A 144,179-nucleotide genomic window follows, 5' to 3' on the forward strand; every position below is an offset into this window, starting at 1 on the left:
GTGAGATTAGCTCAGCATGAGCACCATGCCTTTACAAACTTGCTAAGTAGTATAAATGGTGTTTATTGCAAAATTTGTTTGGAAAATTTATCTTAAAGATACTGGATTCGGTAAGTCAAGTCACTTTGGGTCATTCGCTTCAACTTTTACTTTAGCAGCCATTTCCACTAATTTCTATTGATAAATACATTGAAAGCTTTGGTTCAAAGCAGAATCAGTGTCTTTCCTAACCTATCCTGTGACTTAAAGCTCTGTGACTTTGTGATTTGTGATGCTGTGATACTGTTCTGATTTCATCAGTTCCTTCATCTTGATTTGATAGGATAGATGAAGTGACTGCTCAAAATGAGAGCTGTCCAAGTTATTCAGGTGTTCACAGTAAACCAGAATGATGTTCACAAAACATGACCTGAAATTCCAAAATAGTCACTTAACGGGAAATGACAAGAAATACATGCTGTCAAGAGTAGACATCTTTTTAGCCAGATTTGCAAATTCTGTGGGATTTAAGCAGCTGAGAAAACTATAAAGCAAATTGAATTTTGTATTTTTTCTTGTCCTCAGTGTTTTTTTAAATTCTTTCTGCATTGGTGCCATGATATTTTGTTACTTCCGTATTAATATATGAAACACCTTTTTTTTTTTTTTTGGTATTTCTGAACAAAATCTACTTGGTTTGAAATCAACTGATTGGAACACTGTTTTGACATTTTAAGCATGTTGTTGAATGTTTCATTGAAGAAGCATTCAGTCAATCTGGAATCAGTTTGCGATTCTCTAAGTAGCATAGCACCTAATGTTTTTGTGCTCTGATTTCTCAAGAACCAATACTTAAAGTGGATTTTGCTCTTAAACAGTATCCTAGCAGATTTGATGACATTTTTGACTTGAGGTCTGATTTTGTCTTGTTTTGTTTTGCTTTGTTTAAGTAGAGTTCTACCTAATGTTGTTAAAGTCTACAAATCTGTATGGAGAAAAGCATAAGAAAATGAAAATTGTAGATTGGACAGTAATCTAAATCTTAATGTGGTATGATGGAGAAGGGGAAGTTCTAGTGCCATAAATTCTCCCTTCATGGTGTTGAACTTAAATTAGTTGAAGTGTATTTCTGTACCACAATTTTTGTTTAATTAATTGGAAAAAAAATCAAAGCATTACATTTATTTATAATAGAAAATAAATAATAAAAATATTTACCCTCAGGGAGTTTTTAATAACATAGCTTTTAAATCTGAGCTTACATATTTGTTAATTTAGATGCTTTCAATCATTCCACAACACCAGGAATGTCAGCCTTCAAAATAACAAGAATTTTCATACTGATTAGTAAAAATATGGTTAAAAAGAGTATATTTCATAAATCTCAATTCTATCTATTTTTAAATTGTATTGTGTAACATATATGCAACACAAAATTTCCCACATTAACTACTTTCTTGTGATATTAATTACATTCCCAGTTTTGTGTTACCATCACCAGCATCCATTATCAAAACTTCCTCATCACCCCAAACAAAAACTCTGCACCCACCATCTTTTTATTTTTAACCAGCTCTAGTTTGTCAATTATGAGAGTACAGAATTTCCTTCCTGATCCTAGATTTTTAATGTATTGACTTTTTAAAAATTAAACCTTCCCTCTTTTGTCAGATATTGGCTGACACTCCATCTTGAGAACAAGTTGCTAAAAGAACTACTACAGTGAGTGGTATAATGCTTACCCCAGTTTTTAAACAAAAGGGAGGCCATATTTATGAAACAATGGATTTTTTTAAAAAGTAATAAATATTGCTTTCTAAAACAAACAAAACCCACTTGTTATTTTCTATTATTATCCATTGTCCTCAATGAAAAAGAATCTTCTTGGCAGTCCATTTATACACAGCTCTAATCAATAATTTACTTTACTATAGAAACAGCATTCTAAAGAAATATTTACATGCCTATAAAGATTATTAGCAAAAGTAAACACTTTTTTTCTGATTTTTCAATATTGAAAAAATATAATAAATATTTGGAGTTCATTAGTCATGAGTTTTATTTCCAGATTCCAAATAAGTTCACATTCTAAGTGCAAATGCATTTCCTTTCTGGGTATCAGGTACTTGTCCATATATAGAAATCTTCCTTTTTGAGTAGAAGAGACTAAAACAGAATCATCACAGCCCTAGATCTGTGTATCTGTTGCATTTAAACTGGTACCCTTTCTTTTTTTTTTTTTAAAGACTTATTTTTTATTTATTTCTCTCCCCTCCCCCCACCCCAGTTGTCTGCTCTCTGTGTCCATTCGCTGTGCGTTCTTCTGTGACCACTTCTATCCTTATCAGTGGCACAGGAATCTGTAATCTGTGTCTCTTTTTGTTGCGTCATCTTGCTGTGTCAGCTCCCCATGTGTGCAGCACCATTCCTGGGCAGGCTGCACTGTCTTTCGCGCTGGGTGGTTCTCCTTACAGGGCACACTCCTTCTGCGTGGCGCTCCCCTATGTGGCGGACAACCCTGCGTGGCATGGCACTCCTTGCTTGCATCAGCACTGCACATGGGCCAGTTCCACATGGGTCAAGGAGGACCGGGGTTTGAACCGCGGAGCTCCCATGTAGTAGGCGGACACCCTATACATTGGGCCAAGTCAGTTTCCCCTGGTACCCTTTCTAATACCTGGTTCTTTAATAAGCAATTAAGAAGACTATACAAGATAATTCTGCATCTCCAAAATGTCTAAGATGTAGCTGTTACTACACCAAAAAGTAATTGAATTGAAGTGGTTCCTTATTCAAGGACAAGGGGTCAAGTCCATTCTGGCAATGAACAAACAATTGTGACTAAATTCAATAGTTATAGTTCATGTTATTTTCTTATTTAAAGAGTTGATTTTCTTTTCTTTTCTTTTTTTTAAAGATTTATTTCTCTCCCTTTCCCCCCGCCCCCAGTTGTCTGCTCTCTTTGTCTATTTGCTATGTGTTCTTCTGTGACTGCTTCTATCCTTATCAGCAGCACTGGGAATCTGTGTTTTCTTTTTGTTGCATCATCTTGCTGTGTCAACTCTCAGTGTGTGTGGGCAGGCTGCACTTTCTTTTGTGCTGGGCAGCTTTCCTTACGGGGCACACTCCTTGCACGTGGGGCTCCCATACACGGGGGACACCCCTGCGTGGCAGGGCACTCCCTGCGTGCATCAGCACTATGCATGGGCCAGCTCTACACGGGTCAAGGAGGCCCGGGGTTTGAACTGCGGACCTCCCATGTGGTAGACAAATGCCCTTATCCATTGGGCCAAGTTCACTTCCCAAGAGTTGATTTTCTTTCAAACCAATTGAGTCTTTTTTTCAAACCATTCATGTAGGTAGACATAACTTTCAACACAAAAGCCAGCAAGAAATAAACAAACAAGTTCTGTTCAATGACAATCAGTATCAAACAAAGTTAACAGATTTTTCATTTAGATAAAATTTCTGGATTTCTGTAAAGGCATATTATTCACTCTAACTTTCCTTTAAGAATAGGGACAGATTTATGCACTGATTTACATTAGGAAAAAAAATTTTTGAAAGTATATAAATACTTTTGAAAAGTAAGTGGTATTACATGAGGCCGCTACAGAAATAAAAGTTGGTAAAATCATGACACCATTCAGCATTAATCAAAGAGCAGAAGAGAAGTTATTATGAGAAATCTTACCCAGCAAATAAAAACAGATCAAATTCCACTGTCAAAGTGTAATTTTTAAATAGTTGAAAACATGACTCATACAAATATAGCATGAATATATGTTAAGTCATATTTAACTCATTGATGAGGAAGCCAGCAGGATGGTAAAGTTGGTTCTAAAGGCATTTGGGGACCTGGTTATTCATGGAAATTTGAAAAAAAGAATGTGTGGCTAAGATTGCTGGTTAAATACAAAACTGATTAATGTCCTAAGAACAATAAAACCATAATCTTTGGGGTTATCTTTCCTACCAGATAGAAATCTAAAAGTTAACATGTTAAGCGCATAGTCTGGACCCTGTCAGTGGAAAACAGCATGTCAAACAAAAGATACATTTCCCTGGATAATTATATACTCCTTTGTAGCCTTTTAAACTTTTTCCATTGCGGCCTTGATAGAATATATTGTCCTCTCTTTCCAAGTTTTAGATTATTTTTACATAACACCTCAGAAATTGCACTTAAATAAAAATGAGATTCTAGGACTACATATTAGATGAAAAATTGTTGAAAAGTAATTCCTAAATCTAGGCATATGGAAGCAATCTGTGGTAATGAACTTTTTTTTAAAGATTTATTTTATTTATTTATTTCTCCCCACCCCCTTGTTTTTCACTTGTGTCTGTTTGTCTTCTTTGTTTCTTTAGGGGGCACCAGGAACTGAACCCAGGACCTCTGATGTGGGAGGGAGGTGCCTAATCACTTGAGCCACCTCCATTCCCTGCTTTGTTGTGCCTCTCCTTATGTTCCTCCCCATGTCTCTTGTTGTGTCAGCTCTCTGCACCTGTCCGTCATGTCAGTTCACTGTCTTCTTTAGGAGGCACTGGGAACCTCTGCTCCCTGCTTTGTTGTATCTCTCATTTTGTTTTTTCTTCTTGTGTCTCTTGTTGTGTCAGCTTGCCATGCCTGCCCATCTTACCAGCTCACTAGCTTCTCTAGGAGGCACTGGGATCCAAACCAGTGATCTCCCATGATTTAGGTGGGAGCCCAGTTGTCTGAGCCACATCTGCTTCCTCTGTGGAAATGAACTTTAACTTGATTTTTTTCTCACCCCTGATTTGAAACAATGAGTCTCCATCTGATCAGCCACTTGGTTTGCCTCCCTTTGGTCTCTCTGTTCTAGCAGAGACCTGAAAGTTTAGGCAAAGTCATCTGGTTCTCTTCACTGTATACCAGCACAAGTTATATAAATTACTTACTTTTAAGAATATATAAATAAATACCATACCATGCCATACTAATGTCCAACAACTTTCACATGAGAAAAAAACGCTTCTTTTAAACAAGCATAATTCCTCACTTTTTTGTCCTTTCCATGGCATTAATGACCAGTCAAGTCTTTTTTAGTAATCACCCTTATTTCATTGGAAAGGTAATACACTTCTCCCAAGAAAATGATGACTAAAACTTTTAATATCCTCATAAGTCTTCTTTTCCAGTTCTAAATTCTCTTTTGGGTTCCATTTAAATTTTCCTTAAACTGTTAGATTAAAATGCCCTCCTAAAACTCCAACAAATATTGAACCTGGGACCAAGTGTTCCATAAATATTGAAAGAAATGAAGAGATGACCTTTCTTTTGCCTATTTATACCTCCTCTCAGGAAAAGATAAGACTTGAGTAGTAAACAAGTTGAGCAAAGGTGAAAGATGCAAAGACTCAAAAGAAAATTTTCAATTAAAAACAAGTAATGGCAGAGAGGCTTTGCGCTGGGGATTTTGCTGTCTGCTGGGTGTGTTGGATCTTCAGGTATGATTTGGACTGTTTTAATAATGTTCCTGCTCTGTTGCAGGACGTGTGGCACCAAGCAAGGAAGACCTGGTCTCTGCCTTCAGTGCACACACTCTGAATTTCTTCACACAGTTCCATAAAGACCAAAAGGAAAGGGAAGGCCTAGCAAGTAAATGTCCCATTAGCCTGGGCTGGGCTGGCTGCCGGGCTCTGACTGGGCTCCCAGTGACTTCTAGGCTTGGGGCCAGGACTTATTTTATGGTAGGTCTTGAAACAATTCATTCAGTTCCCACAAACCTCATGATTTTGTGAAAACTTCGGTTTTATCAGCAGCAGTCTATGAAAGAGTTGTGGGTAGAGGAATGACCAGAAGGGAAGAGAAAGACAAAACAACATAAAGACGTTTAATGAGGTATAAAGTGGTGCTTCTTTTGGTCAAAACAACTGTGTTTCAATCTACCAATTTCCAGAGCTAAATTCCCACACCAGCCCTTCAAATGACTAGCTGACCCAGCCTCAAAGTGGAAACTTCCAGTGTAGGCTGCAGTAAAGGGACAGAGAGCAGGGGACAGGGAAGTTCCACTTAAGGGTCACTAAACATGTTCTTAACCTTGCAGGAGGTGCTTTTGCTAATCTATTCTTCAAAACAACCCACTGAAGAACGACAAGAAGAAAGAAATCTGCCCCCATTGTCATCAACCACCCTCACCTTTAATTCAATGGGCAAACCCATGCAATTTGGGAGAACTACAATAGCAGAATTATGTGACTTGAATAGCAGATTTAATGCTTCCTTTGCGCTTGACTCCATCACCAGAAAAAAAAAGTAGAACTAGAATCATATTTTGTCTTCTAGCCAGTGGTCCGACTCACTAGATATGAGGAAAACCAAAAGGAAGATTAAATGGATCCTCAAGCCACCCTGCCCCCTGGGTTGTCATCCATGAGATAGTAAGTACAAAGTTTCCACAGATCCCAGCTGATGGCAGGGAGGTAGGTAGAAAGCCTCTTGATAGGCTGTACGTACCTTGGAGCCCTGGCTCATAGCCTGGGTTCATCTTGCCTAGACAAGGGAGGAACAGAATGTAGGCCTACGTTCAATCTATTGCACTTTAGCAAAGTAGCAAAACTTGAGATCTAACTCTTTAATTGATTTCAGAGAAGGCTCTTACCCAAATAAAGCTTCCTTACAAGGTGGATTTGTTCATGGAGCCCAGACCCCATATGAATGGAAATTATTCCAGGGGCCAAACCACAGCATCATCAGTAATGACTGTCTCTTTTTCCATTGCATCAGTGCACCAAAATTTAATTTATCAACCCTCTTTTATGGGAAAAAGCTTTTTTTAACTTCCACCTTTTTACAATATCAAACAGTTCTTCAGTGGATATCCTTGCTGTTAAATGTCTGTGCATCTGCTTTACTATGGCCTTAAAATAAATTCTTTCAAATAGTATTGTCAACTCAAAGGTATACACATTTTTTACTTTTGATTCAGATTGCCAAATTGTTCTCTTAAGAAAGTTTTATGTGTTTATTCCCATTGGTTTTCTGCAAAGGTATCTAATTCCCTCTAACTTTTGCTGCACTGAATATTACCATAAAGCAAAATGGCTAATTTGATAGTTAAAAACTAATTTCACTGTTTTCCTTTGTTACTAATGAAACTGAACATATTTGTATATGCTTATTTGCTATTTACTTTTTTCGTGAATTAGTTCATATACTCTGTAAGTGGTCTTTATATAATAAGGATATTAACCCTTTCCATGAATAAAATCTGATGTCAGAGAGGCCCTGGGAGATCTTGGAGAAAGACCTCAAGCTAGGGTAGGAGGGTTCTTGACACAGTCTTGAGAACTCAAGGACTATTAATATAGAGCAGGAGACTTTAATGTAAAGCGAAAGTATTATACACACTGAAAATAGGAGCGCAAGTGTACTCGTAGGAGTTGCACAAGTCAGCTTGCTGGGGCTGGGGTGCTGCTTCATTGAAGCTGGGCTCCTCCCCTCTTGCCCCTCCATGTAAATTAGGACTTGTAAGTCCCATGTTCTCATTGGTCTGCCTTAGGCAAAGAGGGATTGAAACAATTTTTACTGGCTCTACATTCCTCAGAGCGGGAACTGTCCAGGGGAAGGGTCGGAGAAGCTTGTGGTGATCAGAGGATGGGTGGACCTTTTGTCATTTGGGATCTTCCAGCATTAGGCCTTGGACCCTGAGCCTTGGGCAGGTGATTTTCGACTGCGGTTAAGTTTTATCTGATGGTGATTTTGCATTGGTCCAAGCTATCTCCCTTCTCCTTTCTTTTCCTACCTCAAATATACTTTGCAAAGAATGACATTTATAATGTATGTTCTAAGCCTAATACATTTTCTTCTCTTTGTCTTATAGGTCATTTAAAGGATTCTTTTCTTTCCAAATTAGCTGCATTTATGACTTTCCATTCAGATATCCAAAAGACTGTATTATTTTGAAAGAACTCAGTAAACAACCCACAATACATGGGAGTTGCAGGGTTGTATCAAGCAAGCATTTTCAATTAGTATGTAATTGTCTCATGCTTTTCAAACTTTTTTGACTGCATTTAAAATAAGGTATTTTACATTGTGATCCAGCATATCTTCTGTGATACATTTGTAAATAAATGTATGTATACAATTAAGCATATATAATGGACAACGTATAAATATACATATATAATAGAAATGTTTGTAAGACAATACTATTCTTAATACTTGCTTTGTGTACTGATAATTTCCCTCTCTTTTTAGGCTAGTTGAGACCCAATTAAATTGATTTTGTGAACCATTAAGAAGACCTAACCCACATTTGGAAAAACATTATCATAATTGAAGATGCAGTAGATCCAGGAAAGAGATATAAGCATGGGTCTTCCCCTGTGTTTTTGGAGTCTAATTACTTAACAAAGAGGATTATTATAAACATAACATTTTTGAGTGCTTACCACATGCTTATTGATTTCATTATATGCATTATCCCATCTAACTTTCATGACCTCTCTATAAGGTAGAAATTATTATTGTCTCTATTTGACAGATGGGGAAACAGAGGCAGAAAGATTAAGAAATTTGCTCAAATTCCCATAGTATATAGTGGAGTGAGGATTTCAACTAAACAGCCCCATTCTAGAAACCCTTGTTTCCTCTGGCTTTCCCTTACTCTGCTGCAGCCCAGCTGTGAGTTCAGTGGCACTGGCCCTCAAAGGGTGAAAAAAAAAGCTAATTGCAAAATTTGGCACCAAAGTCTACAAAAACTTTTGATGGTTCTAATAAACCACAAGGTACTCAGAGAAGAAGGAGATCAAGGAACAAAGATAAGGTTCCACCATTAGAGTAGTTGTAGGCAGTTTACAAAGAACCAAATGTGTTCCAAAATCTTTTCCCTCCCAGCCCAAGAAGAATTGAAGAGAAGAAACCAGAAGGCCATAAAATGGAGTATGGAAGGAATATTGGGACATCAGGTCTCATTTATCTGTCACCTCCAGACAGACATATGCAATGGAACTCCACCCTCAAAACGTGTATGCAGATATTTATTTCCCTATTTTAAAAGAGTCTATAAAAAAATCATCTTTTTGGAATGTGCAGGTAAGGATAAGCATAAAAGGGAGCTGAAGCCTGAATTCCCAGAGAGAACTGCTCTTAGAGGGTTACTTTAAGCCAAATTTGGCCCTTGTGTTGCTAACTGAGGCAGCAACACCTTTTTTTCTGCCCTGGGCTTAGCAAAGTCCAGAGTCTTAAAGGAGAATCTCCCAGAATTTGGGTTTTCCTAGGTCACCCACTCCAACCATTTTTCTTTCCTTTGGTACTTTATTATTTGTGTTTAAGGAGAAACCAAACCTGTTCTACTGGAAGAGGATGATGATTTGGTTTTGTGGTTAAAAAGGGCACCATCAAAGAGGCAGGAAGTCCTCTATGATGCAAGTCTTTAAAAACTGCTAGAGTAATTCAGGCCAGCATTTAATAACAGCACAACCAGGAAGTCCTTTTTTTAGATCTAATCTACATCCATCTTGCTTCAATTTATAAATAAACTTTGGCTTCCCACCCCAGCCCCAGATTGCAAGATGCCTATGGAAAATTTAACAGTAATTGAGTGCAAACAGCATAAGCCTTCAGGAGGGTTCATTAACTTGCATACAACAGCATTGTGATCCTCAGATAAAAGGTGCCACATTTGTACAAAGCATCATTTTTTTTGGTACAAATTAGTCCTGTAATTACACTCCTGCTAATATTAATTGCAAATACTTTCCTCATTACTAAATAATTCCCATTCAGAAAAGAAAAATCCAGCTTATTTGCTTATATTATTATTAGAATGATTTATACAATGGATCTTTATCTAAAGACACAGGGTCCTGAGCTCTTGCTGAGATAAATTAGGGAAACAATGCTTTCAAATTCTCTGAACCAGAGAAAAATGTGCTTCAGCTTCCCAGGTGTTAGTTGGAGGTGGGAGGTTTTATAGTTGTATATTAACTCTCTGACCTCCATGAGATAGCCAGGTGACAGCTGCAGGGAGGTTTCTTTGAAGTGTGACATTCCTGGGGCACTTCAAAGGGCCCTGGTCTCCGAGGCAGGTAATGTTTTCCGGGCACACCTGGTACCCGCCAACCATACCGCAGCATCTGGCTGACAGGAAGCTCCTAAGAACTGGCTCAAGATCTCTGTAATGAAGTACATCCAACTGACACTGTTCCAAGGGGAGAGAGTGGGGCCCTGAGATGAGTCAACAACTTCAGGACCTGTCCTTTGTGGACAGTATAACGTCTTCCTTGGCCCCAGGTCAGATTGTCACAGCTCAGAAAGCAGCAAGGATGAAATTTTGACTGGCAAGCGCTTGTTGTAGAAATCAACCCTGATTCTCACAGGCCAGATCTCACAACCTGATCCTCACAATCGAAGCAGGCTGTAACAGGGAGGCTCAGTTCAAAGTAAAATGTGAGCAGAATGCTGAGGTTGAAAACCCTCCCCGGAAAGGTAAATATGAAGCAACCATAACAAATGAAGCCAGCCCGCCAAAGGGAACACATTGAGGTCAGGTCTCGAAGAGGAAATGACGCTGGCACCAATCCAAGTCCGTTAAAACGTGCCTAGCACACACAGCGCACTCCACACCAGCACCAGTCACCTTGAAACGATCACCTTTTGGTGGTTCTCCTGAGTAACAAGTATTACAGAGTACCTACTACATGTATGGGTGTTTCAAAGGTGAATAGAACACTATACTCCTCAAAGAATTTTCAGTCAAGTTGAGACTAAAGCCTGCACACCCTCTTATCAGGCATTTGGCCCTGCAAAGCAGACATCGTTAGGTTCGAATTAAGCTTTCCACTTGCTACCTGTGAGACACTGGGCAAATGGACTTGATTTCTCTGTCTCAGCTTCCCCTAAGAGAATAAGTGTGAGGATTAAATTAGAGAATGCATGCCCGATGACTAGGGCAGTGGCCAATACTTAGCAACAGCTCAATAAACATTAGCTAATATGATTACTGCTATTGCAAGAAGGAAGGTAATCAGTGGCATACGGGCCCCACAGAAACCACTGCCCCACCCAGCTTAAGGATCACCTTGACTGTCAATGAAATATATCTGCACTCATAACTCATTGTTTCTGGAGGAAGATAGGTCCTACCCCAGCTGTTTGTGGTTCAGTGAAGAATGCTGTGACCTGAGTAACCAGAGTATCCGGTGACTTCCCTGCAGCGTCCTCCGTGGAAGCAAGTGCAATAATGGTCCTTGCCCCGGTGAGGCATGGGTAGTGAGTTGAAAAGGGACATGTACTAATCCACCCCACTGCCTCTCAACATCAGGCACATAGCTCACGGGCTTGCTGTGAGGATGAAATGAGATCAAGAATGTGAGGCTCATAGCATAGTGACTGGCACATTTTAAGGGCTCAATAAATGTTCACTCCTATTATTAAGAAACAGCAGTGTCCCTGGAACAGCAAATGACTCTTTCCCATCAACACACCCATGACAGTTTAGAGCTGTAGGTACCCCAGAGAAACATGTTCTTTACACTTAAGCAATCCTGAACTGATTGTAAATAGAACCTTTTGATGAGGAAACTTCCAGTTAAGGTGTGGCCTTGTATGGATGGAAACCCTATTACTGGAGTCTTTTATAAGCAGAATGAAATCAGACCAAAAGCAAGAAGAGGAGGTCAAAGGTACCCAGAAGAGAAGGAAGAGGCCAGGGGAGGCCACCATGTACCTTGCTATGTGACAGAAAAGCCCAGGACCAAGGATCTTTGGCAGGCAGCCCCAGAATGCCAGTCTTTGGAAAGAAAACATCACCTTGAAGATGCCTTGATTTGGACTTTCTCCTATCCTCAAAATCACGAGCTAATAAATTCCCATTTTATACCAACCCATTTCATGTATTTGCTTGAGCAGCCAAGGAACCTAAAACAACATTCATTCCCATTACTGAGTTAGCCCATCCACATGGTGCAAGATAACTGTAGAGGGAAGAAGACAAACGCAGAGAGTGAGGGCCTCATTTTGCTTTGGCTCCTCACATGCATTGCAAAGATTGGAAAAAGCATGGGTTTGAAATGCAGGACAACCTGGGTTTGAATCCTAACTTCACAGCTTACTAACCATGTCTTTAACTTCTCTAAGCCTCAGTTTTCCTATCTGTAAAATGGAGAGAAGGGTTGTAAATATTTGATATAATGTATGAAAAACACCCTTGAGTGTTCAATAAAAGACTAATAAGATACATTTGTGGCACCAACTTTCTCTTTGGTTTTTCCTTTCTGCATTTCATATATTCCTTTTTGGAAGGTGCTTTTTGTAAGTCATAAAGGCCATGAAAATTAGCATGAGATCACATGGCAACAAGCATCATTTTTCTTCAAAAAGAAAGAGCTAGAATTAGAGTTAGAAAACCTGGTTGTGTCAGCATATCAGCCATGCTTCCATAGGTAAAGCCACAGGTAAGGCTGTCCCTAGAGAGAATGAAAAAAATAGCAGAAGTTTATCTCCATTAGCATTCATCCCTCTCTTGCTCCCACAACACTTTATCTCTATCATCAACCAGGTAATGCCTTCTGAGCCTTTAACACACACACACAAGACACACACACACACCTGTGTTCTAGGCCTCTCTTTTCTTTATATAGGTAGGTATGTATGGCAGGGTGTGATAGAAATGGCATGAGCTTTGAGACCAATCTCCTGTCCAAAGTGACCTAATTTTGCCAAGACACCATCCCAACATTTCACCCTTTATTTGTCAAGGCCAAGGAATGGACAGGTTCTCACTTAACCTCTTAAAATATGCACTGTCTAGAATCTCCACTCCAGCACAAGCCTCCTCTGCCATCTTCTCAATGTATTTCACAAGGATCTCACCCAATATTTTACCCATTGTAAAACAACTCAATAAATGCCCTGTGAGTATGGGAGCTGCTAATGTTCACAGTTACTACCACTATAAAGATAGTTTACCTTTACTAAGGCATTTTGCTAAGAGCTATAGATGTATTAGATCATTTTATTTCTTCCAACAACTCTGTAAAGTACGTACTATTTTTTCTAATTTCACAAATAGGAAAACTGACTCTCAGAGAGCTGGTAATTTACCCAAGGCCACAAAGTGAGATTACAGCAGCTCTAATATTTCAAACAGGTTAGTTCATTCATTCATACATCCTTTATTAATTCTCTAAGGGTTTAACATATAGTTATTGAATATATACTCTGTGCCAGAAACAGAGCTAAACACTGGCACTGGTGTATAAAAAACCAAGATGGAAGTCATTCCTGCCTTAAGATCTTTGGTCTGACTTGGAATTCTGTTCCTTAACCACTACATGTATCTCTTCCCAAATTAGATAGCAAACAGCTGTACTAGTGTACTATATTATACCCTAACCTGGAAAAGGACCTGCAACCTGACTTCCTGGACACTCAATCATCACCCACCACAAGCAAAAGGAAGAGCTTCTAAATAGTTCTGGAAAATTCAGACTACATTCTGGAAGTGAAACATTAGAAAGCTTGGATTCTCTACAGTGAGGTTCTGCTCAATCCGAATACCACAGTAACACTGACAGTCTATAAGTATCTGTCACAAAGACCTGACCACACTTTTCCAGCACAGAGTTCCATCCTGCCTGAGGGAAGACATTTCTATCAGATACTTCCCTTCACTTCCTTGTCAGGCCAGCTTTGCCTCACTTCCAGGTTCATTTCCATATCTGTCTCTCCCAAACATAGTCAGGTCAGAGAGGTAGGCTCCTATTTAGTATTTCAGTGTGATTTCAGAAACACTGTGAAGCTACCTTCTCCAAGGCCTTCTTCTCCAGGGCTGCTGCACTGCACGTCTCCAGGAGGCATAGAGAATACCATGTGTCAGGTGCCCTCTGGAATCGGGGGGCCCTATCTCTTTCCCCCTACAAAATACCATTCATTCTCTACCTACACCAAACTGCCCCAAATCACCAGCCTTTCCTTCCAAACTTAGTGATAAAAATGAAAAGGCAAATACTCATCTCAAAGATCACGTTCATGCTAGTAATCAAATCTTCCTGGTGACATTTGGGGGTGGGAGTGGTAAGGAAGTGGAAGTAGGAATCCCTATGGCAGCCAGAATTTGCCTGTTGCATACCAGGCAGTGAAGAGACAGGGAGCCCTGAAAGAGAATTTGAAACAAAGAGAAAAAAATTACTGAGCACACCAGGGACAGACATTGCCACTCTTTGTTTGGGTTAATCCTGACTCCCTATACCAAATGATCCTGGTCTTCAAAATCACAAATCCTCAAACCAAGGGTAAAGTAAGTTGAAATATAGTACACTGCTTTTTCCCCCTACTCTTCACTAGCAACATGCCCACATAGATAAAAGCATGACACATTTCAGAAGAAAAAATATATAATTTCCATAGTACTAAACTATCATATATTTTCTAGTTTTCAGAAGATTTATTCTATTGCACTGACATGCATATCATTTTGAGGAAACAACTCAAGTTCCAGAAAATAGGCATAAGAAAATATTGCCTGTCTTCCACAAATATGATGGGTTTCATTTAATATTCATTGAAGTGTGGCTTACTTTCAGTTCATAAATCTTGAACAGATTTTGACCTCCAGTGTACTGTTTTCATTGGCTGAGCACTTTTTCTTTCCCTTGACATTTTATAGTTTGTGTTTAAATATGAGACACAGATGGTTTTGCCAGTGGGGGTTTCTGGTTTGGCTTTAAAAGAAAACACAGGACAAAATCCGAAAAGATTTACAACAGGTGTTCTATTTCCTCCTCACAGGGAAATGGTACATTGTGCAATAATGAAAAGGGAATTAAAAAGGTAAGACAATGAAATACCCAACCTTACAGGATAGAAAATATGAATCTTGGCTGATTGGTGGATTCAGAGCAGCAGATTCAGGTGTACTCAGTGACTGTCCCTTTTGAAGAAATCTCTGATGTCAATAACATAAAATTAAGAATAAATGTCCAATCTGGCAAATTGAAGAAATAGAGAGAGTGGGTGTTTGTGACAGAGTTTGGAGAACACAGAAATAGTGGTTAGGGAATGGTCATTCTTTGCAGATACGTTATTTTGAGGATTTTACCCCACATAGCCCTTTGTTCACATGGCATCTATGGACTACAATACTCTATGTGGAGGAAGCAGATGTGGCTCAAGCAATTGGGCTCCCGTCTACCATATGGGAGGTCCCAGGTTCAGTTCCTGGGGCCTCCTGGTGAAGGCGAGCTGGCCTGTGTGGCGAGCTGGCCCTACGGAGAGCTGATGCAACAAGATGATGCAACAAAAAAGAGACATAGAGGAAAAGACAATGAGAAACACAACAAACCAGGGAGCTGAGGTAGCTCAAGCAATTGAATGCCTCTCTCCCATGTCAGAAGGTCCCATGATCAATTCCCGGTGCCTCCTAAAGAGAAGACAAGAAGACAAGCAGACACAGAAGAATGTGCAGCAAATGGACATGGAGAGCAGACAGCAAGTGCAAGCAGCAAGGTTGGGGGGGGGGGTTGGAATAAATAAATAAAAATAAATCTTTAAAAAAAATACTCTATGTGGCCCAATAACCAACCAAATTAAGTTGCTATCAATCCAGAGAGACAGGACAGCCAAGGTGATGATTAGAACAAGCTTTGCATTACATGTGAATGATGCCCTATATGGAGCTTCATTTCCAAATGATGCTGATGATGATGCTGATGATGATGACAATAATAGCTAGGATTTACTGACCACTTACTATGGATCAAGCACAGTTCTAAGCACTGAATTCATTTATTAATAATCCTGACAACAACTTTATATGCAGGATTTCCTTATCTGGGAGTTAGGAGACTGGCTCAAGAGCACATAATTGCAAGGAATAAACCAGGATGAAAGAGCTAGGTGGGAGATAAGTCTTTGGATGGGCTCATGACTAGGTAACATAATAAATATTATCCATATACAATGTTCTCTGCAGTCAGATAGGAGGACAGACAGGAAATTTGGTAATCCAGGTAATTTCACAGGTCATCAGAAATGTTAAACCCATTACCAAGGTTTTCAGTTACTCTGCTCACAATAAGCACTAATTATAATAAGTGCTTAATAAACTTATCTATGTTCTTACTACTCTTCTCAGTGCTCTAAATGTAATCTTTGTATCAACCTCATAATGTGGATAGCATTATTCCCATCTGCAGATGTGGAAACTGTGGAATGGAGAGGCTAAATAACCTCACTAAGTATACACAGCTAGAACAAGATTTTTCCCAGGATTTTAACCAAGGCTCTTCTGGGTTCAGAACTCAGGGAAAGGACACATTTATTTTGTTCACCCTTTAATTCTCTACGTGAATGTACATGTATTGATTGTTAGAGAGTAATTGGTGTCCACTATGTTGAACTGAATTCATGTTATTGATATTATTATTGGACGTGAACCCTTCTATTTCTCTGATTACACATACATTTTTATCCCTTTTCGAAGACACTTTTTGGAGCTGTAATGACTGAAACAAAAAAATATAATTCCAAGGAGACAAATTCTATGTTCCTTCAACCTAGAAACCTCTTGCCTTCTTTTCTCTCTGCCTGTTGAAAGCTATCTTTTTTTTCACAAATAGGGTCCAGTGTTCCCTCCTTGGGAAGACTTCCCTGATCACTGCAGAGAACAGACTTAGTTGTTCCCTTCTGTATACTCTGCAATGGAGCTTTTCAAACCACCTGAGGAGCCTGTTATAACATTGATTCTAATTCACGGGTCTAGGATGGGGCGGGAGGGTCTATATATTTAAAAATCCTGCGGAGCAGGCATAGCTCAATTGTTCAGTTGCCTCCTTAAAATCCCTGGTACCTCCTTAAAAACAAACAAACAAACAAAAACTCTGTGATACCAATGTTGATCCAAGGGCCATGCTTTGAGTAGAGCAAAGCTCTGCACCACTTCACCTTATATGAGAGGCAGTTCTCTGTGGGCAGGGATTCTTTCATACTCTTCCCTGTGCCTGGCACAAAATTTTATATTAATTATTTCAAAGCGTTCTCACCCCTGTTGGCTCCTCACCATAATTCTATGGCATCTGAAGAACAGCTGTCATTATCCTGATGAGGACAACTAAGGCAGATTTCCAGGTTGATTCACTCAGGTCCTACACCTATGGGCCTACATTTTTAGCCATCAGTGCACTCCCAGAGGGTATTGGGAAATGAACATGAGGCAGGCATGTTGGGCGATCACTATGCTGGTGACCTGTGACTGCAACTGTACAGGACTGTCCAGTATAGTAAGAATCGTTTCAGCCAAAAAGACTGGGAAGGAAACTCACAGAAGCTATGTAGAGCTCATGTCACCACTAAGAACACACCCAAATTTGGGCTTGAACACTCCACCAGCAAGGAGGCAGCACAGCCAGGGCTTATGAGCCTGGACTGAGATCCAGGATCTGCCCCTGTTAACTCCATGACCATGGACAAGTTACTCCACCCCTTTCCTATTCCTTTCTCTGCCAAATGGAGATGCTAATGATAGTACCAATTTCACCAGGGAAAAATTAAATGAGAAATTACGTGTTGAGCTCTCAATAACTAAGAGTCATTTTATCATTACTACCACACATTTCATTCTGGATGTTGATCATTTCAAACTCAGTAATGGCTTGAAATGGTCACACTATTGGCCATATCCCATCTAACCTAGGGGAAAAGCCATTTTGTCAAAGCCAGAATGTCTTCAGAGACTATTTTGCATTTTGTGTCCTCCTGCCTCCCTTCCTCAAGTACTGATACCCACTGGCTATCCAGGACCCTTCACTTCAGCCTAACATGAGTTTAGAAGAGGAATGAACCTGATGTCCTGAGCTTGTTTTTTCTCTTCCCTTGACAAAACATACTTTGTATATCCTCTGAAACAGCTGCTAAAAGATTGCCATACCCTCCCCAGGTATCTGTATTTGGGCAGGAACTCTATAGAGATTCAATATCTGAACCAAAAGAAGAAGAAGAAAAAAAGAACTCAGAAAAGCAGGCGGGAGGAGAGCTCAATTCATTAATGCATGAGTCCTCTTTCTGGAAAGCTCTTTTTTTCTCATAAATTTAATGGGCTCTTATTTAGTTTTAGCAATTACCCCAGCCATCATGTACTCTATGACGTTTTTATGTCCCCGATGGCCACCCTCCCGCCATCAAAGTAAGACAGGTCCTCCTCTGTGATTAAATTACAGCCTGCACATTATATTGTAATTCTTTATGTCCATAGGCCCTAAAGCGTCCACGCAACCCATACAAGGTTCTTCTTCCTCCGACATATTTAGGGAAATTTGGAAGAGGTGCTTGCCCAAGTCAGCACAAGCTGCTTTTCCACTCCTGTTTGTTTCCAGTGGCTTTTGAGGCACCAGGTAACAGTCCCGGATTCATGTTACATTATTATGCAGAACATCAAGCTCTCTCCCACCTCCTTCCAGACCACAGCCCCTGGAAGAGGCAGCCCACCATTGTCAATGGAGTCCAAGTCCAATCTTTAAGCAAAAGAGCCATCACACTTGAGTAAATAAGGCCAGTCTTTTCATGTGTGAAAATGGTGACAGTTTTTTATAAAAGCAATTTTTCCCCCTTCCTTTTGCCTTTACTTGTCCAATCCCTAACTAACTCTGACCCATGAGTAAGTCCCTCACCCAGATGAGGCCAGGGGTCGCTTGCAGGCAGGGATTGTGCTATGCTGATTTTTATATCTCCAGGGACTAAGGTGGTGCTTTACACAAAAGTTATTACAGTAAGAGGAAGAGCACCTGGGCCAGGGCCTTTTTTTTTTTTTTTTTTTTTTTAAGATTTATTTATTTATTTAATTCCCCCGCCCTCCCCTGGTTGTCTGTTCTTGGTGTCTGTTTGCTGCGTCCTGTTTCCTTGTCCGCCTCTGTTGTCGTCAGCGGCACGGGAAGTGTGGGCGGCGCCATTCCTGGGCAGGCTGCTCTTTCTTTTCACGCTGGGCGGCTCTCCCTACGGGGCGCACCCCCCGCGCGTGGGGCTCCCCCACGCGGGGGACACCCCTGCGTGGCACGGCACTCCCCGCGCGCATCAGCACTGCGCATGAGGGCCAGGGCCTTTTGACCACTCTCTCGGCCACACCTCTTTGGCAACCAGTCCCCCCAGGTATGGGTAATTCCAGCCTGCTGGGAACTTCTTGCCAGACCCTGAAGCAAACTAAGGAATGGGCTGTGCCAAATATGAGAAAAGACATTTCAAACAGGCCTTAACTTTTTCCACACTTGGATAATTATAATAAAATTGGGTTTAGCTCTTTTTATTTAGTCCAGAATGTAGAAATCTTATTAAAGTCTTATGATTTGATGATACTTTACAACAGTGACATCTACAATTGCAGTTTTGTACTGCTCTCTATTAACAATGGCACACGCTTGGGTATTATAACAGTACTTTGGGGGTAATCATACTGTCTAAAACAAATGAAGATGAGTTGGGAATTACGGCCAGGAAGAAAGATTTAGTCTTATTCCTATTCAATCACTAAATTCACTTTTGCTCTATATTTTAAATAATGAGATATAAAAATATAATATTCTATACTTACCTGAAGGGTTTTTCTCTTAAATATTGCTATTTTTTAAAATCTGAATTTTCACTGAACTTCACATCTCCATTAGGCAGCCTGGTAGGGAAGAGCATTGGCTTTGGAATCAGGCAGACCTGGGTTCAAATACTGGCTCTGTTGCTTTTTAAATGCATGCCTTTTTATGGAGTTCTAGGTAACAGCAGCTTATAAAGTTCCCATCTAGCAAGTCTGAAACGGAGCCTGGCAATACTTTCTATTCTTCATATTTTGAAATAATTTTAGAATTACAGAAAAGTTGTAAACATTGTGCAGAGAGTTTCCAGCTTCCCTTAATATTAACATTAACAAAACGATACTACAATTATCAAAACTAAGAAATTAACATTGGTACCATGCTATACTTATTCAGCTTAATACTTATTTGGTTTTCACCAGTTTTGCCGCTAATATCCTTTTTTTCTTTACTAGAATCCCGCATTGCATTTAGTTGTCACATTTCCAAACTGCTAGCTCTTCACTCTTTCCTTGTTTGTCATAATCTGTTTTGTAGAACAGTTGCTCAATTTGTGTTTGCTTGATGCTTTCTTGTGATAAGATTGAGGTTATATGCTTTTAGCATAAATATCACAGAGGCATTCTCCTTTCACTGTGCCCCATATCAAGGGGTGGATGAGATCATTGTGCTATTGTTTGTGAAATTAACTTGATCACTTGGTTTAGATGGTGTCTACAGGGTTTCCCCACTGTATAGTTACTATTTTTTCCTTTGTAGTTAAAAATACCTTGAGAGAGATACTTTGGGCCTCTGCAAAACCTCCTCCTTCTCCACAAACTTTCATATATACTTACAGCTACAGCTATTATTACTATTGTATTCCAATGGTGATCTTCTATTTCCCTCATCCCTTCTATATTTTTAAATTGAAATCCTTCTGCAAGGAGAACTTGTCCCTTCTCCCAGTTTGTTTATTGATAGTATGGACCCATGGATATTTATTTTATTCTATGAGCTTTACTTCAATACTACCATTATTTATTTTGTTGTTTAAGATAATCTAATTTTTTAAAGCTTGTATGGGAACTGTTGACTTAGCCCCTCTAAGCCTGTCTCCTCAATTGTAAAATGAGAAGAATAACAATGCTGCGCTGGCTGGGCTGTTGTGGGGGATTGAGGTCACGCCTGCAAAGCCAGCAGCTCACTGAGTAGCATGCAGTAGACTCTCAATATGTTAACCATATTGCTGTATAGCCATTGCATAAATCCATGTGTCACACACAGTTTGGAGATAGAGGCTGAGTGAAACTTTGTCCGTGGAGCAGGTATCAGGAAAATAAATCAGGCAGGAATTTCATTTTGGAGTCAGAATAGGACTCACTCTGTTATTAACCAGCCAGTGACACTGGGCAAATCACCTCCCCATCTGGAACCCAACTTCTTCATGGGTAAACAACGAATGTCCTTTCCAGTTCTGATACTAATGTGTGATACTAATCTATCTCAGATATGTGGAAAGATTTACTTGTACAAAGTCAAGAAACACACCATGAAGACATGGAGAAGGGACTAATCCACAAGAACCTAATCCAAGAATTTTCTGCTGGTGTACAAACAGCAAGGAGAAGAGCAAAGGAAAAATAACACACATGGCTATTTTCTTGTCAGACACATGCTCTGTTTCCTGATAAAACCACATTATTAACCTGCCTCCAAGTTTTACATATGGCATTGTCTTTTTAACTCATTCCTAATAATTCTGAGAACAAATATAAGCAACTTTTTCTTCAGAGCACTTGTAACAAATGCTGTGTTCTAGAAGTTCATTGAAAAAAATGAAAAAATTTTCAATGAAGTAAAAAATGTTGTTCAGTCCCAGAGACATGTTGAAGTGGGAGCTGTTGCCACTGCTCTCCAACTTTCTCCACCAAAAAAAAAAGCTCTTTAGCACTGGGCACTTGAAACTCACATGGTGAAAGACAGCCATTAGCTCAAGGTCCTGGCCTCTGTAACAGGCTGTGATCCTCATTCAGGTTGGACATTAAGTATGAATCAGCTGTTCCTCCCTCCCAATGAAAAGGCCATAGTTTTAGACCATTCATAAGTACCTCTGAAAATAACATATGTTCCATTAATACTACTTCCAGACAAACTCCAAAATTAAATTCCTGCCTCATTTGTTGTCCAAAAACTTGTTCCTTGACTGACCAACTTTTTCACACAAACATTTAACCTGCTCATGGGGAAACGCTGGCTACAGGAACCACGCTAAGGAAGTGCCTGATGGGCAAGACCAACGTATAACAGAGTTTTTGTGGTGCCTCAGTAATGATGCATTGGGTAAGGTCCAAGACAGATGGGCATTTTACCAAATTGTAGTCTACTGTGAATAGCCTTATAGCACAGTGGATGTTTCCAGGGTAATCCCACTCCAGGTCGTCTTTGTGGTCTTCTAATTAGGTTTTCTCACATTAAGCTTATAATACCTACTACAGGCACCAGGTCACAGAGGTGGCCAGACCTGTGATGTCAGGAAGCACAGAAAGGGGCCTTAGATCAAGCATGTCCTTCAAAGACTGACTGTCTTCCTTCCAGCCTAATAGAACTCCAATAACCTGAAGTCTTTTATCCTGTAAGTTCCCAGGCCTAAACCAATGCTCTTAGGAAGAAAAATGTTTGGGACCTTGAACCCATTACTACTAACAAACCCAATAACACTTCATTCAGTCTAATAAAAATGGAAAGTCTTTAAAAAGTGGTTTCCAAGGAAACTCCAAGGTCATGAGGCAAAGGAAATGAGAGGCAGCTTGATAAAGAGGAAAGAGAATATTGGTTTGGAATCATGTTTCAGTTCCTGATGGTGCCAATTTCTTACTGTGTGATTCTGCATAGTTACTTAACTTCTCTGGAATTCAGTGGCCTCAATTAAAAAAAGAAGCCAATAAATAATTATCCCACAGTGTTGTTAGTATTTCCTAAGATAATGGATTCAATAGTGACTGGCATAGACTAGCGGTGCAAGAAATGTTAGTTTCCCTTCCCTTCATCTACAAATTTGCCTGAGCCAATAAAGGAAGTAAAGAAAGACAAATTGAAAATGGTTAAAAATCAGATTTTAAGTCTTATTCCCGTTTGTCTTCTTTGTCTAGCTCAGCAGTGACTATGTCAGACCAAAGAAGGTCAAAAGATTCTTAGTGTGAGTTATAACTGAGAGTCTGATGAAAAAATACGCTGAAATAGCACACATCTTCTCACAGTAGGAACAAAAGGAGAGAAAATTCCAAGAAGAGTAAATGGATCCAATTTCTACTGATTTTAGAATTTGCTGAGCTATTTACCAGAGATTTTTTTTTAAAAGCAAGCGTGGGAAGGAAGATTCTTATTTCACACCACAAAATTATTGACCTCAACTTTGCAGTTCAGGACCTGAGAGCACAGAAGAGAGACCGTCGAAAGTCTCGTTGTTCCACCTCTACACTGTCACTATTTTAAGCATGTGTCTTAGCAGTATTATTAGTTCATGACCCAGTACACATGGATAAGCAGTTCCGTGAGTCTTGGGGTGGGGAGAGGGAAAAGAAAGACACACAACCTGGCTCACTGTCATCCCGTGGTCATTTCTTAATACAAATGAATGACATTGTGCCATCGGCAAAATATAGAGGTGATATTGCTTCAGAAAATAATAACCTTGCATACAGAGGTGGTAAGAAAATCAAGGAAATGATTACCACCGAAGCCAGGGAGTGGTTTCCTCTAGAGGGAGGGAGGAGGTGTGGTCTAGAAGGTAAACAAAGGAGGGGCTTCAGGGCAGTGAGGTTCTATTTTTTTTTTTTTTTACCTGAGTGGTGGTTACAGGGGTGTTCACTTTGTAATTATTCAATTTACTATACACTAATATTTTCTGTTTGTGTATTATATTTCATAATTCTTGAAAGATTAAAAAAAGAAAGAAAGCAATAACCCTCCCTTCATTGGGAAAATAACAGTTTACTGCGGATCTTAACTATTATCTTCTTCAGGTGATGTCCATGTTCCTCACATCAACTGTTATTTCTGGAAAAAAGAGAAGAGGGTGGACTTTTGAGGAACCACAAGTAGACTGCTATTACTGTTCCAGTGTACATGATATTCCAAAGAATATTTTAATCCTGGAGTATGGGGGGTTTTTTAAACTTTTTTTTTCGTAATAATTCCAAATTTACAGGAAGTTGCAAAAATAAAACAAATTTCATACAAAGAATTCCAAAATGCATTCACTTCCTCAAAAACCCAGATCCACCAGTTTTAACATTTTGCCACCTCTGCTGTATCATTCTATCTATCATCTATTACTTTTCTGAACATTTGAGAACAGGTTGCACACATCATATTCCTTGAACACATAATACTTCCATGTACATTTCCCACAAACAAGGATATTCACTTTTATAATCACCTTAAGTGCAGTTATCAAGTTAAAGAAATTTGACATTGATATAATGCTGACATTCTATATTCCAATTTTTTTAATGTCTCAATAATATGTTCTTGAGTCTTTTCTCCTTCATTCTTGGATACCATCTAGTATCATGTATTGCATTTAACTGTCATTATCTCTTTAGTTTCCCTTTCTTCCTCTCTTTCTTCCTCTCTCTTTCTCTCTTTTTTTCTTTTTCATGTGGAAACATATATACAATACAAAACTTCCCATCCCAACCTTTCCCAAGCAAATCATTCAGTGGGATTAATCACATTCAGTGTAACCACATTCAGTGTTACAGGACCCTCACCACCATCCAATACCGTAACCACCTTTCACCCCAAACAGAAACCCCATAACCATTTTGCATTAACTCTCTGATGACCATGCCCTCCATCCTGGTAAACTGTACTCTACTTTCTGTCTCTATGTGTTTGCATATCCTCTGATATGTTTTTTGTGGTAATATGGCTTAAAATTAACATTCTAAATCTATAACAATCTTGTTTATTTTGACACCAACTTCAATAGTATACATAAACTATATTCCTATATTCCTCTGTCCACCCACCTTTATGTAGTTCTTGTCACAAATTATATATTTGTAAGTCTAAAATCATTGATTTATCATCACATTTTATGCATTGGCCTTTTAGATTCTGTAGGAAGTAATAAGTAGTATTGCAAACCAATGATAGAATAGTACTGGTATTTTTATTTACCCATGTAATTATCTTTGCTGGAGATCTTTATTTCTTCATGTGACTTCAGTCAATTGCTTATTGTTCTTTCCTTTCAACCTACAGAACTCTCTTCAGCATTTACTGTAGGGCCAGCCTAGTGGTAACAAACCTCCTCAGCTTTTGTTCATCTGGAAATGTCTTAATCACTCCCTCATTTTTGAAAGGCAGTTTTGCCAAATATAGAATTCTTGGTTGGCAATATTTTGCTCTAAGCACTTTAAATACGTCTTCCCACTGCCCACTTGCCTCCATCATTTCTGACAAGAAATGAGCACAATCTTACTGAGTTTCCTTTGTATGTAACATGTTGCTTTTTCTCTTGCAGCTTTCAGAATCTTCTCTTTATCTTTGGCACATAACAGTTTGATTATAACATTGCACAGTCTGGGTCTATTTGGGTTTATCCTACTTGGAGTTCATTGAACATCTCGGATGTGTATTCATTCATGCCTTTCATTAAATTTGGAAAGTTTTCAACCATTATTTCTTTAAATATTCTCTTTGCCCCTTTCTCTCTTTCTTCTCCTTCTGGGACTCGCACAATGCATATATTGGTATATTGGATGTTGTCCCATAGGTTCCTTAGGCTCTGTTCAATTTTCTTTTTTTCTTTCTTCTTTCTGCTCTTTAAGCTAAATGTTTACAATTATCTTATCTTCAACTTCTCTTATTCTTTTTTCTGCCCAATACAATCTAATATTGAAATTCTCTGGAGTATTCTTTGATGTTGCTGTTGTAGTTTCAAGATTTATTTTATTTATTTATTTTTCCCCACCCCCTCGTTGTTTGCACATGCTGTGTCTGTTTGTCATCCTTGTTTCTTTAGGAGGCACAGGGGAACCAAACCCAGGACACCTGATATGGAAGGGAGAAGCCCAGTCACTTGAACCACCTCTGTTCCCTGCTTTGTTGTGTCTCTCATTGTGTTTTTCTTCTTCTCTTTAATCTCTTTACTGTGGTCTTCAGCTCTGATTCTTTTTCATAACTTCCATCATCCTATTGATACTCTCTTTGTGTTCAGCTATCATTTTCCTGGCCTCTAGCTATTTGAGCATATTGAGGATAATTTTTAAAAGTCTTAGCTGGAATGTCCCAAGTCTAATCCTCCTCATTGATGGGTCTCTAAAGTTTAATCTTCTCCTTTGCTTGGACAATCATTTCCTGTTTCTTTGTATGTTTTGTAACCTTTTGTTGAAACTTGGACATTTTGAAATTTTAATGTGTTATCGCTGGTATTTAGACTCTGAGACATCTGTTCTTTAAGCTTGCGTCCTGGTAGTTAATGTTTTAACACAGCTTTCCTTGAATGCTGGGGGCTAACAATAAGGGGGAGGGGAGAGAGAAGGAGGGAAAACACTTTTCCTGGTCCTTGCAGATTGACCCAGCGTGTATGCTCTCCTTCAGGACTTACTGATAAAATAAGATTGGAGAATGCTCCAGGCCAAAGTGCGGGGTCCTCCCTGATCCTTTCTGTTCATGTCTCTTGTCTTGGGCATGTGTGTGTGACCCTTGGAATTTCCCCATTTACATGGATACAATGTCCCCTCTGCCCTAGGAAACAGTTTATGTGTGGGCACTGCACTGTATGTGCCTTGCCCATGACAGCACAACTTGACTGCTCTCCCACAGCACTCTGCAGGAGAGCTCGGTGACCCACCTTACATGCTTAGAACAAGTCCTGGGACAGCAAGCCCCTTAGGTCACCACCAGACACACTGGACCAGACCTACATGTTCCCAGTGTGTACAAAGGTACTCTGCTCCCTCTGGAACCAGGACCAGGGATCTACACTGGAAGCCCAGGCCACCTCTACGTCAAGCCCATGAGAGTTAGAGTTGGGACAGCCAGGGTGCCATAAGATTCTATAACTTCTAAGTGGCCTTTTTCCTGATTCAGCTCTCACTCTGCCACTGCAGTCTTTTAACTGTTTTTGGAGCTTTGAGGAAGAGGTTTCTGCCAGTTCTTGCTCATTGTTCAAAGCTCTTGTGGCGGGGTGGAGCCCTGAAGCATGACACTCTGCCGTCTTGACTGGGGTGGAGCTGGGGCATATTTTTAAGGTTCAAGTACACTAGAGTCAGAATCCTGATAGCAGAAATCCAGGATAGCAGAAAGTTCTTCAAGAGGAAAGTAGCACTCACAAATCAGCGTCAACAGGCACAAGCAAAGGGTATATAAATGGGTTTATGGAATTATCAGAAGGAATACAAAAGTTTTAAGGAAATAGTAACAACTCAGTTCTTCCAGTTCAGGGCATAGCGGAGCCTCGGGGCCTCTATGTGAAGAAAATCCCTCCTGTGTTTGGCATCTGAGTGACTCACCCAGAAAACTATCCACTGCGTGCAATAAAGAGGAAATGAATCATGGAAGCTTCTGACCTTTACCCTTGTCATCCCTACACAGGGAAACCACCCACAGACAATCTCAACAGAGCTGGAGACAAGGCAGTCAAACAAGGCACACACAAAAATGATGTAAATCCATTAACAAGGAAGAGCAAGATACTCAGGTCAGGAGAATGCAGCTCAGAGTTTGAGGATATAGGATAAACACTGATTTTATGATACAGAAAACTGAGTAGTTGAACTGGCACTGAAGGCAATTTGGCAGTGCCCACTGACCCAAAATCTTAAGCGGTAATCCAAGCTCCTCGTACCGTTAGCTGGGATGGGGGTGGGGATAGGATGGAGCGGCAGAGAGGAAAGCAGTGACCCCATGCCCCTTAGAATCTTCATCTTGTGTTTGGTATTTGGGGAATTTGCTTGGCTTGCTTGGAGGAAGTGGCCTAAACTAAAGCTAGTATTAAAAGTTAGAAGAATGAAATGGACAGAATTATTCATAGTTATGATGAATGTCCAATGACTGTACTCTGAAAGGATAGTGAGTTTACATGACAACTGGCAAAGGAGTACAAATGCAACGTGAAGAATTATCTATAGCCATAGTCCAATATTGTAGGTTACGATTTCAGTCTTACAATCAGAACGTCCTCAAAATGCTAATCTAAAAGCTAAATATAGTTCATCAAGAAATATGTAGAGTAGAAAACAAGCAACTTAGAGGACAAGAAGGAAAATCTCTAATTGCCTACCTTACTGAACACAAGTACATTTGGGCACAAAATATGGAGGTGAGGTGGCTCTCAGCTTCTCTGCTCACTCACCAATGGTCAGGAAAAAGGTAAATTACCATGGAGCTGCAAAGCTCAAAGGCATTTCCCTTTACTCCAAGGTAAGCTTTTTAGTGCATTTTTCTCCTGTATGTCTAGAAATGGTAGTAAAACCTTGTATAGTGTTTATTATAAATGAATATGCTATCCCTCAAAAAAACATCACCCAGTGCTGAAAAAGGTTTAGCAATGGAAGATAGTAATGGTAGTACAACATTGAAAGTAGCTAATGGGAAGACGGTGTGGCTCAAGCGATTGGGCTTCCGCCTACCACATGGGAGGTCCCTGGTTCAGTTCCTCGTGCCTCCTGGAGAAGGTGAACTGGTGCGATGGGCAGGTGTGACAAGCTAATGCAACAAGATGATGCAGCAAAGAGCCACAAAGAGGAAAGACAATGAGAGACAAAACAAACCAGGGAGCTGAGAGGCTCGAGAGATTGAGCACCTCTCTCCCACATAGGAGGTCCCAGGTTCAGTTCCCAGAGTCTCCTAAAGAGAAGACAAGCAGACACAAAGCATACAGCAAATAGACATAGAGAGCAGTCAGTGACTGCAAACAACGGGGGTGGGGGTGGGGTGTAAATAAATAAAAATAAATCTGTCTTCAAATTTTAAAAAAGTAACTAATGCCACTGAACTGTACACTAAAAATGGTTAAAATGGCAGAGCGGGTGTAGTTCAGTGGTTGAGAGCCTGCTTCGCACATATGAGATCCCAGATTAAATCCCCAGTACCTCCTAAAAAAAAAAAAAAAGGCTAAAATGGCCAAATTTATGTTATGTATAAATGTTATCACAATTTATTAGAAAGGACATAACCCAGGCCTTTTCTTGGGAGGTATTTGACTAGAAAACCTTACTCTTGTTGGTTAGCAAAGTGAGAACTAGGTATGCAAGTGCCACACAGCTTAATTCAGAGTTCTGATTTGCACTTGACATTGGATATCAGATATTGGAGCACATTGGATCTGGGATGATTTTTTGGTCATAGTCCAATAAGGAGCATACATGCCAATTTTTGAAACTTTCCTCTCTCTTCACCCCAACTTTCCACTCTGGTCACTTTCACATTCTCCCTTCTTACTCACTCCAACATCATTCTACTTTATAAAACTAGAAATTAGTCGTTTTCAGGTAGACAAGCAGGATTTACTGCTCCCATCAGCATTTACTAATAGAAATGAAAAGACTTGGTGTTCTTTCACAGAACAGAATTACAGTGTGATGCTTTGTATACTGTTAAATGATTTGGATACAGTTGGTATCAAGGAGTTATCTTTCCCCTCCCTTAACTATTTCTACCACTATCTTCAACTAATGTATTAATATCTTTTATGTAATAATTAATATTTTAAAAACAAATAACATATAAAATATTTACTATATGCCAGATACACTGCTAAAAGTTTTACAAATATAAATCCTTTGAATCATCATAGTAACCATAGCAATTTTTATCCCTACTTTATAAATGGGAAACTACGGATTAGAGAGATTGTGTAATTTACCCAAAATCAAGCTATTAAGTGAAAGAGCCAGGATTTAAGCCCAAAGCTGTCCAACTCCAGATTCTGAGCTCTTTACCACCATACTATGTGCTCTAGGATGCTGGGGGCAGGAAAAGAAGCGATCAAATTATATTTATTGCCACATTAGTTTTGGTCACCTTTTCCTTACATTCGAGTATGTAATCATAGTAGGCAGTGGAGGGGAAATATAATAATGTCCAATTTCTATTTGGATATCCCACCTGTCATTCATAAATTTTCTATATTTCTTCTCATGTGTGAGAAATTAGAAAGGAAGAAAGATGGCAGTTGAATTCCCAGCAATTTCTAGCTTGATTTTCCAATTCCTTGATAATAGGCAATTTGACCTTTCTGAAAAGATGATCTTTCAAGCTTGACCAGTAAAATCTCCATCAGAAACACCTCATCAAGTGCACATTGAAGGGGCCAATTGAGGTCAGCTTCTCATTTGGAATTCATTTTCTGACCTTCTGCTGGGAATAACAGCAAAGATAAGACAAAGTATTATCTCATCGTCTGCCTCCATTTTTTACTGGAGCCAACCTATCAGCAATTGATTGAGCATCTGCCATAGATGTCAAGACTTTAAAATCACTGCATAGCAATCATTGAAGAATCAATGTCCGTCTTTAAAGAGTACATGTTCCCCAAATCTTGGTGTTCTATAGCTATTTAGTCTCTTGCTGATATATGGTACAGTTGGTTTCTGATTCAGGGCCTCACAATGTTCAAAGCAAATTTTAAAAAAAGATCAGTCACTTAAAGATTCACAATTTCTTTTGGCTAATCAGTGTTCTGGCTCTGGGACTAGAAAAAGTATACTACAAAGTTAACTCAACATTTAGATTTCAAATAAGTATCACAATAGTTGAAAATTTGCTAAGGAAACTATGATTTTGGAAAATGAAAAAGAAAGCCTCTTGATTCTCTTCTGCTGATTTAGTTTTAAATCGCACATTTTGCCAGGATATATTGTCTTTAACAGCACAGATTTTAGAATCAGACATGGTTCAAATTCTAGTTCCCCATACTTACTGGCTCTAACTTGGGCAAGTTACTTAACCTCTCTGATAATCAATAGCCATCAAAAAAAATGGATCTTCTATGTAAAGGACTTAGCACAATACTAGACACATGGTAAGAGCTCAATACATGGCAGCTTACAAAAAAAAATATTAAGTTAAATCCTCATTATATTTTTTTAGTCAACCAACTTGAAAACTATAGATGCCTAAAGTAAGGCCTAGCAGGACATTGAAGGATTCCCCCTCAAAATATTGACTGTATAACTTTGGTATTGAGAAGGTCTATTTAGGACCCATAAAAGGGGGTTAGTGATTATTGAGGCACTTTTTTACAGAGAAGTTCACCCATATCACATTACACACAGATCCAAAATAGAGAACCTCGAGATGCCAGCAGATGAAGATTGAGAATTCTCTCTTAAATGAGCAGTAGGGTGGGAATTTGCTAAGATAATTAACAATAACTGGCATCAAAGAAAAAGGTTTTTGAATTCAAACCCAACTAATTGGCAAAAAGAGAGGGTCAGACAAAGGGAGCCTGTGAACTGTTTGGACAGAAGTCTGAGTTCAAGTTAACACAAAGTAATTAAACGACTTGAACCATGGGACTTGGACCTTGCAGATTTCCTACAACCAGATCTTTTCTGATCAAACAACTTCCTCCCAAAATAAAGGTGATGGGAAACTTTCAGGTGGAATTTGATAGTTTTGAAACAAAATATTAATGCTAAGTATTATATATCTTATTCCAGCTGCCCAACTTTCATTGTTAGTGATGGCTAATTGATTTCTGAATGAAACTGAGAAACCCAAAAGTAGCATAATGAAGGTTAAAAAAAAAATCAACACCATTCCAATTATGACCTTATCATAGGTTCAGATAGAATAAAAATGCGAAACCAATCTCTATATATAACAAGCAATAAGAATTAAAATCAGTAGGAGAGGGGGGAAAGGGCAGGGGAGGAATCAGCAAAATCAACCAAAGAGAAATTTGCCAAGTTCTCACAGAGTTTACTGAAAATGGGCAGAGAGAACATAGTCTGACAGGAAAACGTTCAAGAGAGAAACTGTGGGAAAATGTGAGTGCCTTAAGGAGGAGCCAAATTTTCGTGGGTGGGAGCAATGAAATGATAACATCTGCTGGCTGCCTAAACTCTGAAAGGACGAATCTGGAAACTGGAGTCTCATTAAGATCTTGAAGAAAGGAAAGGGTTCCTGGAGCATAGGAGGCTGTGCTGAATCAACTTCAGATAGGAATAGCCTCATTCACAAGTCAGTGATGAATTAATGAGTGTGGTTGTGAACAACAACAATAAACATAAGAATAAAGGTTTTCTTTCACCTCTCCATGGAAAGATTTTTTTTTTCTTCTGAGATAATTTGTAGGGAGAGCAACTCCCATGGATTTTTCTTACAGTGACTCTGTTATGAAGGGAAGTGCCAAGCATGGCTTAACCTTGCCACGCTACAGAAGACAGAGGGAGGGGAAGTGAGAGGCGGCGACATTGGTAAGTGACTCACCTGGGCTGTGGAGGCTTCAGCTCTTGCATCTGCCAGGCACATGCTCCCCGAGCGCTCTGGCTGCCAGTCCCCCTCCCCACCCCACCTGATTCAGGAGAGTCCCAAGCAGGGCAGCTGTAGTTATCTGCAATCTCAGTGGATCACAGGCCTCAATAAAGTCCCCAAGGGCAAGGCTAAGAGCATCGCCTTTTTCCTCACAGCCGTCACACCCATTCCTTACCCTGGCTTTCATTTTCTTTTCCCTTGGGTGAAAGGATGCAATACCAAAATTTTGTGATTTGAAAAGACATGTCTAATTGCCAACTCAACATTTCCATCTGGAGAGCTAACAGACCTCTCAGACTTAATACGTCAGAAATGAACTCACAATCTTCCCCTACTTCCCTGCCCACCAAAAAGCCCTGCTCTCCATGAAGTTTCCCCTCTCATTTAATGGCAACTTCATCCTTCCCTGAACGCTTCCATTGGGCTCACACCCAACATCCAGGCCAGCAGACACTCACCTCTTCTCATCGTCCCCATTATCTCAAACCTGGATGTTTGCCATAGCCTCCTAAGGCTACTGCTTCTGCCCTAAATCCCTGTACACAACACAGTAGGTCAAACGGTCCTTTTAAGTTTTAAGAAACTTAAATCTCTCTCCTCAAATCCTCCAGTGGTATCTAGTCTTAGCTGGAATAAAAGCTCAAGTTCTTACAGTGGCCTGAAAGGTCTTCCACCCTCTGGCCCCCAGTCCTTCTCTTACTCCATCTACTTCTACTCTCCCCCTTCCTCACAACTAGGGTTGCCAGATCTAGGAAATAAAAATACAGGACACCCTGTACTTTTTTAGTATAAGTATGTCCCAAATATTGTGGGGGACATACTAATATTAAAAATTTATTTGTTGTTTACCTCAAATTCAAATTTGACTGGGCATCCTGTATTTTATCTGGCACCCCAGGTACGCCCTTGCCTCATGCCTTTTGTGCTGCTTCTCCCTACCGCCCAGCATACCCTCCCCCTACATTTGCTGGCTCACTCCCTCATCTACTTCAACCCTTTGCTCAAATGTCACCTTCTCTGTGAAGCTGATCCTAGTCTAAGGAACAATGATATTCTCAACCTCCACTAGCACTTCCTGCTCCTTTCCCTACTTTATTTCCCCCTAAAACATAATTTACTTGTTCATTGTTGGTCTCCCCCGACCAGGGTGTAACTTCCATGAAGGCACGGTTGCTTTTGTTCTGCTTTGTTCATGGCTGTATCTCTAGCTCCTAGAACATTACCTGTCAATAACTGTTGAATAAATGGCTGAACAAATGAATGAGCACCTCTCAAAGCTGTTGATAAGAACAGTCAACAACAAATTACCACTGACTCAAAGACTGTTTTAATGTGATACTCTCCATCCAATCTGAGACTACAAAAACAGGTTGGTATACAAAAAACAATCTTTCATCATTTTCACTCTGCCTGACTCCCTAATAGAGCAGCCCCAGAATAAATGGTCTCTCTTGGCTATCCACAACAGGGACTATCTCATTTGATATCGATTGTAACTGTGAAAACTCCAAACTTCACACACACACACAAAAGCATATAGGGAAGTGGATGTGGCTCAAGCAACTGAGCCCCCCGGCTGCCACACAAGAGGTCCCTGGTTCGGTTCCCCATGCCTCCTAAAGAAGACAGCAAGCTGGCACAACAGGCAGGGGCAAGGGACAGAAGAAAAACATAATGAGAGACACAGCAAAGTAGGGACTGGAGGTCGCTCAAGAGATTGGGTGCCTCCCTCCCATATCAGAGGTCCTGGGTTCGGTTCCCAGTGCCTCCTAAAGAAACAAGAACGATGGTCAGACATGGCACATGCAAACAACAAAGGGGTGGGGAGAAATAAATGAAATAAATCTTAAAAAAAGAAAAACATGTAATAGCTTATTTTATTTAGTGTTTTACAGCTTTACAAAACACTTTCACCAAATGAACCCATTTCAAACATCTTAAATATAATAGATCCAGATTCAGGAGGACGAAATTCAAAAGGAAAAATTTGGCTGCCATGGTAATAAGTACATTTGTAAAGACAGTAATACCCAGACCAAAATAATTCAGCAAAATCCATACTTTACTCACCCTATTGAAAATATCCCCTTTAGAATCCAGTTAGAACTGTTAATAGTACAATAAATTAATTGTGAAAATTTATTAGCAGTGTTTACAACAACTTAATTTGTGTGTGTGGCTTTAAGAAACCAAAAGCCTGCATTCAACCAAAAGCCTGAATAATGTGAGCCCAATTAATTATTGAGTGTGTGTCAGTTTTATGACCATCAGAGTCATTTCAGTGTTTATATTAGAGCATGAGAAAAATATACATTGTTTTGTGCTTCGGGGTGAGTCATTATGCAGGGGTGAGTCTAAATTTTCAATGTGGGGGGGGAGTCACTTAGAAACTTTACTGGTTCACATAAAATCTGTCAGGTACTTTGAGTACTTCTGGAAAAATGTGGAGAACAAAGTTAGGCCTTGGATTGTTCCCGCAGGGGTTCTCCGCCTTGACTGAACTTTGGAACCACCTGGAACAATTGCAAATGGAACCCTATTTCCTAACCCCTAGTGCTAATATTGTTGACTTGGGGTGCAGCCTGGACCCTGGGAGTTTCAAAAAGTTCCGCAGGTGAGTCTGTTAAATAGTGAGGTTGAAAACTACTATTTTTGAGTCTCAAAAAAATGCACAAATGCCCTTTCCAGTTTTCAGTGAGGGGCCACACACCCTCATTTTATAAAACTCATCTCCAGAATAATGTGAAGTAGATAGTTTCAAGGAAAAAACATTTAAAAACCTCCCAGATTTTACTTTAAATCAATGTGTATTGTTTTGAAGAAAAAATAATCATCCAGGCTTTAATATAAACAAAGGAAATTTGAGTTCAACAGTCACGAGAAACTCCCCAATTTAACCTAGGCTTTCGATGACTCTCATGGGCCATAACTGTGGCAGCAGAAATAATAACCAACAATGTGCACTTTATTTGCACCAAATACACCAGTGGACTTCAAAAGAAAATCAACATTTACAGTTTAATTGCTGTTTATTCTCTGTATTCAAATCAGCTTTCTTTGGCTGAGCTCTTCTAAATGCTCAGAAGGGGATTTAATCATCTGATCTAATTTTTCCAAAGAATAGGAAGTTATCATTATGGCAGCAAACTGAAAAAAAATTAAGCGAGTGCAAAAGAATTTTATTAAGGATTGAATAAACTGTAACACAGAGCTCTGAAACTTAAGGCAGTTCATTTGTTAAGTCTGTAATTTAGGGAATAAAAAGCCTCGTGCCTATTTCTAAATTGACTTTCGAGTTATCGGTTACATTTATGTTCACAGAATGAATTGCAGCAGTGAAAAACATCAGTGCTAAAAGTCAATGGTACCATTTATACCAGCTCTGTTCAATAAAATTATAATGCAAGCCACTTGTATAATTGACATTTCACAATAGCTGCATTAAAAGTCAACAGAAACTGTGAAATTAATTTTAATTATTTAGTTTGTTTTTCACTCAACATATACAAAATATTATCATTTCAACATGAAATCCATATTTTAAAAGTCATCAATAAGGAAGCGGACTTGGCCCAGTGGATAGGGTATCTGCCTGCCTGTGTGGAGGTGGCCCACGCGCAGTGCTGATGCGCGCAAGGAGTGCCGTGCCACGCAGGGGTGTCCCCCGTGTAGGGGAGCCCCCCCCGCGCAAGGAGTACGCCTCATAAGGAGATCCGCCCTGCACGAAAGAAAGTGCAGCCTGCCCAAGAATGGTGCTGCACACACGGAGAGCTGACACAAGATGACAAAACAAAAGTGAGACACAGATTCCCCATGTCGCTGATAAGAATAGAAGTGGTCACAGAAGAACACACAGTGAATGGACACACAGAGAGACAACTGGGGGGGAGGGGAGAGAAATAAATTTTTAAAAAATAACTTAAAAAAAAAAGTCATCAATAAAATATTCTACATTCTTTTTTTCAAAAAAACGAAGTTTTCTAAAGGCAGTGTGTGTTTTACACTTCAGTAAATTTCAATGCAGACTAGCCACATTTCAAGTTTTCAGTAGCCACATGTGGGTAGTGGTTACCAGATTGAAGAATGCAGATCTCCAGCAACAGCAGTAGCTTGAACATGAAAGAGAATATTTTCTCTTCTGGCTCTTTCCTTTTTGAGAAAATACTTTCTGCTGCGCTAAACAGAAAGCTGGGCTGCATGACAAATGATGCGGCCTGAGCACTTTATGCCCTTTAAAATTTTTTTGCAGCTTTGCTGAAATTGGAAACTATGGTTTGGCCCTTTTCTGCACTGCCATAATTCATTAGCTGAAAAGAAAGCATCTGGTTGAGCATGGTTCACAATAACCCCTGAAAATCAATGGCAATTCTCTCCAAAATATTACCTCTTTGTGGAAAAGCAGTAATTTTAGCATCTTCTTTCCCTTTGTTGGTAATATTTGTTGATCACACTTGACTGAATCACTCTACCTTTATTAACTGCAGTATTTGAAAAATGCTCGCTCCTATTTCACAGTCATTTCAAAGAAATTTAAGTTCTTTACAGGATGCCAGGATGAATAGTCACAATCACATTACAAAAGGCTGACAACAGGGTCAGTCTTTTAAACAATGTGCAGGACTACCATTGTAGACTTAATGTTCTTACAACACCAGAGACACTTGAGTTTATTCTTAACTTTCAATGACCTATCCAACAGGATTTATTCAAATTTAATCTAAGTCAACTTTCCATAATATCTAGAAAAGATTCAGGTAATCTTTATCTAGGCCTCTCTCCACAAACTCTTTGAAGTTACATTATTTCTTAATCACCCTTCAGCCATTGTAAATACGCTGCCGGCTCCAAATCAAATAAAAAGTCTCCATGTTCTCCAGCTAGTGGATGATGTCAGAAGAAAAAAGTGAAGGAAACATTTATATTTATGCCACAAGTCAATACATTGTGACCTTCACCTCAGCCTTCAAGAAAAGAAAAGCAGATAACTAGAAATGGCATAGAGTTTGTCATGGGAATGGGATTTCGAGAACCCAGCTATCAGTTTTGTCATTTACTAAAATGGCTGGAGTGTAGTCAACTGCGCACAGTGCAAATATAATTTGCCTTCTTCGCAATGGCTTCATTTTTTCTGTGCATGAACACTTCCAGTTTAAAGAATCTTTGCACATAGCAGAGCCCTGATAAAAGAGATGAAGTCTGAAGCTGAAAGACTGATCTTTTCCTCCTTTCTGAAGAATGCAGTCTCACCATTAGAAAGGATTCCTATTTTGATATAGATATATAATGAGCAGAAAATCAGGCTAAGAGCTCCATGGATCACCATTGCTTATACCAAGACTGCACTCCCTCCATAGTCTGACACGATGCCATTCGCCAACATTTTGCCTCCCCTCCAATCAGGATGGTTTCTTTACTGCCCTCCCCTTCCCCATCCCCTACTCCCACACACAAATTTATTCCTGCAGGTAGGCACCCACCTGGAATGCTCTCAATCCAATAGTGAAACAATAAATAAATAAAAGTGAAGGCACTGTGCTTTATTCCTTATCACTTCTAGGTTTGGGGTTGTAAAACTAAAATTCCCAAGGCTCCCTCATCCCAATAGACAGTGACCTCTGAATTGCTTCCCATTGTAATCTAATTAGCTAGGATTCCCACAGGAAGGCTTGACTGAATCCCAGGCAACATGTTTTGATCTGAACTACGTCTTATAAGAAAAGAAGCTTTTTTATTAAAAGAAAAAAAATTGCATAGGCATATATTTACTTTTTTAATTTTTAATTTTTTTATATTTTATTTTTTTAATTTCTCTCCCCTATCCCCCCCCACCCAGTTGTGTGTTCTCTGTGTCTGTTTGCTACTGTTCTTTGTCTGCTTCTGTTGTTGTCAGCGGCATGGGAATCTGTGTTTCTTTTTGTGGCGTCATCTTGTGTCAGCTCTCCGTGTGTGCGGCGCCATTCCTGGGCAGCCTGCACTTCCTTTCGTGCTGGGCGGCTCTCCTTACGGGGCACACTCCTTGCACGTGGGGCTCCCCTACGCTGGGAACACCCCTGCGTGGCACGGCACTCCTTGTGTACATCAGCACTGCGCGTGGGCCAGCTCCACACGGGTCAAGGAGGCCCGGGGTTTTAACTGCGGCCCTCCCATGGGATAGACAGACGCCCTAACCACTGGGCAAAGTCCACTTCCCTGCATATATTTTAAATTGTAGCAAAATATAAATAGAAACATAGAACCTCACCCATTGACACTTATACTGTTTTTATCTCACTTTAATATTACCAAAAGATGGTGCAACACAATTTTGCCACTAACCCTAAACCTTTCTCAAATCTTTAGCTTTTTCACAGTATGTGGTACAATTTGGTGTTGAAGGGGCTCAGGGAGTGGAGTTAGCATCAAACACATTTGCAGACAATTTTCTTTGGTCTGTTATTTCTTTACAGCAAAGAACAACTTTATCTGAGACAAATGATAAAGAAAGGGACTCATTTGTCCTTTGAAGCTTCCTGTTAACAACCTCTGCTTCCTGTCTCCCTCATGGCAAAGTAGAATTCCCATAATTTATTAAAACAAAACAAAAAAATATCAGAAGTTTCCTTAACAACTTTCTACTAAATGTTCATATGAATGGGCCTTTTTAAAATTTGAAGATTATTCCATTTTCCGACCCCTCCCCCATCTCTCTTTTTGATCAGTCTTGCATCTGCTAACGGTTAATTGAATTTAGTTCAAAATACTAGCAAAATTGGCTGCTTCTTTCACAGCTTTGGTATAGGACTATTTAATTGCAGTTGGTGATCTGAAATTAACTTCTTAAACCACAGTTAGCAAAACACTACGATCAGGTAAAGGGATTTTAAAAATGCCTGACCTGATCACTTGTCATTTATATACATCTCTCCTTTCACTGACATTTTATATTACTTTTAAGACTATACCACAATGTGTAGCACTAAATTCTATTCTGTACTATTATTCCCTTCATTTACATTGTCATTTTGTTTTTCCAATTCCAGGGTAAACTCCTTCACAGCAGGTTCTGGGTCTTATGTTTCTTTTTATTCCCTATTTTTAGCTTAACCCAGCACTCATTTTTGGTCCAAAGAAAACATATGTCTGGCTGATCAATTGCCTGAGGTACACAGTGCTCAAGCTGTGGGTGCTCGATAAAATATTAAGCAATAATCTCTTTCTCCACAAGCTCAAATGAACCACATTTGAATTTCAAACTTTCTTCAAGTATCCTGACTCACTAACTCCAGCACCTAAGGCAGTGATCTGACTGCACTCAGAGTGACAAAGCCAGGGCACAGGTGAAGCATGCTTCTTGCTCTCTTACACAGTGGGTGTGCTGCATTCCTGAAATTATTTCAGTAGATTTCACCCTGTCTTGAAATCACCACACAAGCAACCAGTAAATGGATAGCCAGGGAGAGGAGACACTTGAAGTAGCTACCAATTATTCTGTAGGCAGGATCCAGTGTTAACTGAAGATAGAACTATTGTGACTAGTAATGGAAGAAACTGTAGCATTGATGTGGAGAAAGTGGCCATGGTAGTTGCTGAGGGCAGGGAGAGCGAAGAAGAGATGTGATGTGGGGGCATTTTTGGGACTTGGAGTTGTCCTAAATGATGTTGTAGTGACAGATACTGGGCATTATATATCCTGCCATAACTCACTGAAGGTATTGGGGGAGAGTGTAAACTACAATGTGAACTATAATCCATGTGGTGAAGCAGTGCTCCAAAATGTATTCACCAAATGCAATGAATGTGCCACGATGATGAAAGAAGTTGTTGATGTGGGAGGAGTGGGGGTGTGGGGTATATGGGAACCTCTTATATATATATATATATTTTTTTTTTTTTTAAGTTTTATTTATTTATTCATTTATTTCTCTCCCCTTCCCTCCCTCCACCCCGGTTGTCTGTTCTCTGTGACTATTTGCTACATGTTCTTTGTCCGCTTTCTGTTGTTGTCAGCGGCACCGGAATCTGTGTTTCCTTTTGTTGTGTCATCTTGTTGTGTCAGCTCTCCGTGTGTGCAGTGCCATTCCTGGGCAGGCTGCACTTTCTTACGCGCCGGGCGGCTCTCCTTACAGGGCTCATTCCTTGCGCGTGGGGCTCCCCTGCATGGGGACACCCCTGCGTGGCACAGCACTCCTTGCGCGCATCAGTACTGCACGTGGGCCAGCTCCACACAGGTAAGGAGGCCTGGGGTTTGAACCGCAGATCTCCCATGTGGTAGACGGACGCCCTAACCACTGGGTCAAGTCCGCTTCCCTTATATTTTTTAATGTAACATTTTTTGTGATCTATGTATCTTCAGAAAAATTTAAAAAATTTAAAAATTAAAAAATAAAAAAGAACAAGTCTCCCGTAAGCTCAAATAATTATGGTCAAGAAAAGTGGCAGCGAATGCCAGAGCTCATATGACATCATTATTATGAAAGTGAATGGAAACTGTGTACACGTCTCATGGAACAGACTCTGTGCCCTCAACCCATCATAAATGGAAAAGAGATTATTTTTACTTACAGTGGCAATGACAACAATGACAACGTTGATCATAGCAACTACTAAGCACTGAATTTGTACCAAGGAATTTGCTAAGTGACTCCCTTACAACACCCTGCAAGTCAGGTATTATAATATCTATTTTATAGGTGGGATTATTTAAATTAGATATCACACCTACCTACTTAGGAGCAGTCCTGGTATTTTTTATTTTTAAAGATTTATTTTTTATTTATTTCTCTCCCTTTTCCTGCCCACCCCCCCAGTTGTCTGCTCTCTGTGTCCATTCACTGTTTGTTCTTCTGTGTCCGCTTGTATTCTTGTCATTTTGTTACATCATCTTGCTACATCAGCTTTCTGTGTGTGCAGCACCATTCCTGGGCAGATTGCACTTTTTTCGCACTGGGCAGCTCTCCTTACGGGGCACACTCCTTGTGCATGGGGCTCCCCTACGTAAGGGACTACCCTGTGTGGCTCGGCACTCCTTGCGCACATCAGCACTGCGCATGGGCCAGCTCATCACACGGGTCAGGAGGCCCTGAGTTTGAACCTTTGACCTCCCATGTGGTAGGCGATGCCCTATTTGTTGAGCCAAATCCATTTCCCCAGTCCTGGTATTTAATCCTAAATCTATTGATCTCCAAATTCTGTTCTATGTATTTTATCAATCAGACTAAGATAAAGGGGCACTGAGGATGTTCTCTATCTTATAGTTTTCTTTGGAAAAGGAATAGCTCTGGACTAATACCTTTAAAAACTCTAAGGAGCCTGGTGTCTTGAGAGTTTGCCCAAAGAGTCATGAAAAGATCACCTACCTCTAACATGACCATAGAGTTTATCAATCAAACTGATTCTCTATTATCCAGGACAAATGTTAAACAGCAAACATTAACTGAGCCTGTCCAGGACAAACCAAGATTTATCTACACATTAGGTCGTTCTATTAATCCAGCTATTTCTGATAGCAACACAATAAATTAAGTGGCCAATTATCTGAAGTGCTAAATAGCTAAAGCATTTTATTTTTTAAAGCTAAGTCTCTTGAGTTATAATTTACATACAATAAAACATACCTTTACTTGCATGTATGTTCAGATGTGAGCAATCATAAAGAGTATATAAATCGCCAGTATCAAGATACAGAATATTTCTATCACCCCAAAACCTATCCTTTGTAGAAAATCTCCTCCCACCCCCCCATCCCTGGAAACCACTGATCTGATTTCTGTCTCTATAGTTTTACCTTTTCCAAAATGTCATAGCAAAGAAATCATTTAATATGCAAGTTTTGAATCTTGCTTCTTTCAGTTAGCATAATACACTTGAGATTCATCCATGTTGTTGCTTCTCTTAGTTATTCATCCTTCTTTCTGAGGAATCCTTATTGTACCCCTCCCTATGGATGTACCACAATTTGTTCATCTATTTTCCAGTTGACGGACATTTGGGTTGTCTCCAGTTTTGGGTGATTATGCATGAAAGCTGTAGTGAACATTCACAGACAGGTTTTTGTGTGCACTTATGTCATCATTTCTCTTGTGTAAATATCTAGAAGTGGGAATGCTGGATTATATGGTAAGGGTATGTTTAACTTAAAAGAAACTGCCAACCAGTTTTCCAAAGTGCCTGTCCCTTTTTGCATTCCTATCAGCAATGTATGAAAGAGTTACAGTTACTCCACAACTTTGCCATCACAGGGCTTAATGAAAAAGAGATTCCTGGGCCACTCACAAGACCCCCACTGAATCAGAATCTCTGCATGTGGGCCTAAGTATTTACATTTTAAACACTCTACACATTAAATAAATTAAACATTACAAATATAAGAAAATAGAGATCAGCTTAATCGAGATCAGCAATTTTTTTTCTGTAAAGGGCCAGATAGTATATATTTTAGGCTTTGAACATTCGGTCTTTCTCACCAAGATCAGCTCCATAATTTTCAAGGCAAAGTACAAAACGAAAATGCCCCTTGTTCAAAGATTAAGATTTCAAGATGACTATAGCAGAAACTTAAACTTGCACAGATCACACACCCATGTCACCCAAGTACTGGATTCTGCCATTGGAGAGCAGAAGCAGCCAAAAGACAATATGTAATAAATGGGCAAGTCGGGGGCAGGATTTTGCCCAGGTCTGTAGTTTTCTGGCCCCTGAGCTAAATTATCGTTTAACATGTCAGCATGTTCACTAACGTTCAGAAAGCTGAAGAAAAGCTAATTTTAAAAAAGGAAAGAAATACAAAATAAAATGAAATTGTCTATTTACTGAATGTAGAAATTTGATATTATTTATGAATCCCCACAAAGAAAAGGATTATGTTTGTAAACTGGTCTGTTCCTCTGGGTATAATAACCTTTGAATGTATTCGATTCAGCTGGCAAGTCTTGATTAAATTACCTGTTAAGATTAGGGCTTTGATTCAAACATGTCAATAGGGCTTGGCTCCGGGTCGAGTCCCTGCCCCCTTGGTGGGCTGTATAAATGGGCATTCACTCAAGAAGACACAAGCAGAAGAAGAGGAGAGAACATTCTCAGTTTTGATTCTGGAGCCCAGGGGAAAGATAAGCCTGATGGTTTGCAGCTGATATAGGAAGTCCTGAGAACCAAGCCCTATGATAGCCTACAGTTAATATCAGAAGAAGCTGGGCCCAGGGAGCCTTAAGAATAAGGAAGCAGAGACCAGGCAGAGATCACTGGCCATCTTGCTTCAACATGTGGCAACAGACTTTGGTAAGAAAGTACCTCTTGGAAAGCAAATGTGGCTCAACTGACAGAGCTTCTGCCTACCATACAGGAGGTCCAAGGTTTGATACTGAGGGCTTCCTGGCCCATTAGGTGAGCTGGCCCATGTGCAGTGCTGCCACGCACAAGGAGTGCCGTGCCACACAGGGGTGCCCCTGGCATAGGGGTGCCCCAAACGCAAGGAGTGCCCCCCTCAAGGAGAGCCACCCCGTGCGAAAGCTCAGCCTGCCCAGGAGTGGTGCTGCACACACACGGAGAGCTGACACAGCAAGATGACGCAGCAACAAAAAAAGAGACACAGATTCCTGGTGCTGCCTGTTGAGGATGCAAGCAGACAAAGAAGCATACAGAGCGAACAGACACAGAGAGCAGACAACGGGGAGAGGGGAGGGAATAAATAACTCTTAACAAAAAAAAAAAGAAAGTACCTCTTATGATACCTTGAGTTGGATTCTTTAGGGCCTTGTAACTGTAAGCTTTTACCCCAACTAAATACCCTTTATAAGAGCAAACAGATTTCTAGTACTTTGCATCAGCACTCCTTTGACTGACTAAACACACTGAACAAACACAATTTCTCACCAGGTGGATTTAATTAGGTAAATGTTCAAGTGAATTTTGTTTGTACTGATAGTCTTATGTAAGAGAATGAACAAGTTTCATTAAACAGACAAAGAAGAGGGGATGCTTCAACACCAAAAGAACATCCTATGGTTCTGGACTTCTCTGATGCAAGCTTTGTTCCTGGTTCATCTATCATCTGTACACCATAACTCAGTTAAAATTCACTTCAAAGGAATCTATAATTTTTTTAAATTCTTTAAGATTAATACAAAAAATGAAGACTGTTTTTGTTTGACCAGAAATCAGATTACCCTAAGGTAATATAGACTTTTCTAGCAAAGAAACCTAAGAACAATTTAGAATTCAATTGAAATTGGAAAAAGAAATAGCAACCTCCATCCAACAATATCTAAAAAGCTTTTCACCTGGTGTCCCTTTTCAGCTAAATTGTCATATATGTTATGGTGTGTTCGACATCATATTACTGTCTCCTAGCCTGAATGAAGCATTTTAGGTCTTAACCTCTTTCTCCACCAATAAAACTCGAACCATTTTGAGAAAACAAGATGGTATATCTAAATGAGATAACATTGACAAAAAGCAACTAGTTCAGACACAGCGTAGGTGCTCAAGTAGGTGCTCAAGAAATGTTCGCTTTACTCTTTCTAATGATAAAATCACACAAAACCGAGAATTACAAGAAAGACATTATCAGTTCATCAGAGAGTCGTCGGGGAAATGCTTCCCGGCATTTTTTCCAACCTTAATTGTTCGGTGCCCAGGGCCACGACTGTTTAGAAAAACATATGCTACACAGCTGCAAATGCAAACCTGATTACCTCTAAATTAATAACATGTAGAAGGCGACATTTGCTACTGTGCGAGAGTGAAAAAGTGCAAGAGCCCCAGTGCAATCCAATCCCCTAACATTTTTAAATATTTATTTTATTGCAAATGTCTTTTTAAAATCATAATAAAAATCCCTAAGGGGGAGGGGTACCTAACAAAACAATCAAACCCCCTGCTGCCACTTCATTGTTCTTTACCAGCCTCTTTGGGTAATCATCATCTGAAACCAAATTGCCTTTTTCCTCCGAGTCTCTGGCTCTGAGGACATGGACTCTTCCAGCAGCTAAAGGGATCACAAAGGAGAAACTGCACAGCACCTCTCAGCAGTCAAGGAGCTGCCATTTCCAGTTTATACACCTCACGTCAAACACGGGAAATTAGGGAAGAAAAATCACATCTGGGAATTTCTGCTTAAGGTTCATTTTTCAAGAGCAAAACTAATGTGTCATGCAATGGGGAAGGCAGGGAGGGAACATGTTGGGCAAAGCACACATACATTTCCTCAAGAGACAGCATTTCTTTCAACAGGTACCTCGAGGAAGAAGAAAAAGTTACAGATAACTTAGGGTCTAAACAGTCTTTGGTTTGGCTTGAACAAAGGCGTAAACTGAGATATGACAATCTTTTAGTAAACTCATCAAGCAGAGTTTTGTTAAGCTCAGTTTCAACTAATGCCATGTGAGCATCAATTGCTTCCCCTCACTGCGTAAGAAACCATCTATAGGTCCCATGCTTGAACTAGAAGATTTAACTCTATCGTTGTTGGGGATGCCAGCCATATTCTTCTGAAAACATGAAGGATAAAATAATAACTGACTTGGTAAAGCCCCTAAATGCTTTGGGATTTAAAGAAAAAAGAATTCAGTGGGCAAGATAAAACTGTAAATAAATTAACCTCTGGGAGTCTCAGATTCCTCTTCAATAAAGTGGGTATAATAATGTTCACCTTGTAGGGCTGTTGTGAAGATTAAATGAAATTGAAAAAGAGCCAGGCACATAGTAGGCCCACAAATACTAGTTAAATCAATCTGAAGCAAACGTTTGGAGAGTCCGGCAGGGAAGAACATGAGTATGTGAACATGGCACTGTATTTAGCAGCAAAGAGACTGTGCTCCTAGGAGCAAAGGATTTGGGTTGGGCTATACCACCAGGTTTTAGTGGAGGTTGGACAGCTGGGTAGTGGAGCATGTAGCTAATCCTGAAAGCAGAATTCTTTTGATATTTGAGCTGGTGAAGCTGAGGTTGGCAGCTGTTCACCAGACTTGATGTTCTCCATGCCTCCCTGGGCTGGGTCAGACCATATTCCCAGGCTCCCTTGCAGCTAGGTGTGACCATAGGATTGAGTACCAACCAACAAAACATAAGCAGAAGTAACGCATTCTAATTTAAGATTTAGCCCATAAAAACCTCTTATACATATTCTTCCTGGCTTTTTTCCTCTTCCAGCTGACTTGGATGGTAACCCCAAAGCTACCTTGAAAGTTATGTGTTGCAGAAACCAGAACCTCTACCTATGTCCCTGAATACTTTGTAAAGCAAAATCCCACCTCTAACCTGGAAGACATCTGGACTGTTACACAAGCTAGAAATAAACTTCATTGTGTCTTTCCCACATCTTGGAATAGTAATCTTAGCTAGTATTACTAGGCAACCACATGATGAAAGCAGTGTTTCAGCAAAATGGCATGCCAGGGCCTAGAGAGGGAATAATAAAATAATAACTACCATTTATGGAGTGCCTAGCAAGTGCTTTGTGTAATAGTAATAATAACTAACACTTATACAATTCTTATCATGTACCAGGAACTATTCTAAGCACATCTTAAATATTGACTCATTTTTTTTTAAATAGTTTTTTGTTTTTTTTTAAGATTTATTTTTTATTTATTTCTCTCCCCTTTCCTCCCTCCCACCCCAGTTGTCTGCTCTCTGTGTCTATTCGCTGCGTGTTCTTCCGTGTCCACTTCCATTGTTGTATTGTTGTCAGTGGCACCAGGAATCTGTGTCTATTCTTGTTGCATAATCTTGCTGTGTCAACTCTCCATGTGTGTGGCCACCAATCCTGGGCAGGCTGAACTTTCTTTTGTGCTGAGCGGCTCTCCTTACAGGGTGTGTGGGGCTCCCCTACGGGGGGGACACCCCTGCATGGCATGGCACTCCTTGCACAACATCAGCACTGTGCATGGGCCAGCTCCACACAGGTCAGGGAGGCCCGGGGTTTGAACCACAGACATCCCATGTGGTAGGCGGATGCCCTATCCATTGGGCCAAGTCCGCTTCCCTTGACTCATTTTTAATTCTCTAAGCTCTATTAGGTGGGTGCTCTCATAATCCCCATTTCACAGATGGATAAACTGAAGCATAGCATGGTTAAATAACTTGCCCAAGGTCAATTAACTGTATATATGATCTTATTTGATCCTTTCAACAACTAACTCTATGAGCTAAGTATTATCTTCCCCATTTTGCAGAGGAGAAAAACAAGACTAAGGCCCAAGTATAACTGAGGACACACTGCCGGAAAGTTGGAAACACTGTACTTGGCACATAGGAACTTCTAGGTCCTCTTTCTTTTCCAATCCAGATGCTGGAAGTCAAGAAATCAACCTGGGGGGAGTTGATGTGGCTTAGTGGTTATGTGCCAGCTTTGCACATGCAAGGTCCCGGATTCAAGTCCTGGTCCCATTTCCTCACACACACATACAAAAAATCAACCTGGAGGCCACTTGGAAACTGAAGAAGCAGGAGAGGGAATTTATTTATGCCTTATTGTCAAAGCAAACTATGGGTTAACCTACCTTGCCATCTTTTTTCAGACTTAATGCTGCTTTTCAGTAAAATCAATGAGAAGCTTGAATTTCACCAATCTGTGTGAATCCCATACATTTTACATTTCCTAAGGGACTCCAAGGCTGCTTTTAGTTTTCCCCTATGAGAATGGTTCACAGGGGACCTCCCAAGGCAATAAATTAATAGTGATGGGTTGATTAACACATCTTTGAGAAAGAAGCTGCTCTATAATGAGTTGCCCTTTTTATATATTTTCAAAGACACAAAAGGACATTGCAGCCCTGCAGGATAATATGTCCCCCAACAGCTGCCCTTGGTTGGAAATGAACTGAGCCAGTACAAGGCACAACTGGGAGGTTTGTCTTCTACTCTGACCTCCCTTCTATACCTGTGCCTCCTCTTCTTCAGTAGCTTCACTCTCCACCTCCACCTCACCCCTCTTCCTGTATCGAAATCAGGATGGATTCAAGTCCGTCATTTTCAGTCACACTAATGGCACAGTAACAAGACTCGAGTTTCAATCCATTACTTCAATGTCATTTGTATTTTAAGGCTTTTATCTATGCCCAATTTGGGGGAAATGTCTGTGTTTCCCTATGAACTGACTTTCATGTGATCCCCAGACAAGTGGAGAGATAATTATTTGAAAAGCTTCCCCCAGACTGGTCAAGTGTAGGCTGACCGTACCACCTCCCCGCCACCTGCTTTCGCAACACATGGTAATTTCTGCAGGGAGAGAACCTCTCATATTTATTGGTTTATTCATTGGTCAGTGAGTTCACTGGGAGCAGAGATTGTGTCTTGCTCAGGTTTTTGAGTAAGAACTTATCAAACAAAGTTCCTGGCAAGTAGGAAACGTTCATTGAATGTTTGTTGAATGAAATGAATAAATGAAAGGGGAGGGAATAGATGAACTAGACCCACACAGGAGAGCCTCCTGTCCCTCACATACACACACATGCACACACCACACATGCAAGTGCCTGCATGCACACATGTGCACCCATTCACATACCACGCACTCACACACACACACACCACACACGGGTTCTTAAGGATTGGCTTGGGAATGTCTGCACTTGGGGTGGGTGGTGACAGGAGACTCCAACCATTTCTCTAAATTCTTTGAGAACCTGACGTTCTCCCCACCAGAAGAGGAGCCCTCCCCTCCCCTTCCACTGACAGGTAGGTGGTGGGAGCAGGGCAGGACTCCTTCCTGCCTCTCCCTGAGCCTCCCACTGTGCAAGACTCTCAGGCACATTTCGTGTTTCCACCACATTTAAATCCCTTCCCCATAGTACTGAATGTTTTGCTAACTCTTACTTCTGCCATCCTAAATTAAGTACTGTTCCCTCCTGTCGTTCTCATTCTGGTAATGGAGTTTCTAACAAGATGTTGTAAAAAACCACTGTGTCATTAAGAGAGGTATTAGGATATCCTTCATAATGAAACTGATGGTGTCCCAAGTGAATAAAAATAGCAGTAGTAACAGGTGGGATGTTTTAAACCTTTACTATTATTATTGTCCTGTTTTTATAGATGATAAACTGAAACTGACAACAAAGTAAATGTTCTTATTACCAATATACTAATTATTCTCTTGTATAGCAGAGAGAGTATTGCTTGAGAGTCCAAGGACTATGGTTTGAATCCTGATATTGCTACTGCGTGTTTTGGGCAAGCTCCTTAACCTTTCTGTTTCCTCAACTGTAATAGATAACCATAATCAATATATAGGTTTATTGTGGGAATTAAAAGAGGTAAGCAGCATAAAGCATCTGACTATGGTGTCTGGTACCGAGAAAATGGTCAATAAATTACTGCTTCATTTTTCCCACCTCGCTGATTCTCATCCAATGACTAGATGTCAGAGAAAAATGCATTAAATTCTTTGTTTGCATCCCAAGAAAAATAGATCACTGCAACCCGCTGGCCAGATGGAACCATTTGAAAACAAAACAGATATTTCTATCCCAGGGAAAGCACAGGATAGATGATCTTTACTAGTCACAGTACAGAAAAACAGAAAGCATTATAGTGTTTGTCCTGCAAAGACACATCCCTCCATGCTGGTTAAGGACATCTAATGTAGAGATTTGTTTTCAACTGGTCACTCGTCCACATCTCACTTGGAGTTGAAACTCTGTGGAAGAATCATCAAAATTACTGATTCCTCTAACACATGGTGTGCCAAAACATCATCACAAATATTCAAAGCCAGCAATTCTAGACTCCTTACAGATATATTCTAGAACAGCACATGTTTCCTTTCTGCTTGTTAAAGAACACAGAAATGTTGGATAAATGTAAGATGACACAGAAAGGTTGTATCTATATAGAAGCAGAGTCAAGAAAGATTGTGTCAGATATTAAAATAATTTAAACAGTTGACACCAAATACCTAGGTTTCAATTACTTGACTGTTTACCTAAAAGCAGGTTTTTAACATGGTCTATAGAGTCAACTGTACCGATTCTTAATATCTATTTAGAAGTTTAGACAAAGTCAGGATTAACACCTGCTGAAATATGATACTGTTTCTTGGCCCAAAAATAGATGGCTTGTGAAATACAGTGAATGAGCTTCTTTAGGTAAATGGCAAACAGAAACGTCATTCCCCTCAAAGTTCCCTTCCCTGGCTGAACATCTTTTCAACTAAATGAATAGATAGCTCTGTACATTTGCTTGGAGCTGGAATGCCCTGGCATAAGAGGTGCTATGAGTTGCCAAAATCCAGGAAGGCATTTTCCTTTTGGCTGGGTGGCTGATATTCGTTTGCATAGATCACTACTCTTTGAAGCTGTTCAACTTTGTTTATAGTCATGCTCTAGTCATTAGCCAACGGGGACTTTGGGAGTAGAGTATTTTGGGACTACTTCCTGTCAGGTTTTTCCCAGCCTCTCTTTGGAATGCCTCTGCAATCCACTTTGTAACCCTGAGGGTGGTCCAGTGTGCCCAGAGGGACTCTGCCTTGTGTGCTCAGAAGGATTCCCAGCAGTCAACCTCAAAAATAGCTCAGGGCTTAATGAGATCTCCTTGAAATAAGGTCTGATTTTGCTTAAAAACACAAATCTGGCCTGGTGTCTACAAGTCATCCATAAATAATTATGATATTACTTCTTAATTATGTGTCACTATAGGATACTAATCTGTATGCATCTTTTGGAAACTCTGAGAACTGGGGCAAGTTAGTAGGATGCCTCTCAGTGGGTGAAAAACCCAAATAGAGGAGAAACAGCAAAGGGCTTTGGTGCTGAAGACAGACATCTGGGAGACTCGGATTAGCCCTTGTGAGCAAAGATGGGAGACAAATGCTGCCCTTACTTCTTAGAAGAGCAGAGGAGGAGGCAGGAAAGAACCTACAACTGGAATGAGAGGACCGCCACGAGGGGAAGGCAGCTAAGGTCAAGCCCTACAGGGACCCTCGCCTGCACAAGGATCCTCACACACTGGACTCCCAAATGACACCTGGCCTGGGCCCTGGGAGGCCTTACCATAAATTTAACAAGCCAGACTGTATGCCGGGGATCTTAAAAGGCTGTGGAAGTCACTGAGGGACAGACTGAGCCTATGATGGTGGACCCGGCAGCAGCCATGGCCGATAGTAGCTTTGCTGAAAGGGTCAAGTATCCGACCAGCTGGCTACCCGCTCTGAAAAGGAGTGTTGGGAGGCAATCCAAACACAACTGTCACTGTTGCCCAAACCCTGACTCTCTCCAAGGTCGGGGGAGACCTGGGGACGTCTGGATTTCTTCATGATAACTTTAATATTATGAGGGCTAGGTCAGCTCCTTCCCCCTCCTGCCCCTGCACTTCCTCCCACCTGCAGTTTCCCACAAGCCCTGTCTTTCTCGGCTTTCTTTGGTTCTGGTTCTTCACTAAACTCTATTTCCTTCTCCAAGTGCCTTCCTTGGCTGATGATACAATATCATGTATTCCAACTGTACGTGCTTCAAAGCAAATTAGAGCCGCTTGATTCCTGGAATCCAGACCCTCCCAAGCCCTAGGCCATTCTGTGAGAGAAGCCACCTTCAAGAAAGTCCACAACCGTCAAGTCACAACCCTGAGCACTCACGGGGATGGGCTGGAGACATGAGAGCCAGAGGAGGGGCAGTGGGCAGGCAGCAGGTGGGCACCACTTCTGCCATACCACAAAGACCCTCAAGCTACTTATTTTTGAACTGGTGGGGTAAGGGGATCAGGAGAGGTTTTGTTAAATTACAAATAAGTGAGCACAAATCAAGAGACTGTGAGAGCTGGGTGAAGACTGAACGGTAAAGGAGTCCCCATTCCTCTGCTGAGCCTTTTGTTCCTTCCTGCTGTTCCACACAGCTTATCCTCATCCCACTGGCAGGATAGTCCTCACCCAGCCTTCACGTTTATCGTGATTCATGGGTTTTGCCTCCAGTAAGGCCTAGGGTGAAGGCCAGGCAAAGCGGGGGGTGAGGGGGCTCTAAGCTGACGAAGTACTCTTGTTACTTTGCCAGGAAGTTGCAGTTGGAAGACGTGGCTTCCATTCCATTCCTTATAAAGGCATGTGTTCTTCTTGAATAAATGCTAAATGAAAATAGTCTTTATGTTTTGTTTTGGTTTTTTTCCCCCATTGATCCACAACCCATCGTTCCATAAATAAAAGGATGCCTTCAAAGCACACAGCCTGTTTTGCAGGGTGGTCTAGGGAGAACTGAAGCCTGTGTACCGACCTCTCTGACTCCACATTGTTCTCTGGCAAGTCCTACTGCCACGACGACGCCCTCTCCAAGGCTGCTCTTTCCTTCCCCAGATAAGAGGGGCAGGTGGTTCTTGGTCCCCCCATTCCTGCTTACACCAAAGGGCGGGGAGTCAGCCTCAGGTTATGGGAGGAGCAGGGGTTCTGGGTTCTCCCAGGTCTGCATTCCAGTCGCAGTTTACCCCATAACTGCCCTCTGATCTTGATCTTGGAAGCTTCTGTCTTCTTATCAGTAAAAAGGGAGATAACCAATTCCTGCCTTATCATTGTTATGATAAAGGTCTTATCATAAAGCAAAACTGTGAAAAAATAGAACCTATCATTGTTATTTTTATTACTATTCGCTCAATTGTTACTCTCTCCTGTTAGATTATTGAAATGAAATGTTGCTCATTACAGTGTTCAGGTATTCTGGTTAAATAATTTTTCTGCCTATACCTAGCCTTTCAGAAGCACCCTTTTTCATTTCAGGCCATGGTGTAAAAATAATTCTAGATTATATCAGGAGATATTCCAACCTTAGGGATTACTCAGGTCCTTTGATCCTTGAGTGTCTTTCCTTGCCCTGGTCATTAGTTCTCTTGGAGAGTTGGCCTTTCATTTGACAGCAGTCAGAGGAGGTTGAGTTGAAAGCATCTTGGGCTGCTAAAATAACAACGACGACAAAAAACCTAGAAAGTAGCATGTCTACATGTGGTTTCCTTCTTTTTCCTAAAGGAAGGAGGAAGAAAAGCATAGAATAAAAATGGATGGTTTTGAAAATTAATGGAGGGAAGCGGGCTTGGCCCGGGGGTTAGGGCATCCGTCTACCACATGGGAGGTCCACGGTTCAAACCCCGGGCCTCCTTGACCCATGTGGAGCTGGCCCATGTGCAGTGCTGATGCGCATGTGCCGTGCCACGCAGGAGTGTCCCCCGTGTAGGGTAGCCTCACGTTCAAGGAGTGCACCCCGTAAGGAGAGCCGCCCAGCATGAAAGAAAGTTCAGCCTGCCCAGGAATGGTGCCGCACACACAAAGAGCTGACACAACAAGATGATGCAACAAAAAGAAACACAGATTCCCATGCCGCTGACAACAGAAGTGGACAAAGAAGAAGATGCAGCAAATGGACACAGAGAACAGACAACCAGGGGGGAAGAGGAGAGAAATGAAAAAATAAATAAATCTTTAAAAAAAAAAAGGAAAATTAACGGAGATTTTTGCTGCCTGCGGTTCCAATGTATTAAAATGAAGAGGCTGCCTGAATAAAGTCAGGCTTCCCATCAGGGAAAGAGGTCTGTGGGGTTGTATCTAAACTAACTAGGTGAACTAAAGGGACTGTTTTTTCACCTATGGTTATAAACTGCTTTTGTAAATACTTTCCTTTCTGCTCTCTCCCAATGTGGAGGAAAATTACATAAGATCTCTCTCTCTCTCTCTCTCTCTCTCTCTCTCTCATTTGGGTGTAAAGCAGATATTAAGCATCAAGTAATAAAAAGGAAGGGCTATAATGGGTTAATAACATGCTTATTAGACACATTTATTGATCCACTGTGCAAAATACTTTCATGTATATTATTTATTTTAGTTCTCACAATTGTTCTGTGACAAAAGTTTTATTATTCCCATTTTACAGGTAAGGAAACTGAAGTTCAAAACTATTAAGTGACTTGTGCAAAGTCACAAAACTTATAAGAGGTGGAAGTTCAGATTCAAACTGAGGTCCTCCAAATTCAAAGTCTGTATTCTTTCCAAAGGCAACTGAATACAGAAATAACTAATAATCATATAATATCATAATTAAAAGGGGTCAATGGAAGACATACTTACTCTAAAGGCAAGAAAACTGAAATCCAAAGAAGTAACGTTGTTTGCCTAGGATTGCGCAACTTGTTCACAGCAAGGCCAAGCAGAGAATCTTTACACTATTTCCCCCTACTTTTTGCTGCTCCTAGAAGAATCTCTGTAAAGAATGAGAAGTTCCAGGATAGAATAGACACAAACACGCTCCTTTTGCTTAGCACAGATTGAAAACAAGCTTTTCTTCTCATATTACCTGCTGTGGATCTTGTGAAATATGTGAATGGCAGTGCGGTCTCCAGGAGGGGTGGCTGCTGTAAAAGCAACAAGCACTACTGGCAGAGGCTCTAGCCTTCAGTGTTCCAGATTCCTCTGAGACTCTTGGATCTTTCTTATATCTCTTCCACATCAATATGATTCTGATATAAAGGCATGGATAGCCCCATATTTTTCCAAATTTAGTTTTATTCCATTTACGTTATTCAAATGTAAAAAAAAAAAAAAAGACCAGTTGAAAATTCACTGTGGTTCCTCTTTTAGTTTCCCAGTGCTAAAAAAAAAAAAAAAAAAAAAATACCATAAAATGGACTGGCTTAAAAACAGGAATTTATTGACTCATGGTTTCAGAGGCTAGGCAGCTTCTTTCTTTCCAGAGTCAGTACCATCTGGCTAACCAGCTATCGTTGGTTTCTTGGTTTTTCCATCACATGGCAATGCACAGAGCAGCACCTTCTTCCTCTTCTGAGTTCTATTGACTTCTAGCTTCTGGCTTCTCCCTGTGGCTTTTCTCTTCTCCCCTTAACTGCTCTCCCCTTCTTCCTTGCTGTCAGAATACTGATTTTATTTCAGGTGGCAATTACATTTCTGTCCCTCCCTTGCAACTCTAGATAGCAAATAAGAGGTAAGTAGAAGTTATTATGTGGCAGTTTCAAGATTTCTTTACAAAGAATTATTTACCTAGAAGGTGCTCCCTTTTGTTCTTTCCCAAATTCTTCTTACTGCCCGCCTAGAACTCAGACATGGTAGCTGGAAGCCCAGGAGCAAGGTTGGATCATGAGGCTAGTAGCCCTATACCAAGGGTGGTAGAAGAAAGAAAATAGAAGGAACCTGAGTCTATGAAGACTAAAAAGTTGCCATACCACCCAACTCTGGACTTCTTTTACACACAAAAAAAGAAATGTCCTTATTTTAAGACAGTTGGATTTTTCTATATAGTCAAACCTAATGCTGATTCAAATAACTATTTCAAAGATTTTTATAATAAATAAATGAAAATCCATATAAAACACATGGTATGTGCCTGGCATTCAGTAAGTACCCAGTAAACATTTGTTGCTACTCCTGCTGTTGGATACTCTTTTAACTAGGGTGCTTAGTACTATATTACTATTATTATTATTTCTTATCGTCCTGTTGTAGAATTTGAGAGAAGTTCAATTATTTGAGTATAGAGAGGCCAGGACTCAGGAATGATTTTGAGAAGGAAAAATGGTTTATTGACGGCCGGCCGGACTCGGGAGACTTCTGTTTGAATCCCGAGCCCTGAACAAGATTTTCAAACGTCTTTTATACAGAGAGGAAAGGCCAAATGGTCCCTTTGTTTCAGTTCTCAATAGGCTTCAATTAGCATATATATCTTCCACATCTTAGGTAAGCTTTTAGCATGGACTCCAAATATTCTAGATAAGCTTTTAGCATATTTTGTTTTTGCATTTCCCCTAAATACTTAAAGTTTATAGCCCTTGCATTGTTAAACTGTTTCCTGGGACTGGAGCCTATTGCCATTGTCCGTAAGGGCAGGACTGCAGCCTCTTACCATTCCACACCCACAGCCTTCAGCTTAGGTTATCTCTGAAGAGACAAAGAGCCTTCCACCCATAGCCCACATCATTCCCCCCTTTTGCCAAAGTTTAACTTGCTAAGCTTTGGCATAATTATTGTTGGAGATATGAGGTGGATGGCTGTTTGTTGTTTTGATTGATTATTTATCAGTCTTTAGTACAGCATCCAGGACTGTTTTTAGAAGTTTAGAACTTTTCATTCTGGACAGCAAAATCTTGGGCAGGGGCCTCCTGCAGTTATTCTGCTGCCACTGGCACTCACGTGGATTTCCAGTCAGGTTCCAGATCCATCTATTACTGTCCCTATATTTCAACTGTAAGTTCCTTGAGAGCAAACTTTATATCTTAAGCCTGTTTGTATCCCCATAGGCCTGCCATTGTGCCCTGCGCATAGGTTTTTTTTAAAGCATCTTTTACTAAAAGAAAATATAATTTTAAGTTTATTTTTTAGTTAAAACCGTCGAGTGTCATAACTGGAATCAGGCTTATCAGTCTGTGACAATAATTGAAGATGAAGGGAAAATCATTCCAATTTTTATACACATCTTTGTACTTCCTTAATGTTTGTTTTAAGGTCTGTTGTTTTATTTATATATGAGTTCACAATCGTTTTTTTTACAGTGTGTTTCTTTTGCTGAAAAAGATAATGTGCAAAAAAGTAAATCTGTGGAAAACCAGGCTGCCTGGTGGTTTTGTTATTGCAGCTCTTCCTTACTGAGTTCTTACCATGAGCTCAGCACTAGGCTAAGCACTCAGTGTGTCTTGTCTCATTTAATACTATGGGAGAAATGATAGATTTCATCTCTCCTTTTAGGGTTAGGATCAAGGAGGAAATAGTATAATGAATATCAGCTTTCAAACTCAAGCAAATGTTTTCTGAAATATTTGAGCCTGTACATAATACACAGAAATTTGAACTTATTCTGTGTTATTTCCTTTATCAGAAACTCATTTAAGGGAGAAACAGTCTCAAAAGAGAGAAGAAACCTTCATTCTTCACCACTTTTCCTCTAAAACGATCTCTATTTAAAAACTATGATGTTCTTTTTTTTCATTCTTTTTTTTTTAAAGATACATAGATCACACAAAATGTTATATTGAAAAATATAAGAGGTTCCCATATACCTTACATCCCATCCCCCCACTCCTCCCACATCAACGACGTCTTTCATCATTGTGGCATATTCATTGCATTTGGTGAATACATTTTGGAGCACTGCTGCCCCACATGGATTATAGTTTACATTGTATTTACACTCTCCCCCAGTCCATTCAGTGCGTTATGGCAGGATATATAAAATCCAGCATCTGTCCCTGCAATATCACTTTGGACAACTCCAAGTCTGCAATTTTCTTAATCACCTATTAGAAACAACCCAATGTCTTAAAGGTTCAAAGGAACTTTACATCCTAAGGAAAGACTTTTCCCCATAAAAGTGAAATTTTCTTTTTTCTTTTTTACACTTATTTTATTTCTCTCTCCCACCCCCTTGTTGTTTGCACTTGCTGTGTCTGTTTGTCTTCTTTTTTTTTTTTTTAATTATTTATTTATTTTTTTAAATTACATTATGAAAAAATGAGGTCCCATTCAACCCCACCGCCCCCGCCCCCCACTCCCCCCACAGCAACACTCTCTCCCATCATCATGACACATCCATTGCACCTAGTTTGTCTTCTTGTTTGTTTATTTTCTATCTGGTTGGGTCATCATCTTTTTGGTGGGTCACTTCACACCATGCAGGTCTGGGACACATTTTGTCTTTTTTTTACCAGAAGGGCCCAGGGATCGAACCTGGTAAATGGGAGCTCAACTACTTGAGACACAGCTGTTTCCCTTCTTTATTTCTTTAGGAGGCACCAGGAACCATGCCCAGGACCTCCGATGCGGGAGGGAGAAGCCTAATCACTTAAGCCACCTCTGTTCCCTGCTTTGTAGTATCTCTCGTTTTTTCTCTTGTGTCTCTTATTGCATTATCTTGTCACTTCAGCTTGCTGTGCCTGCCCATCATGCCAGTTCGCTGTTCTGCTCTTCCTCTTTAGGAGGCACTGGGAATTTTGCTTACTTTATTGGGTCTCTCATTTTTTTCTTCTTCTTGTGTCTCTTGTTATGTCAGCTTGCCATTCCTGCCAATCATGCCAGCTCCCTGTCTTCTTTAGAAGGTACCAGGAAACAAACTGTGGACCTCCCATGTGATAGGCAGGAGCCCAATTACTTGAGCTACATCTTTTCCCATGAAATTTTCACTGGTGACTGGGAAAGCATGAATTGAGGTGGTCTTTGGAAAAATACTTTCCTTTCCCCTGCAGTTTTCTCCTGACATCCTTTCAGTACCTAGGCATGCTAAAAGCCCTCTTTGCTATGCCATCTTGCTTTGTAATCTTTTTGCCACCCTACAACTCAGATACTTCCATTTTACACCTAATTCTTTCCATATTTTAAATTCACTACCCCCCATCTCTCATCCTTGTTTTCTTTGTTAATTCTCGTGCAATAAATTTGAAGTAAGACTATTGATTTTATATGCCAAGTAAATATGTGCAGATAAGAGGGTACCTTGGAGGTGACACTGACGTAGCAAGAGTTTGTGAGGTTTAGGGGCACGGAGAAGCAGCTCACCCCATGAAAGCTGCTCAGTGGATCCATTTGACACAGCCATTTGGTTCATCTGGATATTGCTATGTGAAGCCACATTGAAATCAAAGTGTTTTCCCAGGCTCTCAGAGTGCCCGGGGTCAAGAATGCTGAAAATCTGCTGTCAGAGAGAGGCTGTCAGCATTACCCCCTATCAAGCCCTCCCAGTCATCACTTGCATAAGAACAAGCAGGCAACCCGCTGCCTTGTGACAAGTGCTGTGACTCCCAGAGGGAGCCAAATGCTATGAATGAAACCCTGTAAAAGGTCATTTTATGTAAGAGGAAACATTGGCGTCACCTGGGGCCCATACATGATTCTGAATTAAAAACTGGATCCTAACTAGACAAAGGGACAAATATTGTATTATTTCACTTACATGAAATACCTAGAAAAAGCAAATCCATAGAGACAGAAAGTAGATTACAAATTACCAGGGGGGTGAAGGAGAGGTGTCGTTGCTTAATGGGTGCAGAGATTCTGTTTGGGGTGATGAAAAGTGTTGGTAATGGATGGTGGTGATAGCAGCACAATATTGTGAATGTAACTAATACCACTGAATTATACACATGAAAGTGATTAAAGGGACGCGGATGTGGCTCAAGTGATTGGGCTCCCGTCTATCATACAGGAGGCCCAGGGTTTGACTTCTGGGGCCTCCTGGTGAAGGCAAGCTAAAGATAAATAAATCTTTAAATTAAAAAAAAAAAGAAAGTGGCTAAAGGGGAAATTTTGTGTTGTATTAATATATATATATATTACTCATCCCAAAACACACACACACATTTACACACCAACCAGATTAATGAGTGCTGAAGTACATAGACTTACTGGGAATTCTTCTCCTCTTTTTTTCTCCCTATTTTCTCTTTAGAAGATACAGCTTCTGAAATAGTCTCCAAGTTGAGCCCTTAAATCAAAGGAGTACATAGGAAAATATTGTCTGGCTTGGAACATTTAATGTCCTAGTGAGGCAGGTTAGTATAGGGAGAGGCAAGACTTGTGTCACAGCTCAAGACCCGGCAGAGGACACAGCCCGCAGACCACATGGCTATGAGACCCCTCCCCCCGCGAGACCCTGGCCATGAGGTCCCATTTGAAAGCCTTCCTGGGGTCAAGGAGGAGCCCGGGATGACCCCAAATGGCTTCCTCATTGGGCCCCTGAGAGCTAGCAGGCAGGGATGGTAAGGCAACCAGTCAGCACAGCAAGCAGCTGGGGTCCTCCCCAACATTATGAAGAGGGAGGAGTAAAAGTCTTAAAAAGGCTTAACTCCGGGCCCTTCCTGCTGGACTCATCCCGTAGCTCACCTGCAGTCCATGTTTAGGACTGTGTACCCTTTTTCCTGTTTCTTAATAAACTCTTTACTCCCTTGCCTACCCCATGGCATGTCTTTAAATCCTTTTATGCAACATAAGCCAAGAACCTAGAGGCCCAGAACCTAGAGCCTTCTGCTAACACTAGGTGGTTCACACATTTAGTGACGATTGAGTCGTGAACTGTGTGAATTACATTCTCCAAGTTCTCTGGGAAGGGTGGCCACAAGTTTCACCATCCCCCCCCGCCCCCCGCCTTGGGATCCCCTGATGTGCATTGGATCCATTACCCTCCACAAATGTTTTTGTGCCTGGATAGGTGTCTCTGACACAAAGAGTCTAAGAAAGCCAGTCACCTACCTCAAGTAATTGCATATACATTCAAATCCCGTCAATGTCTTTTCACCGCCACAGATAATTTCAAGACCCCAGCGGTGACTAGAAACACTGTAAACATTCCATGAATATTTTAGGAGTCATAAGGTGAAATAAATTCCGAATAGCTATCTAACCTAGTTGCTAAATAAATGATTTTCAATAAATTTTGGGGAAAGAATATATTTTAACCATCACATTTTAGAATACATCCTTTTCAAAATACATGTTTGGCTTCTCTTATGAATTTGCCTCTTACTTAAGGTTTCTGTTAACCCATTGGATTATATACTTGGAAGGTCTTACTCTAGCACTAGTGTTGAAACAGAGCAACAGGAAATTCCAAAGGGACCTGGCGCCTCCACAGACCACTTCTTTGTAATAGTGTTCAGGCAGGGTAGGACAAACACTCAAAGCAGGATGCTCAAAGCTCGGGAGAAGCCAGCTCTGCCCAGTGCTGTTTTAAAATCTTCAGATAAGCAGGCTCCACACTAAAAAGCTGACTAACCTGCCTAATGGACCATGAGAAAAAGTTTTCTCTCTCTCTCTCTCTCTATCTGGCTATGTGGAAGGAGCATTGATGGCAGATAAATGTTTATGTACTACAGCCAAGTTTTGTAGAAATGAATATTGCTTTAGCAGCTAAAAACTAGAAAGAGAATATGCCTAAAACTTGACTGTGATTAGTCACAAAGCTGGCTGCTCTTTTTGAAGTGATGAGTCAGCCGGACGGGGTAAGCCACACTACTCAGTAGAATTTTTTTACAGCAAAGCTCAAAATACTTGCAAAATAACGTAGGAACTGTTGGCTTCAGGAGAAAGCAAGTGGAGGACAGTTGTGACATAATTAAAACTTTGAAACTCCCGAAGAGTCATATCCTGTTCCTTTCTGTACAAAAGTTGAATACTCAGTTATCAGTGGCTTCGGAAGTGTAGGATGTCTGGTTTTAAAGGACTGTGGTACATGGTTGCTCACTCTATTACAAATGGCTTTGGCAGGGTTTGAGTGTATGCAATATAACCACATACAGTTTCTTCAAGTTTTCATTTCCGGAGTCTAACTAAACATTAGAGGCCCCAGGTGAGTGCCTTGGCGAGAGCAAGCCACTCCCACATCTTCCCTCTCTCACACGCAGTTTCATTCTGGCTCTGTGTCAAGGGGTACCAAAGTGAATCTCTTGGACTTCGGTGCTAACAAAGCTTTCAAGATCAAATCAGATTCAGAAACAACCCTCAAACCACTGAGACTACCTACATCAACAGTCCATGCAGACCATCTACATTTCCAGGTCCTCTGGTCCCCCCACCTGTCCCATCCCTGAATACCAGACCCGCTCTGCAGGCAAATAGGGCCAGGACTCTAGAGCACTCACACCACAACGTCTATTAAACTAGGGCCTTTCCACGTGGTGAGGGTTTGTTTCCAAAAGGGACTTTGAGAAAGAAACAAAGCAAGTAAGGACACCTAGCTCAGTAGATTCAAATGGTCAGTGAGTTCATTATTCAGGTTTTTTTCTATCAGCAATGCTGCATAATTGCAATGTTGTTTTCATTTGATTTCTTCCACATCAATACAAATATAAATCTGACTCCAATTTTACAAAAAAAACCCAAAACCCAGGAATTGCTTGATGCTACTTTTCTACTTGCAATAACATCCCTTTTCTTAATACAAATTATTTGGATTAGAATATATATACAGGTATGAAAATATAATATTGAACCCTCCCCCTTAAAATGATATCCGGGTAATAGTGTTGTTTTGTTTTGCTTTGTTTTTGACGTACTGGGGTCAGAGACTGAACCCCAGACTTTGTATTTGGGAAGCCAAAACTCAGCTGCTTGAGCCACATCCACTCCCCAATAAGCGTTTTCATTTGCGTAGTGCTTTTACTGGAAGCAAAGGTTAAGTGGTGGCCATGGAAATTGAACGCATATAGATTTCACAGCCACTTCGCAGGATGCCCATAAGAGCTCTGCAAGGGTAGGTCTATCATTCCCACTTACAAATGAGCAGACCAAGGCTCAGAGAGTTTAAGTAAGCTGCCTAAAGAAAGTTCTAAGACTAGGCCAGTCTGGACCAGAATCCAAATCAGAGCTCTTTTCAATATGATGCATGCATGAAGACATTTATTGCAGCATTATTGAAAACAGCATAAAGATAGAAACTCAGTGACAACAGTCAAATAAATGAGTAAATAATACATCACCTCCATGGTATATTGTCACAAAATTTGAGTTGAAACATAATAATGATGGCGATGGCTACGTTTAGTGAATGCTTGCTTTGTGACAGGAACAGTGGTAGCCCTTTATGCAAAATATCTCATTTTGATGTCACAACTCCATGAGACAGGTACTATTATCTGCATTTTACATATGAGAAAACTGAGGTTCAAATAAATTAAATCACTTGCCCAAGGTAATTCATCTAATAAAAACAAAACTTGGTATGTCTGGCTCTAAAACAGGGTTTCTCAATCTCAGCACTATAGACATTTTGGGCCAGGTAATTCTTTGCTGTAGGGTGCTCTCCTATAAACTGTAGGCTGTTTACTAGCATCCCTGGCCTCTACCCACCAGCTGTGAAAACCAAAAATGTCTCCAGACAAGGTCAAATGTCCCCTGGGGGATGAAATTTTTCCTGGTTGAAATCACTACCCTAAAGCCTAGCTCTAACCATTATTCTATCTACCCCCTTCCCAACACTACCAGACCTCCTACAGAAGCATGGAAGTGGAAATATACATATATTCAGACTACACAGATAGAAATGTTCATAGGAAGGACTCCCTGGGAAACAAATTCTGAGCCTCTGAGATCTGACTGCAGGAGGGTGGTGGTTTTAGGACTACACCTATGAGAGAGCAAGGAAAACAGGATTGGGCACAGGGAGAGCTGAACTGCTGTGACTGATTTGTGAGAAGCCTCAAGGAATTCTACAGGGACCTCTAGAGCTGGGATGGCCCTTAGAGTTGACCTAACTTAAGACAATGAGACCCCACCTTTATTCACATTTCATAGACCAAACATTGGATGTGGGTTGACCTCAAAGAAGTGATGGGTTATAAAACAGGGCAAGGCAAATTAGCTCTCACTGAGGGCAATTCCCAGGGAAGAATTGCTGAGAACATGAAGCCACAGACACTTCCCAAGCTGGGGGCTAAGTACCTCCTGTGTCCCAAAGGGGCAATCTGGGGGAGCATAAGAAAATCCACTCACTCACATACATGAGTATTTCAACTGTTTAGCTGTAATTAACTTAAAATGCATAAGCATGTGGACCAAGACTAGAAAGTAATAAAATAATAAGCAAAATGAAAATAGTTAATAAGATGGTGGGATTATGAATGGTTTTTGTTTCAAAGCTGAATTTAAGGTTGTCACCATCACACTGTTCATACCATTTAAGAAGTGCTAAGATCTTAGAAAAGACAACTAGACCTTCAAAATCGCATGTATTATATATTCATATGGTTATAATCATTTCCAAGCCCCTTTATCTGCCCTAAAATGCAAGGCGATTCTTTTCTTAGCAACATCAAAAAGATACTGTTCTAGGGAAACGGACTTGGCCCAGTGGTTAGGGCGTCCGTCTACCACATGGGAGGTCCGCGGTTCAAACCCCAGGCCTCCCTGACCTGTGTGGAGCAGGCCCATGCGCAGCGCTGATGCGTGCAAGGCGTGCCCCCCCACGCAGGGGTGTCCCCCGTGTGGGGGAGCCCCACGCGCAAGGAGTGTGCCCATAGACAGAGCCCCCCAGGGCGAAAGAAAGTGCAGCCTGCCCAGGAATGGCGCCGCCCACACTTCCCGTGCTGCTGAGGACAACAGAAGCGGACAAAGAAACAAGACGCAGCAAATAGACTCAGAGAACAGACAACCAGGGGAGGGGTGGGGAATTAAAAATAAATAAATAAATCTTTAAAAAAAAAAAAGATACTGTTCTAAGCACTTCTACTTGTACTTATTTAAATCTCCTCAATAGCCCTAAGGTTATTAATTCCATTTTATATAGGAGGAAACTGAGTTGTCAAGAGATTAAATCACTCAAGATCTACACAACTAGTAAGTGGTGGAACTGTGACTTAAGCCATAACACTAAAATCCTGACTCTGCCCCACCCTGCTTTACCACTCACTCACTGGATCCCTGTACTTCACAGTGCTCCTGGCCCTCACAACGGCAGTAATTTGTCTTCCCAGATTTTTTTTTTTAAAGGTAGAGTAATAAATCTGCCAACGTAAGACTCTCCCTAAGGATTTTAAAAGTGCCTTCAAATTCCCTATTTTAAAGAGTTTTGAGGGAAGCAGATTTGACTCAACTGATAGAACATCCACCTACCATATAGAAGGTCCAGGGTTCAAATCCAAGGCTTTCTGACCCGACTGGTGAGCTGGCCCACACATATTGCTGATGCACACAAGGAGTGCACGCAGAGGTGTCCCCCGTGTAGGGGAGCCCCACGCATAAGGATTGCGCCCCATAAAGAGAGAGACACCCTGTGCAAGAAAAGCGCAGCCTGCCCAGCAGTGGCACTGCACACACGGAAAGCTGAAGCAGCAAGATGATGCAACAAAAAAAGAGACAGATTCCTCGTGCTGCTGACAAGAATGCAAGCAGACACAGAAGAACACACAGCAAATGGACACACCGAGCAAACAACAAGGGGGCGTGGGGGAAGGGGAGAGAAATAAATAAAAAATAAATCTCTAAAAATTTTTTTAAAAATTAGAGTTTTGAGATTTAAAGGCTTTTAGATTTCAATGGGGACTACAAGATTAACATTATGCTCTTTTTTAAAGAATTAAGTCCCTCTTCTGTTTTCAACACAAAAGCCTACCTGTTTGAAGAACTATTCTTTCAGAGTTAGGTCTTCACTCTCCCAAGTTACTTAGAAGAACTAGAATCTCTCTCCCCAGACTTGAGGGAATTGCCTTCAAGCTAATTCACTAAGGACCGGCTTCTCACTGTCAGAGGCTTATGGAGAGTTCAACTCTAACCAAAAGATCAGAGGGAATTTTTATGTTCAAAATTCCCAGATAATTGAGGGGGAAAAAAGAATAATCTCAAAATGGTCTGTTTTCTTTCCAGAATGGTCTGACCTTTAAGATAGCCAAAACCTTTAGAACCTTTCTCCTGTAAGAATGCGTGGTGTGTAAGCGCAGGTGAACCAAGACTTCAAACGGTCCACAGATGTCATCTCAATAGATACTTTATTTGAAATGGAATGCATTTTGAAAATAGGAAAAATAAATCACATCTTTCCAAAATCATTTAAGAGGCATATTCACAAAAACTATGACCATATTATTTAGTTCACAAATGTGATAGTTCGTAAAGCATTTGGTATGCCATGGTGCTTGCTTTTTGTATTTGCACATTCTAAAACTTTAAGCAGAAGGCTGACAGCGGAATGTAACAGACAAAAGGTTTATCTTTCTTCTCAAAATAAACATTGTGATCTTAAAGGACCACCTCAGGTTAAAACTTGCTTTCCTCACTGTCTTGCCAGTCGCCACCAGCCAGCTTCAGAGCACTGAGTGCACTGAGCTTTGACAGCTCTTCAGCAGAAACTTCTAATGACCCAGAGCCAATCTGCTTCCTTCCTTGAGCAATAAAGTCCTCCCTTAGAAAATGCTGTTGGATCTTGCACTCCCTCCTTATGGTAAAGATCTGCCAAGAAAGTCACAGATCACTTTGTCACCCAATCTTATGTAAATTTGAATCGGTCTTCAATGTTGCAGATCAACTATCACCCTTCAAAATTCTGTCAAGAATTTTTAAAAATAGTTCTTAAAAACCCATCCAACACAATCCCACCATTAATACACTTAGGTTGCTTTAGATAAATAGGAGTAGCTCTTTTGAAAGAATCACTGATGGATTCAAAATCAAGCTCTATAACTTCTAATTTTAAATTTTATTCTACATTGGGTATTTTATTGGTAAAGCAAAAACCAACTAGTTTGACTATTACAAAAAAAGAACAAAATAGAACAACAAATGCTCATAGGCCTATCCTCATCCCACAAAGTTCTATGCTCTAGGGGATTGCTCCAGGCTCCACTCGTCTCAGAACCCTCTTATAAGCATGCTACTGAAGGTGATATTATAAACATGTGGGGACAGAAAGCAAGTGATAGTGTTTGAACTCACACCCTGGCAGCAATATTGTTTAGCATTAGATTTTAAATTAGGGATCTGTAAGAGAAATACAGTGTTTAATATATGATAGCAGAGAAGAGTTAAAAGTCCTTTCAACTTAAACCAGACTTCTAACAGTGGTTCACATGTAAGGGCAACTCCTTTAAGCAATGTGCAAGGTTTTTGTGTGTTTTCCACTGGAAAAAATATGTGAAGTAAAATTATAAAGTTGACTTGATTTCTAGAATGATAGAATCCTGGCTTGCTCTATGAGAAAAAAGTTCATTTTGAAAGGGCCCCTTATAACCATTTACTTGTTGACCTCAGTTTTCCCAATAAGATATATGCAGATCTATGTGGATTTCCTTTAAGAAAGAGTGAAGAAGCCTCCTCAGGATGCTCAGCCTATCCTGGTATTAGCTGTTCTCAGGGAACTACATGAAAAGGTAAAGGAAACTGTATGAGGCAAGAGAAACCACCTCCAGGGTGCTGGGAGTTAAATATTTTTTTCCTTCATTCATTCATTTGTCCAACAAACAGTTATTGAGCTCACTCCGTCTGAGGCTTGCTGCCAACAGAAGTTCAGCACAAAAGTTGTTTCCAGATGGTACATTTGCTTTGATTTTCTAATTTTTACATTTTATGTTTATTTCAGGGGTGGGTTTTCTCTTGAACCTGCTGCCTCCCTTTCATTCTTCTCCTTCTTGGGTTAAAAGAAATACCTCCATCTCCCTCCAAGCTGATTTGCCAGGCCCCATTATACTTTAGGGTATTGTCTTACAATGTAGAATAGAACCACTGGTTGTTTTGTTTTGTTAAATATGCTTGTTCCTTTGCTCTGGAAAAATTATCAAACCATCATAATTTTAAAATGTTAAAACAACAAAAAACATCCTATTCCTCTCCTTTCTAATTTCTGAGGTTTCACAGTTGAAGTGCTAAGGGGGGTTCAGACCTAGAGGGGATCACTCAATCTAAATATCACAACCCTCAAAGTAGCAGGTGCTGAGGAAAGACAAGAACAGGAACCAGAATTCTGGTGGCTTCATTAAGAGCTCAGGTTATTGGGGGGAAAAACATTCCAGCAGCCCAGGAGCCTGAGCATATTTTTTTCAACAATGAGACCACCTAGCCCTCTATGCAAGCTGACAACCTATAAATGCCTTTTTTTAAAGCCTACATGTATCTTAATTTTAAAAGTATTTGGAATGAATTTTACTTTTATATAGCACAGGAATTTGGGGGGAAAAATCAGGTTTAATCCAGATTATTATGATCTGTATGTATTACAACTATAGTACTCTGGGCATTTGCTACAAAGCACAGCAGTAATTCTAAGGCAGCCTTAGAAATCTCCTTTAGAGCTGGTTCTCTGGGCTGCTCATCATATATACCTAAATAATGAGGTTTTGAATATTTGTAGTATAATATTCTCAACCTAAAACCTAAATAACCACTGAAAGTGAGGGTCCTTTTAAGTTTTGTTTGCTATTTGCTTGAGTTTTGCTTTCCCCACAATTTTTTGGATGACTTATGATCTGAAAATTCCATCACTGAAATACTGTACTATATTGATTTCTAAGGGCACATTTATGATTAACCAGGTTTGTCTTCTGATTTTCATACATTGTACATGAAATACCACCTTTTCTTCCCATTTAATTTATTCTGCTCTTTTATTTTTGGTTGTACAGAAGTTATGTATTCAAACATAACCATTTTCTATTGCAAAAAAAAAATACTGCACTAAAAAATAATTGACCTTGAAACTCCTTTCTAGAAGGAGAATAAAGGCATATCTAACATGTGATTCTATTTTTACATCTTAACTGCATAACTTAGAAGTGGTCTGATAGTGACCATTCCACCTTGAAACTGGAAAAACACTAACCAAGACTTTGGTGAAAAAGACAATGGAGAACACAGGGACCTTTTAGCAAAGCCATGCAGATAGGAAGTGATTTTCAGCCCCAAGAGGGCTTGGTATCATCTTTGGCTCTTTCTAAACTTGAGTAGCATCTGCCCTTGTGGATTTTACCATCCTTTTGATTTAACACAGAAGAGGGTTTGTTCTACCTTTAAAAGCACATCCTCTCCCGCCACCCCCATGCCCTGACTCCTGAACAAGTGGCTGCTTAAACAAGACTGGGACTGTTTTCCTACTGAAAATTCAGTGTTTATCCAGTCCTTCCTTTTTCCGTTTCTGAGTTTTGCTAACCTAACAACAAAATATACAACCCCAAATTTCTCTCAGGGCTATAAAAGTAAAAACAATTGGCTTCTCTGGTCAACATTACTTTCAGTATGAAAACAAATTTATGTGGTTCAAGTCAAATGTGTGAAGAAGCTCTTGGAGAAATCTCTAGTCTGGATATGAGCTCAAGTTAAATATCCTCTTTTCCTCCACTACTCTTTTGAAATGAAATACTAATACATTAATACTTAAAAATCACAGTTACAAGGACTCTTCTCTTATTAAATCCTTTACATAGATGATATGGCAAGGCCTTTCCCACAGTAGACACAGCCCTACCATGTATTCAAAACCTGATCATCCTGCCATCAGTTGGGTTATTTTAATTTTTAATTTTAAATCAGATTTCATCACCACTGACTTCCTTTTAGAAAAGCAGTAGCTTGAGTATTAGATAGTCACAATTACAGAATTCTGAACTTTTAGTTTCTGTAAACTGCTACACAAAGTATATGGCTAAGGGAAAAAAACTTCAAAAAAAAATATGGCAGAATTTAATTTCAACCACCTGGCATAACGACGAAAGTATCAGACGTTCAGAAAATGCCCTAGGAATAATGAATGGATTGTTGTTAATGTTTCCCCCTCCACCACCCGCCCTTTTCCCTTATTCTTTTCCAACTACTAGGGAATAGGTTTTTAAACATAAAGTTTCTTTCTTGAGAAATGCCTACATTCAGAAATGTCTTAGAACAAGCACTTAAAAAAAAACTAATAAATAACCATAAATCAAAATACTTTAAAATAAAATTACAGTACAGCATTGCTTCTGGAAGGTCCACCATACTAGAAGATCCTTTCAAAGGTTCATAAATAAAGTTGTCTTGATCCGAAATCGTTTCTTGCATCGTGATGAAGTGTTCGCAAGTTTTAAGTCGGGTGATGTCCAAACTACTTATCTGGTGGTGCGCGGGGAGACTTTTGTTTTCGATCAAGCGAAGACAATAGAAATGTGTTTGTCCCACTTCCTCAACAGTCCTCAAAACCTGGAAAGAAAATGATACGGAATGAAGCCGGTGGCTCGGAATCTTCCCGGACCAGACCAGCGGACCAAGCGTTCTCAGAAAGACAACGGGGTCGCTCCCTCGAGTTGCCAAAACAGTCAAGTGGCGCCCGTGACTCCGAGAGGACCCGCAGCGTCGCGGGGAGCGGGGCGGCTGAGCGCCCGGAACAAGCGCGGGTCAGGGTAGGCTGGGGGGCCGTCCGCGCGACCTCCCTGCCCGCCCAGAGTCCCTCTCCTCCCCTCTGTGCCTGGTTTCTCAGGGCTCCAGTCCGCTTCCCTTCTTTCCACCTCCCCAGAAATAATTTCTCATTTCGCCACTCAAGGGCAAAAACTGTGAACAGTCCCCAGCAGCCCCGCGACCCTCGGAAGCCAGAGTTGCCGGGACCTTACCTTGTCTGGCCAGAGTGCTGCCCCCTTCAGGCAGAGTTGGAGGTGCTGCGGAGAAGCCGGTGGCCGTGAGGCTGTGAGTGCGGTGGTTGGTGCGGGTGAGGTGGTTGGTGCTGGTGCGGCTGTTGGTGAGGGTGCGGGTGTGGATGCGGATGCAGGTACGGGTGGAGCTGCTGAGGCTGGGGCTGGGGCTGAGGTTGGGGCTGGGGCTGAGGCTGAGGCTGGGGCTGGGGCTGTAGTTGCGGCTGAGGGGGCTGCTGCTGGACCAGGTGCTGCTGCTTCTGCCGCGTGGACTTGACCGCCAGGATGGCCTGGCGGTTCTTGTACTGCACCATCTGCAGTGTGATCTCGGCGTTCCAGCCCTGGTCCTGCGGGCACCGAAAGTCGATCTCCTTGCCCTCGGCCATCACAACAGTGAAGTACATGTACTTGCCCTTGCGCTCCACGCAGTCCACGGTCTTCATGTTGGAAAAGTGCAATTCCTTGAGCTTAACGGGCGGCTCTAGGCTGGCGACTGCGGGGCCACCGTGTTGGAACGGTTCGGCCAGCCCCTGTCCCTGTCCGGGTTGTTGCTGCTGCTGCTGCTGCTGCTGCTGCTGCTGCTGGTGCTGGTGCTGGTGTTGCAGCTGCTTGGGCGGGATGAGCAGCAGCCCCTCCTCAGTGAGGATGCAGCACTTTTTCTTCCAGAGCTGCAGCAACCCGTCGCTACGCTTCTCCAGCACGCCTTCCTTCAGCGCCTTGCAGCCGCTACTCTCCAGCATCTTCCCGGCATAGAGGGGGCCGCCGCTCGGCTCGGCCTCTCCACTTCCAGCCGCCGGGGTCGGGGGCAACAGTAGCAGTCGTGCGCCGTCCTCGCCCCAGCGGCTCCCGCGGCCGCCCGGCCTGAGCGCGTAGAGGAGGCGGACACGCAGGAGACAGAGGGGCGGCGGCGGCTCGGGGTCCCGGCCAAGGGGCAGCCGCGTCCTGATGCGCCACAAGGTCCCGCAACTGCGAGCCGCCGGGCCTCTGTCGTCCTCTTGCGAGCGCTCACTGAAGGGCACTGGCCAGGCCCCCGCGCGGCGCTTTTGAATGGGCCATCGTCCCCACCCCCGAGTGACACCCAGCGGAAAAGGCGGCTCTTGGCGTCGGCACTGCGGGGGAAAGCCCAGATCCGAGAGGCGCTCTGCCGTCGGCGGACGCCTCATTAACTTGGGCCCTTTCCAAAACCGGCCGCGTCCACGCCCCTCGCGTCCCTCGCCCCGCCTCCGGCCGCCCACTCGCTCGCGCGCTCCCTCGCCGGGAAGGCGGCCCGGACCCCAGTCCGCGGAAACTCCTCTGCTCCGCCCAGGGCGGCTGCCGAGGGCGCCCAACTGCCCGGCGACGAATCCCAACGCCCAGAGGGCGCTAAAGGGCCATTCCCACCGTCCCGCCACTCCCCAGCGCTCAGAAGCTTCTGCTAAGAGCCTCAGAAAGAGCGGCTGAGGCTGCGAAGACGGCAACAGCTACCAGGCAGTGTCTGGAAAGCGAAACTGCCGCTCTGTGGTCGGGAACCAGCCCCGGGATCGGCGCCGGGCTCCCGGAGCCCGCGCAGCCACTGCCCGGGTCTGGGCAAGCCGGGAGGCCGGGAAAGGGACTGGAGAGCCTCGAAGTCTTGCGGAATGCCTCCCCCCAGGACGCCAACGAAACTAAATGCACAAAGGCTGAGAGGACGCCGTGCCTTTACAGGAAAACTCGTCACGATCATTCACTAGCTCTTCTTGGAGCAGAGAGAGGGGATTGTTCAAAGCAATAGCGCTACCGTCTGTCCAGTTTGGAAGGGAGGAAGATAGACCCATTTTTCAGGTGGCCCTTTTTTCGACCGGGAAGGACAGACATCAGAGTACCTTCACCTCCCCGGACACAAACTCTTGAGTTGCCTTCTTGAACCATGCTGTCTGTAACTTCTCTTACAATAGTAACTCATCTCACTAATTACCAACTGGGAATCTCGGGTGTCGAGAGACTCCGAGACAGTTTAGCCTTCCAAACACGCCCATAATCTGCTTCAGCGGGTCTTTTTGCCAACTCCTTACCGGTCAGGTCTCCGCTTCAGCATCTCGTTTATTATTGACATGGGGTCAACCCCTAGCTCCCTCCTACCCCAACATTTAAACAATTTCTTTAAATGTTGCTTCCAGGAAAGTAAGGTCGGGGAAGAAAAAAAAACACAAACCGAGACCAAGCCTCTTGGGGTGGAGATATTCACCCTCTAAGTAAAGTAGCGAACACCAAATGTGTACAGATCCTGAGGCTGTGAAGATTCACAAGAAGCCAGGGCTGGACAAATCAGAATTAGCCAAGGCAAAACGAAAGCCTCCTGCTTGTGCAAAAGGAGGAAGGGGGAGTTTAGCTTATCAACTAGTTTTGTATGGCTGGCACAGAGAATCCAAGAGGGAAGAGGTAGGGAGAACTGAGCTTGGAGTGGTGAGCAATACTCTTACATGGAAGGGCTTTATATGTCACGCTAAGAAATTAGCTGGTTAGAACTTAATCCTGTATGTAATCTAGACACTAAACACAGAAGGGTCCGAATCTAAATCTAAGGAACAATGTCTTACCCAGTGGGACAAATCCACCACAAACCTGAGTCCCTGAATTGGACTTGGCTGGATGTTCAGGACTTTTTTTTGACGGGGTTTGCAGTCTCAGGAGAAAGATTATTTAAACTATGTAAAGATTCTTAGTAAAATTACAGTTAAAAATGATAATTCTGTATACTAATGATAATTACACCTAACATCTCAGTTAGTTTCTTTCCCTGCCTTTGTGGGACAAGTGAGCATTCCAGAGAACTTCTACATGACCAGCTGTTCATCCTTATGAAAGAATGCTATCCTTGCTCACTTGAAAAGGATACTTCCTTTAAATCTGGAATTCAGAGACTTTGAAGGCAGGTGTTGATGTAGAGCACATTTTATGTGAAAAAACACAACCTTGATTGGGTAAAAGATGAGGTGTTATCTGGAAGCCTAAGTCATTATTTCTTAAGAGAAACTCAAATGTTTGATGTTATCTAACCTTTTGCAGTTTATTAAGATGCGATAAATGCATTCTATGCTAAATTACTTCAAAATGGCTGAACAGCTTTTTTATTATAACTAGACTTTAAAACTCAATTTCCAATTGGGTATTTCACGATAATTGTATAATTTTGTTAGTAGCTCAGAAAAAGCCTGCCATGTGCCCTCTTTAACCACAGTGCATTGACTATTGGAAATCTTAGCAGTGTATAATAACAGCTTTGCTCTTCTCTGTTATTTCAAGTCACCAGCAACTACCAAAATGACCACATTGGCCAGTTTTTTTCAGACAATAAAATAAATTCACAGAAAATGCATAGAAGGAATAGCTGTTCCCAAAAAAGAACTTTGGCTCTAAGTATAACGAAACTCTACAAATGTCACTAAAAATCATTAAAGTTCAGAAAACTAGCTAAGACAATTGTTTTGGTGAGCAAATTTGAAATGGCTAAACAGAATTTTCTTTGGCAGCATCAAAGTCATACTTGCCCTGTCAGCAGTATCTAACACATTGATCATTTTCTCCTTTTTGATATACTGTTCACTTGGCTTCGGGCATCACTCTCTTAGTTTTCCATCTACCTCCCTGGTCAATTTCAGCCTCTACAGGATCCTCCTCCTCTTCTCTTTATCCTTTAATGTTGTGGTATCCCAGAGTTTATTCCTTGATCCTCTTCTTTACCTACTTACTCCTTTGGTGGTCTCATCCAGTCTCATGACTTTCGACACCATCTATACACCAAAGACTCCCAAAGTTATATTCCCAATTTGTATTCAACTGCTTATTGTTGAAGAATAAAGTTCAAAAACAAAATACACACCAAAAAAAAAAAAACAAAAAACAAACCACACACACACACAAAACAAAAATCTAACACACCCGGCAAGAGAACACATTAGTGAAGTCACTGAGTAGTTCACCAGAGGAAAAAGTCTGAGGGGTTTTAGGTCCTAAGAAGAGGGGTTCATAGAGTTTTTGCTAATAAAGAATTGAAAAACAGCACTCTGAATCAAATGCAGGAGTCTGTAGGTTTGCACATAACTGGTTAAAACAAGGTCCACTTGTTCACTAGCTGCAAATGGTTCAATAAAGGTCTGGAGTACTGCAATCACTTAAAAGTTCATGGTCCTTTTAAAAACTTTAGTTGGTTAGAATAGCTGTAGTGAAATCGCTTTCAGTTTGGGTATATCCCAGACCACTGCAACTCTAAGGTCAAAATTTTCTAAATACTTCATTACACTGCTACTTGGATGTATAATACCTAACCCAAATTTAAGGTCTCAAACTGAACTCATCTCTAGTCCTTATTCTGATCTGTTCTAGCTGCAGCCTCTCCCTTTCTCAGTTGATAGCAATTCCAGGCCAAAACCTGTAGAGCTGCTCTATCACCCTTAAGCCAGGCCTAGAATTGTCCTTATCCAGGGTAGGTCCTGAGCTTAAAAGGGACTGTATGCTTTAAGAGTCAAAATGACATGCCCACATGGAGCTCACACTCCTCATTCTATATACTCCAGGTCCTCAAGAAGTAAATCCCTTGTTAAAAATGGTCTCTTCCCTGAGGACTATGTCAGGGAATGTTCAACACTATCCTGTTGGTTAATAGTTGAGTTATCAAAAGGAGAAACACAGTAATGGAACTGGACTGTTTCTTTTACTTAGCAGTTCCAAATACTTGAAAGTCAAATCAATACTGGGCTTAAAATATTTAACAGATTTCTCCTCTATAACTGACTACAAGATTACAAAATCCTCTATAGATTTAATAATTTGCAATATACAGGAGTGACTCCTGACAATGATAACTATTAAAGATATGGATAAAACAAAGATCAAATAGCCTTCAAGATATTAGAAGCCAAATAAAATCCAAACCAGGTACCCTCCCGAGTATTAAGTTTAATTTTGATTTCTAAGTCATTCATCTTTAAAAATATTATTCAGTAGAAATATTTTAATATCTAAAATGCTTGGATTGAAAGGATTAAATATCTCTTCAAATAGAGAACCAAGACTCTTTTTAGGATGGTGCTTCAAGTTGATGAGCTGATGCCTCCTAGTGACCAATTTGTGTAACAGTTTAGAACAAAGAACATTAGAGAGTGCTTGGTGCTCAAAGTATTTTTAACACTATGTTGAAACCCATTTGTGGATCATGAAATCAATTTAGTGATGACCATCTGATAATATTCAAGCATTATGCACTAATGAATTGTTATATGGGAGATTAGAGTCAGCACGTAAAGTGTCTTACTGGGAATCATACCCTAAAACTCTGAGATCGCTGTGCCAGTAAATGCAAAAATGAAAACACTACCACTATCACCCAAGATATCAGATACCTAGTGAACTAGACTTCTATGTTAACTACTGATCAGAGCTGGAAGTGGAGGATGAAGGGACTCTGCTAGAGGAAATTTAAGGAGTGTAATTTGAATTGGGCTTTGAAGAATGAAAGGTAATGGAGAATAAGCAGAGGCAGATTTAGATTGCACATTAAGTACATACAGTATGACTAGCGTTCACTTAAGGTTGAATAAAAGGACTCATTCTGTGGAAGGCTTTCTGTGCCAGGTGAGGAGTTGGAATATTCTGCATAAAACAGGAGGCAAATTAAAGTTTTCTACCCTATTTTGCGAAAATTAGTATGCATAGGATAAAATGAATTTCAAGTGATTGGGATATTGCAAGAGCCTAGATGAGAAATGAGAACCCAGATTAGGCTACTGGCAAAAGCAGGCTGGAGACAGCTAATTGACAGAGGTTAGCACAAACTGAGGGAGATGACTAAATGTGTTTTCTGACTGGAAATATAGTGATACTTCGCAAAACAATGCAGGGAGGCTGAAAAGACATTTTACTGGAGATGATCACCAAGTACCTGAGTTCAAGAGTCTAAAAAACACTTACTAGGGTAACATTAGCTTTGAAGTAACAAAAGTAACTATGGGAATGGAGTAAGAGTTTAGCTCTCTTTTTGCCTAAATTCAGAACATAAGGTATTAGAGGAACAGAAAGAGGAGCCAATGAAAAAGCCTAAGAATCAATACTGTGGTGTCAAAGAACTGCAACCACTAAAATATGGACATTCTGACTTTTAGGTCTTCAGGGGTGGCAGCAGAGAAGCATCAGGCATTTCACAGCAAATGAGGGGAGAAGCACTGACACACTTGCGTTAATAGTCTTAACTGTATTTGAGGATTGTCTGGAATGAAGAGCATCCAAGCCTCTCCCCCACATTACGGGCCCACGAGCACCTAATAAACTTTCCTAAGTTTTTTTTTTTTTTTAAACTTAAACTAGGTAAAATGCTCCCATTTACAACTCATTTCTGATAGATACATGGACACACCCCTCCATTTAAGGGACTAGAATCCTAGGATGACTTCCTCTTTTAGTCTTATTTCCATTATACAATACCAGTCTGACAGGAAAAAAAGGACTAGTCAATTAGATCATAATTGTGAGAAAAGGTTCAGTAAATGCACAAAAATCTTTCATAGGCAATAGAGTAGAAGCATGGAGTATAGACAATTCTTCCCAAAAATGTGAGGGTAAAGGATAAAAGACTGGATGGTGGCTTGTTTGGGTGATGTTAAGTACCAAAACTGCTTTAGAAGGAGCTTGAGCTTGTGGCTATCACAATCAACAGGATTACTGTAGGGGCACCCAAGAGTGAAAGGGATGAAATAAATATTTTGGGGCAGCCCAGGCAAGGAGGATGGATGGAGACTCCTACCAAATACAGAACTCAGGAAATCTTTTTCTGTCAAACTTCCACATTGCAACTGAACCTACTAGGAAAAAGAAAGGCCCTATTTTAGTCACTTAGCATACCTAACAGGTCCAAAACTAGACATTTAGTTTTGTTCCTAATGAGATTTCACTCACACTTTGGTTTATGCTGCTGCCTCTGTCCGTTGTGTATGAATGGCTCTATGAAGCGGCATCAAGTGACAAAATGAACAGCAGCAAAATCCTGAAGACTAGGATTCTAGTCATGACTTGTATTTTGGACATTAATTATATTTCTAAGGCCTGTTTGCTTACTTATTTGGGAAATGTAGATTTTGCCTTACTCAAATAATCCTTTCCTAGGTCTGAAGTGCTTCCTGTGTGGCAAATGTTGCTGTCATCCCGTTTCCCAATTGTCATATTCTGTTCTAAATGGCATGTGTATGTCAACATTTCCCTGCCTCCTTTTATCTGTGAGGACAAATCATGGGCTCTCCCTTAGAAGCTGATGCCAGGATCCTTTTACCTCCTCCAGCCCTCCACGAGGCCCAAAACCCACACGTAATGGATTGAACCCCAGCCACTTGACCCACAATGCAGCAGTGAAGATGGAGGAGCAAAGCAAAAGATAGGGAGCCCAAGTACTGTGAAGCTCCCACACCAGTCCCAGTTCATGTCTACACCTAGGTTTCTATCATTTATGTCATTGAGCTTTTGGCCTGTTATACAAAGCCCATGTATACACACACACAAACTAGTAAGGGAGGAGGTAAGCCGAGGAAGGAGAGAATAAATAGTACCCTCAAAGCTCTACCTCAAGTACCTCCTAAAGAAAGAACCTATTTCCCAGTAGATGTGACAAGATAGTTCAAGAAATCTCTGAGCAGATAGCACATTTGGAGTAATTATTCTCAAGGAAGCATTAAGGTTACCCCTCACTGTACATTATGTCAAACATTAACCTTTGAACAAAAATCTACTTAATAACCACCTAATACTTATCAGTTAGTTTCTTATCAGGCTTGATGTTTTGAGAGTTAATTATACACACATTTGGGAATTGCAGTTACCCAGATTAACTGAGATTCCAATGAGGAAAAGTTTTCTCCCTAATGTGTAATTATGTATGTAGTTAAATTTCACTTTTCTTCATGTTTTTGATAGTCTTATAAAATTACTGTAGTTTTGCTCCACCAACACTACTGTAAACTATAATCCCCAATACAGTATGGACACTCTACCTGCCGTATGTGTAGATTTCTAAGGCCCAACTGAGTTCTCAGCATCCAACACCAAATGTGTGAGAACGAGGTCAATATTCTTGAGATGATTTTGGTCCCTAACCTTCAAATTGTCCCAGATGCTGCTGCCTAGAGAACTAACCAAACCCAAGTAGCAAAACAAATCTTATCACTGTTGAGTCATTTTTAGGGGTGGCCTTGTTATGTTGTGCTTTATAAATACTATTGATTGTACTACCACCCCACCCTGATATTCTCATAACACCCAAGTTTACAGAATATAGTCTAGTTTGCTTCACTGGTTTTCTGAACTCAGTACAACAAGAATGTGTATTGTACAGAGGACCCAAAAGTATACTGGTTAATTTGTAAATCAAACACCCACGTCTGAGTCCACCCCTAGAAAATATCTCCATTATCCAGGTATGTCAGAGATGGAGATGGGCCAGTTCACCTTTAAAATGACAACTTGGGAGCCATGAGAAATCCAAATACAATGTGATTTCATTTTAAATCATTTTTAAAGGCAGTACTGGGGTTTGAATCAAGGACTTTGTACATGGGAAGCAAGGACTCAACCACTGAGTTACATCTTTAGTTTTAAGATCATTTCTGTATTCAGTCAACACCCCCTCCCCCAAAATCAGCCACGAAAAGGAGTTAAGAAATGAAACTTTCTGCATCTAGCTGACAGCACATCAATTTGTAATTTAACACTGAAAACTCAAAATGGGGGAGGGGCACTAATTTAGATACTAAGTCTATTTATGTACATTGAATAAGGTGCCTCTTGGCAAGGAGATACTCTGCTTTAATACCTCCCCCCCCAGGCTAGTTCTGAACTGACAACTGTAAAAATAAATCTAAGGTAGTCCCAACCACAAATTTTAAGTTTTCTTGTTTAGGAAGCATGTTTACTAAATGCTCGTTTATGTATGTGTACTTTAGATTTAAACAGTGTTCTCATTAATGCTCACAACTCTCATAACGAAAAATGAAAACATTGAAGCTGAAGACAAATATACGTTGGCTCCAAAAGCCAATGTTTTGACCATACAACCCCCAATGTATGAATTACTTCATTCTCATACACCTCCGTTAAAAATTTGGTTTTGAGGCTGTATAAACTTAGATCTATTCAATTTTCATTCATTTTCTTTTAGAGCACTCTAACATACAATTCCCAGTGGGATGTTACTAACTTCACCTTTTTGCAAGCAAACATGACTGGGATACAGTAGCTTGAATTTTGAAGTACTCAGTGTAAACCCATGGTTATTATATAGATGTACTTTCTGTCTCCTGGAAGATCTAGAAAGGACATCACCCCAGGAAAAAGCAAACCTAACATCCATTCCCCACTAATAGGAACCAGCAATTCTTAGAATCCTTAGCAATTTCCGGGGCCAGGACAGAAAGAATATAAAATGAGCCAAGAAAAAATATTGAGTTGTAATTATTTAAGTGTTCCCCAAAAATGATGGAATGTATCAAAAGCACACAGGTTATCACTACCCCAGGGTTCTCAGAATGGAGGAATGAAACATGGATTAGAGCGGATTTACTGGTATTCTATTATAGTATTGTGACTCTAGCAAAGGGAGAAATTGTATTACTGATGTTGAGACAGTGGCCACAGGAGTTGCTGAGGGTAGGAAGAGGAGGTGTGATGTGGGGACATTTTCAGGACTTGGAGTTGTCCTGAATGATATTGCAGGGACAGACGCAGGACATTATATATCCTGCCATAACCCACTGAGTGGACTGGGAGTGTAAATTAGTAAAGTATAATCCATGCAGTATAGCATTGCTCCAAGGTGTACTCATCAAAGGCAATGAATACACTGCACTAATGAGAGAAGGTGAAGGTGTGGGAGGAGTGAGGAGTGGGGAATATGGGAACCTCTTGTATTTTTTAATGTAACATTTTGTGCAATTTATGTATCTTTAAAGACAGTAAAATAAAAAAATTGTTAGGAAAAAAAAAGCACACAGGAACCAATTCGAAAGGGACCCCACTGGCCAAATCTGGGAAAATTTAAGCACCAAAATAGTGATTGCATATTAAAATTTTATATGCCTCAGAACATTTTAGAACAAATTTTAAACCCTTTACACAGTATCAGAGCTGAAACAAGAGCATCACCTTCAAACTCGGCTGGAAATCTGCACGCAAGTTTTCTCCATGCTTGTCCACAATAGCTTCACGACCACCTGTATATATTCCTATGTATATTACCCTGGGGCCTTTACTGGTCAAATGTCATTTTTACTGAGATGTAAATTGCTGGCACTTACCACTCTTAGACATGTATTCCTTTTAGTGTTTTAAGTTTAAAACACACAGAACTAGGCAAGTGGAGTTGGCCCAGTGGTTAGGGCGTCCGTCTACCACATGGGAGGTCCGCAGTTCAAATCCCAGGCCTCCTTGACCCGTGTGCAGCTGGCCCATGCACAGTGCTGATGCACACAAGGAGTGCCCTGCCATGCAGGGGTGTCCCCCACATAGGGGAGCCCCACGCGCAAGGAGTGCGCCCGTGAGGAGAGCCGCCCAGCGCAAAAGAAAGTGCAGCCTGCCCAGGAATGGCGCCGCACACACGGAGAGCAGACACAAGATGACACAACAAAAAGAAACAGATTCCCATGCCGCTGACAACAAAAGAAGTGGACGAAGAAGAACACGCAGCAAATAGACACAGAGAACAGACAACTGGGGTGGGGGTGGGGTAGGGGAGAGAGATAAAATAAATAAATCTTAAAAAAAAAAAACCACACACACAGAACTAAAAGGTACTACTTTTATGTTACGCAACATTTTATATCTAGTTTTGGAATAATGCTCAAAGCAAGAAATATGCAAAAGCTACAAACAAGCCTTTGAAAATAGCATGACGACTTATTTCCAGCTGCTGGCAATTTCTTTTTTTTTGTTTTTTGAGGTACTGGGACCAGGGGTTGAACCCAGGACTTTCCACCATGTGGGAAGCAAGCACTAAACCTCTTGAGCCACATCCACTCCCTGCAATCTATTTCTAAACTCTCATGCTCCATTTCTCATTATTTTATACTGAAGAATTAGGAGAGGAGAATGACTGTGGCTTAAGTGATTGAACACCTGGCTTCCATGCATGAGGTCCTGGGTTCAAGCCCCAGTACCTCCTTAATCAAAATTTCTCATGGATAAAAAATCCTTAAACATAAAATAAGTCACACTCAAATATGGATGTTTTTATTCCCTTGAAGTCCCATTTGTCATCCTTAATCAGTCCAAGAATTTGGGTTTTTATCCAGGTTATATTTTAATGTCTGGATTTTTAAACCAGAATACAAAATCACCAGTAAACATCTATATAAGTTAACTTCAGTATTATTCCACTGTTATCATTAACATTTACTGTTCAGCTATTAGAGACTTAGTGCTTTTAAGTAGCAAATTACCTAAATTATGAACACATATTTTCAAAGAATATATACAATGCAGATTTAAAATTAGAAACCAGAATTAGCATATATATTTGTATTTTCTAAAGTTCTTACAAAGAATGTATGCTTCTTCTAAACGATCACTTCTTTCTATACATTTAAAATAATACTTGGCTTGATTTAAACAGTCAAAAATATAAATGTTAAAATTTTGTAAGGCTAACCTATAAAAATGGACTCGAATTTTAAACCAAGCCTGGAAACTAAAGCATTCTAAGAATATTTGAGTATTAAATAGTTTAGTATTTCTGCATGGTACAATAAGGTTTTCACAATACCTCAAGGTTTTATCCTTTTTTGATGATGGGAATGGCCTACAAATCAAATAAACCCACAAATTCAGTATCTTACAAGCAGTAGTAATATGAACTATCTTATGGACTTTGCCATACACCACTTCATCATTAAACTATTCACAGAATTAAAATATTTCTATTAAAAATAATGTTCCTTTTCATATTTATTAAATGAGCTAAAAAAAAGAGGTAGAATCCCATTTTTTAATGTACCACTCTGTAAAACAATTCTACATATTTTAATTCTGAGACATTACATAACTTTCAGACACCCATGTTAAACAAGCAACTAAATTTATGAAACTTTTCTGCTTACTATTCTTGAATGACTATAAAGTGATAATCAAAAATTTTTTTCCCAAAAGTACGTCACAGGTGATTATATAGAATTATACAATTTCTGAGAGAGAACTTGGTGGTCAGTGCCTAAGCTGATAAAAAACAAACTGAGAAGGAGAATGTAAAGGCAATTTTTGAGTGTCTCAAAAAATGTTTGTGATTATTTCAAGAGTAAAATCCTTCAGGAACTCTAGAATTCCTTTCCAATTTTCCAAACACAAATTTCACTTAGCAGGACTAAGGAGGTTATTCTTAAAATTATACAAATTTACAGGCTGCAATGGCCCAAGCACAGAAAAGCCTATATTTTGTATTTTCCACTTTCCTAAAAGAAGTGATATATATTAAAATAAAACAAAACAAACAAAAAAACACCCAAAATATCACCAGTACATTTTATACAATAAAATCCAAGTTTTATTAAGGATTTCAAATTACATTATATTGCAAACTTCTAGAATGAAATTGAGCCACTCTGAATCAGAGAAAGGGCATAGTTGAATACTGACATCCCCTGAAACTAACTTTATTAAGAAAACAATTCCTCGGCAAACCATCGGTCCCACATGTAACAACATGAAATATTATCTACTCCTTCACTTTGGCAATAGCTATTTCCTAAAGGAATGAAAGAGAAAAAAATCAAAAAGTAGTGGTTTTGCTACTTCTTAAGTTTATTAAAAATGGGATTCTATTCTTTAGATAAAAAATGTAAAAGTTAAGAAAAAGCTATGAAGATGAGACCTATGGGTACCAAAAGTCAGCACAGATGTCTAATCTAAGCGACCAAAATAATTCTGAAAATGAGTGGGAAAAGTGTTTTCATGGCATTTTTTCTTCTTACAAACTATTGCAATTGGTTAAGGATTTCCAGTAGTTAATTAAAATCTCAGGAGAAAAACAATGAAACAGAAAAACATGTTCACATTACAAGACTTCAATAATAAAATTTCAAAAAGGAAACCTCTAAGAATTAACCACTGTGATTTAAGATCAGGAATTCTTGGCCTTCCTGTTAGTCCACCTTCACTGTCAAAGCTTTATCACAAGAAATTAACATTAATTAGCCTGAGGTATTTAAACTGTGGCTCTACTCTCAAATTTAATGGCAATTTTTTTCAAAAAATGGTCTTATTCCCACTTTAGTACCATAACTAAAGTAGCATTTACTACAATATAGTGATGTAAAATACCCGAAAATTTTTAATAGTTGCTCGTTCATTTATTTCTATTAAAATAGGAGCCACACAAAGATGTGCAAGAGTGTTGCCTGCTCAGATCCAAACAGAGGTACTTAACCTTTGTTTTCCAGTTAAGAATTATCAAGCCCTGGTATAAATAAGATGTTGAACATCATATTTGTGGTACACTAAGTAGGTCCAAATTTTCGAGCTTTTAAAGAGACTAAACAAACATTTCACGAAATTTAACTTAATATGCCTCAACACATCTGTGAGGTAGTTAAGTAAACAGTACTACCCATTTTATTACATAGTGAACAAAAGAGTGAACAGAAGAATGGGTAAATGACATACCCATAATTTAAGCAATAAGAATAAATCAGAGGCTTGGGGCCTCCTCTCTGGATCTAACTTAAAGAAAATGAAATTTAACTTTTTAATCCTTCTTCTAAGAAAGTATTATGCGATTTAAGGTTTTGTCTTTTTCTTTTTACACTAGTTTATTAGATATAGTACCATCTTTCAAAGGTGGCACCCTTTTATTCAATAATATGGTAAACTTGTCACAACCATTCAAACTAGGCTCTGCCTCTACCTCAATCAATACAAAATTAAGACATTTTCTTCTGAGAACTAAAATTGTATTCGACATTTTTATTTTAGGCTGCAAAAACAAAAACAAGCAAACAAATAAACAACAACAAAATAAACTTGAAATAGGCTTGTCAAATGATGTAAATTCATCTTTTCCAGGGAAGCAGAAGGTAGACCCTACCACAAAGAAAAAATGCTTAGTTAATGGAGTTTAAATTTTAGAAGTGCAGTTAAATTATAAGATGCTTACTTATGAAATTAATTAGGTTTTATTCACCTCCCTATGATAGTCAACAATAATAACCTAAGAGATTTCCTCACAAAGCTGTCACCCAAATATAAAAATCTATAAATAATCTGATTAGTGGGTCTTACTGGAAATTCTTAACCATATACTTATCGTGCCATAAAAAAATCTCTTTAGTTTAAGTCACTGCATTCCTAAACAAAGTAATGAAAGGCACGGCTAATGCAAGCAGACTTGCATTTGCACAGCTAACGCAAACCCATTCAACTATAGGCTGAAAAAATACTTTGGTTCTTCAGGAAAAAATTTGCAAAGCAACAAATTTGTTTCATTTAACAGCTGTTAAATTTCATAGCTGTACTTTAATGGTTACATGACAAAAACACTCCACAAGAACCAAACTATGTAGATAATGAACATGCTTGAGAGTTTGTGCATTCAACATTATCTGGCAGTAAAATTATAGTTAAAAGGCTAGGTAGAACAAATTGGTCTTTAAAATATGAGTTCCTTTCCTCTAAAAAACAAAATTACCAAGTCTACCAAGAAAATACAAAACATAAGGCTGTAAGTAAATAATAGTTGTGTTTAGGCTATTACAAGTGCAGGTTATCCTCAAGGCCACATACATTCTGCTTCACTGCTGCTTGCACTCTGCTGGGTTTTGTTCCTTCTGTTAAAGGAAAACAACAAGTTATCTTCTTCTACCTGCTTCAGTGAATTTTTCAATAGTAATCAACTATCTTAATTATCATAGTGTCTCAATTCCATCAAAATTCTCCCAACTATTATATTAGCAAAAGCCACTGATATGCTGAAATAAGGCCCAAATTTTAAAATTGCTGAATGAACTCCATAAAATAAACAAACCATACTCTTAAATAAAGGTCATTTGTTTATCTTACCATTTTTGCCTTTTTTAAAGATTGCAATTATTCAGAATACTAATGATTCATATTTAGCAGTTAAGAACAATTCATTCCTATTAGAATATTTAACTTTAAACTGCCCTCTTTTGCTCATTAGGGTAAAACATCTTCTAGAGAGATAAAGGCCTTCACTAAACCTGACAGGACAAATTCCTGGGAATAATAAACAAGGACATGAGGGCCTAGGGAATAGAGGTGTCTGGGAGAAGCTAACAAACAGCACTACTTGTATGTTCCCAAGTACTCACACATTTAGATCCTTAAAAAAATAAAAAATTAAAAAAATTTAAAAATGGACCTTTCTTTATAAGCTTTCCTATGGAGGGAAAACACCCTAAAAAGAACAAGCAGTAACTTAAAACACAGGATGAAACCAAAAAAGAACAACACTGTGATTATATTAAAAGCCACTGACTGTACACTGTGGATAGAATGTATGGTATGTGAATATATTTCAGTAAGACTGCTTTAAAAAGCATATGGTGCCACTGAAATTATGTGCAAATGCCAGTGGGTATTAAAAAAAAATCAGTTATCCAGTTAATGAGTTATTAAGGAGTTTACTGGAAAAAATACTAGCTCTTGCTTTTACCTGCCTTTCACTAATACAAAGTAGCACTAATTTAGCTCACCTTGGGGTCATAGTCTGGATCATTTTCCTCATCTCCTTCTTCTTCCCCTTCCTATATTAAAGTTCAAAATGCATCCATGAAGTAGGTACAGTAGGAAGACATGTCTCATAATGTAGGGAGAATTTAATACAAGTTACTCTATAGGTCAACAGATTTTCATGATTACAGAGTTTGGTGATAATGCAATTTAATTTGAAAGCTTCTAATACGAAAATTTCCCAACACAACTCGAGACATCCAGACAGCTTTTATTGAAAAGATTTACTGCAGCCAACGTTGAAAAAGTTTACTGCAGCTTTTGACTTCTTCAAAGAGCTGATAACCCTGCAGCAGGAACAGAATTATTTGAAATAAAAAAAAAAATGTTGCTGAGTTTTGCAATTAATTTATTGAAACCTCATACATACATTGTTTGGCTGTAGAATTCTAAAATCACACTTTTTCCAAAAACATTCGTATCCCATATAACAGAATGATTATAGCAAAAGAATACATAAATCATTCAACTTGCTTCGTAATATGTTACACACAGAATTATTTGCTCATTTGGTAAACATTACCTCATCTGCTTCTTCACCTTCTTCATCATACTAAAAAAGGGAAAAAAGGACGGAGTTTGAGTGTAACATACCTTTGAGGCAGTATTAGTAACATTAATAGTTCTACCCATTATCTAAAAGGAGGAAAAATAGTTTTCCCTAAGGTGCAGGGACAAGGACATGTCAGGTAGCTCAGTGCCATTATCTAATTTTGACAGCTTAAAAACTTTTCAGAGAGGAGCTGGTGTAGCTCAGAGGTTGAGCATGTATGAGGGTCCTGGATTCAATTACCAGTACCTCCTAAAAAACTAAAATGAAATATTAAAATTTAAAAATGAAATGAAAAAAATATATATATAGATGAATACAGTACCATCATATAGAAAAAGTGTGATCAAACAACTATTACTGTAAATATTACATTCCTATAGCTATGTGTTGGAACATGTTGCACAAAAAGGACTTAAAGCCTAGCCTAATGATTGTTATTTAATTTAAAAAACTGAGAGGCCTAATTTTACCTTAATCGTTAATATTCCCTTTGATAAAAGTTGTATGTTTTCTAACAAATAATGCTATCCCAAGCACTGAAAAATTTACTAGGTCTGTTTTATGTGGTCAAAAGCAAAATCATACATTAACACTAACCATATATATTAAAGTTTCACCAATTTGGAAGACTTTTCCTATTAGCAGGAAAATAAAAACTAAGATTAATGAATCCAAAGATCCTCTAACCAATTCCGACTACGATACTGTTCACCAAAATTTCATTCAGATTCACTCACATCATCATCATCATCTTCAATAGCTTCTCCAGTAAAGTATAAAACTGATCTTGGGATTATACGCTCACGTAAAAAGTGACCAATCTCAAAGTCTGCAGCAAGGATAGCTTCAGCATCATCATCCTGTTTATTAGTGAAAACAGAAGCATAAAACGTAAGAATAGCTTTGCTATTTAATTTGGCATTTGTAAGACTCGTGGGTTTAAACCATATACTAAAGGGAAGAAACCTTCAACCTCACTTTTTACTTTATCATTTTTAAGTTAGTTTACATATATAGGATCAAGTAGTCATCCACATGCCCTAGGATTTACAGATTTTTTATTGAATAGTAAATTAGCATACCAGTACATATACTGTGAGTCAACTAAGTATAGCATTTCTTAAATATGGCAAACCATAGCACAGAAATGGTCCTGCCATCATTCAAAACTAAAATCTTATTTTAACTTCTAAGAAATTAAACAATGAGTAAACATTCTGTATATTTCATGAATGCTGATTTTGATTCATCGCAATATAATCCATTTTAATTTTTAAAAAGGGGGGTGGGGGTGGGGGGCTCTGAAGCAGAGATTCTTAACCAGAGGGTTCCATGGAAAGATTTCAGGGGATCCGTGAGCTTGAATTGAAAAAAGTCAACTTAATATCTTTATCTTCTCTGACCTCTGATGTTGTGTCATAAAACTATCTGCCACTACATTCTGAGAAGGGGTCCATGGTTTTCACCTAACTGGCAAAGGGGTCGGTGGAACAAAAAAAGGTTAAGAACCCCTGCTCTGAAGGAAAGAATTCTAAACACAGGTGAAGGTTTTCCATCTAGGACTACTCAAGGTTTTTTTAACAGCAATCTTGGTAAGAGAAAAACACACCCACCCCACCATTAACTGATTCGAAAATAGTGAAGTCTACCTTTATGCCCAGATATAGTTCTTTTATCCTAAAAATTAAATATACTGCTTTATCATTATTCCTACTTTTTATTCTACAAAGACATTTCAAATCAAGCCAGTTATTACTCTTTTCAGGCAGAAATACTCAACTTTTGCAGATCTAGCCTAAGCCTTACCTAAGACGTTTCTAATGCAAACAATCATGTATAATTCCATAAGTGCACAATCAGTTACTTTAAATTAAAAAAAAAAAATTTTTTTTAAAAACTTGACCTAGGACCAAATTCAAAACTTGACCTAAGGTCTACCTTTCTTTTGAGGTTGTTCCTCAGCCAAGGTAATATGCCAGGCAAATTTCTAATTCTTGGCTCTATGGCACCACGGGAAACCATTATTTCCATTGTAATAAAAATGAGAAAGTGGTCTAACTAGAATGTGGTTAGGAGTTTAGTAAATACTACAAATAACTCACTACATTCTGGTTTCAATAAGAAAAGTACAGTATTGAAAAATTAAATCATTCACAGAATACTTGTAAGACTCAAAAGAAAAGAAAATCCTTAGCCTTTACTTCAGTGTTCCTCAGAGGTGGCACTACCAGCATTTTTCACATCCATAATGGGCAACCCCAACGGCCTCAAAGAGCAAATGCTAGCAGCAATTACTCCATTCCTGACTTCTGAAACCCAGTGCTTCAATTTCAAATATAGTGAACAATACAATCACAGTAAGTATCAATTCAACTTACCAGATCTCCACTCTCAGGAACTGTAAAATTGAGAAAAAAAGTTCAAATGAATAAGAAATTAGAAAAAGCTTATTCTAAACTAACCACGAATACCCAAACTAAACATGATTTACCTTCAGGAGGAGCAAAAAAATTAAAGAAAGAGTCATTGGAAACGGTTTTAGTCACAGTACGAACTGTCCCACGTCCCTTGTGTTTCTGCTTCTTCTTAATGGTTTTCAAAGTGACATTCTTTCCTTTTTTCCAATCTATCTGACACCTTCCAAAACAAAGGGAAACAAGCTTATCATAATTAGCAAACTGATTTTAATTGTTAGGTGAGCTGAGAGTTAAAATTAAATGTTGTATTTATATACCAAAATTCAGGGGAGGGGAAAGAAATTGTTTCAAATGCTTCCTGTGTTAGTGTAAAGGGAAAAAAACTATTTCTAAACAAACTCTTTCAACGTACATTAACACAATCTCACAGTAAGACATATTTAATGTGCATGTCTTTCTAGAAATATGCATGTTCTACTCCAAGAGCCAAGGAGATTACAGGAAAACAGTCAAGCGCTTCTCCAAAAACATTTTACTGAAATGTTTGGAAATTATACTATGTATGTATGTGTGTATATATATATATGTAGCAAGCACATAACAAACTAGGAAATACTAAGTATCACAAATCATAAGTAAAAGAAAAACATTTAACAATCTGTGAAAGTAGTAAAATTAAACTCACCCTGTACATCCCATAATTTCTGGACCATCAAAAGAAAAGGGATCAGAATCATCTGGCTCTGACCTCATTCTATATGTCTTTGTCAACACTTCATTTGTGAAATACTCATTGGGTTCAAAGTGAAATTCTAAGACAAAACTCTAAAAAAGGAAGAAAAAAAAGGAAGAAAAAAAAGTACAGAAATTTTAAAGTTAAATTCCTACACCTCAAACTTCAAAGCTTTAATAAATATTACTTTGTTACTTGTAGAATTCTTAGGAAGAATGGTATTTCTACCCTGAAATATACACTTGAGAATGGGGGAAAAGGGTCAGGTAAACTCCAAATGTAAAAAGCATAACAAGGCACACAATATAAACTGAATAAAGTTCAGTTCAATATACAACTACATTAAATAACACATTTACACAATATGGTAGACACACCTAGATAGACTGACCAAGTTACCCCTCCCTGACCTGCAGAGAGTAGGCTTTTAAATATTAGACTACAGCCTAAGGTTAGAGGAAAAACCCAATCTTGCTGTGGGTAATACAAAAATCTACAGTCTACAGTAGCTTTATCCATAATTGATATAAGTGGGAGGAATAGGAGCTCTCTAACATAATTTCATGTAATTCCCAGAAATATGCCTTTTTAAGACCGAAAAAGTATTTACCTGTTCATGTTTTAATTCCTTCTTACCCTATCCCTATCCCCTGTCACCTCTTTTTGAAGAGTTTCATTAATCTACCTTTAAGTATCTAACATTACAAAATGAAAAATATTTCAAAGTTCTTTTACCATAGGCTGGCCAGCATCTGAGAACTTCACTTTAATATCCTTCAAGTGCTTCAGAATAGGTTCATCATGTTCCTTTCAAATTAAAAAAATGAGTTATTATGTTTTTGCTTAATAAGAACAATAAACAGTAGCTGATTAACTGAGACATATTTATAGTGAAGTTTTATATAGCAATTACAAACTTTAAAATTACTCACCAGGTCATGGCTTATGCTGAACCTAGTTTATATTTTGATTCCATTACCAATGGTAGAGAAAGTGACTAAATAGGGAACTGACAACTACATCATTACATCATTATACAGGCTGAATGAGCTGAAAACTGCAAAACCAAATCTAAATAAGGAATATCTCCTTTAAGAATGTTTCCTTGGGAGCAGATGTAGCTCAGTCGTTAAGTGCCTGCTTTGCATGTACGAGGTCCCAGGTTCAACCCCCAGTACATAAAATTAAATTTAAATTAAAACATAGTAAGTTTTCTGATTGTAATTGCTGCCTTTTCCCTCTGCTTCTTGAATAGGTGACAATACAGATGGTAGTAGCTCAAGGAACACTTCTGACTAGGAGAGAAATTTCCTGAAGAAGGTGTCATCTATGTTGGTTTCCCAGAGAAAATGACAGTTGTGAAAGATCTTTATAGTGTTCCCCTGGGATAGTCTTTTAGTTGTAGAATTAAAAGACCTTTTTGGGTAATACAAGTGAAACTCCAAGTTTCCCTCATCCTACCTCCATTCTAAACATATAAATTAAATGGCTGACAGAAAGCACCAGTTAGCAGTTCTCAATCGGACCATTTCATTACCTATTATTTAAAATGAATTTGATTTGATTACACGTTAATCAAAGCTGCAATTTTCCTTTTACAATAGCTTTTTCAAAAGCATCAAAGCAATCGTTCTTTAAAGGTCTACACCAAAAAAGCACTCATAACTACTGAAAGTTTGAAAGACTACCATTTGAGATAAACTTGTCTTTATGAGTAAAATTACCTGAACCATATCACTGAGCAAGTCAACATTCTTAAAAACAGTCAACCAAAATTCAGGAATTCCTTTGGGGTCTTCTTTTTCTTCATCCTTTTTCTCATCTTCAATCTTGGCCTTTTCTTTCAGCTCCTCCTTGATAATTAAAGAGTATACATTGTTGAATACCTAGCTCAGGCCTCTTGGTAAAAATACTGTATACATCTCCTTAAGTTACATAACATGCAGTGGCAAAAGTTCAGAAACCAACCAACCCACAATCTCTAGTTACAAATTTCAGTCAAAAAAGTTCTAGTCGCACTAAGTAAATATGGCTGTGCCTCTTATTAAAACCTTACTTCCATCAAAACTGCTGCTAAACTAGGACCTAGAGTAGTAGGAAAAACCATTTAGGAAAAGAATATGAAAACCTTTTGATAAAGTAAACAAGAAAAGTAAATGAAATATAGACCTTATCTAATGCCACACACACCTCTCTCAAAGTACTTAAAATATTCTCTTTACCAGGGAACATTAAATTAGTGGGATCATGTCTCTCAAAGAGCACTGGAATTGTGCCACAGATCTGTCATTTATTAGTTGTGGCAAGTCACTTAGTTTTAAGCCTCAACTTCTTAACCTAAAAAATGAGAACAATCTCCTGTGCCAATCACAAGGTTTAAAAGAAAAAGTTTGGGAAGCGGACTTGGCCCAGTGTTTAGGGTGTCCATCTACCACGTGGGAGGTCCGCAGTTCAAACCCCGGGCCTCCTTGACCCATGTGGAGCTGGCCCATGTGCAGTGCTGATGCGCTCAAGGAGTGCCCTGCCACGCAGGGATGTCCCCCGCGTAGGGGAGCCCCATGCGCAAGGAGTGCGCCCCGTAAGGAGAGCCGCCCAGCGCGAAAGAAAGTGCAGCCTGCCCAGGAATGGCACCGAACACATGGAGAGCTGGAGCAGCAAGATGACGCAACGAAAAGAGACACAGATTCCCATGCCACTGACAAGAGAAGGGGACAAAAGAACATGCAGCAAATGAAAACAGAGAACAGACAACTGGGGCAGGGTGGGGGGGAGGGGAGAGAAACAATAAATAAATAATTAAATCTTTAAAAATAAATAAATAAAAGAAAAAGTTCCTATGAATCCATAAACTATAAATACTAAAACACGGGTTCTTAACCAGGAGTCCAGGGAAAAATTCAATTCAACTGGATGTCCAACATGGTATGAGTGCTGTCTTGTCAAATACCACATCAGTTTAACGTTCTTATTCAAGATAAATAAGCCGGCACACATTGACATGTCTTTAAAAAATAAAATTTAACCTTAACTTTCCTATATTTTGATGTATTCAATTATTATTAGTGTTTTAAGAAAGAAGCATACATGTATAGTATTGGTTTATTTTAGTAACCGTACTTCAATATATGTAACTGCTTTTCTTTCTAATTTTATGCATATAAAAATAAAAACAAAAAAACTCACAAATGTTTGCCAAAAATCACCACTTGAATAGATGTTGAACTATGTTAGGTTATCAGTTATTGAAATTATGGAAAAGTTGTAAAACGTAATTTTGAATAATCCTAAAAATTTAAAGACAGAACTATGTTGAGTGCCATAAAGCTATCTGCCACTACATTCTAAGGAGTCCATAATTTTTACCTCACTGGCAAAGGGGTCTGTGGAACAAAAAAAGGTTAAGAACCTCTGTACTAAAACATACTATAGGGAAGCGGTTGTGGCTCAACTGACAGAGCATCTGCCTACCATATGGAGGGTCCAGGGTTGTACACCCAGGGCCTACTGACCTGTGGTGAGCTGGCCCATGAGCAGTGCTGCTGCGTGAAAGGAGTGCTGTGCCACACAGGGAATTGCCCCAAAATCAAGGAATTGCTCCATGCGAAAAAAGCACAGCCCTCCCAGAAGTGGCACTGTACACATGGAGAGCTGGCACAGCAAGATGATGCAACAAAAAAAGTGACAGTTTCCCGGTGCCGCGTGACAAGAATGCAAGCGGACACAGAGAGCAGACAACAGGAGGGAGGTGAAAGAAATAAATTGAATACATCTAAACAAAAAAAAATTCTATAGAAATGTAAAGAGGAGCAGATGTGGCTCAGGCAGTTGAGTGCCTGCTTCCCACATGCTCATGGGAGGTCCAGGGTTCAGTTCCGGTTGCTGCCTAAAAACAAAGAAACAAACAAGCAAACAAACGAAAAAAACAACCCAGGGGAGTTGATATGATTCAGTAGTTGAGCACTGGCCTCCCATACACAAGGTCCCAGGTTCAACCCCTGGTCCCAATACCTACAAAAAAAAAAAAAAAAAAAAAGAGGAAAATAAATTTTGGTACAGGTAGCACCAGGCTGAACAGTGGCTCACCAGCACTAACCACTTGTTGATAACATTTCCTAAGTATAAAAATAATACTGATTTTGTTAAATTACCCCATTACTTAATGTCAACATTTCTGACAATTCATAAGGTTTCACTGTCTAAAAACTCACTAAAATAAACAAGTTGGTACTTACCGAAATTTCATCTTCCTCATCTGGTTTCCATTCACATTCTTCTTCTGTAGGTTCATAAATTGCATTGATGATCTCAAATCGCTAGAATGATTAGAAAGCTTGCATGAAAACACTGACACCCAAGCTAAAAACTAGTGGTTTCTTATTATAGATTTAAAAATGCACACCACAACTTTGAGCACCACATTGACAATTTCTGTAAGTACTTCTAAAAACCTTTTCAATGAGATACCTAAAAATGAAAGGCTTTACTCTCTTCTAGAATTTTAGATAAACAAAACTAGGTAGTAGAGCACATTACCTTATCAAATAGAGGTTGATAGAGAACTGCATACTTTCTTTCAAGATCATGAACTTCCTCATAGAATTTGGCTTCTATCTGTGCACACTTAACTTGAAGGTTTTTGAGGGCATTCACTCGTCTTTTAACTACCCTTGGCAAGCTGAGAGGTTAGAAAGTACCAGTTACACAGCATCACAGTAAAATACAAGTTACATTTCTTTTATCATATTAAAACTGAAGCATAAAAGTGAATCATAAGTATTTGAAGCAATGAATATTAATTCACAAAAAGATTAAAATGAAGACATAAAATATATGAACCCCTTGACTACAAAACTGATAAGAAAATGTAAATCATATCAACAACCCTAAATAATTGCAATCAAGTTCCGTGTTGGCCTTTTCAGTGCTGGCATCTCAAATGCAAATGCTGTCTCTCTTATTAAGTTAAAAAGCCACAGACTGACACCTTTCTATCTATAAGAAAAACAATGATTATCTGAAATCTTTTAAAAACATATACAGCCATAATATATACAGTTATTATAGGGATAAGGAGGTGATCATGTTTACTGGGGAAAAGGACAGTATCTATCCTACACCATTATTTTCTATTTTAGTCTCTATATTTAATTTAGAATTTATTAAATAAGAAAGAGCAACATGGATTTTTTTTAAATTAACAGCTTTATCAAGATAAAATTCATAAACCATACAATTCACCTATGGGACATGGATTTTTAAAAGGTTATATACGTCTGGGTTATGAACCACTTGAAGAATAATTAAACTTAAGAACCCCTCTTCCACCCAGGAAAATGTTCACTCAAAATTCACCTAAACTTCACAGAATATGTGAAAGAGATCCAGATTACAGGTTACAACTTCCTGCCATAGATAGATTTATTTCTTACAATTGAAAGTAAAAAGTTGAATGCTCTGTCAAGGTGGTAAACTAGCATGGGGTTGGTACCTCCAACCACCCCTAAATCAACCCTAAAAAACTTTAGAGCCAAGAAGTAAATGAATAATCTCTGGCACATAAACACACATACCCACACCCACACACCATAAGCAACCTCTGTGTAAGAGTGAAGGTTGTCTGAAATTGGTACAGGGTGAACTGCAACCTAGGACAGGGAAAACAGTGAGAGAGCAAGTTGGAAGAAAGCTTTGTAAATCCTATTCTTGTCTTGTAAAAATCGCTGCCTGGTTCCCCTCACCCTTTGCAAGAGCCTAAGGCCAGTATTCCTAGGATAACACAAAGACATGATTTGGCTCAGAAGATCTCAAAACACTCAACTCCTTTACATTCTTCAATATGGGAAGAGAGTAGTACAACCAAGGGATAATGCATCCTGCCAAAGGTGACCAGAAAAAATTTCCGGTGGAAACTGCAACAAATGAGTGAGTCAGAGGTGAATGGAGCTCTCCATCTAAGGTTCATCAGTCTCCACTCCTTAGACTATACAGGACTGTCACAGACTAGAGTCTGATATTCATACCTCCTCTAATATTCATTCCCAGAATGACTGAGATCCCCCAGAGGGCATGAGTTCAAAGGTCAAAATATACACCATCTAAAGCAACATTAACAGAGAAAGAATTCAAAACAGATATGTAAATATATTTAGAGATGAGAGAAGATATTAACACTATGAAACAAGACCAAGAAATTAAAATCAAAGTGAGAATATTAAGTATGAAAAACACAGTAAGTACAAATACAACCAACAAACATCATAAAGAGCATTGGATTGAACAGAGGAGCAAGTTCATAAGGTTTAAAAGCTCTCTCAGAAGGCAGCAAGAAAGATAGAAAATATGAAAGAATAGCTAAGAGATAGGAATGACAAAAGTACCAACAGCAGAACACCAGAGGAAAGAAATGGAGGGGTGGGAAATAACTGGAGAAATGAGAATAAATTTTTCAGAGTTTAAATAAATAAATAAATTTAAGATACCTTTTCAGCGAAAGGGCAGAAAACCTTCATAGGAAAAAGAATCAAACTGATACCAGGCATCAAAACAAACACATACAAGAGGAAAATAAGTGAAATGTTGAAGAACTCCTGAATTTTTTTTAAGGAGGTACTGGGGATTGAATCCAGGACCTCATACATGGGAAACAGGCACCCAACCACGGAGCTACGTCTGCTCCCTCAATATTGTTAAGATACTTAAAACTTAGAACTTATAATTTTTATAAGCAGACAAATTATTCAGATACAAAAGCCTAATAAATATTGTATGGGATACATAAGACTTCACGAGATATGCCACAAATACTCACTAAACTCATTAAAAACAAATCCAGGAGATGCCATATAAAGTATGCGTGGTCAAATATCTTGGAAAATGTTACTGTTGTCTTAAGAGAAGGATTTTAAAAAAAAAGGACCAGAGGTCGGTGGGGCAAGATGGCATCTCAATTCCCAGAGGCTGGCCATTAATTTGGGAATGTTGAATTGAGACTACACATATGTTTTGAGTTATAATAATAAAGTATCTGAAATTAAAAAAAAAAAAAGGGACCAGAGAAAGTACACTTATAAGCTATATATATAGATAAAGTTTAAGAAATCAATAGAGGTAAATAAATGTTTTGTTAGGTATTACGTTATGAGCCACTACCATAATAGCAAAAATAGAATGCATTAATTTTAAAACCAGCAGAGAACAATTTGATCTATCCACTGGAAAGCAAAGCAGGAGAAAAAAGTACAGTGAATAATGAATAGGGAAAGTCCAAAAAGAGTATCACTTTTAAGAAATGAAAAGAGGTTAAATTTACTAGGTAAAGGAGCAAACATTCATACCTGTGGAGGATAGAAAAATACGTCAGTTAATGAGAACCCAAACAAATTTTTGCTTTTTAAAAAACCCTGGCAAGACTAAAATGGAAAATACAGAATATGAAAATAAAATCATTGGACAGATTTCTAAAACACATACATTTTAGAAGAATTTAAGATGCCAAAATAGGCAGAAGAGGGAGAATGAATAAGACGGTTTGTATTAACATATAAAAACACGGAAATGTTAGTTAAAACTTCCCAGGACCTTGAGTTCCCAACTCCAAAGGCTCAAATGAATTTAGAAGGAGAGTTCTTCTACCAACCATTCAAGAAAGAGTTAATTCCTAACACACAAGTTGTTTTCTGACCTCCCTCCCCACCCACCGAACAAAAAGTAAATAAAACCACCCCTGGTTCATTTCATGAGAGACAGTTAATACCCTAACTTCTAAAACCATTAAGTATAGTTAACACCCCCAAGAGTTTATCTGCAAGTACTGACACCTGTACACAAACACAGAGGAGCTCATTTCATCAATGAATGAGACTGAACTACCCAACTCAGCACTGTAACAATACATGATTAAGTGGGATATATGGAACCTCATATTTTTTAATGTAACATTTTGTGTGATCTGTGTATCTTAAAAAAAATAAAATTGAATTAAAAAAAAAAAAACAAAAAAAACCCACCAGGAACAACTAACCACAAAATACAATTAAAAATATCATTCAAAACAGTTAACACAATGAAAACAACTTAGCTGAGAACAGACACAATGAAGAAAATTTTTAAACTTAAAACACAGAATATGATCCAAATAAATGCAGAGATATAAGTGAGAATTTAATATTTAAAGACAGCGTTTCTCTACCATGTCATATATAAAATTCAATGTCATTCCTATCAAAACTTCTATTAGAATTTTTGAGAACCCTGATAAACTTACTGTCACAAGTGTATTTGGAATAAAAATCTACATATGGTATAAAATGAGATGTGTGGGATGAGGGTGGGGCACTATGGAAAGAAGAGATCTGTCCTGCTAAATATTAAGACAGGCTATAAAATCAGAGTATTAAGTGTGACACTGACAAAAGAAAAGACCAGTGAAAAAGAAGAGTGCTGCTCAAAAACAAACACAGTTGTTTATAAAAAACTTGATATACAATACATGTGGTACCACAAATAAATGGTTCAGTGAACAGTGTTATGAAAACTAGCTCATTGAAAAAAGAAATGGATGCTTACCTACACCAAATAAAGGTGGATTCTAGAGGGATTAAAAACCTAAACGTGAAAGGTATACTAGTCAATAGAAAATATAGAAGGACTTCTTAAACTTCAAAAGCCAGAGCAAAAAATTTAGATTACACACTAATCAAGGTTGCAGTCTAATGGAGGATGCCATGGATAAAAGTTCAGATTTGACAGATTATTTAAAATGTCTAAATCTGATAAGGGATTAACATCTAGAATACATAATAAGAATTGCACAATTGTAAAAGACAGTAATTGCAATAGAAATATGGGCAACTTAAATGGCAGACAAACATTATTAAGAGAAGCTCAAAAGTCATTACAAATCAGAAAATACAAATTAAAGATTTGTACTGGATTGATGATAAACTATAAAGTCAAATGTCTACTGTTGGCAGCAACAGGATAAACAACCTTCATGCACTGGGTACAGCCATTCTGGAGCTCAAGATGGAAATATTTATAGCTTCCATACCCTCTATTAACTAGCCATATCATTGCTCAGTACATGTCCCAAAGAAATTCTTACACAATTCCATAATAGGACATGCACAAGAATTTTGCACAAAGAAACTTATGGTAATGGAGGTTTGACATAATCTAGGTGTCTATCATAGGGAGAGTAGATAGAACATGGTGAACATAAACTACAGAGAACTATGCAGCAGGTATAAACTACAGACTAGAGATGCGTATAGACAGCAAGATGGATGGATCTTAATCATTCAGTTGAGTAAATTACAAGCAGAACAAGACATCTAAGCTGTTACTGTTATTACTGATGAGAAACAAAAGAAATCTTTATTTCCTCTAGTTCTGTGCATTTCTTCAATCAAACCTCTAAACAAATCTTTAAGATGAGTATACTTCCTGTGGACTAGAAACAAAATAAACTTTAGAAGATGAACTCTAAATTGGTAGTACTTAGCAAATTTTAAAACCCTCAATAATTCTACACTAGATACTAACAGATATTAAATTTCCACTATTTTTACATACCTAAATAAGCCCTAGATGGTCTTAAAAAAGACTGACCTGCAATGGTGAAGGATAAGTTAGAACTAAGGAAAAGGAGAACTTGTACCTTTCAATGTATCCTGTTGGTGTTTCTACCAGACCATCAAGTCTTTCTTGAAGGGCTGCAAGAATCTGAGGATTTTGCATCATTTGAACAGTCAGCTGACGTGCTTTAAAAAAAGGAGGAGGGGGCATCGAAAGAAGGATTTTATGAAATTATGCTATTTTAATAGGACAATCCAATCATGAAGTTTCCCTGATTTGCCCATAAATCACTCATATGAGTAGAAATGGGCAGCAAGCTAAAGATAATACACTCTAGGTAAATCCAATGTTAGGAAAAGTTCAGATTCCTAAAATCTCTAGTGCACACCATTTCTCATGGCCATTGTCACAACTACTATGAAAAATATTCTCTTTCTTTCTAGTATTTTGTTCATCCACCTTGAATTTTGGGTCAAAGCTTCACCCAGATGCCTATCTATGACTTTAAGGATCCTTTAAAGGCAAGCAACACATCAAAAAACTACAAGTACACTGAGTTTTAAGCCTGTGAGACAGAGGTAGAGTAGACCTAAGTGACTGTTCAATGCATGCATAGTGTAGCTGTGTGAATGTGAACAGAAAAAGTTAATAGTTGAGACAGTCAAACGCTGTAACTGAAGCCAAACAAAATTTGATGATTAATGGCTTCTAAAAATTACACACTATCCAAATATAAGCTAGATAAATATCTGCAAAACAAATTATGTTGTGTCTCCTCTTCTTCAACAATACAGAGAGCATCCAAAATTGCCATACATTTCCCGTTTTGGAGATCAATTCACTTCTAATATTAATTATTGGATGATACATGGGCTATGATAAGCAACATGAATTTAAAAACATTAGTATTGGCGACCGAGGATACAGTCCTCTATCTTTTATTGCAAGATGAAAGCTGAAGTTAGAAGTTTCAAAGTCCTTTCGTACCTATTAACCCTCCATCTGGCTTAAAACAAAGTTGAATTATCTGGTAACTATTGAACTTTGAATTATTCTGCCTACATTTAATAGATGCCTCACTTTTTTTTGAGAAGCAAATTAAAAGACATACATGTACATGTTTTCCATAATTACAGATTTAACATATTTTTCAATTAAATCTAAACCAGTCTTTTGTTTGTTTAGACAGATCACCAAAACACCCACCATTATCCGTAACATTTCAAAATTGAGAAAACTCACAAGCAGCTGTTTGACACAGCTATGCCATGTCACACCAGCAGGAGAGGGTATATGCTGTGATTTTCCATGGGTCATTATAACCATACCTTCCCTTACTACTTCTCCATCTCACATGCATTTCACACATAAACACACAAATTGTCACTGAACTGGAGTTTGGAACCCATGAGTAAACTGGAAAAGGGTCCAAGAGAATGGTGCTCATTACTACCCTCTAAAGCACATGTGCCAGCAATCATTGGCTCCTGAAGTAATTTAAAATAATACCTTTGATTTTTGATTCTTCACCAGTTTCTTCTTCTTCTACTTCTTCAACATCATCCAAATCTTGATCAAGTTCAGACTGTTCTTTGCTACAATATCATAGTATCACACACCAAGGTTCAAATATACCAATTATAAAATATATGGAAAAACAAATTCATTATCTAGATTGTCTCTTTCAAAGATACAAAATAGAAAATTTAAAAGGTAGTTCAATTTTCCTTTTTAACTTTGTATGTAAACAAGCACAAAATGGAAGTATTTATATTTTGCTTTGGACAGTAAGATAAAACAGTATTATAGAACTTTGTGGAAGTTTCCTTAAAGAGTGGTAGAAACTGGGAAGCATTTTTGAGCTTCCTCCCGCCCTTTCCCCTCCTACCTGGAATATGGAGCTCATGGCTAGTGCTCCAACAGTCACCTTGGATCATAAGGCATCCTAGAGCAGGGAACTCACCAATTAAGGATGAAGGAGAGTTTGACAGAACAAGGAGCCTGGATCCCTGATGGCTGAGGAGCACACCAACCTGTGCTCAGTTTACTTGAATTTTCCTCCTTTCTCTTTACTACATAGTGGGGAAAGCAGAAGAGTAGTAAAAATTAAAGAGAAGACCTCATAACAAAGTCAGATTTTCCAGTACCACTGAGAGGGAGGGTAAAAAGTAATAAAATTGCATCCTTTATATCTTAAAGTATCACAAAAAAATCTACTTTTTTGAAAATGAGATTATAAGTATTTAAAAAAAAGGGAGGAGGGGGAATAAGTAATTAGTATATCTAAATCAATATACAAGGCCATCAATTCCTTTCGTGATCTTACATTTTAAAGTTTGGACTAGAAATTTAGTTGCATTCATATATATATATATACACACATTATATACATATATAAAAACCGCAAAAATGTTTCATTTAGGGACAAATACCAACTGGCTAGTATATAAAAGGTCAATTGTATTCTGCCAGCAAAATTTAAAAGCCCCTAAAAACTAAGGGAGAAAAATTCGGCCTCTCCAACAGAAATGATACAGATTTCTGGAATATCTTTGATTTAGCTTAAGTGTATACATACTTAAGAGACTGCATAGCCCCAAAGTGCCTAAAATATTTACTTCCAGGCCCTTTACAGAAGGAAAGTTCACAGACTCCTGCTTTAAGCAACAAGAGAATACAGCTCTTGCCCTTAACAGACTCACAACCATATAAAACTAATCACTGGTTGGGAGGGAGGGTGGTAGGAAATCAAGCTGCCATAACCACTTTATCCTTTTTTTAAGGGTTGCAGATTAAAATGGCAGATTGTACATAATTATCTGATGTTAATAATCCCAAAATTCTTCCTAAAATTATGATAGTGGGTCTTTTAAACACAGAACAAAAAAAACTTGGAAGCTGGAAAACATACAAGCAGCAACCAACTTCAATGAGAGAACTAATTCAAAACTAGCAGTGGGGAAAGCTGAGAACCAACCCAATTTATAAACACAGTTTCTCTGAAAGGATAAGAACTGGCAGCACACTTCCAGAACTAGGGCAAGCTAAAATAAGAGAGGACCAAGTAAAAACTGATAAGCAGTTAAATCCTTAGATTCTCTCTCCCTCACCCTACCTGGCAGTTTCTTTGCTGGAGAGGGTAAAATTGAGGACTTAAGACTTGGGGACCACAGACACAGGTTAAGAATATCATCTAATGTAGAGGAATGGATGTATATATACCCGAATGCTGAATACAGAGACCCTTACCTTGCCATGTTCTCCCATTACGATTCTCAGGACACCCTGGAAGTGAGAACTTACCCCAGACAAAGACTTCACTGAAAACTGACCAGCCCAGAAAAAAATACCATTTTGACACTGGGGGTTCTCACAATAATTGCCCACCCTGATTAACTCTACACTAAAACCCAAAATTGACAAGCCCTCTTCCCAAAAATTCAAATTTTCGCTTCAACCTTTTTTTTAAAAAAATCCCTCAACTGCTCCCAAAAGGCTAATCATAATGAGCAGACAACCAAGTATTAGCTCATATCTGAGCAAAGCTTCATATATTGAGACCAAAACAAATGGGTAAAAGAAAATCTAAGAGCAAACAGACTATATAGAGGCAAGAAATATCACAAAAGATAATGAAACAAGAACAGGATGTTATAAAGGCAGGGACATTCTGAAAGCAAATGATCTCTTAGAAGCTAAAATATCATAGAAATTTAAAATCTCAGTACAAGAGTTGAAAAGGTAAATTCTTCAACTTTGCCCAGATTAAAAAGGGCAGAAAAGATGAACATGGAAAAGAGGACAAAAAATAATTAAAAGACTAGCACAACATATAACATTTGAAAACAGGAGCTCCAGAAAGAGAAAACAGAAACAAAGCAATCAACGAAACAAGTGAAGAATATTTCCCAGAAACTGAAAGCAGTGAGTTTGCCAGACTGAAAGGGTCCATCACTGAATGCCTTACAGATGGATTCAAACAGAAGCAAAGCAGATATTTCAGAATTCTGAAGTCAGAGGGGCTTCCAGAAATACCGGTATATATTTTTTAAAGTGTCATGTACAAATGATCAAGAATTAAAACAACTTTAGACTTCACAGCAACACTGGAAGCAAGGTGACAATGGAGCAATGCCTTCAAATTTCTGAAAGAAAATGACTTCCAAACTAGAATTCTAAACTCAGACTACCAAGCATGAGGGTAGAACAGACATTTTCAGTCATGCCACATCTCAAAAAAAATTTATTTCAGTTGTACCTTTCCAGGAAGGTACTAAAGAACCAAAAGAGAGGACAACGTGAAATACAGCAAACAGCAAATCCTAAAAAGGAGAAGCAAAAAGAAATCCCCAGAAGACAGTAAAAATAGATCCAACAGAGACATCTATGTAGGTAAGCAGTCTGGATTGCACCAAGCGTGACTCAGGAGACAATCACTTCAGAGTCGTCATCACCAAAACGCTTGCTGCCACTCTTTTTATGCTTCAGGCCCTCCCACATCCCCATGCCCTGCATGGGTATCCAATTGTGGATAATTCTATCACCTCTCTCACCCCCCGCCCCCACACATGTTCTGCTTTAACCTATTCCTCTGAGTTGGGAGAAAGCACCAGCAACAAACTTACTGCAGCTCATTGCATTTTCTGGCTAAAATTTTTTTTTACAAGACATCTACACTAGAACCTGCCAGATGCCAACACAGGAAACCTATGTTTCCTAGGTTACAAGACCTTGTAAATCCCAGGAAAGTTGAAGTCAAACTCAGATATTCTCTCTTGCCTTTTGTTTTCCTCCCCTGGCATTTTCAACTAATAGTGGTAATTTGCCTTTTTCCTTATAACTACATGTTTGTGATCTCTATTAAGGTTTTCAAAATTAAACACTGATTAAAAATTTAGCAAAGAAATGAGACAAAAGCCAGGGTAGTGGTTACACACCTGGAGATAAAAGGTCGAAGATGCAATTGAGAAGAGGCAAACAAGTCTTCTAAATAGCAATATTCTGCATACAAGTGTTTTATCTTTTTTTAAACTATACATTTTATACACTATCTTGAATGTGTATTACACTACATGTATATAATTTAAGTAGTAAAACTTACAGAAATAACATGATAAAAATGAATTCTTTTAAATATTTATAATCCATTCTCAGGCATGGCACTTTCCCAAGAATACTGACAAGTGATTTTCTACATTTACAACAGAGATTATATAAACTATCTTTTATCTTGGATAGACTATCCAACCTCTATTGTAGATACTAACCATTAGTCATTACGATACATTTCCATAATACATAATTAGTATTCAGGTTAACTAAGCACAGTACAAAATGATGCTAGGTTTCTAGCAAGAAAAAAAAGAACCAACTATCTGCCACTTACTTGTCAATGTCTGCCATGTTGTAAGAACTCCAAATATCTATGGAGAGAAATGTCAATGTTAAAAAAACGATACAATTTAGTTAAAGCCAATAAAAGCATTTGAAGCCCAAACCCTTTTAAACTTATGTTGAAAACTATCCCAAGAAATGTACTTTCTTTAAAAAGCATCAAGGTCCAGAAGAAAAATTCATGAACACAAAGACTATTTTACTAGTCACCAAAAATAACTTTTCACACAGGTTACTGCCTAAAACGAGCCAGTTACTATTAGGCTTTTAGAATCTATCACGTAAGAGGTGTTACTATAACACTATTGGTAAAGAATCCAATCTATGTTAAATCATAGCATAGGCAGGTCCACCATGAGTGGTCAGTTTCTGCTTCAGTGTTTAGCCTACTTAATTATGTCACAGGACAACCTTCATTTTGACAAAATTTTTATCGAACTCATGTTAATAAGCTAAAATCTGCCAGTACTGGTCTATTATCTCCGAGTTTTGTTTTTTTTTAAGGTCTAGTAATCTTATCAAATACCAATTCTTTCAACTACTTCATGACAGCTATCAAAAAACTCTGGGTCCCAACCTATTTCTGATAAACCTTTCCCATCTCTTCAAATGTACCTCATGTCTTATCTTATTCCTCAGCTTCCCCTGGATATGCTGCTGTTTGTTAACAATACTCTTGGTTACTAGACCAGAATAAATGTACTGTGAGGCTTGATCACAGCATTTCCTAAGTTCTTTTCCATTAAAAGATTAGTGTTACTAGAGAAACTGCATTTAGAAAAAATTTAAGGTAAAACATGTTATTTCAGGCTGAAAAAAGACTGAATGACATAGGTAATACCAAATTACTTGAAAATCTAAACCAAGTTAGAAATTTACATGAAAATCAAATCTTTATACTTTAAAATGCTGAAGCTTAGACTAATTCAGGCAGGACCCCAGTTTTTTATCTAAAATTTTAGCAAGAGTGTTCTTTTAATGTACAGGAAACTGTAGTGCACATACAGTTAGTAAGAGCAACTTGGCCATTGGAATAACCTTAAACATGCCCATTTCTGGCCCAGTTATTCACTTACAAGGACCTATCCTGAAAATAAAAATAAAAAAACTGTAAAGAACCCAAGGAGGGTGGCCTAGAAGATTTTCCTAAACTTTGCGCATCTTTTAGCTCTCAGCTTAAAATTTTACTTCTGCAAAGATCTATTTCTTTTCATCACAGCTGCCTCAAGTTTGTAATTATAAATTGATTGGTATGACTATCTGATTAAGGCCTGTCTCCACTGAGCAGATCCCAAGATTTATGACAGGTATACCTGCTTTTGCCTTATAGCCTCCTGGGTAGCAACATAAAGCTTAAATATAATGACCACAACAATCTATCTCATAAAAAATAAACTTATGTCCATGCAGTGTAGCAGTGCTCCAGAATGTATTCATCAAATGCAATGAATGGACCACACTAACGAAAGAAGTTGTTGATGTGGGAAAAGTGGGGGGATGTGGGGTGTATGGGAACCTCCTATATTTTTTAATGTAACACTTTGTGTATATTTAAAATATATTAAAATAAACTTATGGAACATTTATGTAGTGTACTCCTTTGCAGATCTCAAGTTGAAATGGAAAGAGCCACAAAGCAGGATACAAAATATATGGCAAAATCCTATTTGGATTTAATCTTTTCCTCATATATACATATACTTTCTTATGAATGAATCATTTCTGGAACGGTAGACCAGAAACTTAAACGTGGTTACCTATAAGAAAGATGAGAAAAGAAGAGAACTTACTTTTCATTCAGCATTATTTTTCCACATACATATTTTTAAAATTAAAAACTAGTAACATTCTAGAATTTTCTGGGTTGAATAAAGCATGTAGTAAACCCAGCAACTAACAAAAATATGAAAGAAAAAAAAATCCCAAAACTGATAAATTCAAATTTTTATAGTATTTTAAGATATTCACAGAATGGCTACACTGCTACCCTCAGTGTCCATTTTGTCAGATCACATCAAATTCAAATTCTTGCAATGAGATTTTTTTAAAAAAAGAAATCTCAGACAAAGCAAGATGCCATTACTCCAAGATATTGTTTTTTGTAAGTAAGCCTAGTTTTGTGGTCTAATCAATTTGGTTGACACCAGCTTTGCTGCAGACTGGCTCAGGCAAACAACTTCTCAGCTTTATTTTCATCTTCTACAAAAAGTAATTGTCCCTTCATTTGATTGCTCTTAACATTAAAGGAGCAAATCCATGAAAAAGACTTACCAGGATTTGATACCTACATAAGTATTCAATATTAATGGTTTTACCTATTCTGCCCATTTTCAATTATCATCCTTGGCACAGGCCAATAGTTCTGCAAATCAACTGGATGAGTGGTTAAAACGATTTCTTTAGTTTTTTTTGGCTTTAAATTTTTTTTATTGTGATAAATACACTAACATAAAATTTGTTATTTTAAAAATATTTTTAAATGTACAATTCAATGGCATTAAGTACCCTTGCAATTTTGTGCAATCATTACCACTATATTTCTACATTTCCACAATCCCAAACAGATATTCTGTACCCATCAAACTAATTTCCCATTCTACCTTTTCCTCAGCCCCCTGCAACTTCTAATCTATTTTCTATCTGTTTGAATTTGCCCTTTCTAAATATTCCACATACAGGTGGAATTATACAATATTTGTCCTTTTGTGTCTGGCTTATTTCACTCAACATTATGTCTTCTATATTGTAATATGTATCAGAAGTTCATTTTTTTTTAAAAAAAAGAGGTAGTGGGGATTGACCCCAGGACCTCATACATGAGAAGCAAGCACTCAATCACTTGAACTACATCCATTCTCATAGAACTTCATTTTTTACTGCTGAACAATATTTCTTTGTATGCATATACCGTTTTTGTTTATCCATTCATCTGCTAATGGACACGTAACTTGGGTTGTGCCCATTTTTTTTTGCAATTGTGAATTATGCTGCCATGAACATTGTTGTACAAGTTATCTGTTCAGGTCCTTGCTTTCCATTCTTTGGGAGACATACCTAGAAGTTAGACTGCGGGCTCATATGCCAATTGTATATTTAACTTTATGAGGAACTGCCAAACTGTTTGACAGCAGCTGCACCATGTTACATTTCCAATAGGAATACATTTTTCCAACTTTGATACCTGTGTCAACACTCCCCCCACACACCTTTTTTTTTTTTTTTTTGATAATAGTCATTCAGGGTGAGTGAAGTGGCATATCTTGGTAAGCACCTTTTCATGTGCTTACTGGCCATTTGTTTACCTTCTTTGAAAGATTCCTTTAGTTTTGACAAACATACTGTGCTATAATACTAAGATGTTAACACTGGGGGGAAACTGGGTGAGGGTGCTCAGAAACATTCTGATCTTTGCTAATTTTCTGTAACTTTTAAATCATATTTTAAAAGTTTATTTAAAAAAAGATTCCTTGGATCCCATGTTCAGATTCTGAGCCAATGCGTCTGAAGGGTGGGACCCAAAAATCTGCATTCTAAGAAAAATCACTAGCTTCTGAGGCAGGTGGTTCTCAGATAATCAGACCACACTGAGAAGCACAGGCTTAGAGTAACACCTGAATTAATTTTTACTGCACAGTTGACAATAACATCAATGACATTTTATTTGCCAGACATGAAATTGCAGTCCAAGATCTCTACGAAGAACTTGTTTCTGGTAATGATAACCTATATTAATATCAACTCTACCACTGAAAAATAAACAAAAGTACTGTATTAGTCAGCTAAAGGGGTGCTGATGCAAAATACCAGTTGGCTTTTATAAAGGGTATTTATTTGGGGTAGGAGCTTATAGATACCAGGCCATAAAGTATAATTTACTTCCTTCACCAAGGTCTATTTCCACATGTTGGAGCAAGATGGCTGCCAACATCTGCCAGGGTTCAGGCTTCCTGGGTTCCTCTCTTCCCAGGTCTTGCTTCTCTCTGGGGTCAGGGCCTCTAGTTTCTCCACAAGCTCAGCTGTAGACTATCAGGCAAATGGCTCTGTCTCTCCCTGAGGTTTCTGCCTCGACTAAGGAGCTGTCTCTATTCCTGTGTTCTTCTCCTGGCACAGGTCCTCTCTTCCCGGGGCTTTGCTTCTCTTTCCTCTGTGTGCTTACTTCCCAGGGATCCAGCTCAAGACTCCAGCATCAAACTCCAAACCAAAACTCCAACTTCAAAATCTTCAACTCTCTTCTTTTGCCATATTCCATATCTTTTATCTGTGAGTTCCCTTCCACCAAGGGGTGGGAAGTCAACACCCTACCAACGTGGTCCAAGCGAAGCCTAATCAATTTAATCACACCCAGATACAGACCAGTTTACAAACATAATCCAATATCTATTTTGGGAATTCATAAGTATATCAAACTGCTACAAGTACAGAATAAAATATTTGTTAAAATCTTAGAAGCATCAACATGCTTAACAAGACCAAAAGGAATTACTAACCCAACACTTAAGACAAAGCAGGAAACAGGAAGGTAAATGGGAAGAAAATGTTTGCCCTAAAGGCAAATGCCAATCTGTGCAAACTGAACTTTAGTTACAACCAGCTTGTGGTAAAATCAAAAGATCTGGGCCTGTCCACCGTGGGGAATATTAACAGCAACCCTCCCTCCTTCATTAAGCAGGGACCCTCCCAAATTGCTATGTCCTCAGAGACAGAAATCAGTCTTTCTCGATAAAGAGCCCAAATTCACCTCATATGTGTTTCCCCAAACCCCAACCTAAGGGATTAAAGTGGTCTCTAACAAGTAGTGTTCCTAAGCACCCACATATGAACTATAAGGAAAGGAACATACATCCTAGACCTCAAATAATTTTCAAGGGCAATAGGAGCAACAATAGAAAAGAATACAACAGAAATCAGTCTAATGAATAGTTAGACTAAACAAACTTAACACAGACCAAAAGACGACTCTATCTGCAAGGATCATTCATGAAAGGCAATACAGTTAAATTTGGACAATAACTAGGATCTCAAGAAATAAAAATAAAATTAAACAAAATGGGCAGGTTTAACAGATTAGACATAGCTGAAGAAAGAATGAGCTAAAGAAAGCACAGAAGAAATCTTTTAGAATACAGCAGAGACTAAAGGATGGAAAGTAATGAAATTCAAAAACATTTTAGGATACAATAAAATCTGACATTTAATACAAACTCTAGATGGAGAGGAGAGAATGGAGCAAAATATTTGAAGAAATAGCTAAAAATTTTCCAAAACTGATGAGACACTAGTCTGGATTGAGAAGCCCTACAAATCCCAGCAAAATAAAGAGAAACTCACTTATATTAGTGTAAATGCAGAACACAGAAGGCAGAAAAGCACTCAAAAGAAACATTATCTTCAAAGGTACAACAGAATGACAGTTGCCTTCTCTTCAAGGTTGCCCCCCACCCAAATCCTCAACATGCTAAAAATAATGGATAGAGAATCTGTTACCAAACCAAAACACTCTATAAAAATAAAGGTGAAAGATACTTCCAGGCAAAAATATCTGTAGCAGACCATAACTAAAAATTGCTAAAGTATGTTAATTCAGTTAGAAGGCTAGTGTTCCCAGATGGAAGGTCTAAGATGACAGAAGAAAAGAAAAATGGTAGGGGCAGAGGGTATTTGCATATATATAAATAAAATGTTAAAAAGAAATAGCATCACCACTCCATAGTTCAAAAATTAAAATATAAACAACCATATATTAATTGGGGGGGGTAAGGAGGAGAAAATGGATTAAGTATTCTAATTCCTTTATGTATGCATATTATAATTTCTAGGAGGAACTCCAAAGTATTAGAAATCATAGAACTTCCAAATTAGAAAAGCAATCATAACAAATTCCTAAGAAAAAGAATAGGTTGGATAAATAGTACAAAATAATCAGATTTAAATCCAAACATCATAGTAATTGCACAAAATGTAAATGAATTAAAGGCTCCATTAAAAAAGTCAGAAAATCAATTATATCCTATTTATGAGATATATCTATAAGAACATTGAGCATTTCAAAGTAAACTATAATTTTAATCAAAAGATGGTATCGTTGCGCTAATGACAGGGAGGGGGGAAAAAGCACTGTTAGAGAAAAAAGGGTCATTTTATAACAAAAGGTTCAATATACAGATATGTAACATTCAGAAGACATCATCGAGAAAGAAAAGCCACTGGCTCATAATAACATGACCTGAAGGCAAATTCTGACCTCAGAACTTGAATATGGGGAAGATGACAAGTGATTGAATCACACAAGTTGATTGTTTTGAGATGTCGAAACAGCTCAGACATACTCGTGACCATTCTATTTAACTTCATTCTGAACAAACTCCCCTTAATGTTCAACGAAAAGAAAACCGTATTTTGGAGTCTTCCATGTAAGGCCTTTCTCTTATTTGCAGATAAGACACTAATCACCTTGCCTCTTACATGCAGATAAAACATTAAGCACCTTGCTCCATGACACACAACAGATAAAGTAAAATATAAAATCTGACTTCTAAAACCAACGCCCTACTATTCCAAAAAGCAGACCGACTTTCCCAATCAGGCTACTGCTAGATTATACCGCCATAAACCGAGTATTTCTTTACAGAAAATGACTATTTCATGATAAAATAGCCACTTAAAAACTGCAAATGTTTCAAAGCTAAGTATTCAAGGTGACCAGTAATGGCCCAAGGATAGATTCCCCTTTATCGCAAACTTCATCCCATTCCAAATGCAATGTGCTTTCAATAAACCTATTTCAGACAATGCTGTTCTTTTCATATTTCAGCGGTCCAAGTGATTCACTTGGTTCCAGCACAACCTTCAAGTTAAAACAGTATATTCTTTAAACTCACTTTTTCATTTCAGGGATATCAAGTCAAAATGGACTCTTTCATTTGAAATTACCATGTCTTCTGTCCAAGGGATCTCAGTACCTATAGTGTTATCTGATCGAATAGCAGAGAAACATAGCTGGCTTGAAACTTCAGTCTCAAGTGCAATAAAAGAAGAGTACACCTTACCTAATCTGCATAGCGTTTTCTCTTATACTATATAGACAAGATAATCCTTAACAGATGCCCTAATGCTCTAACTCACATGGGCATCAATTCTGACTGGCATGTAGGGACTACATCTTTCCATAGGATCACCAAATATTGGCTGAAGTCAGGGTATTATAATGATAGAAGATACCCAAATCTACCTATCACTGTTTATTTCCCATCTGTTCCTCCAAAGGATGAGTTTTCTTACAGTGAAATTATAGTTTAGATTTGGGCCATTTATTTGAACTCAGACAAGCTTGGGACTAGACGTTAGTCCCTTATGAGCAATGTAAATCTCACGTACCTGTCAGTTTTTAAGTTATCCTGTATATAAGATTTTTTTCTTATTCAATCAAAGGCCATGTGTATTACTTCATTAATAAATAAGTACAGAGAATTAATTTAAGCTGACAAGAAATTAGGAATTAGGTACTAATTTGAAAAGATGTTTGGGTGCCACCTATGCTTCAAAAATAGCAAACTCCCTTTTACAGCACTCCTGAAATCGGGAAAGCAGTTTAAGTTTGTGAGACTAAATAAAGTCGTTTCAGGGATAACTGATAAGGCAGTGATAGTCTAAAACAGGAGTTCTTGGAATACACTTTCTTGTCCTGGCTCACCTTTTCTTTTTTTTTTTTTAAAACTCTGAAAGCCTTGCCCTCCCAAATAGGACCTCAATCGCCAGCCTCCCTTTACAGCCTCTCCAAGAGATTTTTGAGGAGAGCAGCAGACTACAAATTTAGCTCAATAAATTTATACCAATGCCTCATTCAACCGCATATTCCCCCGCCATTCTCTCCCTATTCACTTTAAAAAGCAAAATGAAGAGTTAAGTATCTCATTCTGGTAACTTCAATACAGAAACCAATTTCTAAAAAATTCAGGGAAGCCATAAAAGAATTTAAAAGGCATTACATGTCGTCTTTTATTTCTATCTTAAAACCCTTTGGGGGTTTAGGTTGATCGGGATCACCCTTTCCTTCCCAAATAAACCTTGGTCAAAACATCCATTCAGGTTCTAACTGTGCTTGAGGCTCACAAAACAACCTTTTGTTTACACGCGTCAATTCTTTAATATCCTAGAAGTCGAGGCCCTGCTCAGCATCGCTTGTCAGCTGTCAGCTAACTACACACTTTCCTCCGGTACCAATAGGAAGATAAGGCGAAAAAAAAAAGTAGGTAAGAGTTTGAACCCCAGGAGCCGAGCTATTTGTTCACTATTCATTTTCCTAGCCCACCACCTCTACAACTTTCATTGAAGGGCAGCCCAGGCAGGGGGCTCCAATCAGGCGCAGGCTAAAGCCACGCAGCCATCACCACGTGTCGAGGGAAGCCGCCGGGGTTTCCCCTCCCAGTGCAGCCACCGCCTCCAGTGGGCGGAGAGCCTGGGAGCCCCGCAGCCTCCCCCGCCCCCTCCCCGCCTCGGGGCCTCCTCCCTTCACTGCCCCTCCCTCCCGCCGGAATTTGCAGCCTCCGCCGTTCTTTCCATCCCCCCCGCAACCTCCCCTCGGGAATTATTTCTGAGGAAGAAGAGGGGGCGTCGGGGAGGCGGTGGGCTCCGAATATAGGCCCGGCCCGCAACAAGGGCGCCTCCCGCTCCCTCGAGGCGCTGCCCCTACTTCTCACGGAGTCCGGGCCCCCGCCGCGGCCTCGCTCCCGTCCGCGCGGAGAAGCCGGTGGGGCACCCGGGACCTCGGCACAGAGTAGCGCGGCCCCTGGCCGCCACAGGCCTCGCCGGTCGCCACAGGCCGCGCTGACCCCCGCGTCTCCTCAGCAGTCCCTGAGAGAAACGACGGCCGGTCTCGCGGCCGCCTCGCAGGCTGAGGGGTCGAAACTCCGCGGAAAGATCCGACCCCACAGAACAGCCAGGGAGAACCCGGCACCCGCGGTCCCCGCTATCAGTCCCCGGTCCTCCTCCCCCTCCCCTCCACATAGGCCGTTCGACCAACTCCACATTTCCCCCTATCCGTTACCGGTAGCTAGTATGGGGAGCCAGGCGGCCGGAGCTGCGCAGGCAGTGACTCAGGGCGGCAGCGGGAGGAGCAGGAGGCGGCGCCGCGAGCAGATGGCGCTAAAAAAGACCCGAGAGCCCGCCGCTCGCGCTCATATACAATTAGCGTCAGCACGTAGACCCGCTCCGCCGCCCTCCTCCCGGCCTCTTCGTCTCCTAGCAACGCGAGCGGGAGGCGGGCTCAGGCTCGGTTGCCTAGCAACAGAACCGTCCCTCTTCCCCCGCGCCCTCCACACTCTCACCGCCGACTCTTCCCGCCGTGCGGCCCCTTCCCCACGCTGGAGCTTCTCGGATTCCCGTTTGTGACTAACGCCCACCCGCTGCTACGCGTCGTGTAGTCTCTTTGCTCTGTGTTATGCTGAAAAGGAAATCTCAACCTCATGGTTCTAGGGAGGGCCCCTGCCCCCCCCTCGTCACCCCGCAGCATTGTCTGGGCTGAGGAAGGGAGGTGGGGAGGGCCCCGCCGTCCTCTTCCCGGCTCGCTGCTGGCCGCGGTGGTGCGCGCCTGAGTTCCTGTCCTGATCCCGGCTTTTATTCTTGCAACTCCCCAGTAACCATTTTCCCTGCTTGCGGTATTTTTCCCCTAAAACCATTTGCTTCCCTGTGACCACCTTCGTCGGCGCCTTCTTTGGGTTTTGCTTCGAACTCAGGGGGTCTCCGGGCCTTCCTGGGGTGCTCTTCATCCCTACTGCTTCCATCTTTCTAACCTGATTTAGTTCTTTTGATGGATTAAGGTGGCATGTTCTCTGGAGGTTTTTAAATGAAAACACTCAGCATATCTGCTGTTTTCATCTTTAAGAAATAGCAGGGCTATTTCTCAGTTGACGCTAGTTTGACTAATTTTCAACTCTTAAAACAGTGATTCTCCAAGTGTGGTCTGAGGGCTCTTGAGACCTTTGGAAAGGGAAGTCAAAACTATTTTCATAGTCATATTAGGACTTTTTTGCCTTTTGTACTCTCATTCTCACAGAAGTGTACAATGGAGTTTTCCAGAGGCTACCCAACAGCATGATTACATGGCAACAGATTGAAACAAGCAGATATGAGAAGCCAGCCATCTTCTGGTTAAAACACACATTATGGAGATTTGCAAAAATGTAAAACAATGCCACTCTTCTCACTCGAGTTTTTTTTTTTTAAGTAGTTATTTTTCATAAAACGTTTTATGTTACGTATAATTGGTTTATTATTGTTCTTTAAATGAATCGATGAATATTCTTAAAATTTCTCAGTTTTAATTTCTAATATGGTAAATATCAATATATATCACACCCATAAAGAACTCTTTAGGGTCCTAAATTTTTAAGAGTTACTGTGAAGGTCCTCAAACTACTTGGTCCTGAGGTCAAGTAGTTTGAGGACCTTTACACTAAATATTGCAGCCTTCAGACTATCTGTAGTCATCTACTATAATCCTCGTGTTTAACAACTGTCTCTTCCATTTTAAAGGATACAATTACTTTCTTGGCACTCGCAAAACTCATTGAAATTAGTTGCCTTTCCCATTCCACACTACAGATGCCTCCTTTTACCCTGTCATTTTGATTCTTTATATGTGAGACATTTGTTTTTATTTACCTTTTTTCTTCATATACACTCTTCTCAACCTTTTTTATTTTAAAGATTAATTTTTTTAAAGTTTATTACCGCCCCCCCCCCCCCCCCCCGTGTCCATTTGATGAGTGTTCTTTTTCCGCTTCTGTTGTCAGGCACGGGAATCTGTGTTTCTTTTTGTTGCGTCATCTTGTTCTGTCAGCTCTCCGTGTGTGCGGCACCATTCCTGAGCATGGCTGCACTTTCTTTCGTGCTGGGTGGCTCTCCTTATGGGGCGCACTCCTTGTGTGTGGGGCTCCCCTACGCGGGGACACCCCTGTGTGGCAGGGCACTCCTTGCGCGCATCAGCACTGCGCGTGGGCCAGCTGCACACGGGTCAAGGAGGCCCTGGATTTGAACCATGGACCTCCCATGTGGTAGATGGATGCCCTATCTGCTGGGCCAAGTCCGCTTCCCTCTTCTCATCCTTGATGTCAGGTTAACACACTAATTATAATAACCTCAATAGTGACTCCTCATGAAGAACCAGCTATACATAAACAAAGTAGAAAAGTGTGCAATATGTACATAAACTTGGCACTAATTTTAATGGAGCCTTCAAAAGTATTGTATTCTAATCTAAGCTATGCACAATCCGAGGTAATTTGTATATTAAAAATGAAGTAAATAATGTTCATCCCCTTTCCATAAACCTTTATGGTGGAAGAACTTTTGAAACAAAATTGAGAAGTTAGCCTTCATAATGGTTTCTATCTCACTCAAGGGAGCCCCACTAATTTCAGACACTCCACTGCCCTAGGAATCCTAATTTCTTAGGTTGTTCCCCTTCCCCCATATTTGAGGATTTATAATTACTAATTACCAGCTCTCTTACCCCCTTCTCCCACCCTTTGCTCCACATCCTTTTTCTAGCTCCCTCCATCCCTCTTTTCAGAGCACACTAGCCAATCTAAGAAACTTGATGATGAAAAATGGCTAATAATGCATGTCTTTCCATTAAAAAATTTATTTTAAATTTAAAAGACTGGTCTTTTTAACCAGTTTGTAAATCTAAGCTTTTACTTTTTAAGTCCAATCATTGATACACCCATTCAATATATATATTATGTGTCAGGCACAACTTAAGACACTGGAAGTGCAGTAACAAACAAGAAAGACGATTCCTGATTTTATTGTGTTATATTCCAGTGAGGTGGAGCAAATAATAAATAACGAAATAATTCCGGATATTGGTAAGTGAAAGAGCTATAATGGAAATAAAATGAAACAAAGGGGTAGAAGGCAACTGATCTCAATATACCACTGTTTTTTCATATCAACCCCTGTTGGGTCCCAAAACTTAATCACAATAAAAGGTGGCTCTGGTCACTGATCTTGGCTATGCCTTACTAGAGTAATCTAATCAAATGACCCTTAACTGATCTAATTTAATCAAAAGTTCACTATAGGTTCCCACCCACATTAAGAACATAATTTTCTGAGGTCTATAAGACTCAGACTACCGCAGGCATATAAAAACTAAAGGAGGGAGCAGATGTGGCTCAAGCAATTGGGTGCTTGCCTCCCACATAGGAGGTCCCAGGTTCAGTTCCAGATGCCTCCTAAAGAAACTGAGCAGATGCCACAACCAGCAGATGCTGCAACCACCAGGGAGCGGAAATGGCTCAAGCAGTTGGTACTCACCTCCCACGTGGAGAGTCCTGGGTTCAGTTCCCAGTGCCTCCTAAAGAAGATGAGCAGACAAATGAGCAGACAGATGAGGGAGCCATCTTGGGGGATGGGGGAATAAAAATAATAATAATAATGAATAAATAAAGGACAAAATGGCTGAAGTAACTATTGCCTTTCCAGTAATAACACTGAATATTAATGGGTAAAATTTCCCAGTCAAAAGACACAGACTTGGCTCAATGGATAGAGCATCTGTCTACCACATGGGAGATCCAGGGTTTAAACCCAGAGCCTCCTGACCCATGTGATGAGCTGGCCTATATGCTGATGCATGCAAGGAGTGCTGTGCCACGCAGGGGTACCCCCCATGTAGGGGAGCCCCATGCGCAAGAAGTGTGCCCTATAAGGAGAACCACCCAGTGTGAAAAAAGTGCGACTCACCCAGGGTGAAGCTGCACACACGGAGAGCTGATGCAGCAAGATGACACAACAGAAAGAGACACAGATTCCCAGTGCCACTGACAAGAATACAAGCGGACACAGAAGAACACACAGCGAATGGACACAAAGAGCAGACAACTGGGGGTGGGGGCATGAAAGAGGGAGAAATAAATTTTTAAAAATCTTTAAAAAAAAACGGATTGGCAGCATGGATAGAAAGCATGATCCAACTATATGTTGTTTATAAGAGACTCACTTTAGACGCAAAAACACAAATAGGTTGAAAGTGAAAGGATGGAAAAAGATATTCTATGAAAATATTAATTAAAAAAAGAGCTGTGATAACTATATTAATATCAGAGAAAACAGACTAAGTCAAAAGCTGTTAGAAGAGAAGGACACTATATATTAATAAAATGGGGCAATTCACCAAGAAGAAATAACCATCATAAATATTTATGCACCTAATCATGGTGCCCCAACATACATGAGGGCAAAACTGGCAAAATACACTGGCAAAACTGAAGGGAAAAAACTCTACTATAATAGTTGGAGACTTCAGTCACCGCTCTAATCAATAGAACATCTGGACAGAGGATCAGTAAGGAATTAGAGAACCAGAATAATGAAATAAATGAACTAGACCTAACAGACATATACAGTTGTGCCCCCAATGTAGAATATATATTTTTGCAAGTGCAGATGGATCTTTCTCCAGGATAGATCACATGTTGTGTCACAAAACAAGTCTCAATAAATTTTAAAAGATTGAAATTATACAAAGCATCTTCTCTGAATAGAAGTTAGTTGTAAAGTTTTAGAAATGGATAATGGGTTGATGGTAGCACAATATTTGGAGTGTAATTAACAGCACTGAATTATATATGTGGATATGGCTAAAAGGGTAAATTTTAGGTTTATATGTTACTAGAATAAAAATTAAAAGATAAAACATAGGACTGTATAATACAGTGAACCTTATTGTAAAAAAATCATAGTTAATAGTAACAATTACAAAAATTTTCTTTTATGAATTATAACAAATGCATCACACTAATGCAAGGTGTTAATTATAGGGTGATATATGGGGAAAAATACACCCTAATGTAAACTATGGACTATAATTAACAGTACAATTTTAACATTCTTTTTATCAGTTGTAAAAAAGGTACCACTCCAGTGCAAAGTATTAACAATAGGTGTGGTATATGGAAACGTTATTTTTCAAAATGATTTTTCTGTAAATCTACACTTTCTCTAACTTAAAAAAAAAATTAAGTACTGAGAATGATTACATAGTAAAATATGCAATATTTGCAAAATAAAAGCACAATGAGATGCTATTACACGAGTATTAGAATTGCTAAAATTAAAAAAAGAGAGAGAGAGAGAGAGCATCCAGGCAAGATGAAGAAGTAGGGGGCACAGGGCACCCTGCAGTTTGGCAGTCGTTTTAGGGTGAGGGATTTCATGGCTTTTGGAGGTGACCATTGCCATGACGGACCAAGGGAGCCTGGTGGCTAACCGAGGCTGGCACTTCAAGGGGACCATTGAGCTGAGCAGTCCTGGAGGGGGTAGCAGGGACCACAGTGACTGAGGCAGTGGCCAGGAAAACTCCTTCTGTCTAGTCAGTTATTTACACAATCAAGTGCCTGATGCCAGCATGCAAGAGAAAGATCAGATCCTGGTGATGAAGCACTGCTGGGACATTGCCTTAGGTCCCTCAAACAGATTCCCATGAACCTCTTTATCATGTATATGGCTGGCAATACTATCTACATCTTTCCTACTATGATGGTGTGTATGATGGATTGGCACTCATGGTCATTTCAGCCACTTTCAAGATACTAGAAAGTTCAAGCCAGAAGTTTCTGCAGAGTTTGGTCTTTGTCATTGGGAACGTCATGGATTTGGCATTAGCTGTTTATAAATGTCAGTCCATAGCACTACAGCTACACATGCATCAGATTGGTTAGCCTTCATCAACCCCCCCTAGAAAATGGAGTTCAGTGGTGTGGGATTGCTTCTGTGAATCTGAGAAAGAAGCACCTTATGTATTTGGATCTCATTTATATACTTAATTGGACCCAATGGCTCCTGAACATATGTACCCTTATAAATTCTTCTCATGTTGAAAATAACCAAAAGTTCTCTTTTCTCCATGATGAGGAAATAAATCCTAAAGAACAATGTCCATATTGCTACAGACACAAAAATTATACCACAATCCTGACTGAAAATAATGTAGAAAACTTTATTTCCAATACAAAACAACAAAATTGTAACTTCATATAAACAAAGAATAATTGCTGCTAAATCAAGAACCACAGCAGGATCTCAATAAACTAGTTGAGAAAAAAAAGTTACACAAGTTTCCCTTAAATCTATTTTCCTTATTATTTTACTCCTATTTAATATAAGCTGTGATACAAAAATTCTGTTGCGGACATTTTTGGAAGATATGAGAAACTAATTCTGGATTTAGTTTTTACATGATAAAAATAAACCAGAGAAAATGAGTATGTAAAAAATAAATAAATAAAAAGTGACAGCATCAAATGCTGGTAAGGATAGAGAGCAACAGGAAATCTCATTCATTGCTGGTGGGAGTGCAAAATAGTACCATAAATTTAAAAGACACTATGGCAGTTTCTTATAAAGCTAAATATACCATTTCAACATGAACTAAAAATCTCACTCCTAGGTATTCACCCAGTGAATGGAAAATTTACATTGACAACAAAACCAGCATGCGAATGGTTATAGCAGCTTTATTCCTAATCACTCAACACTGGAAACAACCAAGATTTCTTTCAACAGGTGAACGGATAAACAGAGGTAGAGCAGTTTGCGATTATTTATGAATCCCAAAATAGAAAGATTATGTTTGTAAACTAACCTAATCTGCTGGGTGTGATACCCTTTGATTGTATTAAATTTGATTAGATGACCTGTTAAGATTGCTTTTAGGGCTTTTGTTTTGTTATGTTTTTTTTTTTAAGGGCTTATACACACCTTACTACATCAGTAAGGTGAGACTCAGGTTGAGTCCCACCCCCTTGCCATGTCTGATATAAAGGGACACTCACAAAGACACAGGAAGAAAGAGCTATCATTTTTTATGTTGCCATGTGACAGAAAGGAGAAGGCTCAAACAAGTCAAATAGGCCCGGAGAAAGATAAGTCATTTTGCCTGATAGCTTACCATTGAAATTGAGAAGAGAGCAGAATGGCAGAGACTGATATAGACGTTCTGGAAAGAAACAAGCCCTATGCCAGGGGAGACAGGACTACAGGATCACATAAGCAGGAAACCTCAAGAGCCTGGGCCCACAGAGCTCAAGAGGAAAGGGTGAGCCCAGAGGGGAAGGCAGAGACCAGCCAGAAATCAGCGCCATCTTGCTTCAACATGAGGCAACTGACTTTGGTGAGAAAGCACCTCTTTTGGTGCCTTGAGTTACACTTTTTATGGCTTTGGAACTATAAGGTTTTACCCCAAATAAATCTTTTAAGAGTCAACGGATTTCTGGTACTTTGCATCGACAACCCTTTGGCAGACTAAAATAAGAGGTGTATCCATACACTGCATGCAATGGAATACTACTTAAAAATAAAGAGGAGTAACAGTTGATTCACCTCAAATTCACCATGGGTGAGTTTTAAATGCATTTTGCTAAGTGAAAGCCACCAGACTCAAATAGTCAAAACTAAAGAGGTAAAAAACAGATCCATGGTTCCCAGAGTTTGGGGGAGGGGAACGAGTTGACTTGAAAGAGGTTGCAGAAGGAAACTTTTAGTTTAATCAATACATAATTTCATGTATCTGTCAAAATCCATTTGTTGCATACAATTTTTCTCAGGAGGTACCAGGGATTGAACCCAGGACCTCGTACATGGGAAGCAGGCACTCAACCACTCAGCTACATATATTCCCCAATGAAAGTTGGTTTTTTTCATTTGTTTGTTTTTAGGAGATACAGAGGATCAAACCTGGGACCTCTTGAGCAGCTACTCAACCACTTCAGCTACATCTGCTCCCCTACACATTTTTAAGAAATCAACCAAGATGTTGGGTAGCCCAGGATGGAATGCAGACTGTGACAAATGAATCTAACTGTACTACAGTTATATAATATAACCTTATTGAAGGGGTAAGGAAGAAAGAAGCTGATTTTGGAAAACTGTTGATTGGATACCACAAGGCTAGAAGCAAAAAGAGCTGAACATAAATATGCTCTTTAGTTGGTAAATTTGCTTCTCACCGGGGTAAGTAAGGATTAGCAATTCTGAAGCTAATTTAGCTGTATACTTGGTATATTAGTCAGCTAAAGGGGTTCTGATGCAAAGTACCAGAAATCTGTTGACTTTTATAAAGGGTATTTATTTGGGTAAAAGCTTACACTTAAGGGAAACGGACTTTGGCCCAGTGGTTAGGGCGTCCGTCTACCACATGGGAGGTCCGCGGTTCAAACCCCGGGCCTCCTTGACCCGTGTGGAGCTGGCCATGCGCAGTGCTGATGCGCACAAGGAGTGCCCTGCCACACAGGGGTGTCCCCCGCGTAGGGGAACCACACGCGAAAGGAGTGCACCCATAAGGAGAGCCGCCCAGTGTGAAACAAAGCGCAGCCTGCCGAGGAATGGCGCCGCCCACACTTCCCGTGCTGCTGACGACAACAGAAGCGGACAAAGAAACAAGACGCAGCAAAAAGACACAGAGAACAGACAACCGAGGAAGGGGAGGGGAATTAAATAAATAAATAAATATCTTAAAAAAAAAAAGACAAGACAAAAAGCTTACACTTAAAAGGCCCTAAAGAGTCCAATGCAAGGTTGCTTTCTCAACACAGATGGTTGCCAATCAATGTGAGGGTTCAGCCTTGTTCTTTCTCAGCCATAGGCTGGCGTAGGGCTCGTTTCCTTACGGCCTTATCAGCTGCTCAGTGCTCTGTTCTCTTCAGCTGCTAACTATCAGGCAAATGGCTCATCTCTTTTCCCAGAGCCGGAAGATCAAAGTTCTCTGCCATCTATGGAGCTTTCTCTCTTCCTGTGTGTCATCTTGAGTGAGTGTCCATTTATATCAGCCCATCAAGGAGGCAGGAACACAACCCTGATTAACACCGTACTGACGCCATCAAATCGAAGGCCCTAAATTGATTTTATTAAGGAAACTTTAAAACTTCAAATTTAATACAAACAAAGGATATCACACCCAGAGGAACAGGCTAGTTTATAAATATAATCTTTCTTTTTGGGGATTCATAAATAATCTCAAAATGCCACATTTTGATTGAACAAATTAGTAGATAAATTGTAATAATGGGAACCAGCTTTCTTACTGGTTTTGATCTTTCTCACTGGTTTTCACTGTCAGAGAAAAAGTCACCAATAAGCAAGGGTGGAAGACTAAAATTAACCCTATGGTGCTGCCCTATCATTGGAGACATCAGTACAAACTCATGGTGATGACAGATGATAGAGGTAGGTAGGTAGGTAGATAGATGAGAGAGTGGGAGAGAGCTCTGTAGATAGGTTAGTATACACACATATATTTCCTAGCTCTGTTTACTGAGATGGCCTACAAGTAGTGACACCCCACTAGCAACAATCATGAGCAGCATCTAGGCTTAGTTTGTAAAAACCATTCTCCAATAAAAGAAATGACTGATTCTAGGGCTTGAGCAGGGAAAATTTAAGGTGAGTCTGGAGTGTTGCCCAAAAGCAAGGAAGTTTGAAACAAACTAAAAAGAAGAAAGGAAGGAACAAAGGAAGGAATGAAGGCACAAAGGCACAGAGGAAGGAAGGAGTGAGGGAAAGAAGGGAGGGAGGGAGGCAGGGAGGGAGGAGGATGGGGGAGGAAAGGAAAAGATGTAAAAAGGACCCCGAAGCCAACCCGATAGAGCTCCCAATGGCCAAAGATGGAGCAAGTTCAGCAATGAAATAATGATAGTATTGGATTATAACCAAAAGAATAAAATAAATATCCATGAGCCAATAATGATATAAGAATTATTGAATCCATAAATAAATGGAGAAGGGATATATCTTCCTTATAGAGGAATTCCAAATAATATAGGTAGATATTCCCCTCTTCAGGAACTGGAGATTAATTTCTCTTCCCTTGTTGTGGACTGTATTTAATGACTCACTTCCAAATAAAAGAGTATGGAAAGAGAAAAAAGTAACTTTACAATGGAGAAACGTGGCAGAGAGCAGCTTTATTAAAAATGGAAGATAAGTGTTGGAGAGGATAAAGAGACATAGGGACACTCATTCATGCTGGTGGCAATTTAAAATGGAAGACAGTTTGGTGGTTCCTCAGAAAGCTAAGCATAGAAATACCATGTGACTCAGCCAGCCCACTATAAGGTATATACCCCAAAGCAGGAACTCAAACACATATTTATACACCAATGTTCATAGCTGCATTATTTACATTTGCCAAAAGATGGAAGCAACCCAAGTTTCCATCAACCAATGAATGGATAAATAAAATATGGTATATACATAAAATAGAAAAATTTTTAATGTTAATTAAGTGATCAAAGTTAGTATCATCAGTTATAAGTCATATTGATATCAAGTACCCTGTTATATGATTGGATGAGAAGAGCATTTGTACTAATGAAATACAAGCAGATGTGCATTTAATACATTATAAGGGAGTTAAAGGGAATAAGAGCTAGAATTATCAAATTCCAAGAAAAAAACATAGGGAAGCATCTTCAGGACCTTGTGTTAGACTACGGTTTCTTAGACTTTACACCCAAAGTGTAAGCAACAAATTTAAAAATAGATAAATGGGACCTCTTCAAAATTAAAAGTTTTGTGCCTCAAAGAACTTTATCATGAAAGTAAAAAAAACAAAGGAAAACAACCAAAAACCTATACACAATGGGAGAAAATATTTGGAAACCACATATCCAAGAAAGGTTTAATATCCAGAATTCATAAAGAGATTCAACTTAACAGAAAGACAACCCAATTTTTTAAAATGGGCAAAACACTTGAATAGACATCTCTCCAAAGAAGATATAAAAATGTCCAGAAAGCGTGTGAAAAGATGTTCAACATAATTAACCACCAGGGAAATGCAAATCAAAACCACAACAAGGGGGGCAGACTTGGCCCAGGGGTTAGGGCGTCCGTCAAACCCCGGGCCTCCTTGGCCCGTGTGCAGCTGGCCCATGCGCAGTGCTGATGCGCGCAAGGAGTGCTGTGCCACGCAGGGGTATCCCCCGCGTAGGGAAGCCCCGTGTGCAAGGAGTATACCTCGTGAGGAGAGCCTCCTGGTGCGAAGGAAAGTGCAGCCTGCCCAAGTAAATGGCGCCGCAGACATGGAGAGCTGACGCAGTAAGATGACGCAACAAAAAGAGACACAGATTCTCGGTGCTGCTGATAAGGATAGAAGCGGTCACAGAAGAGCACGCAGCAAATGGACACAGAGAGCAGTCAGCTGGTGGGGGGGGGGGGAGGGCGGAAGGGGAGAGAAATAATAAAAAATAAATCTTAAAAAAAAAAACACAATGAGATACCATTTCACACCTATTAGAATGACTGCTATTTAAAAAATGGAAGATAAGTGTTAGGATAAAGAGAAATAGAAACACTCATTCATTGCTGGTGGCAATTTAAAATGGAAGACAGTTTGGTGGTTCCTCAGAAAGCCAAGCGTAGAAATACCATGTGACTCAGCCAGCCCACTGTAAGGTATATACCCCAAAGCCGGAACTCAAACACATATTTATACACCAATGTTCATAGCTGCATTATTTACATTTGCCAAAAGATGGAAGCAACCCAAGTTTCCATCCACCAATGAATGGATAAATAAAATATGGTATATACATACAATGGAAAATTGTTCAGCTGTAAAAAGGAATGAAGTCCTGATACATGTGACAACATGGATGAACCTTGAAGACATCCTGTTGAGTGAAATAAGCCAGACACAAAAAGACAAATATTGTGTGACCTCACTGATTTGAAGCAATTAGATAAGCAAACTCATAGAATCAAAATCTAGAATAGTGGTTACCAAGAGATAGGGTCAGGATAGGGAATGGGAAGTTAAGGATTAGAATATACAGAATTCCTATTTGGAATAATGGCAATGTTTTGGTAATGGATGGTAGTAATAGTAGCACAACATTGTGAATGTAATTAACAGCACTGAAATATGTATTTGAATATGATTAAATGGGGGAAATGTTAGATTGTATATAACAGAATTTTTAAAATCCATGGAACTGCATTACATGGTTACCCTAAGTTAAACCGTGAATTTTAATTAATAAAAGAATTTTATAAATGTGCTATCATCAGTTGTAACAAATGGTCCACACCAATGCAAGGTGTTGGTCGTAGAGTGGTGTATAGGAATCCTGTATTTTATGCATAGTTGTTCTGTAAACTCACAACTTTTCTAATAAAGAAAAAAATGGTAGAAAAACATTTTTTAAAAAAGAGCCAACTGATGGGGAGCCAATGTGGCTTAGAGCTTGAGTGCCAGCTTCCCACATATGAGGTTGGGCTCAATCCCCAGCCCCAGTACAGCAAAAAAATAAAATAAAATAAAAATAAAAAGAGTCAATTGAGGGCATATTCCAAATATGGGCTGTAAAAAAAGGAATAGGCTGTAAAAAAGGAATAATGTTCTGTGTAAATTTTATAACCCAATGTCTCATTTTCCTTATCTATAAAATGGGAATAATGATATCTACTCCTTAAATTGTCAAAATAATTAAGTAAGATAATGAAGGCGAATTTGGAAGAATGATCGATCCCCACACCCACGGTTCAGTCAACCTGGGAAGGAGGATGATATCCTCCACTGGAGACTTTTATTTGTCCACCAAAATTCATTCTTCTCTCCTTCCAGGGCATGTGGCTGTCACCTAGGCTTTGTTCCCTAGTCTTTCTCACATTGAAGTGTGATTTTGTTACTATGTTCTTGACAATGGGACATGGGGAAAAGTGATGTGTACTACTTCTAGATTTGGCTTTTATGCCTCTTCCATGTAAACATTCCCTTTCCTGCTATAGAGCCTGGTTTGGGGACTACTGGCCTCAACCATAGAAATAAGGATATGCCCATATGGTGATGGCACAACAGAATTGAAGGAACCCAGTACTCTGAATGAGCCCACTGAGCAAAGCTACCCTGCTGTCCTAGACCACCCTTTTCAGATGGTTACATTAAGAAGAAATAACAATTCTTTAAGCAGCTGTAGTGTTGGGTCTCTGTAACAGCTGCTTGGCCTTATCCAAATGTCTACAGGCCAGGCCTAAGCATTTAATTGGGCCCTTACAAGCTGTAATTTCAATCTTTCAGATGTGTCTTCATTTAGCTAAGGCAGGGGTTCTTAGCATGGGGTCCATGAGCTTGAACTGAAATTCAAAAAAGCATTATTCTCATGGGGATGTGTTGGTATGGGTGTGATATATTTATTGAATAATACACAGTATAGTGTAGACTTAGAAAGGGTTCTGTGGTTTTCACCTGACTGGCAAAGGGGTTCGTGGATCAAAAAAAGGCCCTGGACTAAGGGAATGGCCATAAAAATTAAGTGGCATAGTGATTAATTTGTTGCTTATTTTTGTCAGGCCTCAACAAATAGAACCAGAAAATGCGGAGGTAAAAAGATAAAGGGAGAGAATTAATACTGTTCTGTAAACTATTATAAAGCATTGATTCCAAAGTGCAAGAGGCAGCCTTTCAAATTTGGGGAGTAATTAGCAAAAAATGTTTCTTTTCCTCCTTATAAGTTTAGATGATTCAGTCTTTAAGAAGTTATTTTCCTTGGTGTGTGTAGTATGTGTCTGCACGCATGCATGTATGTGTGTATATGTGTGAGAGAGACTTCAGAGCGAATACTTACTCTAGGATAATTGGGGGGAGAGGGGAAAACAAATTAAGAAGTAGATCTAGAACTCACTCTGGTAGGGAAATCACAAGTCATTGGCCTAGGTGTATGCACACCGTTATGGCTGTGCTTCAGAACTTGGAGCGCTGGGTACTTTTCCTGGGACACCCCAACCCACAGACATACACCCTATTCTATGGGACTTGGATTGACGAAGGTCATCATTGGCAGCCCTGTGGTAGTACTCCAGAATGCTATTCTACACTGAAGAACTCAAATTCTGGAGGAGGAATCAGGATTCTAGAAAAGGCCCTGTGAGTAGAGGGTAAGTCTACAGGGGCTAGACCTAAGAGAGAACATGATGAGGAACTAAAGGTACCTGGAAAGGGTTTAAAGCTGCCCTGTGCTACATAGTTGCCACTAGGCACATTTAGCTTTTGAGCACTTAACTATTGCCTAGTCCAAATTAAGATGGGTTGTGAATGTAAGATACACAAAGCAGATTTCAAGGACTTAGTACACATCAGGAATGTAAAATATTTTTAAAACAATTGTACTATTGATTATATTGAGATAATATTTTGAATATATTGGGTTAAAATATATTATTAAACTAATTTCACATATTTCCTTTCATTTTTTTAATGTGGCTACTAAAGTATTTTAAATTACATTTGTGGTTTACATTAACTTTTTAAGTGGACAGTGCTGCTCCAGTTCAGGCATGAGCAAACTATAGCCCACAGACCAAATCCAGCCCATGAGCTATATCCAGCCCACTGCCTGTTTTTTAAATAAAGGTTTATTGAAACACAGCCATATCCATTTGTTTATATATTGTCTATGGCTGTTTTCTCTACAATAGCAGAGTTGAGTTGTTGCAAAAGAGACACTAGGGCCACAAAACCTAAAATATTTACTATATGGTTCTTTACAGAAAAATTTTCCAACCACTGACCTAGATCTTGAGAAAAGTTACATTTACTACAGAGGTTAAAATTATTTTCCCCCTCAATTTCATAATTCCTCTTAGTACCCCCATCTTTTAGTGAAGCCTGAAATGTCTATAGAAGCTTCAATTGAATGTAGAGAAAATAAAGGGAAGACAAAAAGAAAATGTGAGACCTGCTTCCTATTCATCCTTCTGCAGGCATTTTTGTAAAGTAGTTGTACCCCACCAAGGAATCAAAGTATGTCTGTGTGTGTAGATGGGGAGAGTCCTGTTTGAACTGTAAATGGTATGGCAGGATCTCCATAAAGATAAGGAATTCAAAGGGAAAACCACCAAAAGCAAACTTTTGGTTCTTTATGGTAAGCCTCAAGGTAGTTAGTAAGGGGGATCACTAATGAGCAATTGGTTAAAAGGTGGAAAGATGTGGGTTTATAATCCTGCCTCTGCCACTTAGTGATCATCTCAAGAGATGTGAAGATGAAGTAAAATTGTGCTTAAGTGGCCTGTGTACCAGGAATTTTGTAACATTACTGTTTTCTTATATATATATATATATATAATATATGTCAATTTGGAGAGAAAAAAGTAGGAATGACTTGATTAAAAATTAGTAAGAGTTTTGAAGAAAATTATAAAAGCAGCAAGAAACAAGGGTGATTGACTTTTTCTTTTCCAATTTCTGTCTAGCATAATAATAAATTAAATGAGGCAGTGCAATAATAAATGGTTCCTTTGCTATTGGCTGAAGCTTTTGATCCTCTATACTTGTCCTCAGGCCTATGGCACCTCGGTCCACGCAGGGGATAGTATGATGAGGACTTGCCTCTTATGAAGATGAAATATTACCTGAGATTTGCCTAAAGATTCTGACTTCCCAGAATTTCCCGTCTCTCTTCCACTAATGTACAATGGGAGGCCATGCCATTTCTGTTGGTCCTGAAACCCTCCCCCTTCGCAGTAGAATTATTCTGAGTTGAACAGTATAACCGGCTCTAGAAAGTCACTACTACAATACATCTAAGGAGGAGAGAAGGAAGAGGCTGGGATATTTATTTTGTTGTTGTTGGCTTTTTTTGGTGGTAGTGGCCTTCCTGCTACTAGACTTCAAGTTTCCCATTTCAGGCAAATGTTTCAGAGCTCTCTTCCCTGAGACCTGGGGTAGTGCCTATTTATGTGAGTGTGTTTATGTGCATGTGTGTGTGTACGGTATGAGGCCAACATTGTTAAAATGATGCACTAGCAGACATAGTTTATTTCGACCTTCTTTCTAACCATAAAATACAGTCTTCTGTCCTGAGCAGTAAAGGGGTGCTCAACCCTGTCACTTAGTCTGTTTTTCTGTCCAAGTTCATGAAAAAAAAAATGTGCCTGAAGCACATCAGGTTACTGATGTTCATGATAGAGTTTCCTGCCTCCCAGGGACCAGTGGGAAAGGAAATCCTAGAGTTTTCTGAGATTCAGAATTACAAAATCGATCAATAAGACAGGTTTGCATTTGCTAACAGCCCTCATGTGGGCCCCATCTGATAATATCCTGTCCACCTAAAGATCTCAATCACCTGTCCCTCTCTTGCATTCTCCTGAGATAAGATTAGGTAAAGATAGACTCTCTGCCCAAGTTCTGGACAAACTTCCTGAGCTCTGAGAATTTTCTATTATTGTGCTCAGACTATTTGGAGATGCTTCCTCTTTCACAACACATCAGTGGATTGACAGGAGTCAGCTTTGTCTACCTTTTGGGGGTGGAGAGGAGAGAAGGCCTGGTCATCCAACCTCTTTGATATCTTGACAAACAGATACAATTTTAAGAAGGTTTCCCAGATTAGATTATAGATAATTACCAACTGCAACTACTAAAAGTCATTTTCTCAATCTCTTTTTAAAATATTAACCTAGATAATGGTAGCAAACATTTATTTAGTTCTTACCACATGCCAGGCACTGTTCCTAATTTTTTCATATGTGACTCACCTAAGTTTCACAATAATCCTTTCAGGTAGCTAACAGGTATCTGTTATTATTCCCATTTTACAGACAAGGAAACTGAGGCACAAAGAGGTTCAATAGTTTGCCCAAGGTCACACAGCTGCTAAGGTTGAGGGTCTGACTCAAGATATCTAAAATGACTCATAAACAAGTAGTACTTTCTTTAATAGAGAGCCTGATAGTGTAGTGAGCAGTACATAGGGCTTTAAAATCAGACAAACTGGGATTTAAATCCCACCTCCCTGTTGTGGGTTAAATTGTGTCCTCCAAAAAGATAAGTTCAAGTGTTAATCCCTGGAACCTGTGAATGCGACCTGATTTGGAAATAGGATCTGTTTTAGTTTCCTAACTGCTAAAACAAATACCATACAATGAGTTGGCAAAACAGTTTCAGAGACTGGAAGGCTTGTTTCCTCCTTGGGTCATTACCTCTGGCTGGCCAGGAATCTGGGGGTTCCTTGGCTTTTCTGTCACATGGCAATGCACATGGCAGTGTCTTCTTTCTCTTCCAGGTTCTGTTGACTTCCAGCTTCTGGCTGCTCCCCTGTGGCTTCCTCTCTGTGTCCAATTTCCTTGGCAATTTCCTTTGGGTTAAGGCCCACACTCATTCGTTTAGGTACACCTTAACTAATAGCATCTTCAAAGGGCCTGTTTACAAATAAGCTCACACCCACTGACCAGGGAATGAGTCCTGAATGTGCCTTTTGTTGGGGATGTGATTGAATCCCCAACAGGGTCCTGAAGATGTAATTAGTTACGATGAGGTCATACTGGGTTGGTGTGGGTTCGAATCCCATACACCTGATGTCCTTATGAAAAGAAGGAACTTTAGACACACAGACACAAAGACAGAGAAGCACAGGGAAAAGACAGCTACGTGAAAGTGGAGACAGATTGGAGTTATGCTGCCACAGGTCAAGGAATACCTGGGGCCACCAGAAGCTGGGAAGAGGCAAGGAAGGAAGGATTCTTCCCAGAAACTGCAGAGGGCGCACCACCCTATCGGCACCTTAATTTCAGACTTTCAGCCTCCAGATCTGTGAGAGAATAACTTTTTGCTGTTTCAAGACACAGTTCGTGGTACTTTTCTACAGCAGCCTAGGAAACTAGGAAACTAATATAATCTCCTTACTAGCTGGGTGATTTGGGAAAAGTAGATTGACCACTCTGATGTTAATTTCCTTATCTGCGTTTAGAAAAAAATACTCCTCCCAGGGAACTATTGTAAATATTTAATGGGGATGCCTGTAGAGTGCTTAATAGACACCCTGCTAACAGCATTATTTTTGGAATGAGAGACTGCTCTCGACTGTGAGGATAGAATTATTCATGGCATGACATTTATAAGAGGAATTATGAAAATATCAATTTCTATTGATAGTTGTGATGTCGGAGGGGCCCTAGGAGGTCTTGGAAAAAGACCTAAACCTAGGGTAGGAGGGTTCTTGACACAGTCATGAGAAAGAATCCAAAGACTAGTCATTTAGTAGCAGGAGAATTCAATGTAAAGTGGAAGTACACATGTAAGATGGAAGTGCCGGCATGCAAGTGGGGGCATGCTTGTATGAGCTGCACGAGTTGCACCTGCTGGGTCTAGGATGTTCTTTAATTAAGGCTGGGTTCCCCCTCTTCTATCCCCTCCATGTAAATTAGGACTTGTAAGTCTCAATGTTCTCATTGGTTTTATGCAAAAGAGGTATTGAAAACTACAGCTTTTTATTGGCTCCGTATTCCTGCCAGAGTAGGAACTGCCCAGGGGAGGGATTGGTGAAGTGTGTGGTGGTCAGGTGATGGGTGGGCCTCTTGTAATCTGGTATTTTCCAGCACTAGGTCTTGGGCACTAGGTCTTGGGTGGGTGATTTTCCACTTCGGTTAGGTATTACGTGATGGTGATTTTCTGTTGGTCCTCCTCCCTTGCTGAGTTATTGTCCTTCTCCTACCTTTCTCCATATCAGTTGGACGAATTAAAGTCTACCACCTTAGAATGATCTTCATATTTGGTAAGTTTCCAGAAACCTTCCCAAATTAACAGCCAGTAACCTCGCTCACTCTAGAATAGAGGTGTTCAATGTAAGTCTCCACATTGATGGAAATGTTCTGAACCTGCACTGTCCAATATGGTAGCCACTAGTCACATGTGAATCTTGGGCACTTGAAATGTGCCCCGTGTAACTGAAAAACTGAAGGTTTATTTAATTTAAATTAATTTTTATTATTATTTAGACTATTAACTACGAGTTTAGACAGCATAACTCTAGATGACCTAATCAATTACTTAAATCTATAAAAGATATCCTAGGAAAACATCTGTAGGCATTGAATTTTTCATTTCCTATGCCAAATGCAGGATAGGAAATATAATTGCTTATCTATTTAGTCTAATTATCCATATAGGTATAGCCCAGATAGAATCAATGTATGATTCATTCTCACCCCTAAATTATAGATCTAATTTATAGATCATATAATCTAAATTATAGATCTAATTTATAGATCATACAATCTAAATTATAGATCAATTAATTTTTTGTTTTTGTTTTTTTATGTACTGGGGACTGGGAATTGAACCCGGGACCTAATATGTGAGAAGTTGGCACTCAACCACTGTGCCATATCTGAGGCAGGTTAGTATAGGGAAAGGAAAGACTTGGGTGACAGCTGAAGATCCAGTAGACAACATGGCCAGCAGACCACATGGCCATAAGACCCCAACTGGAAACCTCCAGAGGGATCTCACAAGACCCAGGAATGAGAATCTCATTTGGAATGAGAATCCCATTGTGCATCAAGGGAAAACCCCAGATATCCTCAAAAGACCTCACTATTGACCTGTTGAGAAATGGCAGGTGAGGCAACCAATCAGAAAAACAAACAGACTTTAAAAAGCACTGACCTGGCACCACTTACCCGGCAGTGTGGCACGGTCTAGGCCTAAGCATGGACTGTGCACTTCTCTCATTTTCTTTTTTTTAATAAACTCTTTACTCCCTTGCCTACCTTATGGCACGTCCTTAAATTCTTTTATGTGACATAAGCCAAGAACCTAGAGCCCAGGATCCAGAACCATCCAGTAACACATCGGCTCCCTCAATTAGTGTTTTGAAGTGTGTCTTCTTTCTTCTGTAATCTGTAAGCTTTAGAAATATTTATTCCTTTATGACTGTTACAATGTTTTATTCCCTAATATTGAGAACATAGCTACAAACAAGAATTATGTCACAGACCTATTTCATTTTGATGGTTATTAGGGAATAAGTCCCTTCCTGTGCTGTTGACATGATTCCAGTGTCTTATAGCAAGAGTCATCCTAGAAACAACAATCCTACTTGTTAGTCTTTGACATTAGTCAAATGTCTTGATGGCCATTACACCCAAACTCAAAAAGTTGACTTTTGTGGGCAGTTCTCAACATTTTAACAGAGTCCTTTAGCAGACCGACAGGGTACCTCAGTACGTTTGCCAGTTTAGAAGGTGCATTTTGTACTTAACTCATCTGGCCGTCTGTCTGGATGACATAGGTTTTGGCTTGGGAACCTCAATCAAGTACTCATTTAATTTTTGCTTCCATAGTTTGATTATATCCACAAGCACTTGGTTATCTGACTTAGGATCAACTTAGTTGAAATTCTTTCTAGGTGAAAACATGATTTGGGCTCTTTTTCTTTCTCAGCAGGAGAACAAATTTGCTTCCTATTCTGTGGCTAAAGACTCTCTCTTGGATCAACAACATAAAATTTCTTCATTTCCCATGTTACTAAACAAATTCAGTCAGTCAAAAATTGAATGAGCTATATCACTTGCAAAGTGCTTTTTTTCATAAGCCCCTGAGATAGGGAGAAACTGTTTTATCACTATGGTAATGATAATGATAATCACTATTGATTATTTTAGATTCCTCTAGTTTTACTTCACTTTTGTTAGTTAATAATATTCACTATTATTTATTGAGTATTTACTCTTTGTCAGGAAGATAATATAAATGATCTCATTTAATTCATACAACAGATCTAGGATTAGGAATAGTGTAGCATTTTACAGATAATGTCAGAGAAAGCAAGTAAACTGCCCAAGAACACACAGCTTGAAAATGGTATCACTCAGATGCAAATTCAGATCTTTCTGACTCCAAAACCTAAACATCTAAGCATCAAACTGTATACTATCTTCTTTAACTGATATCAGTATATCTGGACCATTGTATCTGTTATCTACAAAAGCATTCTCATTAATTAACTGTATTAAATGTGAGGTAAGATTTATGGAAAATACATAGAATAATTTATCTGGACAGAATTCAGTTGTTCTGCAAAATCGTACATATGGCCATTTCTGCTATTCGGTGTCTTTGAATCCAGTTCAAGGAAAATCATCTCTTCATTGCATGATTTTTTTTCAGTTAGAAGGTAAGTCATATAACCCAGTATGTTTCCTTTGGGCTTTAACAGCTAAGAAGCTGTACTCACCTATCACAATGAATTTATCTCTTGTACCTAGTGACATCATTCATTCATTCAATATACATTTATTGTATTTAGGAGGCCTAAATATTAATACATAGCTAAGGGCTATGCTGATGCTAGATGACCAGAAGTTTCTGCCCTTAGGCAGCCCACAATTAAACGGGAGTGGGGCATTACATAAACAACAAGATAAATAATTAGTTATAAATGTGTCAAGAGCCATGAAATGTAAATGAATAGTGGCGTGGAGAGAAATGGCCAGGTAATAAGGCCTGCCTTAATGGACTACTCAAAAGGGGAAATCTCTAAAATGCCAATATTTTGATCATCAGTCAGCAATTCTATTTATGTGTTCCCATTTCATTTCATATAATTTTATAATTGATACATTAGAAAAATATAAAAATAAATAAGAGTATAAACATCCTTTTTACTTCTCAGGAACTACATAAGTAATGCATTTATTTTTCTTTCAGTAGAACTCCATAATTTAACATTCCTCTGGGAAGTATATAGAGCAGTTTCACTATAATAAAAATGAAAATTAAGTTAAAATGACATCATTGCTTTTGGCATCTGCAAATTAATTTTTGTTTAAACAAAGATTCATTTAGAGACTGCTGTGTGCCAAATACTTTGTTTAAACAAAACTATGTTTAGCATTCCAAACAAGGAATTTATACATTTTGGGAACAGATGGCATTTGTAGGTTGAGTGCTCTCTCTGTGTTGGAAGGTGTTCTTATTTAGCTCTTGGGGATTGAATAAGAAAGGTTTTGTGAACATTTGCAACTGATAACTATGTTAAAGTTAGTGACTTTACCTGAATTAAAAATATTTTCCACTGAAAGTGAAATAATTAAACATCCCCACCTGAGACAGCCAGGCAAAGGCTATCCCTTGTCAAAAATTTGCATCAGACCTGCTCTTACAAACTACGTTGAGGTCCTGGAGCTGAATCTGGGAATAGAGACTTGAATGAACTAAATTGCTCAGGGGAAGAAAATGAAAGGCACCTTTAAGTTTTTTTATTACTCTTCCTGAAAGGGAAGCAGAAAAGAGAAGGCTGTAGAGGAACAAGACTGGACCTCAAACTGTAAAAAGGCTTTACACCTATTTATGATCCTGTCATTAACAACCTGTGGTGGTGAAAGGATTGAGAGCAGTACTTAGGTACAAATGGCTGCTGAGGCCCAGGAGGCAGGATATTTGGTCATCTTATACCTGGAACATGTTTTTGGCTTTGCCACATTTCAGTAGCTGAGTCAACATCAGAGAAATATTACAAAGGTTGAGCATCAGAAGCAGAGGTAAAGTCAGTCTCATCCAAAAAGAATTTCTGGACATGGAAAACAGGAAGTTCAATAAATAATCACTGATGGATTAAACAGGAGAGAATTCTATGTCTGGGAATATTAACCATAGAATGCTTTTATAATCTAAATATACTTAAGAGTAATGTGTTTACAAGGATACTAGAAACAAAAGTACAACTCGTGTAAGTAAACGATTTATCCTTTTGTATTTTCAGATACCTAAAATTGGTGCACCCATAGGATTCCAACTTCTCAAACCAAAAAAGCTCTTTAACAATATTTTCTATCCATTATTTCCAAAGCACAATCTGAGGAAGTTGCTATTTTTCTTATAAAGTCAGTACATAGCTCTTCATATCATCATCATCATCATATTAAATATTAAGTACCTCCTTTGCCATTTGCACATTACCCACCAGAATGACTTCCCAACTTCTCAGTCTCTGTTCTGCCTTCTGAAGAGATGGATATGCCTAACCATTCTCATTACACATATCCTACACTGGCTCACATTTAGTTTTGGCTCAGGTCATAAATCATAAAATGTCAGTGTTTTCCTCATTAGCAACACTCCCACCCCAACAAACAAACAAACAAACATTTTTTTAAAGCCCTCAGAATTTAAATTCTGCAAAATGCAACCAACTTCGGGCAGAAAACATCCAAGGAGACTTGGACACAGATAATAGACTATTTCATTGTGTTTACAGTAATTAATATGTTGACATTGAAGCAGGCTAGATTAGACAATAACAAGACAAAATCTGGGACTTGGCAGAAAAACATGGCGTGAAACAAGATGGCTGCTGGAATAACCCTTCAAGAATCCCCATTAGGAACTGGATTTCATCAGGAATCAAGGAAAAGCCCCATATATTCTCAAGGGGCCTTACCACCGGGCCCCTCAGGGGAACTGACAGATGGAGTAACCAATGAAAACTGCAAACAGCTGGGACTCCTCCCCCAAACATTACCAAGGGGAAGGGTAATTAATGGTTTAAAAAACAAGCTCAGAAATTCAATCAACACTTTTTTACCTTTTTGGTCATTTTGCCCTTTCTCTCCCTGCTTGGACCAGCATGCAAGTACACCTGCGGACTTGTAATCTGTAATGAGGATTTGTAGTCTGTAAATCAGCCCTTTTTACCCCTTTTTAGCCCTTTTCCTTCCTCTGCCTGGACAAACCCACAAGTATACCTGGAACCCATAATCTGTTATTTTCTCCCGTTTCTCTTCTCTCATTTTTTAAATAAACCACCGGCCTAATTAAACTGGCCTGTACTTAGAATCCTTTTTTTGTAACATAGCCAGGAGTCTAGAGAAAATCCTGCAATGGCATCGCCTTGAGCAATAACAATTCTAAAATTCACATCTTATTCCTAGGTTAACACTTTTAGCCCTGCTTCTCCCAGAATTAGGGTCTTGTTTTCCTTGCTTCCTGATTTTATTTTTACTTGCAAAATATGTCTTTATTTAACCTTAACAAGATCCCACATACAGAAGAAAAAGAAATGATGCTAAGCGAAGAACAAGAAACTTGGAAATTTGGCTTCATGAAATTTACACTGGGCTACAATCTAGCAACTGTGTAATAAGGGCACATGCTCTTAGAACAGGAATTTGAGACTGCATATCCAAGTCTTGAAAGGCCATATCTAGCTCTATCACCCACAGAGGTTTTCAGTCAGAGGGTCAACATTTCACAATTTGTGTTCCAAAGAGAATTCATTGCTGCTGCAGATTTTTTTCCTCTCAGATTCTGAAGGGAATCAGTGAGAAATGTTGACTCTGTCTGCAAAATAAAGGCCTAAGGCACTGCTAAACCATTTGGGCTGGTGACCATAGCTACTAGTTTTAGATCATGACACAAATGATTCAAATGTAGCCATTGACTGCAATGCTAAAGGGAACAGAAGTGAATAGATCAATCACACCCCAGTCCAGTGTGTTAGCCACAGGCTTCTAAAAATATATAACTGTCATGATAGAGAACTTTAGAAGAGAAATGTCGACATTACCCCTTTGTGTTTTTCCAAAGTCATTGCTGGGTGACTAGAGTAATTCATGTGCCTCAGAATTTAACCATTTATATTTTAATCCCTCAGAGAACATTTGGGTTTAGTATGTTCTCTTAGAAGGGAGGGATAGGAAACAGCATTTCCTGCGTTTCCTGAAGTGTGCATGCTTATCAACAACTGTACACAAGATATTTATTTCTGGAGATAGGGCTCAAGCCAAGCTTGAAGATACATGGCTCTCAAACTTACTTGATAAGCAGCCTTTGGCCCACAGAGAGCAGAAGATTGGGGCAGAATGAAAAATGGGGTTTGAGGAGTGCCTTTTAAAGAAATGCCTTTTAAAATCATGAAGGGGTAGAGACAGCCTCAGGATGAGCTGGAGGATAAGCATTTTGCTATTGGAGGTTTTTATAGTTACCTTCCATTTATAAAGGTCTTTGAAACTGTATTTCCATTTGTGGTAATGATACAGTTTCCTTCTTCAATAAATAATTGAAACTTAAAAAGTGAATTGATTTAAAGAAAGTGCTAATTAATATGGTATTGACAAATAGCAATGTTTCTGGAACTGGCATGTGAATGGCTGAGCTACTGGCTCAGAGAAGATCACTGACTTTGGAGCCATTCTACTCCTGGACCTGGCACCTTGAGGATTTACCTGTTTTCTCTGAGCTTTGGGATCCTCAATCATAAAATGTTTGGGTGAGAAATACCACCTTATAGGAGTGACTGTGAGGAATAAATGAATATATATATATTACTTAGCACATGATCGGCACTCAATTAGTGGTTAGTTCCTTTCCTTCCCTTAATGATATGTGGAGACAGCAGCAAAACTGTCTCTCCTCATGAACTCCCTTTGCCAAGCTTGAGGAGATAAAGGATAAGCAGGGATTGTTCAAATTACTAGAAAACTATGTATGCAAACCAACAGAGGGTATATTTATAGCCAATTGCAAATAAAGAAGACAGAAAAACTAAGGATAAAACAGTACTTTCTGGCAGTGGACTTGGCCCAGTGGTTAGGGTGTCCGTCTACCACATGGGAGGTCCGCGGTTCAAATCCCGGGCCTCCTTGACCCGTGTGAAGCTGGCCCACGTGCAGTGCTGATGCACACAAGGAGTGCCGTGCCATGCAGGGGTGTCCCCCGCGTAGGGCAAGGAGTGCGCCCCATTAAGGAGAGCCGCCCAGCACGAAAGAAAGTGCAGCCTGCCCAGGAATGGTGCTGCCCACATGGAGAGCTGACACAGCAAGATGATACAACAAAAAGAAACACAGATTCCCGTGCCGCTGACAACAACAGAAGCGGACAAAGACGCAGCAAATAGACACAGAGAACAGACAACTATTCTCTGTGGGAACAGAGAATGGGAACAGGAATGGGAGAGAAATAAATAAATAAATGAATCTTTTAAAAAACAACAACAAAAAAACAGTACTTTCTTGGGGATGTACTCAACATCTGTACTCAACAACTGTACACAAGATATTTATTTCTGGATGTGGCTCAAGAGGTTGAGTGCCTGCTTCCCACATGGGAGCTCCCTGATCATCCTCAATGTCTCCTAAAAACAAAAGCAAACAACAAACAAATGAACAAACAAAAAAAAAAACAACTCAGGGAGGCAATGTGGCTCAGTGGTTGAGTACCAGTTTCCAGTTCTGGGCATTTTCCACCAAAACCCAGTGTAACAGGAGGTATAGTTTTAGGAAGAAGCAGAAATCTTTAAATAAATGTAATTGTTGTGATAGAAGGTCCATTCTTGTGCCATTCTTTTTCTTGTCTCCTTCCTCCTTTTCTTCCTTTTCTCCCTCCCTGTCCTCTTTTCTTTTTTTCTACATACAAATGCACATGAAAATTGTATTGAGTGTTCTCTTCTAATTTAAGGCATTACCTCCTTTTCCCCTTCACTAATTAAAAGTCAATGAGGGTACTAGGGATACTTGAATCTTGGAACAGCCCATGTGTCAGCCAGACCCTGAGACTCAGCAGAGTTGCAACTCCTACTCTTGGTTCATTTGTCTTACCCAGGTCAGCTAACAGGGAGGTGAAGATGGTCAACCACCACACCAGGGAATCAAGAGTGCCTACAACTGTAAGCAGAGGAATTGCATCCATCATCCATGTGGAATCTAAGCCTCCTCTTGATCTAGAGATGGAAGGGACATCGCCATCCCAGGGTCCACAGAATGGAGGAATAAAATATGGAATAGAGTGGACTTACTGATATTCTACTATAAAACCATTGTGGTGAGTAATAGAAGAAATTTTTAGCATTGAGGTGGAGAAAGTGGCCACAGTAGTTGCTGAGGGCAGGGAGAGGGTAGAAGAGATGTAATGTGGGGTATTTTTGGGATTTTGAGTTGTCCTTAATGATATTGCAGGGTCAGATGCTGGACTTTATATATCCTGCCATAACCTACTGAATGTACTGGGGGAGAGTGTGAACTACAAGGTAAACTATTATCTGTGTAGTGCAGCAGTGCCCCAAAATGTGTTCACTGAGTTCGATGAGTGTGCCGCTATGATGAGGGAGGTTGTTGGTGTGGGAGGAGTGTGTGTGGAGGGTATATAAGAACCTCTTATATTTCTTAGTATAACTATTTTTTTGTGATGTATATATCTGTATATAAAAATACAATTTACAAAAATGATGTGGTGGAGGTGGTGAGTGGGTTTTATGGGAATCTCTTATGTTTTTTGTTTTTTTATGTTTTTTAATGTATCATTCCTTGTGATCTAAAAAAAAGGAAAAAAAAATGTCAATGAGGGAAGCAGTTGTGTCTCAACTGATAGAGCGTCTGCTTACCATATAGAGGGTCCAGGGTTCTATAGCCAAGGCCTCCTGACCCATGTGATGAGCTGGCCCATGTGCAGAGCTGCTGTGTGCAAGGAGTACCGTGCCACACAGGGGTGTCCCCTGTGTAGGGGAGCCCCATGTGCAAGGAGTGTGCCCTGCAAGAAGAGTTGCCCCACGCAGAAAAAGCACAACCCACCTAGGAGTGGCGCCACACACACGGAGAGCTGACACAGAAAGTGATGCAACAAAAAAGCAACACAGTTTCCTGGTGCTGCATGACAAGAATGCAAGCGGACACAGAACACACAGCAAATCAGACAATGGGAGGGAAGGGGAGAGAAATGAGTAAAATAAATCTTTTTAAAAAAGTCAATGAATTTTCTAAAAAGTGATTTTTTTTAGAAAAGAAATACAACAATAGATTGACACTGATGAAGAAATAAAGATCTCTGGTGAGGGTAAAGAAAGGGGTAAATATAAATACCAGCTCTATTGTATATTTGGCTTGTAACTCCACTTTTCACTTTCTATAGATCTAAAATGCAAATGTACAAAATGTAATGCTAAATAAGTGGTTTTAGACTCCTATTGTATAAACATATGATTTGTGAAAAGAACCACATAAAGCTGGGGAAACAGAAGGATGTAGGAACATAGTATGTGCATACTATTGAAATTAAGTTGTCATGTAAAGAAATGAAGCTGTTATAGATTTAGGATGTTAAATTTAAGCCCCATGGTAACTACACAGAAAATACTGGAGAATATGTAAGCTCATAGAACTAGAAATTAGATTACAGATTGCCAGAGGTAGAGGGTGAGGAGGCAGGGTGAATGGGGAGTTAACGCATAATGGGCATAGGGTTTCTGTTTGGGAAAATGTGAAAGTTATAGTAATGAGAGTGGTAAGAGGACCACAATATTGTGAATGTGATTAATCCCATTGAATGATATGTTTGGGAGTAGATGAGTTGGGAAAAAGTGTGGTGTACATATATTCCTACAATTCAAAGAAAAGAAGAAAGAGCAGCTAAAGAGACAATGACAATTAATGCAATACATGATCCTGGATGGGATTTAGCAAGGGATGAGAAAAGACTCAAACAGACATTATTTGGTCATGTGAAAACATTAAAATAGACTGTAAGGTTTATATCAATGTTAAATTTCTTGAACTTGGTAACTATACTTATGGTGATTATGTAAGTGAATATTCTGATTCTTAGGAAATGCATATGGCAATATTATGCTCAAGGAGCATGATGTATATAATCTATGCTCAAGTGTTTAGGAAATGGAGTTATAAATAATCATAGAAAGACACATAGGAGGTGGATGTGGCTCAGGTGATTGGGTTCCCATCTATCATATGGGAGGCCCAGGTTTGATTCCTGGGGCCTCCTGGTGAAGGCAAGCTGGCCCACACTACCGCAGAGAGCTGATGGCAGACAGTGAGCACAAACAACAAGCGGGGGCAGGGGGAGAATAAATAAATGAAATAAAATAAATAAATCTTAAAAAAAAAAGGAAGACAGGTAGGTAGGTAGGTAGAGTAGATAGAATGATATGACAAATACACAAAAGTTAAAATTGGTAGATCTCTGTATTTGAGAGGGTAGGGTATGAGTTTTCCATATGGGGTTTCTATGATTTTCGTAACTGTCCTTTAAGTTTGAAAGTATATAGAAATAAAAAGTTAAAAAAAAAAAAGAAATGCAAGTGGCCAAGAAGCAAAGGAAAGCATATTTAACTTTACTAACAATAATCAAATATATGCTAAAACTGTGTTTAACAGAATAAATATGAGAACATTCTCTCACAAACAATAACAAATGTGTAATACTAATACTCAATGTTCTAGAACTTGCCCAAAGGTGTTAATAATCAGGAGGGTTGGGGGAAAATACACCAAATGTAAGATAGGTACTATAGTTAGCAGTAATATTTTGATGATGCTATTTTATAGTTCGTAACAGAATTTTCACTGCAATGCAAGGTGTAGGTGATAGAGTGAAGTAAGAGAACCCTATATGATGATATGCATGTTCATTTTGTAAGTTTACAACTTTTTAAAAACATATTGTTTATGTATGTTCACGTATGAATGATATACTTGAACTAAAAAAAGCATCCAAAAAAAAAAAAAACCCACTAGTCACTTACAATGATTAAAAAGTATTTAACATAAAAATACCTATTATTGAAATCGATGTGGATAAACCACCCTGTTCTCTAGGTAGGAATATAAATAGGTACAATCTTCAGAGGATTAATTTGTAATACTAACAAAGATCTATGTATTCTTTGGCCCCAAAATTCCTCTTCCGAGTATTTATTCTAAGAAAATAATAGTACCTGTGCTCAAAACTGTATCAAGTTGATGGCCATTGCATCAACGTTTTTAACAGCCAAAACCAAAACAAAACAAAGCAGACTACACGTCCAATATTTTACTTTCCTAGGTGCTTAAAAAAAATACCAAGAAATGGTTCAGCTTGAAAAATGGGAATTCATTAGCTGACAGTTTATTTTTTAAGGATTTATTTATTCCCACCCACCCCATTATCTGTTCTCTGTGTCCATTCACTGTGTGTTCTTCTGTGTCTCCTTGTATTCTCATCAGGCAGCTCTGGGAACTGATCATGGCACCTTCTGGAGAGGGAGAGAGGCAATCATTCTCTTATGCTACCTCAGCTCCCTGATGCACTGCATCTCTTATTATCTCTTCTCTCTATCTCTCTTTGTTAGGTCATCTTGCTGTGCCACCTCTCCATGTGGGCCAACACTCCTGCGCAGGGCAGTACTCTGCATGGAACAGCACTCTGTGTGGGCCAGCTCACCACACAGGCCAGCTTGCCTTCACCAGGAGGCCCTGGGCATCGAACCCGGGAACTCCCATATGGTAGACGGGAGCCCAATTGCTTGAGCCACATCTGCTTCCCAGCTTACCGTTTTGAGCCCAAGTTAATGTTCAAAACAAGGTGGGAGCAAGACCCTTCTTTATTCCTAAAGACCAGCTACTGGTGATCCTTCATTACTGTGCCACACTGCAAGGCATATGGCAGCATCTCTCCCTTTTCTTCCAGGTTTCATTGATTTTGTTTCTTGCTTCCATGGCTTTCTTTCTCTCTTTACTCATTCCCTTTATAAAGGACTCCAGTAGGAGGATTAAGTCCCATCCTGAATGAAGTGGGACTTTAACTGAAGTCGACTCATCAAGAGACCCTACTTACAATGGGTTCACACCTGCAGGAATGGATTAAATTTAAGAACATGCTTTTCTGAGGTATCTACAGCTTAAAACACCACATTTAACAGTAGGGAAGATGATAAAGACAAATTTAATAGAACTATCAGCTGCAAAAGTATACAACCATTTCAAATGATTGTGCTAAAGGAGAAAATGTGAGGGAAGAAAACATTTTATAGGATGAAATTACTGAAAGTCATTGAAGACAATACATCAGTCTTGTACTTAGATAAGCAGGTCTCCCCAGCCTGACCAGGAAACTGTCACATTTGCTTTTACTGCTTCTAAAGTAAAAGCCTGAGTCCTTTACCAACCACCTCTCCTTCCCCATCCCTGCCCACTGGATCCAGCAGGAAACCTGTCCATTTCAAAGTATCCCCAGATATTTCTGGGAGTCCCCAGGGGACCGTTTGGTTGTGGCCACAGCATGACACCTGCC

The 144,179-nt window shown here is 39.4% G+C and overlaps 2 protein-coding genes and 1 pseudogene across 9 annotated transcripts; 1 reads left to right on the plus strand and 2 right to left on the minus strand.

Moving 5' to 3' along the window:
* Positions 1-65,332: 65,332 nt before the first annotated feature.
* On the minus strand, positions 65,333-73,372 carry PHLDA1 (pleckstrin homology like domain family A member 1). Its single transcript, XM_004472967.4, has 2 exons — positions 69,928-73,372; positions 65,333-69,520 (listed from the first exon to the last, which is right to left on the minus strand). The coding sequence occupies exon 1, from the start codon at positions 71,106-71,108 to the stop codon at positions 69,954-69,956; it is 1,155 nt and encodes a 384-aa protein (XP_004473024.2). The 5' UTR covers positions 71,109-73,372; the 3' UTR covers positions 65,333-69,520; positions 69,928-69,953.
* Positions 73,373-81,210: 7,838 nt separating this feature from the next.
* NAP1L1 (nucleosome assembly protein 1 like 1) lies at positions 81,211-113,601 on the minus strand. Of its 8 annotated transcripts, none has more exons than XR_011650274.1 (16): positions 113,391-113,594; positions 104,340-104,376; positions 100,463-100,548; positions 99,036-99,138; positions 93,911-94,052; positions 93,610-93,690; positions 91,102-91,230; positions 90,113-90,184; positions 89,330-89,469; positions 88,719-88,864; positions 88,606-88,625; positions 86,965-87,087; positions 86,198-86,227; positions 85,638-85,961; positions 84,706-84,749; positions 81,211-84,006 (listed from the first exon to the last, which is right to left on the minus strand). XR_011650274.1 is itself a non-coding variant. In XM_058308441.2 (16 exons), the coding sequence occupies exons 2-15, from the start codon at positions 104,354-104,356 to the stop codon at positions 84,714-84,716; spliced, it is 1,176 nt and encodes a 391-aa protein (XP_058164424.1). In that variant the 5' UTR covers positions 104,357-104,376; positions 113,391-113,601; the 3' UTR covers positions 81,211-84,006; positions 84,677-84,713. The 8 variants fall into 8 exon arrangements, 4 of the variants coding, with proteins under 4 accessions (XP_058164424.1, XP_058164423.1, XP_058164426.1 ...); XR_011650275.1 differs by having other exon boundaries at positions 84,677-84,749; XM_058308441.2 differs by having other exon boundaries at positions 84,677-84,749; positions 85,638-85,688; positions 113,391-113,601.
* A 4,988-nt stretch (positions 113,602-118,589) lies between these two features.
* Positions 118,590-119,126, plus strand: LOC101437677 (ER membrane protein complex subunit 4 pseudogene; annotated as a pseudogene).
* The last annotated feature ends 25,053 nt before the right edge of the window (positions 119,127-144,179 follow it).

Source organism: Dasypus novemcinctus, chromosome 12, assembly GCF_030445035.2.
Source record: "Dasypus novemcinctus isolate mDasNov1 chromosome 12, mDasNov1.1.hap2, whole genome shotgun sequence".
Classification (NCBI taxonomy): domain Eukaryota; kingdom Metazoa; phylum Chordata; class Mammalia; order Cingulata; family Dasypodidae; genus Dasypus; species Dasypus novemcinctus.

Bases quoted from the DNA above. Each gene is read 5' to 3' on its own strand.
- PHLDA1 (XM_004472967.4), bottom strand. From the start codon at position 71,108: ATGAGGCGTCCGCCGACGGCAGAGCGCCTCTCGGATCTGGGCTTTCCC.
- NAP1L1 (XM_058308441.2), bottom strand. The intron at 91,231-93,609 runs GTAAGTACCAAC...TTAATTATCAAG, and splicing joins ATGAGGAAGATGAAATTTCG to GAGGAGCTGAAAGAAAAGGC. The intron at 84,750-85,637 runs GTGAGCTAAATT...TTCCTTTAACAG, and splicing joins ATCCAGACTATGACCCCAAG to AAGGAACAAAACCCAGCAGA.